The sequence below is a fragment of the Chenopodium album genome, chromosome 7 (assembly GCF_948465745.1).
Source record: "Chenopodium album chromosome 7, dcCheAlbu1.1, whole genome shotgun sequence".
NCBI lineage: Eukaryota > Viridiplantae > Streptophyta > Magnoliopsida > Caryophyllales > Amaranthaceae > Chenopodium > Chenopodium album.
Window position 1 is genome coordinate 76275365 of NC_137840.1, and position 116519 is coordinate 76391883.

Genomic DNA, 116519 nt, shown 5'->3' on the forward strand with positions numbered 1-116519 from the left:
ACCTCATGCGCAAACCCGCAAAGTCGGGCCGGGTTTGAGTTTTTAACTAAAAATGTGTTTTTAGGCTTGCCTAAATCCGCCCTACTTTCGAGATAGATTGGGCCGGGCTAGCGGGACGGACCGATGTTGATCACCTTTAATTAATAGGTTTTGACCAATTGACCTTCCTTCACCATTTCCAGAGTCCATAATCATATTCGCTAAAACAATGGATTGTTCCACGTGTTTCTCATCTCAGCCTGTGTGGCACAGTGAACATGGTTCGGGCTTCAGATTATTAGGTTAAGCCTTTTGTTTGGGTCTTTGAAATTCTGTACACAGTTGGACAGGAGGATTTGTTTGGGTCTTTTTTTGACTTTATTTCTCCATATCCAGATCTTAGCCAAATTGGTGTTTCCATTTTCTTCTTAATTTGTACAAATTGTACAGTACCTTTTTCTGTAGTATATAAGTAGTCACCTAAGGCATTAGAGATATACTTTATCCATCAAGATATAAGATTACTAGGTGGATGGGTGGGAAGAGTAAGAAGGGTGAAATAGAAAGATAGAAAACCACCAAAATGACCACACCAAAGCCTCTAGCTCATGACCTTAAGTCGCAATTGGCTGAAAGGTTAAACATCATCTAAAGAAAGACTAAAAAGAAGACCTCAAATCATCCCAAAATCAAGGTGGCAAAGACAGGGTTCACAAAAGGATGGCAAATAATTTCGATGGGCATTAAAACATGAGATATGTGATACATTGCATTGACTACTATGCCTATTCCTCGTGGTTACAAGGGAATTCACCTCCTTCATCATGGAATCATACTCAAAAACATCACTTCCTATGTCTTCATGCTTTGACTCTCAAACCACATTCAGTAGTTTATTTACAGCATAGTGGTTCACTGAATGAATCCATACAGCTTTCACAAAAGAAAGCTGCTTACAAAAACCATTACATGATATGCAATACCACATAAAGAACACAAACTTCAACAATGAGAGACAAAAATTACTGAGCTCTAGTAGCCACCTCACTCACTAATATTACTATCACCATTACCTAATGCCTCTAACAACAATCAATTATGCTAGATTGAAGTGTACCAAATGCAACACAGCCTTTTCCATATAATTGCAAATAAACTCTTTGAGTCTTACCCCAAGGAAAAAAAAGATAGGAGTCATGTTGAACATACGGGCCAATTCCTTTCACTTTTATTAACTGACCCAATAAGGGTTTTTGGATATATAAGGAACTATTTAAACACATTTGTAATAGAGAAATAACAAATTCTATCATTGTTATTTACATCTCAAATTGGTTTCTACTGAATATAATATAAATGTTAAAGAAAGTATGGGTAACAAGAAAATATTGATCAAATTAACCTCTTCTACATTTGAAGGAAATCTAAAATGATACAGCAATGAAGGACTTAAAATACTACCCCAACAGTAACATCAACCTCTACTCCCCACAACAGTGCTATTTGTCCACTATCTCCCTCCCCTCCTTCTATTTTCCTGTACCAATCTGGTGATTCAACCATGAGGAATCTAAAACTATCCGAGCTCTAAACACCAACACTGCTATTTGTCCACTATCTTAACACCAAGGAATCCCCCCACCCCCCCCCCCCCCCCCCCCTCCTCCCCCCTTTTCATGTACCAATCTGGTGATTTAGGTAAACTTGACCTCATAACTTAGTAGCCATTTTAATTTGAATAGTACGTTTGTAATGTCTACGATGGTCATTAATTAATATCATAGAAAAACCCCCTATTTCTATTCTATTCCCTACTCGTCCGTATGTTGGACGATTACATGAATATACCATACACGTAATCTGTTGAGTACAAATTTTGACACAGAATTCAAGCCACGAAAGTACTATTACTAAAGGGTAAAATAAGTGGATGAGCCCCTTCCCCACCGTTTCAAATGATTTGAAAGATTTCGCGTCAGTTAAATCCACCCAAAGGTGTTCTACATTTTCACCAACTCAAGCAATATTGGAATTCTATGTCTACCAAACCCCTTTTAATGATGAAGTATCCTATAGTTCATTTGTTCACAAAAAGCAGTTTACAGCTGCTTCCACAAGAGAAGAATAACTATTATACTACAGACCAGAACAACAATATTCAGGGCACTAGCATTTCATTATAAAACTAACCAAAACAACTATGCATCAATTACAATAAAATCAACATATTAAGTTTTTTGGGAGTTACTTACAGCACAACAGGCACAACGGTCAAAAATTTCCTGTTACGTGTAAGCTGCTTCCCATTGTCAACTTGTTCCCACCAAGTCAAACGATTATATATTCCCTGATCATCAGAGAATGGGGTACCTTTTTTCCAGTGAAAGAAATGATATGTGACCTGATCAGAAAAATAAGAACATCAATTGGACAGAAAAGAGATCCATAGTAGAAACATGTGAAACAAAACAGATTTCATTTATTAAACTAATTCTATTTTCATAGTTCATAGCTCTCCCACTACCACCAGGAAAAGGTAAGGAAAAATGAAAAATAATAGAATTTCAATAAAAGAATTGCAAGAAAAATTCCCTGAAGAAATTAGACAATTCTAAAGCTGATCAAACTCGTATAAATACATATACAACCATTCAGAGTTCTTCCACTATTCAATCAATCAATCAAAGCCTTAATTCAATAGGTGGGGTCGGCTACACTTTTCAAAGCAAAAATTTGGGGATAGGGTGAGAAGATCACTTAACCAACTCGAGTAAGCAATTGCCGCAATGCCAAATTTTATCAAGTACAAACATTTCCAATCCAATACTCTGAGATTTGAGAAGATCTGGAAACAGCTACCTAACCCCCAATGCCCTCAACACCCTAGTGATTCCCATACCGGATCTTCTACATCTTTTTGAATTTAAGACTAAAGTGTAGCTAAATGATAGGATTCTTCCTATTATTAGAGTTTTTAATAAAATAAAGTTCAATCAGTTCCAAATAAACACAATGCTTTGCTTCAATATCAAATCATGTTACTCTTACTCACCTTTTACAAGTGACATGTCCAACTCAATAAAAGTACACAACATAAAAAATTAGGTTTCCTATATTTACCTATCATATTTAAGGAGAATACACTAATTCATATTCAGCTAAGGTTTTGATATGTGTCTTACACATGTAAAACAAGGTTAGCAAGACAATTTCTGTCATTTCTAAGGATATAGGGAATATGAAAATGATAAGCAACAACTATAATTTTTTTTTTCTTCCCAAAGTATGTCTTTCATTCAAATATTGAGTACAATCCTAACCAACAGCAATGCCCTTACTAGCAATCCACACCCCCACAGCCCCACTAATAAAATTGACAAAGCTACCCTGATTGGCAATCATTATTGAAAGAAATAGCATAGCATGTTTTCCAACAGACTAAAGAAATTTGGATAGTAGCAGGACTAGCAAGTCATAATTGCATTTGAAGTTGAGTGGTTGATATATGAATTTGCTTTTAAAAATTAAAGATAAAATCAAAAGTGAGGTTCTTGCCCATGATTTTCTTACCAATACCATGCTTTTACGGGGAACGATTGAAGGTTAGGACTTCAAAACCAACCACATTGAGCATTAAACATGTTGATTTCATAATTTCCTATGCTACTTTTGACTCCTTACTATCTACTTGAATCTAACATTTTAACTGACAAAGTGGCAAAGGGAGACAAAACAACGGTGTGTAATTCAAATTATTGAATTAGTCAAAGGCTCAAAAATAGATTCAACTACATAATGTGCAATATGCAGAGAAAGATATAATGATCTTGGAGATCAAATAGCATAAATTGGACTACAGAAACAAGTTCCTTAACCAATTCTAAAGCCTTCTCTCCATTGGACTCATTAGAATCTACCAGGTTGGCATGTTTACCTCCAAGGCCCAACCCTATCATAGAAAGATCTCTGATAACAATTGAGCCATAGGAAACCTTTTCATGTATCGCACAAAAAGATCAGTTGACAGAGCTAGGCATGGCAGTGATACTACTTATCGAGTTTGATAAAAGCTCAAAACCAAAATAACTATACGTGTGTGTGTGTGTTCAATCTTTCCCCTTCCAGCTAATTACCATTTGGAAAATAAGGATGGGCTAAGTGATAAAAGATAAAGCATGATTCTTTGACCAAAAAAAAAAAAAAAAAACGAGTTTTTCTCCCATGATAACAGTTTGTGACCATAAAGAGTGCTTCAGCTATTTGATCGAGTATTTTTTACAGAACAGCTGTGACAGAGTGTGCTTCAGTTGTTGTATCAAATTTCTTTCATAAAAACTGTTGTGAGTTGTGACAAGTTGACAACCATGACTATAAAGAGTGCACTTTGGTTTTAAAATCTTGTGCAGGTTAATTTGTAATTGAATAATAACATTTCATATCAACACTGTAAAGTAAGCAAAAGAGGAGTTCCTCTCCACCCAAGAATGAATACCCTATAAACTCCATTACTCCGTACTAAAAATTCACCCATACATATACAAAAAAAGCTTTTCGCACCCCGAAAAACCTGTTCTTTCAGTTGCAGTATTGAGCACACACCGAAAAATCTTAAATCTTTACCTCTCAGACAATGAAGTTCAAGAAGACATTTAACAAGTGCAAATAGAAACTAACCTAAAAACTCTTGTAACTCTAGAAATCACATAAATATAGAACAAAGACTAAAATTAGTAAAATTCAATCGCATACAACATTCATGAGAGCTCAAATTGAACAAAATTTGATGAATTTCTGAATTCTAAGAGGCGAATTAAACCACGACATAATCAAATAATCAATCGATTGCAACAATTGAGCAAAAAAAAAGTAGCGAAAAGCTAACAAAAAAGAGGAGAGAGAAAGAGCGTACAAGAAAGTGAGCGAGATTGACGACGGTCCAAGCCATGCCAGGAGAACAACCAAAGACAGAAAGAACAAGAAGCCATGAAAAGAAGAGGAACAAGATGTATGTTGTCCAAACTCCAGGATATGTAAACCACTCTGTGTTCCTATTCAGATCCGCAGGTGGCGAAGCTTTCACATACAAATTCGCCATTGTTGTACAAGCTTACTCTGTAAAACCTCCAAAACTTCTTCGAAATTGATTTGATTTCAATTGATTTGATTGGACTTCAATTGAATTGAATTGAATTTGATTGGATTGAATTAGGTTTAAAAAAAGAAATTGATTTGATTTGATAGAATTGATTAATTTGGAGAATTTATGAGTTTCTCTCTCCTCTCTTAAATTGATTTGATGATGAGTGGGTGGATTAATTCCTGGAAACATGCATTTTTGATGATCTTTTTCTCTAATTTACACCTTCCCACATAAATAAAAATGATAAAAAAAAAGGGAAAGAAGGCTTGATATTTTTTCCTTATTTTCTTCTTGGTTTGATTTTGGTTTGTGGTATTGATAGCCGACTTTTTTGACTTTAGGTCCAATGACCTAAAATGATTAACCAATTGGCAATTGTTTGTGGTCCAATTAGTGTGGGTTGCATTGAATTGGATTTCTTAAGCCCAATGGACCTATTTTACTGTCTACTTGTATTCATTTTGCTTACAACTTTACAAGACCCAATTTATTCTACCCATAATGATATGGAAAGGGTTTGTGACTCTTTTGTGTGTGAGGTGCATCAAATCACATAGGTCAAAAATGTGCTTTGAAGACCATGGAGTACGATATTCAATTTACGAATTATACTAGGATTTGAGTAGTTGAATAAGTACTATGAAGTATGAAGTTTGAAGTTTGAAGTTTGAAGTATAATATTACATTTTTGAGATTATTTAATGTCTTGGTGAAAATAATTAATGATACATGGAAAAGTTGTATATCAAACTAAATATAAGTGTACGTCTTGATCTGATTACCCTATTTAAAAAAAAAATTCATATCGCACCTGTATTCATCTGTCTTTAGAAAACATAGTCGAGTCCCTATCCCTAAGTAGAGCTGTCAAAAGTTGACCCGACCTGAAATACCGACTCAAACCCGATTATTAATCGACCCATCTAAACCCGAAAAAAATGCTGACCCAAACTCGACCTGACCTGAAACCAACCCTAAACCCAAGTTGACCCGAGTATGTAAGACCCGAACCCGAACATGAACTGACTTGGAGATGACCCGACCTGAATGTAACCCGTAAATTATTGACCTGAACCGAACTCGACTTGAACCGAAATTGACCCAAACCCGTTTTAACCAGTCAAAACCCGAATTCAACCCGACTTGTTACTAACCTGACCTGAATTCAACCCGACCCGTTCCTAACCCGACCCGAATTTAACCCAACCTGCTACAAACCCGACCCAAAATCAACCTGACTTGTTATTAACTATACCTAAATTCAACCCGACTTGTTATTGACCGGACCCGAATTTTACCAGACCTATTACTAATCCGACCTAGAAATTCAACCCGATCTATTGCTAACCCGACTCGAAATCAACGCGACTTGTTATTGACCCAACCAAAATTCAACCCAAATTGCTCCTGGCCCGATTTCAAATCACCTTAAATGCAATTTAAACCACCATGTTATTGTTAATCAAAGCATTTTGTCTAAGGAGATCAAGTAGGTCCAGGCCAACAGAAGAAAGGAGCATCATCCTCAAATTTAAGAGTTAAATATAATATATATTTGTTTTATGGTCAAAGGAGACAATTATCTTCCTAAATTATAAACTATATATAGTTCTCTAGTATATTGCCATATATATTATAATCAAAGGAAATAATTAGCTTGATAAAAATGATAATTATCTATTTATAGTTAGTTAAACTCAAGTATGACCTGACTTGAAAATGACCCGACCTGATTGTAACCTGCAAAATATTGTCTTGAACATAACCCGACTTGACACCGAGAATGACCTGACTTGAAAATGACCCAACCTGATTATAACCCGCAAATTATTGACTTGAACTGAACCCGACTTGAACCCGAAAATGACCCGACTTGAAAATGACCCGACTTGATTATAATCCGCAAATTATTGACTTGAACCGAACCCGACTCAAACCCGAGAATGACCCGACCTAATTCTAACCCGCAAATTATTAACTTGAACCGAACCCGACTCGAACTCGAGAATTACCCTAACCCATTTTAACCCATGAAAACCCGACCTATTGTTCACCCAACCCGAATGTAACCCGGCCTGTTATTAACCCAACCTAAACCCGATAAAAAGTATGACCCGACGTGACCCGACTCAAGCATGACTCAACCTGAACCCAACCCGCATATGTTATGGAATTAATCCGAATTGACCCGACCCGTTTACTCGAATTGACAGCTCTACCCAAAACCTCCAAAATTTCTCAAAACCCGTGGATATTAGACTTCAATTTTGGAATTTTTTTGACTTTTTTTCACCCAGAAATAAAAATTGTCGAAATGTTTATCATGGTCCTTATTACCCTCCGGGAGTCCAATTGGCTGAGTGGAACCATCCAATTCGCCATTAAACGACCAATTTACCGGTTTACAACTTGCGCCGATTTCATTAACTCAAGACTACCACAAACATTTATGACAACATATAATGATCATATATGGTTCCAAACGAAATTATATGACCCCGAAATGCCCCTAAAATCTAAAGGACTAAAGGCTTTTCGACACAGGGCCCCGAAACCTTCAAAATTTCTCAATAAACGTGGATATTAGCCTTCAATTTGGAATTTTTTTACTTTTCTTCACCCGAAAATATAAATTTCCGAAATTTTTACCATGGTCCCTAATACCCTCCAAGAGTCCAATTGGGTGGGTGGAACCATCCTATTCGCCTTTAAACAACCAATTTACCAGTTCACAACTTCCACCGATTAAATCAACTCAAGCCTACTACGATCATTTATGACAACATATAATGATTATATTTGGTTCCAAATAACATTATATGAACCCGAGAAGTATCCCCTTAAATCTGAAAACTTTTCGACACCGGGTCTCAAAATATCCCAAATTTCTCAAAAAGCGTGGAAATTTTTTTGGAATTTTTTGACTTTTTTTTTGCCCGGAAATAAAAATTACCGAAATGTTCACCATATTCCCTAATATCCTTCGGGAGTCCAATAGGGTGGGTGGAACCAACCAATTTGCCTTTAAACGTACAAATTACCGGTTTACAACTTGCACCGATTTCATTAACTCAAGCCTACCACGAACATTTATGACAACAAATAGTGATCTTATATGGATCCAAACGACATTATATGACCCCGAGATGCATTCCCTAGAATCTCAATGCTTTTCGATACTAGCCCCCTAAACGCAAAAAATTCTCAAAAACGGTGGATATTAGCCTTTAATTTTGGAATTTTTAGACTTTTTTCGCCCGGAAATAATAATTGCCGAAATATTTACCATGGTCCCTAATACCCTTCGGCAGTCCCATTAGGTGGGTGGAAACATCCAATTTGCCTTTAAACAACCAATTTACCGATTTACAACCTGCACCGATTTCACTAACTCAAGCTTACCACGAACATTTATGACAATAAATTATGATCATATATGGTTCCAAACAGCATTATATGACCCCGAGATGTATTTCTTAAAATTTAAAGACTTTTCGACACCGGGCCCCGAAACCTCCAAAATTTCTCAAAAAGCATGGATATTAGTCTTTAATTTTGGAATTTTTTTGACTTTTTTCGCCCGTAAATAAAAATTGCCGAAATGTTTACTATGGTCCCTAATACCATCCAGGATTCCAATTGGGTTGGTGGAACCATCCAATTTGACTTTAAACGACCTATTTACCGGTTTATAACTTGCACCGATTTCATTAACTCAAGCCTATCACGAACATTTATGACAACAAATAATGATCATATATAGTTCCAAACAGCATTATATGACCCCGATAAATATCCCCTAAAATTTCAAGACTTTTCGACAACGGGCCCCGAAACCTCCAAAATTTCTAAAAATGCGTGGATATTAGCCTACAATTTTAGAAATTTTTGACTTTTTTTTGCAAGAAAATAAAATTTGCCGAAATTATTTACCATGGTCCCTAATACCATCCGGGAGTCCAATTGGCTGGGTGGAACCATCCATTTCCTTTAAATGACCAATTTACCGGTTTAAAACTTGCACCGGTTTCATTAAATCAAGCCTACCATGAACATTTATGACAACAAATAGTAATCATATATGGTTCCAAACGACATTATATGACCCCGAGATGTATTCCCTAGAATCTCAATGCTTTTCAATACCGGGCCCCGAAACCGCCAAAATTTCTTAAAAAGCGTGGATATTAGCCTTTAATTTTGGAATTTTTAGACTTTTTTCGCAAGAAAATAATAATTGCCGAAATGTTTACCATGATCCCTAATACCCTTCGGATGTCTAATTGGGTGGTTGGAACCATCCGATTTGCCTTTAAACGACCTATTTACCGTTTATAACTTGCACCGATTTCATTAACTCAAGCATATAACGAACATAATGACAACAAATAATGATCATATATGGTTCCAAACAACATTAAATGACCTCGAGAAGTATCCCAAGAATTTCAAGACGTTTCGACAGCGGGCCCCGAAGACTCCAAATTTCTCAAAAAGCTAGCGTGGATATTAGCCTTCAATTTTGAATTTTTTTTTTTCGCCCGGAAATAAAAATCACCGAAATGTTTACCATCTTCCCTAACATTGTCCGGGAGTCCCACTAGGTGGGTGGAACTATCTAACTTGCCTTTATACGACCAATTTACCGGTTTACAACTTGTACTGATTTCATTAATTAACTCAAGCCTACCACGGATATTTATGACAACATAAAATGATCATATGTGGTTCCAAACAGCATTATATGACTCCGAGATGTATCCCCTAAAATTTTAAGACTTTTCGACAACGGGCCCCGAAATCTCCAAAATTATTCATAAACGTGGATATTAGGCTTCAATTTTGGAATTTTTTTACTTTTTTTCGCCCGGAAATAAGAATTGCCGAAATGTTTACCAAGGTCCCTAATATCCTCCGGGGGTCCAATTGGATTGCTGGAACCATCCAATTTGCCTTTAAACGGCCTATTTATCGATTTATATAACCGATTTCATTAACTCAGGCCTACCACTAACATTTATGACAACAAATAATGATCATATATGCTTCCAAACGGCATTAAACGACCCCGAGATGTATCCCCAAGCTAGAATTTCAAGACTTTTCGACACCGGGCCCCGAAGACTCAAAATTTCTCAAAAAGCGTGGATATTAGCCTTCAAATTTGAAAATTTTGACTTTTTTTTCGCCAGGAAATAAAATTGCCGAAATGTTTACCATGGTCCCTATTACCGTCCGTGAGTCCCATTGGGTGGGTGGAACAATCCAATTTGCTTTTAAACGACCTATTCACCGGTTTACAACTTGCAATGATTTCATTAACTCAAGCCTACCACGAACATTTATGACAACAAATAATGATCATATATGGTTCCAAACATTATTATATGGCCCCGAGATGTATCCCCTAAAATTTCAAGACTTTTCGACTATGGGCCCCGAAACCTCAAAAAAATTTCAAAAAAGCGTGGATATTAGTCTTCAATTTTGGAATTTTTTGACTTTTTTTTGCTCGGAAATAAAAATTTCCGAAATGTTTACCATGGTCCCTAATACCCTCCGGGAGTCCAGTTGGGTTGGTGGAACCATCCAATTTGCCTTTAAACGACCAATTTACCTGTTTACAACTTGCACCGATTTCATTAATTCAAGCCTATCACGAACATTTATGACAACAAATAATGATCATATATGGTTCCAAACGACATTATATGACCCCGAGATGTATCCCATAGAATTTCTAGAATTTTTGACACTGGGCTCCGAAACCTTCAAAATTTCTCAAAAAGCATGGCTATTATTAGCCTTCAATTTTGGAATTTTTTTTATTTTTTTTTGCCCGAAAATTGTCAAAATGTTTATCATGGTCCCTAATACCCTCCGGGAGTCCAATTGGGTGTGTGGAACCATTCAATTTTCTTTTAAACGACCAATTTACCGGTTTACAACTTGCACCGATTTACCGGTTTACAACGGCCAATTTAATTAACTTGCACCGAACCCGACTTGAACCAAAATTGACCCAAACCCGTTTTAACCCGTCAAAACCCAAATTTTACTCGACTTGTTACTAACCTGACCTGAATTCAACCCGACTCGTTCCTAACCCGACTCGAATTTAACCCAACCTGTTACAAACCCGACCCGAAATCAACCCGACTTGTTATTGTCCTGGCCCAAATCCAACCCGACTTGTTGTTAACCCGACCCGAATTTTACCATACCTATTACTTACCCAACCCAAAATTCAACCCGATCTGTTATTAACCCGACTCGAAATTAACACGACTTGTTATTGACCCGACCTAAATTCAACCCAAATTGTCCCTGACCCGATTTAAAATCACATTAAATGCAATTTAGACCAACTTATTATTGTACCGTTGATCAAAGCATTTTGTTTTGGGAGACCAAATCGGTCCAAGCCAGCAAAAGAGAGGAGCATCATCCTCAAATTTAAGAGTTAAATATAGTATATATTTGTTGTATGGTCAAAGGAGATAATTATATTCCTAAATTATAGACTATAGTTCCCTAGTATATTGCCATATATATTATAGTCAAAGGAAATAATAAGCTTGATAAAAATGATAATCATCTATTTATAGTTAGTTGAACCCGAATATGACCTGACTTAGAAATGACCCGACCTGATTGTAACCTGCAAATTATTGACTTGAACATATTCCGACTTGAATCCGAGAATGACCCGACTTGGAAATGACCCAACCTGATTATAGCCCGCAAATTATTGACTTGAATCGAACCTGACTTGAACCCGAGAATGACCCAACCACTACAAGAAAAATCACTTTTCGTAGCGATTATTTCGTAGCGATTGTTCATTCGCTACAATATGCAAGTATGTTTGTGAAATAATTAAGTATGTCGTATCGTTTTTACAATCGCCATGGTTTTGAGAAATCGTATCATTTACAATCGCCACTAAATCCTAAAAATCGATACGAAAAGCCTTTTCAACACTAGATATATAAATATTGTTTGACAAAGAATACATAAAATATGTCATAGCTTATTGGTGAAACATTTAATATAAGAGTTTGAGGTTGCATGTTCGGATCTTGTAAAGATCATACGCATGTTTTTTTTTTTTTTTTTTTTTTTGAAGAAAATGAGTTGAACATTTATAGCGATTGTAATCGCTACAATAATCACCACGATTGGATGTAGTTTTTCGTATCGATTATTGAGGCCAACCCCAGCGATATTGAAAACCACTACTAAAGGCTAAGGCAACGGGGGATATTGTATCGAATGACCATTCGTTGGGAAAGCTTTTTGTTGCAATTACAATCGATACTAAAGGTTAAAATAATCGCTACGAAAAGGTTATTTTCTTGTAGTGAACTTGAAAATGACCCGGCCTGATTATAATTCGCAAATTATTGACTTGAACCGAACCCGACTCAAACCCGAGAATGACCCGACCTGATTCTAACAACCTGCAAATTATTGACTTGAACCGAACTTGACTCGAACCCGAGAATTACCCTAACCCGTTTTAACCCGTGAAACCCGACCTATTGTTCACCCGACCTGAATGTAACCCGACCTAAACCCGACCCAAACCCGATAAGAAGTATGACCCGACGTGACCCGACTCAAGCATGACCTAACCCAAACCCGACTCGCATAGGTTATATAATTAATCTGAATTGACCCGACCCACTCTTACCCGACCCGTTTACCCGAATTGACAGCTCTATCCCTAAGCCCAAATCAATGAACCACACATATTCTATCATATCGCCAAAGTGTTCTTAAAGGGCACAGATGAAAAAAAATCCCATATTCCCATCTAACCCATTAACTAAAGGACTGAAGAATTAATGCTAAGATTATGTTTGGTATAAAACGTGTTTTAAAATGGTAAAATTGTAACCAATTTATCGTTTCATTGCTTATCGTTTGTTATGATCAAGGAGTGGCAACACACTTAATTTTCTAAGGTTAACCATACATTCTTTTTTTGGTATTCATCCCAAGCTTATAATATAAAAAACATTTCACTTCTCGATTCCCATTCACCAATAATTTGAAACAAGGGATTTCCTCAAGTATACTATATATGTTAGTCTAGTTCATCATGGGCCACAAGTATGTTGATCAATATCTTACATACGTTCAAACCAAATGGAGAGATATTATTATTTTTTTTTTATTTATTTATTTTTTTTTTTTGTAAGATGGTTATTATAGAAAGGTTGATATGATAATTTATGTAAATATAAAATATATATATACATGGGAACAAAGTTGAGTGACATTCATTGTCATGCATTAGAAAACATGGCAACGAGTGATTAGACCAAATTAAAAAAAATTGAAAAATAAACATCAAAAACTAACATTTGATAGGCGAGTTAGCTTTTCACATCAAGTTTGTGGAGAGAAATAGTCCGCTTATACAATAATACGCATAGAAATCATAATCTTCATCTCAGCTTACTAGTGGCACGTAGCCAATTAGTAGTTTAGTATGCTATTTTGTCACCTATGTGACATTTAACGGTGGACAATTCATGTTTTTATCTTTTTTTACATGGACCGTCATAAAATATAATATTCCATACTATAACTTTAGTATATACTCTTCTAAAGTATAACTTTATTTTAGCATATCACATGATAGATTATAATAATAACATTACAAAGCTAGGTTATATAAAAAATGTATGCTAATGTTAAATTGTTAAGAAATCAATTGGATGACCATAATTTATCTTCAGAAATCACCCATTGAAAGCTTTTTCTCCACTTCAATTAAACGCACTAATAAATAAAAAAAAGAAGTGCCAAATTAGGTTAACCCTATTATTTCTTGTTCAAGCAAACTTTTCATATATAATGACGTACGAAAAGTCAACCCAACTATAATGCAGTATTATTCTTAGTAATATTAGGTCATTCTATTCGAACTTTCCTTTGCACGTTTAGTTTCATGCAACAATTTATGCTTTATTCTGGCACCCCCCATTAAAAAGAAGCTTTAGTCTATAAATTCTAATTTTTTGGAATGAAGTTGCTTGTTTCTGTCCAAAATTGTTTGATCATTTACAATATTTTTTATATACAAAGTTCCACACTTTTGGATCCAAATAAATGTATACTTCAAAAAAGTAAGCTATGTGCCATTTTGGAAGAAAAAATGCAGTAGAAATGTAGAATGTCCGAGAGAAACAATAGTGAATTAAACTTTTTTTGTGGATCTAATTTGTACAACTTTTTTAATAATGAAATTGAATACGGAGTATAATGAAAATTTTTCGATTTTAAACAAACCCAAGCATGAGAGTGCATGAATTAGAATAGGATCTTCAATTACGTACGGACAAATGAACAAGATCCTTGATTTATAAAAAATTATGTAGAGATATACATGAATTGGAACCGGAGAAATGGAGAATGAATCGAGGGAAATCTATCTAATCCCCATATAATAGGTCATGAAATAAAAACACTTGAAAATATATTTGATACAAGATACTCCAAATTGGATGATTCTTGAAAGTACATAAAATATGTATACACCTAGGGGTGCTAATCGGGCGAGTCGAGCCCGAACTATGGTCAGCTCGGCTCGTGATCGTTTAAATTTGTTCGAACTCGAACCGAATTCAAACCTTTATGATTCGAGCTTCGACCGAGCCGAGCTTTGACTAAACGTTGACCGAGCCGAACTCGAATTGTTCACGAACAACCTTGATTTATTCTTAGCCCTAATTTACTTGTCTTCTTTATTGTTCATTATTAAATTTTTTTACTTTATAACGAGTTTATTGTTTTAATAATGAAAATACTAACTTATTGTTGTGTAATATCTATTGATAAAAAAATTTATATTTATATACATGATTTTTTTATATGGAAATAATAAACGAGCTTGTTCACGAAATTTTCGAGCCGAGCTTGGCATAACTCAGCTTGGCTCGTTAAGGTCTCGAGCCGAACTCAAACTCAAGCCGAGCCACCACGAATCGAGCTTTAACCGAGCTTTGACCGAATCGAGCTCGAATAGTTCACGAATAGCTCAGTCTCATTATCACCCCTATATACACCCAACCATACTTGTACATGATTTTAAACGTAATTTAGAAAGTAGAAGTAATTTATTTCAGTTTTCTGTATCGATGAATCCACGGTTGTTAATTCACCTATACTAGCTGTATACCACTGTCAAACTTCAGCCTTTTCGTGCATAATATGCATGCAATGAATGAAGAACTAAACATTCACATGCACCTTTATTAACTTGATCACAATACTTGGGTATGCAAAGTGATAATCAATTATTGAAGTACCTCCTTTATTTTTTAATAATATCCGTATTTTTTCTAAGAATTACGTTGTAATACATACCATGATTATTATTATCCTTGATCCTCATTTCTGCTTGTCTGCTTTGTTCCGAACCACTGTATCGATCGACCACAACGAATAAAATTGTCTTTGTTTTGAATTGAAGCATGAATAAGAAAAGTCTTTAGTAAGATCATTATAGTTTGAACTTCTAACGATAAATAAAGAGCAGTGAAAACATATTCATTACATGCTAAGTCTTTTCTTGGCCTAAATAATATCATCAAGGGTGCTCACAAGTTTGTTTTCTAGAATAAATTTACAGTTTAGACTATTACTCCTTATTTCCGGACTTGCTAGAACACCTAAAACAGTATAAAATGTGACCTATTATGTAGAGACAGAGATCAAAAAAAAAAAAAAAAAACCTTGTGTGCCAAGCTGAGACAGTTACTTTCAAATTAAACATTTGAGTAACATACAGAAAGTTGCAGTAGTACGTGCAAGAATTCGTACAAAATATTTACACAGGCTGCAGACAAAGATAAGTGGGAGGCAGCACTATAAACCTGCTATATTAAATTGGAGCAAATAAAATAAAAAGTTTATGTGAATAGGTTGAATTTATATAAATTACTTGAAGTTGATGTTTTGTTACATGAGGTCACTTAAAACACATACACAACAATTACAACTCACAAGCTAGTGGTTCATCCATATACTCTGTACGTATATTTTACTATATTGTTTGTATAATACCTCGTATCTTTTCTGTAACTTGTAATGCAGCTTTCAACACAAGTACTTACTCTCTCTGTCCTTAAATTATAAGCTTATTTTTCTTTATTATGCGGTTATAAATATTAGAAATAGGCTTAGCTTCTAATAAAAGAACGGAGAGAGTATTTTTTATTAACATCCGGAATAAGCTAGAAAAAGTTAAATAGAGACCATAGCGTGAGCTAGTATAAATTATTTTGATTAATTTTTCTATTATATTATCTAATATCTTCCTAGAGTACGACGTGTTATGAGCTTGTATTACAAGTAAAAGAAAACGGAAGAAGTATTAATTACGGAGTATATAAATAACATGACAAGAAATGTATAATCAGGCATAAACAATTCCAATTTAGAAGGATTATCAATGATAAGGTGGTGTCAATTCCCATGATGTCAACATGATCATCCGTCAGACTCCAATATTCATCTCCACTTATCATAAAGGACAATTTCAAGGACCTAAAATTTGTATTTCTTTGGATAATAGAAATGATAGTGGAATATGAGTTAAAAACACTTGAAATAATTTAGGTCATGCTTCCTCTTAATATAAAAGGAAGTTAGACTATCTCCAAACTCATAGCAACTCACTCACATTATCATTACATTTTGCCAAAAAGAGTTGAGAGCTCTTTACTAAACCTGCTCTTAGTCGTACGACAGAACATACTTATATGATAAGTAGTAGACAAGCTAACACAAGGCCTACGAAATTTCGTAAACTACTTGAATCAAAGTTGTGTATACTTACTTGTTAGCTACAATAATGGTGTCTGGTGGAAGGTTGGAATGGAAGATTAACGTGTCTAATGGGACGACGAAGGTTATAGAGCCGGAAAGAGGGATAGCAGCAAGGATATGGCAGAAGTTACATAGTATGATTGTTATGAAGACATGGAAGTTTTTGGTGAATTCATGGAATATAGGTGTTGCTGATCCTAAGAAGTTTGTTCATTGTCTGAAAGTGGGACTTGCACTTTCTGTTGTGTCTCTTCTGTATTATATGAGGCCTTTATATGATGGTGTTGGTAAAAATGCAATGTGGGCCATTATGACTGTGGTTGTGGTTTGTGAATATACTGTAGGTAAGTTTTAAGGCCCAAATTTATTCCCTCTAATTTTGCAAGTATTTCATATACGCGTATGTATATTGTATGTGTATATGTATTATGTACTAAGCTATGATACTAACCTGAATTTCATGAATGTGTAAATGACAGGATCAACTATATACAAAAGCGTCAACAGAACTGTTGCTACTGTTGTTGCTGGATCATTAGGAGTTGGGATCCATTGGATTGCAAATCAATGTGATAAACAATATCAGCCTATTTTCCTTGGAGCTTCTGTGTTTATTTTTGGTAAGCTGATTATTTCAATAATAGTATATTAAGCTACTTCATTACAACTTCAATACTTGTGAAAATCATATGAATTTTAATGTATTTTTGTAGTACAAATCAATGCATGGTTGTACCATGCATGTAATACAATTGCACCACCGGGTGTATAATAGAAATTGGTGGTTGCTTAGTGTAGTTAAATAAGTCAATACTCGATCTCAATAGAACTCCTATTTTGCGACGTTCAGATTGTCACAAGTTTGAATACTGTCATATTCATGCGATCCTTGAGAGTGGAGTTATGGTCACTAGGGTCCTTAGCTAAAATAACTAAACCCACCACCGGTTGTATAAAATTTCGTATTATTATTATTGATACTGCTGTAAACAAGGTCTAATAAAAGTTTTAAATGCACTCAACTCTAACATTAATCAGGCTAGACTAGAAAGAAGACAGTAAATAAATCAGTACGATGTAATTTGTATGAATTAGTTATTGAGAAGTGGAAGATAATAAATTTAAGACTTAGCTTGTATTTATGATGAGCCTTGCTTCATGTATGCAGCTTCAACTGCCACCTTTACTCGTTTCATTCCCACGGTGAAGGCTCGATTTGATTATGGTGCCATGATATTCATCCTCACCTTCAGCCTAGTCTCAATCTCAGGCTATCGCGTGGAAGATTTGATCATGATGGCTCACCAAAGGGTAAGCACAATTGCAATTGGAGTCTCCCTCTGCATCCTCATAAGTATGCTGCTATGGCCTGTTTGGGCAGGCGACCAGCTTCACAATCAAACTATTAGCAACCTTGAAAAACTTGCCAATTCCTTAGAAGGTATACACCACACACAAAATGATTAATGCTTTAAAGTAAATATTAAAATTCGCATGTAACGAGAACTAAGCCATATGTCTTACATAATTTTCACACTCAGGTTATATAGCCGAGTACTTCAGCAATGACGAAACTGCAAAGATCCCTAAGGATGATGTGACCAAAAAGCTGCAGGGATACAAGTGTGTGCTGAACTCAAAGGCATCTGAGGATTCTATGGTAAGCAAATGACAGAATTTAAACATCCATATATGTAGCTGCTTAGCAATCACAGTCACAGGACAACCCAAAATCGAAGATGTTAACTTAAAACTAACTAGTTATGATCCTGAATCAGGTGAATTTTGCAATATGGGAGCCAGCACATGGACGTTTCTACTTTGGTTATCCATGGAAGCAGTACCAAAAAATTGGTGCAGCAGCACGCAGCTGTGCTTATTGCATTGATAATCTAAACAGTTGCATCGACTCTGAAATGCAGGTAAACAATTGCGCAGTGGCGGATCCACTATGGATTTTTGCTGCATAAGCACAAACATATGCACAGATAAAAAAATAAATAAATAAATTTTTGCACTATGCTTTCAGATCATACAGAAAACAGAACTTTGTCACGGTAAATAAAACTTGCTTTATGATAAATACAGGCACCTGAGTTGTTGAAGCAATATATCACAGAGAGATGCACAAAGTTAAGCCTGTTCTGTTCAGAGGTGCTGAAAGATTTAGCCACAACAATCAAGACAAGGAAAAGATCATCCAGTATCGATTTCTTAGTTGACAGAATGATCTTTGGAGTAGAGGAATTCCAAAATGATCTTAAATCCCTTCCTTGTGATGTTGTTCTTTCATTGACAACAGCTGAAAACTCTACTGACAATAATGGTGAGAAGCTAGAGACCCCAAACCAAGCAACTATGTTGGAGGTGTTGCCATTAGGTATGCTAGTGACTTTGCTGATCGAAATTGTAGCCAGAATTGAAGAAGTTGTCAAAGAAGTTGATAATTTAGCAAACATGGCAGAATTCAAGATCCAGAAAGAAAAGAAATTACAAGAGATTCCGAATCAGAATAAGAAAACAAATACCCAAGGCCAAGAAATAATGAAGGCCATTGAAGAGGTCTAAACTTTTGACAGTCATTGACCAAGAACATTTGATTTGCTTACTTCATGTACAGATCATCTGGTCGTAATATACTGTGTTCAGTGCCACCAGACATTCCCGATCTATAATTTCGACATCTTGTATGTCTGAAATCTTCAACATGCTACCATCATCTACCAGAATACATACAGATATAGATCATTCTAGAGCTTTTCTTGTTTGCATGCATGCAGCTCATGGTTTGAACTGAATATCACATAATAAGGTTACCTTCCAAGATATTTAGGCTGAGAAAATCCCTAATTCATGGTTATGTGTATAATTTCTCAAACACGAAAATACTGTATCTCCTAACAATTATCTACCATCATCCATACCTGAAAAATCTACAAATAATTATTTCACACTTGAGCATAAACTTCCATGATTTCATTGATTTGGAATTCACAGAAGTTACAACTTACAAGGCTTCAAACAGACGATAAATATCAACGTGACAAAAAATAGAATTATTCATGACAGACACCCATATCACCATATGAGACTTGTGAATTCTAATGAGAAGATATATGTACTTGGCTCAACGCTTGACTTAGATAAGTCATGTATGTCACAGAGTAATCAGTGCAGTTGAAGATCCTTCATCAGGAATTTCTTCTTCCTCGGCCTCATTCCAACCGAGGTTAACAGCAAGGTCCTCTACCGCTACCTTAATCACATCAGTACGGACCCCAATATCTGTAGCATAACGGCTCATACAGTACATCCCGGCTGTCACAGTAGCTACACCCACAGGACTTGGCATCAACAACTTGAGAGGAGAAGAAAGTAGAGCAGCCAGTGGGGCCCCAATGACAGAAGAAGCTTGACCACTTCTTCCAACCCCTACTTTATCAATTAACAATAGACCAGTTTTACAGTATAATGCAAAGTCCTCACAGTTGTTCTCGAACACATTATAGTTCCCAAACCCATTTTGAAGAAGATACATTGCCCGGTGGATGACATATTCAGGTGGATCAGGTTGGGCAGTGGTGCATGTCCCACCCCTTACTTTGGCAATAAAGGCAGACGGGGTTACTCCATATTCAAATAAGTAGGGTGATCCATTGCCAAGAAAACAGTCTAAACAGGTGAGGACAACTCCACTTTTTGGTTGCCTGAATCCACAATCAGGGAAAGTAGGACATGAAGTCTCCTTCACAAGATCAGAATTGTCAGAAGCCTCTGCATTCTGATTTCGACGGTCAGGAGTAAAATGAACAACTTTGCTTCCACCGACAAATATGCCTTCAACATCAGATAACAAATTGTAGTCAGAACATTGTGCTTTGTTTCAATTTAAACAAGTGGGGACCAGTCAATGTTTAGCCACTTAATAGAGTTATAACCTTAATTCAGTGCATAGAAACAGTAAAGGTACGCATGTTTTAAAGATCATAAAAACTGCCATGGAAAACTTAAAGCATGCCATTTATCCATAGTCCATAACAGTGAAGTATACTCTCAAAACCATGTCCAACAGAGCTGGCTGCATGCCAACTTCACGCAGGGGATAACTGGGAGAGCATATTATGCACACCCGGGTGTACCGTGCACCCGAGGTCATTTCCTCATTCAATCAATAAACAAGTAAAAATATTATTTGCTTATTTGTTGATTAAGTGAGCAAATGACCCCGGATGTACGATACACCCGGGTGTATATAACAAATTCTAGGTGACCGGAATCTCATATATATATTAATTGCCTTCTGAATTTAATCCAACTTGAAGAACAGGAGGAATTAGAGAACAAAGAGAGTTTTAGATGGCTTCTCATAAAGATATACTTCATTTTAATTTATTAAAATAAAAAACACTATCCCCAAGGGAAAAACAGGTTATCTATCCATATGAACAGATAATTATCAAAATCAGATCATTACAATTGCATTTTGAGACTAATCCCACATTAACGCACAATCGATAGTGACCAGGTGAGAGACAGGTGTTCAGTCATTCCACCTACATACATATATCCTATGGGGCAATAATGCTAATAGAATAAACCAACAGTCTAAAGTTGATTATGTGATAATGTCATAACAAAAACGATTTAATCACACAATCTTTTGGTAATGCACTTTGCACTACTGATTTCCTGCATTTCATACCAGGAACATATCAGGATAATCTCTACTCAACCAAGGAGTGAGTCATGTCTGATTCAGCTTCTGCATTGTCCCAAAACTCCAACAATCGAGTCAAGCATGACAAGCACACTATCCTTCTATTGTCCTCATTAGACATTATCATTAACATAACAACAAGAATGTTTCGCAGTGTCCTACATGGCCCCAAGCCTGAAAAGATAGAACGCGTTTCCACAATAATTTTGATTTATATCAATTTATCCAATACAATTAGCTTTCCAACTAGCTTCAACTTTCAAAATACTAATAAACAACCCCCAAATCACAATCTCTAAATCAACAGGCCACTAAACCCACTCACAATTTCCTAGCTTGATCAATCTCCACTTTCGGTTTTTCACCTCCCAAATCTTCTATACAACAATAATCATACTTGAGATGGGCAATACATCCCCTAACATAATCTCTCAGCCATGAATGAAAAGGATTGTATTCTAGTTTGGAGAACATGCAACAAACAGTTACCTGATTCTTTTCTTCCAAAAAATTGCATACCTCCATGAAAGAATCAAACTTTCTTACAAGTAAGGCAAATTGGTTAAACCCCATTTCAAAATCAAACTATAGCAATCAACATACAAAATTCTCCCAAATCAGATTGCAAATAATTCTAATTCCACCAGCCTTAATAAACAAAAAAAAAAATAGAAAAATGCAAAAATAAAAGGCGGATAGTCCAAAACATTGTATTAACCCAAACTTATTACTATTATTAAACAATAAATTAACCAAATTATAACATTGAAATTAGTATGAAAATAGAATAAAAAAAGTAAGAGAAGAGTACCATGGTGAGAGTAAGTGAAGACAGCTCTCCAAGTGTAAATGTGATCCCCTGATTTGATCTCTTCCCTCTCCACCTTGTGACTCAGCAACCCCATTTTCTCTCTCCTCTCTTTCTCTCTCTACTTCTTCTGCTAACCCTCAAGTCCCTAAGTCAATGGAATTTCGTCAAAAATTAGAAGAATGGATTATTATAAAAATGTGGGTGTTGATAATCTCCAATGAAAACCGAATTAGTTAAGCAAACACCCACCAACTACAAATCAAATCATTTGTCGTTCATAATTTTAATTTTTTTATTAAAATGTGAGTAGGTCTTAATCAGAAAAACCCAGCAAAAGAAGCGGAAAATGAAATGGTGGGATGATAATGATGATGATGGGTGATTTGCTTTTTGGTCTAGCCTTTGAGATTTTGACCTGTTTAATGTGGGGTTGGATTTTAGCTTTTATGCCATTTGATATAATCAATGGATGTGTTTCTTCGTTTTAGGGCATGATTACTCTGATGATTCTATAAGTGAAACGCAAGCAATTAGATTCCCATTTACAATGCAGCTTTTGTACCATTTAGATTTGATTATTTGGCATCCTAAGCCAAAATGCGCCAGTGCATCATAAACAACACACGCAAACATTTTAAGGTTGTTCACCTGGTTCACCATCCGGATCCGACTCGGGTAGCACACCTGGCTTATGGTGGGAGAGGCTTGAACCCGAGACCTTCCTTAGGCGATATCTAGTTGCTTACCACTTGAGCCAACACACGCCAACATATAACATACACATTGTAGAATTATTCTGACATGTTTCTCGAGATGAAAGTTGCCTAGAACGGTAGAATCCAAATCGGTCATAATTCTCATATAATTGTCATTATTAGTATAGACAATAATATATAAGAGAAGAGCATTAGGTACATACATATACTGACATACTAAATGTATCAAATAAGTACATCAATCTGCTCAGCGCAACAGCAGAGCATTAGGTACACATACTGACATACTAACTATATCAAATGAATACATCAACCTGCTCAGCAAACCTAACAATCTTTTGTATCTTCTGTGCACAATACTATAACATACATGCCAATAATTAAGGGCAGTAAAACTCATCATCGGGGGAAAGAATATAACGGGTGAAGTGATGCAAATAATTGGTGGAAAGACCAAAAAAGACTTGTACATTAGAACTCGGAAAAGATATTCCAATCGTAGACTTTCACGTCAAAATCTGAGGTCTGTGACAAAAGATGTCTAAGCTCGTCAGCACAATCCACATCCTTAGCGAGCAATAACGCAAAACCCCCACCACCCGCACCCACAAGCTTGTAGCCGCAACAATAAGGTTCGGCGAATTCGAAAAATCGATCAACAGATTCATTACTACAAAATGGATCCAGTTCTTGATGCAGCCTCCACGCCTCCATCATGATATCACCCAACTCATCTATATCTCCGTTCATGAGAGCTTCCCTCCCTATTTTTGCCAGTTCAGCAAGACGCTTGATGCTGGATACAAGCAGATTATCTCGTCTTAGGTAGCGAGTCACCACATTCTGCAATACTTTGCGTGCAAGTCGGACCTGCAGTGTGTTAAACTACTAGTCAAAAATCATGATTACGAAGTAGGGAAAACGACAAAATGAAAAACTGGTTTGCATTTAAGAGTTTTAGGCATCCACATAACCAAGCCAAAAACACCCACGCCCACAACAAAGGCAATTTCCCAAATGAATGTAAAAAATCACAGCACAGTATGACAGCTTTCTTAACAGAATTAATAATATCATAACACCTATATGTCTCAAACTAGAATTCTCCATGAAGAAGTAGAAGAAATTAAATTAAATACATTTGTAATATATAAAAGGCAGTTTTGCACCAATGAAAGATCTTTTCAGTAACAAGAATGAAATACTAGTTGAAGGGATTGTTGTTGTGGTGGCATTACAATGGGGTCTGTGACTCTGTGTCCAAGCCTCTTATTAATAACAGTTGTGGTCTTCATTTTAGACAGATGGAACAGTAGACAAGAAACAAAACTACATAACTACTTACTTGACCAGTAAATACCACAAGCAATCTCCGATGCAATTGTAACATCAATTCAGGGGATGCCGAAAGAGGAATGACTTGAAGCCGCAAAGGAATTCCAGGGAAGCTAGTTGTAAATTTAATACCAGGATATAACCCACCAATCTGATCCTGCCAGCCTCCCCCTGTTCCCATAAGCTGCTCTAGTACCAATACTAGCCTAGCAACATTGTCTTCCTCATCGTCCCCTTCAATTATTTGAAGAAGTCCCTTCACTACAGCAGCTGCAAGAATGCTTGACGTCCCTAGGCCACTACCACGTGGAACATTGGCCCAGGTTTTGATCTCCAAGCCCATAGATTGAAAGTTCTTGTCATGAATGACACCAGTAACAAGCAATGCACACTTGACAAGCCTAAATGGATCATCACTATCAAATGGAGGGACAATGGAGGTAGGATCTTGGACAAATAGCTCATTTGAAGCATCATCACTAATTAATACACCAGCTGTCCTAGTTGTTTTTATGGTCGTGCCAATTGGGAGAGAACCTTCCAGACAGATAGCCATGTTAAGAACACAACCAGCACGCTCCAAACTCCATGGTGGAGTATCACTCCAACCCCCAACAAAATCTACACGTACAGGTAATTCAACCTTCACACTCCGGAGCAAGTTTTGCTCCTCTGCACCAATGTCAAGTTTGTTGCCTTGGTGTATTAGCGCGGGTATGCCATGAGATGCATCCAGAAGATTCTCTGTAGACAAATAGAAATTCGCAAAATAGATAAAGCACATCAGATTACCCAGAATAATGGTAATCAATCCTCAAATCAAGTTTACCTTTAAAACCATATCTAACAGCTGATGCAGTTTCGTCTGCAACTGCAGCCCAAACTTTGCTTTCCAGATCATTTGCCAGCATCTCATCTCTACAGGCCCGGAGAAGGTCAGCTTTCACCTGGTATGCACGACTTTTAGGAACTATATTTGAGTTCTGCACCTGGAGGCTGGGACACATTGCCAAGAAGTCCTTGCAGATTTCAGCTCCTGACTTTTCTATTTGCAGTATCTCTTCACACAGTTGAAATAAGTTTCGTCCTAACAATCCATAGCTAATGCATGCCCTTGCTATACCCGCAGCTAGATCAGCTTGATGAGTACTGGAACCCAAGCACATTTTTTGAAAGTCAATGGATCTATGCAATGCTTCCAAACTCATGCGAGGAGAATTTCTCCATAAAATAAGCAAGGATTGATTTTTCTGGTCACACAATCCCATTAACCATGACGCTAATTGAAGCATTTCAAAGTAAGGGAGGATTGGAAATATTTTTGCATTCCATAAACATTTTTCACTGTCACTTGTATAACTCCAGAGATCAGTTTCCTGAATGTGTAAATCACGCAACACTTTCTTCCACGGTCTCCCACAAAATGTTCCATCCTTAGACATCGAAGTCTTTGGGTTATCATGAAGACCACAGTACACAATAACCCGATCATTACAGCCAGACAATGGTACCTCCCAAATGCAGTGGCGACCTGGAAGCATAAATCTAACTTGATCTTGCACACCCCCAGGAATGTTTATACCAACAACAACAGACAGGGAGCCAATTTGTATTCCACCAGAAATTGAAGAATCATAAATGAGAGTATCTTCACCAACTGAGACTCCTGGTGCAATTTCACTGGATAGAATAATAGCTGAGGCTGCAATGTCAGATGTAGTGGTTGCTGGTATTGAGCAAAGATGTCTACGTCCTACAAGTCCAGAGTCAGCACCACTAAGATGATCCAATACTTCACTTGATGTTCCAAAATGCAAAAAGAGTAATTCATCTGCAATAAAAATTAATCAGAATATTAAATTGCATGAAGCATTCATGATTCATGAGATGCAAGGATTAAATCATTCAGAGACAAGGGCCAATAAGAGGAATGATGTGTCTCCCTTCCTCCCTGCTCTTTCCCCTTTTTTTTGCAACTCCAACAACAGTAAGGAGTCATGCATCATCAATGGGTGAGTAAACCAAAAAAAAAAAAAAAAAAAAAAAAAAAAAGAAAGAAAGAATTGACGACTAGACTGAGAATTCATATTTCTTTATATGTTCACTGAAGGTGTGTTTCATTAATCTATGTATCCCCTGGTAAAAGTGTAAGCTTTAAAGACATGAATGAAGCCAAATAGACTTCAGAACTAGATGAATTAGTCGAAAAGTGAAATACAAAAATATGAGTCAATGCAGCATAAGCAAACACGTAACTGATAACATGAATATATGACCACTAGTCTTCATGTTTTAGATAATTTTGACATACGAGCACAGTAGCTGAACATTTGTTGCTTTCCCAATTTATTGACAAGTTCCTCCCCCAATGGTCGCTTCCTTAACCATTCATGTTTTGTAGGCACCCAAGCTGCAACTAAATCTTCATACAAGCTCATCTGCAGATATACAACATGAATTAAGACTGCTGTGTTTATTACGAGAAAATAAAGCAACAACTCAACAAAGTCAACTATCTCAACCAAACAAGCATTCTGATAAGAAAATCTCCAACTAATTTCATCTTAAACAAATTGGAGATACTAGAAGGAATTATTTTTAGAAAAAAAAAAAACACCACCCCAAAGGGAAGAGGAGAAGCAAATAAGAATCAAAGTTGAATGTTGCAAGATGAACGAAACCTCCTTTCACAAATGGAAAAAACTTAGACAGTAACTTCGAGAGATTCCCACAGGCCTTCTTAAGAGCCCTTAGAAAGAAAGATGTCAGAATATGCTTCAAAGACCTTGGAACAAGCACATACAACAGCAATTCGTAAACTTGATGTTCAAAGAAAGGCAAAAAAGGAGCATATTTTCAACTGACAGGCAATTCGCGTTTACTAAGAGTAACAGGCAACTCGCACCTTATAGAAGACACGTCCACAGAATTCACTACCCAAGAAATTGATTAAACTGAAATGCTTTTAAAAAAACTTCAATAAATCAACTGTAAGCTATTAGGAATTTATTGACCAATATCAAATATATATGCTGCTAATAAATTACATGTCCATACAACAGCTTCTGGTAATTTGGTTAGGAATTCAGTAGCATACAATTTCACATTTGCTAATTTGGATAACATAATAAATGAGAACATGAAAAATCAAGGAATGTACAGCATAAGGAAGATGATCAACCGATTCAACCCCATGGAAACAAAATATACAGCCCTCACTGCTAGAAAGTTATTTTTTATTCAATACTTTTACTGACTTCAGATCACAAGATATGTTACAAGTAACCATGAGAGCCTAGAAGATAAAAAAAAGACGTGCTTATAATTGAATGAAAGCTTACCTCTTTTTTACTATCTAGAAGCTGCAGAATCAATGATTGGCCAGAGCATGCAAGGTTGACAAGCTCAACCCATGCTTTACCTCTTACTGCTATAATTCCAGTGTCAAGCAATGTTCTGCCATCATCCAGAAGAGCCTGACTTTCAACAAGCTCCTCCTTACTAGGTTTCTGCAGAAGATTTTCAACTAAACTGACAGAAGAAATAGCATCTATATTTGCAGTTTTAGAAGCCACCACAACACCATGATTAGAGGCAATGTCAAGAGTTATAGGAACTGTGATGATGCATGACGCATCCTCTGGCAGAAACATATTGGAGGCATCAAAACAAGGAAGTACGTCTCCCGTCATGATGAACAACCCACCTACATATCAAGACATGGTTTTAAACAGATCATTACGCAGGCTATAAGAAATTTGAAAATAAAAATAAAAATTAAAATTAAAAAATTAAAAAATAAATTTTTTTTTTAAAAAAAAAACAAAACAAATTCATTGTTCAGCAGAAATCATTAACCTAGAAATACATGAAGATTTCAAAGCTACATAAACTTGCTCTAATCTATATGCTACTAATTACTAATTAGACGAAGAAAAGCTAAAGTTACAGTAGCTAAGAAATGACATGCACAGCTTGGCAGGAAATAGAGAGCAAAATACAGTCCTCTACACAGCCTACTAGCCTAGGATGCATGATTGTTCTTTCCTTTCACTTCGCCCCTCATAATGGGCACCTCCGACTGCAATATCCTTAAAATTTTGAGAGTTACGTGTAATTTAATAACCCTAGCAGATACTGATATTTCAAAAAAAAATCCAGCTTATACAGAATATGCTGCATATATTAGAAAATATAGTCAAGTTATGAAATGAAATGAAAACAAAGATTCAATATTTCAATGCTAGAATTACTAATGACCTTTATTTTTGAAAGCCTGCCTTGCACAGGATGAAATTGCAAGTATATGGTCAAAAAGCAAAGGTACAGGCCCATCAGGGTCATCTGCTGCTAAATATGGAAGTGGCAGAAAAACCTTCCCCATAGGATTTGCCCATGGGACTCTTTTAGAGTCACCTCCAGCATGCAGCAATAGTATATGTTTTTTTGCCAAAAAATCAATGCACAGCAGGTCAGGAACTCCATTGTCAAACCTTTCAGGAGAAGCAGAGTCAAGACTTCCATCAGCTCTTTGCACAGCCTATGCAAAAAAGCACCAATAAGTAACATAAAAGAGACGAGTCCAGGTAAAACCAATAAATGATCTGTGATAATAACTGAAAAAATCCGGAAACATAGTCCATGAGAAACATTCTTTAACATAAAAGGATTCAGTAAAATGCAGCAAATTATGTACAACATGCCCTGAGAAGAAAAAAAAAAGAAAAAAAAAATTTAACAAGTGGTTCCTAACAAGATAAATTAATATGGAGTGCATGGACAGATCTATAGAACAGAAAAAGTTCGCCTGATGTTACAATCTGTGTGACAAAATTAATTTAATAAGATCTGGAATCAACCGTGTCATGCACACAAGTTACAAATCAAGGTGATGTACACCTTTAAGATCTCTCCTGTCTGAAAATGCTGTTTTTCCACCAAACTTTAGTTACCATGAAGTCTATAAAGAAAGCCAGCATCAAATTGTCCATTCTCTCCACAGAAAAACGTGATCTGCATACTCGACTTAAAATAAGAATTAGTCACTCTGCTGCTCTGAACTAAGTCCCTAAAAGTAAGATGATTAGATGCATCAATCAAAGGGCTTCATCTACTCAGGGATCAAAGCTACATCATACCATACAATACATACACCATTTTATGCATCTAGTACCTCTATTTCATATATTTCTTCCCACTTTCTGTTTCGGGCCATTTCATGAAATTATACCAATTTAAAATGTTTCCTTGCATAGTAAACATGAACCTTTGGCCCACATGATTTCTCTCATAATCTCTCTTTTCCTTAAACAAAACAAATGGTCCCAAAATAACATTCTTTTTCTTACTACTTAAAAGATAAACTATGAATCTAATTATCTATTGTAAATGAATAAATTTCAATTCTTAAGAAATAAGCTAACTTTTGAGTAGCTTAATACCCACCTAAACCCTTACTTTTACTCTCTTTAAAATTAATTTTTTTTTATCCATATTAACATTTTCATGGCAAATGTAACAAGAATTGTGTGGATATAGATCTAGTGTCAAATAAAGGAATTACAACTTGAAAGGATTCCTTTATGTAATATGTATAAACATCACCTTCCAGTCTCGTTGGCAGGTCTAATCAAACGATAATAGAGCAATTCCTACTAATTACAAATCAAATTCTGATTATCATGCAACTTCTCCAACCTCTTGAAAGTCTTAATAACTTATAAAACAACCCATCTAATGAAAAACTGTCTTAACTTCCTATTCCATCCCATTTTTTCTACCTTTTCCACTTGTTCAATTTTGAGTTGACTCCATCTTAACTTCTAATATAACATAACTCACCCGTTTCTTAATACTCGCAACACTTTAACTTTTACGCTTACCAACTAAACCACGTCATAAGTGGGATCATTAAATTAATACATTGTACCAAAACGAAAAGACTAAAAACAACATAATTACATAATTACCGAATCATCTCCATTATTAGCAGCAATCCTCTGATAATGAAGAGCCAACTGATGAATAGCATTGAGAGTAGCAGCACCCGACCCGATACGATGACCATGAGGGTCCGGAACAGCGAGAGTTACCGTAGATTCAGCAATCCGACCAAGGCGTTTAGCGCGATTAAGCTGCCATTCGTAGAGCTGAGCTTGCTCAGGACTCGCCGCCGTTAAAACGACGGCGTCCCACGTCGGAACCCTAGAAGGGTGGCGCACTGAAAGGCGTAATCTATACCATGATTTGCGCAATGTGTCGGCTATGTCTGCTTTTGTTTGTTTGTTGCTGTGATTTCGTTTTCGCCATTTTCTCTCTCCTCCGCCATTTTTGGTGATTTCGTCTTCCATTGTTGCCGACACTGAGATTGCGCGCGATGGTGAGGATGGGAATTTGGGAAATTGATGGGTTGGGATCTGCAATTTTGTGTTTTGCCGACGACAGTAAATTATGTCGAATGTTGATGTGTTATTGGTTTACACGACGTCGTTTTGAAATATGTTAGAGTGTAATGGGGTCACCCGGATCGAAGACCATCCGTGAATGTATTCAAATATTGTAAAAGTTTTCCAAATAAGCAAATAAAACAAGTAAACGATCGGAAAAGGAAATGGAGTGTGTGTTAATTAATTTCTAATGGGCAAAGCATAGAAACATTGAGGGTTTGTTCTCATTGACTGAACTCAGCTGAAGTGAACTAAACTGAAATGAATATTTTATAATAGAAGGAAATTAGGAGCCGAATTGAACTGAATTTCAACGTATGAGAACAGACCCTAATACTCTCAAATGAAATCTCTCATTTGAAATTTATCAATTGTTTTCAGAAATTATTTTTTCAAAAATAAATAGATACCTCGTACTTTTTTTTTTCTTTTTTGAAAGAACGTACTTTGTAATTTTTGTATAAGTTGTACTTTTATGCAAGTAAGATAAAGCCTTTGTAGATGATAGTCAATTTTTTTTTTTTTTTTTTTTTTAGAAGAATAGATGATAGTCAATCTTGAATAATCTTGATTACCTAAAATAAAAACAAAATATTTTTGGCACTGTCATGAGTTTTATAATACTAGTATACTTTTTGGAAGGTACAATAAACACTACCGTACATTTCAAAATATTTCTTACATTACGACTAGAGATATTACTAAATTATTTTGTGTCGTGCAACTCACATCCATGCGACCATGCTGCATGGAAAATAATAAATGATAAATTTGTACATTTAATTCAATAAAATAAAATATGTCCATTGATTTAGCTAATAGTAGTTCTTTTATCCACTTTAACAATATTTTGGCATTAGGAAGCAATTTTTATTAGGAGGAAGCAATTCAACACAAATATTAATAGTATCACCAAAGCATTTGTATTAATAAAAACTTATTCATTCTAGTCACTATCTTTCAATTGGCTAAACAATATAAATCGTCCTTTTACCAAACTTTTGATTCAGCGAGTTCACATGGTGCTAAACTTAAAACCCTAGACTGCAGGTCATTGAATAAGCCTACCAAAGTACCAACCTAAAATCAATAAAGCCAACCCCATCCATCGACCCATTCAGAGAAATCATTCATTTGTATGTCTAGCTTAGGGCCTGTTCTCATTGACTGAACTCAGCTGAACTGAACTGAATTGAGCTGAACTAAACTGAACTGAACTAAAATGAATATTTTATAAGAGAAGGAAATTAGGAGATGAGCTGAGCTGAACTGAACTGAACTGAACTAAACTGAATTGAGCTGAACTGAATTGAACTGAGCTGAATTGAACTGAGATGAACTGAACTGAGCTGAATTGAGCTGAACTGAATTTCAACGTAAGAGAACAGACCCTTAGTTTAACTTATTTAAGTTGATATTAACTTATTTCATATCAGATCTTGTCTTTTTAATTTGCAGTTCCGAGTAGTTTTCATTAAATATCTTTAAATTTTTCAGGGCTTAAATATCTTTAATTTCGTTGTTAAAAAAATTATGAAAATTTTATAATTAAAAAATACGTATTAACATGAAATCTAATGAGATCTCATTTACTTGAAAAAAAAAAATCTAATGAAATCCTATTTGATATGTTTTATTTTATGGATTAGAGTTCAAATAAGTTTAAATTTTGATCAAACTTGAATCAAATTAGATAATACAAACCAAAACATTACAATAAAATTCATATCAAACCAGATCAAACAAGTTTATTAAAGAATGGTTTCAACTTTATTCAAACAAAATTAAAATAAAATAGTGAATTAATTAATTTCACGAGCAAACAAATATGGATATCACTACAAACATCTTCAACCTACCAACATCCTATGTTTTAAAACTTTTGTAAAGTTTTGATTAAAATATCTCAAAAGTATCATGTTATACAATCTGTTCCCTCGTGATCCAAAAAATCCCCTTGAATGAAAGCAAGAATTAGTTGTCTCACCGGCGGAATTCGCGACGTTCTTTTTGCTTAACATAATTTCATTCACTTATACAACTTAAACGACATCACTTTACAGGTAACTTAACTTTTTTTAATTAAGTAGAGTATTAAATTGTTTAAGTCTTCTAAAGTCAAAACTGTATCAAACAAACAAGTGTTAGCTTTCCTTCACTTCTGCAAAACCTCCGCCTTCTTCATTTTCCTTCATTTTTTTTTTTCTTTTGATTTTCATTTTTTTTTTTGCCTTGTTTTTTATCATCCCTTCATTTTCCCTGAAATGATTGAATTAAATGGGGGAGTTTGAAGGGATGATTATAAAAATTTGATTAACAATCAATTAATCAGTGTAACGGAGTCATGGATTTTGAAGACGGGGTGTTGATTTTATAGTCGTATATACAAAATTGTTGCATAATTTACAATAAAAATCAAATCTTTTTAAGGGTTTTATAAATTGTGGGCATGATTTCTAATGAAAATGGAGAGGGTAGTCCGTTTTAATTTCTGGGCAGTTTTTATTTCATATAACGATGCCAATTCTCTTTCCTAAGATCGGCATTCGATTTTTCTACTTATTTTGATCAAATTAATCTTTTTTCGGATTTAAAAAAAATCATTTTTTTTTTTGTGAAAATTGAAAACAAAAATTTTCTGCATTTTTTTTTTTTTTTTTTTTGAATTGCAGGGATGTCGCCCGGAAAAGGATCAGCTGTTCCTACCAATGACGACGAGGCAGGTGAACCTGAGTTTGTGGAGAAAGATCCAACCGGTCGCTATGTTCGGGTATTTAAATGTCACAATTTTGGGTTTTTAATTTTCATATTCGGCGTGTTTTTATTGCTCATTTTTGTTGTTTAAATTTGTCCTGCATTTTGTTTGATGTTATTCGCTCAAAATTTATTGCGTTATACTGTATTTTTTCATGTTGCATTGAATTTACAAGTATCACTAAGTGTGCCAAATTTTGCTCCCTTGTTGGGTTCCTACTTTCACTATTTGGGTTTTGGTCCCTTATAATTAATCGATTTTGATTGATATAGGTAGCCGTGACCCGGTAAGGGCTAACGATTAGTTTGGGAATTTACGACAAAATAACACTATAGTTTAATTTTACAAATGTGTAATTGAGTATTGAGGCTTGATGCTTGTACTTAACCCTTGGCTAGGGGATTGCGGTTTTTCCGTTTGGGGCTGTATTGGATTTAGTTTTATTGGCTAAATCATATAAGTAATGTCATATTTTGTCTCTATTTTTTCATATTTCGCCAGTTTCGGTCCCCACTCACCCCTACAACAAACCAAAGAGTATGGTGATAAGACTGATAGCTGATAAGTTGATCAATACACATTGTGCTAGTAATCTGTTGTTTGGTAGTTTTGCTTGGATGTGTTTATGATCTTTAAGTAATTTAAGTGTAATTCAGTGTTGTTGCACTAATCACCTTGTAGTAGAGGATGATCTTAAAACAAGTAATGGTGATTCTTTTATACTCCGTACAATGGTACAAGCTATGCCATCATTTTTTTGGTGGGTTGGGGGTGTTACAAGAGCTGTATTTTTGTTGATAATATACCTTTTTGATCAATTGCATACGTAATTTATGTTATTCGTATGCTTCACCGAACTTACTACTGGTATCCTCTTGCCATATCCGAGTCATACAGTTTTGGTGAGTTTGAGTAATTATGAATATGATGATAAAACAGTATAATGACTTTCCCTTGACAAAATTATTTGGGTTATACATAGATAGATGCTTGTCTCAATATATTCTATTCTTCTTTTTGCCATTGCTAATATTGATTTGATTTTCCCATTTGTTTTGCTACAGTTTGGTGAAGTCTTAGGGAAAGGAGCGTTCAAGTCAGTGTATGTTTCCTATTCTTTATTCTGTAGTTTGCTAGCTGATGTTATGAGCATTGATTTTTTTTTTTTTTTTTTTATGCATTACGTATCAAGTCACTGTCCTTGAGGACATTTCACAAATAATCTGATGATGGTGGAATTGTCCCTATGAAACTCCACATAATGAGAATGCCGTTTTCATTTTCTATATTTTTTCTTGTATATTTCTTAAGCATTTCCTTTGTTTGCAGTTATAGGGCATTTGACGAAGTCAATGGAATAGAGGTTGCTTGGAATCGTGTGAAGATCAATGATGTTCTACGGTCTCCAGAAGGACTGGAGAAGCTATATTCTGAAGTTAATCTTCTCAAGAAATTAAAACATGAAAACATCATAAAGCTGTATGATTCATGGGTGGATGACAAGAAGAAAACGGTGAACATGATCACTGAACTCTTCACATCTGGCAATTTGAGGGAGTAAGTTTGTTCCTTTTCTTGCATTTCAGCTTAATTATTCAGACTCACATACTTATGCGAATACATGTAAGTGTATCAAGATTGCAACTATTTTATAAATGAAGGATACTTATGTGAAAGTGTTGAGGACCTGACATGAGTACTTGAGGTTACAAGGACAGATCGAGTAATGTAGCATTTTAATGATGTGGCAGCTGTGTTTTTTTTTTTTTTTTTTTGTGGGATGACAGCTGATTGTTTATTATCTATATTTTGCATTAATTATCTCTTTGGTGTAATAGATATCGAAAGAAGCACAGAAATGTAGACATGAAGGCTGTGAAGAATTGGGCAAGACAGATTCTCAGGGGTTTAGCTTATCTTCATAGTCATGACCCACCAGTTATACACCGAGATTTGAAATGTGACAATATTTTTATCAATGGAAATAATGGAGAGGTTAAGATTGGAGATCTAGGATTAGCAACTGTCATGCAGCAGCCAACTGCACACAGTGTCATTGGTGAGGCTTTAAGTTTTGTTTCGCCATCTTTAGATAATGAGAAGAGTTTTGTTGACTTGTTTTGTGTTTTTATAATAGGAACACCCGAATTCATGGCTCCAGAGCTCTACGAAGAGGATTATAACGAACTCGCTGACGTATATTCTTTTGGAATGTGCATGTTAGAGATGGTAACTTTTGAATATCCTTACAGTGAATGCAAAAATCCAGCTCAAATTTTCAAGAAGGTTACCTCTGTAAGTTTGTCTATGATTTTTCACTTTTATTATTTTGCTTTGACGTTGTGCTTTCCTTGGTGAAATTACATAGAATGCACACGAGCTATAGCTCTATTTTACGAAGTGACCCTTTTATTTTTACCTAAAAGCACCCAAGGTTTTTGTCGTTTGCGATATTGCTCTTGAAATTACTTTATGTCTATCATCTATTGTATGTGAAGTGAGGTAGATAAGAGGTTGGAGGAATGTAAATGAGAATTGGGTAACTGCAGCTGTAATGTGTGTTTGATATGTCAAGTTGCCTGTAGAAGTGATTTTGTGGAAGTATCTATGAATTTCCAAAAAAAAACCCCTCCTTCCAGAAATAATTAAAAAATCGGCAGTGTAAGTTTAACATCTAGTGAAAACTTAAACCTGATGAGTAGTATGTGAAAGTTACCAACAACTTGCATGAGGTGCAGGTTAATATGTATTAAGTAACCTTTTCCAAACTTTATCCAAAATTTGGCGATTTGGAATAAGAAACAATCTCATTTACGTGGTCTCTTGGTGTTATGTGCAGGGCATTAAGCCAGCTTCCCTTGCCAAGGTGAAAGATCCTCGAATGAAGGAGTTTATTGAGAAGTGTTTGGTTCCTGTTTCAGAAAGATTGCCGGCAAAGGAGCTACTCAAGGACACTTTCCTTCAAGTGGAAAGCCCAAAAGAGCCCATACGCCATCCCATTGTGATGCCCAGCCAACCTCCCAGATCCACTGCTTCAACATCAACGTCTCATTCCATTGATCTCGATGCTGATCATTGTAAACTTAACCACTGGAGCAACTCATCTGGTAATGGCTACGTCAGTCCAACCAACCAAGTTTTGGAATTCACGAGGGCTCATATGGGAAATTTGTTCCAACTAAGAGGGATGAAAAATCATGATGACAACTCCATATCCTTGACGTTGCGTATTGTGTACCCCTCAGGTAGGTAAATATTATCTCATAATTTAGTACAATCTCTGATCATTATCAGCTTATTCATTTCAATTTTGGGAAAATTTTAGGAGAGGTGAAGAAAATAGATTTTGTCTTTTACCTGGAGTTTGATACGGCAATTGCATTAGCAGAGGAAATGGTTGCAATGCAAGATTTGGCTGATTATGACATGGAGTTTACAGCCGAATTTATTGATTACTTAATAAAGAAAATTACAATAAATTCAAAACCATCATCTGTTTATTCTTCTGCTAAACCGGAGAAAAGAGGTGATGATACGGTGGTTAAAAACAAAGGAGATACTAGCATGGACGGTGAGCAGAATTTTTATTTATTTTTTATTTTTATTTTGGTTTATAAGATAGTTCTTAAGATCATGCCTCCTTGCATGTGGAAAGTCAAATAATTTGTCAATAAAATCCTGAGGCAAAATCCTTTTTGAATTGGTCTTGCAATATTACTTACTGTGATATCGAGTCACTTTTTTCTATACCTTGGCGTGATCATTTTTCTTTTCTGGGATGAATTTGACACAAGATTTGCTATACAAGATCTGCTATAATTCTGAAATCATGATATGGATCTTTTTGTTGCAGATGTGTTTGTGGAGGATTCTTCTGGCATTTTAGGTAAAGCATTGCAAAGCCTTGACTACTGCATCGATGATTGTTGCAAACGTTTGAGTGTCAAAAAATCTGAGATGGACATTGGAGAATCACACAGAGATGAATACAAAATTTCAAGAAATAATAGCCATCTCAGTGGATGTACCCACTTGAATGAGGTGACCAAGAACTCCGAAGGTGCATCTTCAATGGAACATGGTGGAATTTCTGGTTTAACTAGCTTAGCTAGCAGTTCCTCCTCCTCGTTAAATGAGGAAGAACAAGATGATGAACTAAAGGCAGACCTTGCTTCTATCGAAACTCAGTATCAGCACTGGTTCGAAGAACTTGCTAGAATGAGGGAAGAGGCATTAGAGGCTGCTAAAAAGAAGTGGATGATGAAGAAAAAGATGGTTGCTCTTTCAGTGTGAATATTGTGAATAATTTTATGTTTTTTTTTTTTCAAAATTTTTCTTATTAGTGGTCATCTTAATGATAACCCTCCATGCCAGAATTTTTTAGTTATGGTAAATTTAGCTTTTGGAAAGCCTGTCTAAGCTTTAGTTAAGGTTTCTTTGCACATATTCATACATTCTTTTTGATTTATTTGTAGCCTTCTTCAGTTCTTCTGTAGGTTGGTAGATGATTTTTATTGAATTGGAAATAGAAACAGTTGAGAGGACAATGTGTACATAAATATTGAGAATTATTAATGTATAACTTGGCATTAAGCATTTATATTTGTTTTTCTCTGCTGCTCTTGCATGTTTAACTGTATTTGTTTTCCTGTAAACATCAAGTGACATACTAATCTCAGCTAAGCAGGTGGATTGTCAACACATAGTTCTCAATCTGTATCTAGCTATTATTTGGATTACAAATGGCTCCGAGTCGTAAACTTCAGGTAAGGTTCTAGTCATTGCTAGATGAGCTCAGGCCAGCCTATTTTTTGCAATAACTAGGTCAGTTGGTCCCTTCTACACCCTTCTGTACACATACCCTGTGATCAGCATAAATTGATCTGGTTCTGATTCCAATTCTTTGGAATCAGTTCTAACTTGGCTTGAGACTAGTTCATTAGACATCGATTGTGTACCTTGTCTCGCACACCCTACTTATTTATCTTTCCTTCCTTTTGTTTTGACAAAGGATGAACACAAGTAAATGTATATACTCTATATTACATACAAATACTAGTTAAAGTGTTTCTCTATTATCATTTGCACCCTAGCTTATAGGGATTTTGTTAGTTTAGACAATCTCATGCCAAAGTTTTGATCTTTATTTTAACATTTGATGTGTCTTTCCATTCCACTTTCCCGTACTTGTGTAGTAGTTGTTAGGACCACGCTATACCACTCCCCACAACCCTATTCCCCTATCTGCCATTCTATCAAACAGCTTCAAAAACACTTTTGAACTCAGAGTTTACATGTGCCTACCATACCCTTTGTGGAGTTAGTGCACAGTATATCTGCCTCTGCATGCCATACAGAAAGAGAAAAAGAAATTAAGGACCCATCTGGCCATCTCATCTTGAGGAGTTGAGGTAGGTTATTAATTGTACCTACATTAATAAATACTCGTAACACGTCTTTCTGCGTCCACAAATAATATGTCACATTTTAATAGACCTTATACGTCTTTTTTTTTTTTTTTTTTTTTTTTTTTTTTTTTTTTTTTTTTTAGAAATTCAGTCGACATAACTATACTCACCCTTCACAAATCTCTTTTGATGATCTTAGTGGCTGTAGAATAACTTTCAATTTTCTGATCATGATCACGCCACGGCTTATGCTTGTTAAACCGAACTAGATTGATCGTAATAGGCTAAAAAATTCTACGAAATTTCATTTTAACAAGTTTCTGATAATAATTGATAAATAGTTATAATCTTGATTACCACAACAAAATTCCTTCACCTAAACAAGTAACAATGACCCTTTAATGCTTAAAATATAGAATTATATCCCTACTTATCTATACAATTGAATTTTTTAATTCTTGTAGGCTAAACCAAAGTCATAAATCCAATATTAATCTAGTTGATAACTCCTTTATAAAGATACCTTTTTCAACCAAATTTTATATCCACTTGTCACCAATTATTGATACCCCAATTTTATTTTCCATAGTTGGAAAAAATCCACCTTCATGTGATCACTGCAGCAGAAATTCAGTGTACTGGTTTGTATTTACTTGATTTTTATTTTCATTTCTTCTGAAAATAAAACAACTTTATTGTATTTACTAAATAACCCTGCCAGTTTATAATTTTTCAACAATATATCTTTTTTCTTTTTCTGTTGTTTAAGTCTTGCTTGTGTTTTAGGTGTAAGAGGTTTTATCTAATGGCTGATGAAGCTGGATTAAGGGCTTATTGCTGTTTCGTTTGTCGAAATTATGTCGCCGAGCATGATGATATTGTCTCTAAATCATTCCAGGTATTTGATTAGCATAATTAGAGACAGACAAAAAAAAATTCATATATATTCAAGAACATTGTATGTATCTAAGCAAAATCTAAGGAAAAAATATCTCCTTTTGGATTAAACTTAAATCTTTTAGTCTGGTATTTGTTCAAACAGAGAATTGCAGAGCTTCTAAAAAAAGAAATTTTATGATTTTATCTACATTTTTCACAAATTAATTACTTTTGAATTATTTATGAGTAAATGGTCAATATGTATAAAGATTGCAACATGTATTAAATCAATAAGGACTTAATTGTTTTGTTTCACCAAGCATTTTCTGATTTGAAATTATTTTGATTTGTAGTGTTACCTGATCAAAATTGGAATTTGTTGATTCACTTGTATACACGTCATGTGCAGTTAATAATTTTTACCGATTAAAATTAATTTTTAATTAAGTAAAGAGAACGTGGCGTAACCTAGAGACAAAAGGAGTATTATTTTGCGAAATATTTAATTTATATGAAATGGTATATGTTGTTTAAATTAGGCACATACAGGGAGGGCATATTTGTTTTCCCATGCAGTGAATATAGTTACAGGGCCAAAGGAGAACAGAAATCTCCTCACAGGCCTTCACACAGTTGCTGATGTTTTCTGTTCCGACTGCGGCGAGGCGCTAGGGTGGAAGTACATCAAAGCTTATGAGCCATCACAGAAATACAAGGAAGGCAAAGTTGTGCTTGAAAAATTTAAGATTGTTAAGGACGGTGATTTCTGCTAGTCATGCCAGTATTTTACTTTTGTATATATTGCTTTATATTATGGTACAAAGTTAATATAACACCACTAATACCAAAGTGGTTCCCAAATTGAAACTTCTCAAAAGTTCTTACTGGCCCAACTAGAATTTACTTTAATCGTCTTAAACTCTTAACTTTAGAACTATTTTGTTGGTTCTCTATCATTGTTTACAAGAATTTCGAGACTTTTAGACACCGGGCCTCGTCAATTACAAGAATTTAAAAAAAGCGTTGATATAAGCTTTTAATTTTGGAATTTTTTGATTTTTTTCGCCCAAAAAAATAAAAATTGCCGAAATGTTTACCATGATCCCTAATATCCTCCGGGAGTCCAATTAGGTAGGTGGAACCATCCAATTTGCCTTTAAACGACCAATTTACCGATTTACAACTCTCGCCGATTTCATTAATTCAAGCCTACCACAAACATTTATAACAATATATAATGATCATATATGGTTTCAAACGGCATTATATGACCCCGAGATGAATACCCTAAAATCTCAAAACTTTTCGACACCGGACCCCAAAACCTCCAAAATTTTTCAAAAAGCGTGGATATTAGCCTTCAATTTTGGAATTTTTTGACTTTTTTTCGCCCCTAAATAAAAATTGCCGAAATGTTTACCATGTTCCCTAATACCATTCGGGAGTCGAATTGGGTGGGTTGAACCATCCAATTTGCCTTGAAACAACTAATTTACCGATTTACAACTTGCACCGATATCATTAATTCAAGTTTACCACGAACATTTATGACAACATATAATGATCATACATGGTTTCAAACGGCATTATATGATCGAAATATATCCCCTAATAAAATCTCAAGACTTTTCGACATCGGGCCTCGAAACATCCGAAATTCTTAATTTTTGGAATTTTTTGACTTTTATCGCCCGGAAATAAAAATTGCCGAATCGTTTACCACGGTCCCTAATATCCTCTGGGAGTCCAATAGGGTGGATGGAACCATCCAATTTGCCTTTAAACGGCCAATTTACCGGTTTACAACTTGCATCGATCTCATAAACTCAAGCCTACCACGAACATTTATGACAACATATAAAGATCATATATGGTTCCAAACGATATTATATGACCCCGAGATGTATCCCCTAAATTCTCATTGCTTTTCGACACCGGGCCCTGAAACCTTTGAAATTTCTCAAAAAACGTGGATATTAGTCTTCAATTTTAGAAAATTTTGACTTTTTTTCGCCCGGAAATAAAAATTGACAAAAAGTTTACCATGGTCCTAATACTCTCCGGGAGTCCAATTGGGTGGGTGGAACCATCCAATTTGCCTTTAAACGGCAAATTTACCAGTTACAACTTGCACCGATTTCATTAACTCAAGCCTATCACGAACACTTATGACAACAAATAATTATCATATATGGTTCCAAACGACATTGTATGACCCCGAGATGTATTCCCTAAAATTTCAAGTCTTTTAGACACCGGTTCCCGAAACCTCAGAAATTTCTCAAACAACGAACGTGGATATTAGACTTCAATGATGGATTTTTTTGACTTTTTTTTCGCCCGTAAATAAAAATTGCCAAAATGTTTGTCATGGTCCGTAATAACCTCTGGTAGTCCAATTTGGTGAGTGGAACCATCCAATTTTCCTTTAACAGCTTATTTACCGATTTACAACTTGCACTAATTTCATTAACTCAAGCCTACCACGAACATTTATGACAACGTATAATGATCATATATGGTTCCAAACAACATTATATGACCCCGAGATGTATTCCCTAGAATTTCAAGACTTTTCGACATCGAGCCCCGAAACCTTCAAAATTTCGCAAAATGCTTGGATATTAGTCTTCAATTTTGGAATTTTTTGACTTTTTTTGCTCGGAAATAAAAATTTCCAAAATGTTCAACATGGTCTCTAATATCCTCCGAGAATCCAATATAATTGGGTGGGTGGAACTATCCAATTTACCTTTAAACGGCCAATTTACCGGTTTATAACTTCATCAATTTCATTAACTCAAGCTTACCACGAACATTTATGACAACATATAATGATCATATATGGTTTCAAACAGCATTATATGACCCCGAGATGTATCCCCTAAAATCTCAAAACTTTTTGACACCAGACCCCGAAACCTCCAAAATTTCTCAAAAAGCGTGGATATTAGCCTTCAGTTTTGGAATTTATTGACTTTTTTTTCGCCCGTAAATTAAAATTGCTGAAACGTTTACCATGTTCCCTAATACCATTCGGGAGTCAAATTGGGTGGGTTGAACCATCCAATTTGCCTTTAAACGACCTATTTACCGATTTACATCTTGCACTAATTTCATTAACTCAAAACCTACCACGAACATTTATGACAACGTATAATGATCATATATGGTTCCAAACGACATAATATGACCCCGAGATGTATTCCCTAGAATTTCAAGACTTTTTGACACCGAGCCTTGAAACCTTCAAAGTTTCGCAAAATGCTTGGATATTATTCTTCAATTTTGGAATTTTTTGACTTTTTTTGCTCAGAAATAAAAATTGCCAAAATGTTTAACATGGTCCCTAATATCCTCCGGGAATCTAATTGGGTGGGTGGTACCATCCAATTTGCATTTAAACGACCAATTTACCGGTTTATAACTTCATCGATTTCATTAACTCAAGCCTAACACGAACATTTATGACAACATATAATGATCATATATGGTTTAAAACGGCATTATATGACCACAAGATGTATCTCCTAAAATATCAAAAAATTTTGACATAGGACCCCGAAACCTCCAAATTTTTTCTAAAAGCATGGATATTAGCCTTCAGTTTTGGAATTTTTTGACTTTTTTTCACCCTTAAATAAAAATTTCCGAAATGTTTTCCATGTTCCCTAATACCATTCGGGAGTCCAATGGGGTGGGTGTAACCATCCAATTTACCTTTGAACGGCCAATTTACCGGTTTAATACTTGCACCGATTTCATTAAATAAAGACTACCACGAATATTTATGACAATATATTATGATCATACATGATTTCAAACGACATTATATGACCTAGAGATATATTCCCTAAATTCTCAAGGCTTTTCGACACCAGGCCTCGAAACTTCCGAAATTTCTCAAAAATCGTGGATATAAAACTTAATTTTTGGAATTTTTTGACTTTTTTCGCTCGAAAATAAAAATTATCGAATCGATTACCACGGTCCCAAATATTCTCCAGGAGTCCAATTGGGTGGTGGAACCATTCAATTTGGCTTTAAACGGCCAATTTACCGGTTTACAACTTGCACCCACTAGTACAAAGTTGACTTTATGTAACACATTTTGGTAACACTTTTTATAATACAAAATTACTAGATTTATAAGTAACACTTTGGTAACATTCTTTTAGTATGTAACACTCGAAGTTACACTTTTAACATAGGTAACATTTTAAGGTAACAATTTTAACACAGGTAACATTTTGTGGTAACACTAAGAGGTGTTACTTATTTCTTTAAGATATCTATATTATCTATGAATCTATCTATCCGTATAATTCCTTCCTAATAACCTATAAAATTCAGATAAATGAAAATAAGGATGTCCATTAACAAGTAATCCTTATCTACCTTTTCCACCAAAAAAAAAAAAAAAAAAAAAAAAAAAAAAAAAAAAAAAAACTCTTATTTACAATGTTCGGACTAATTTGCCCCTATAAAAAGATCCATTTATGTTTTTGCCCCTTCCTTCTATTTTTCTAGATTGGTTTTTAAAAACCATTTTTCTAGATTGGTTTGATTTGACTATTATTGTATCCTCCCCAAATTATCATATAAACCCTAAAGTACTAAGATCGATTTCTGAATCTAGATGGTCGTTGGGGTTTCCTTTTCTTCAACCATTCCGGTTGCATCAACTCGCCGACGGCTGACTAAAGTGGCCCCTGAACCGCTCGAACTTCACCTCGTAATGGATGAGCGAATTATTAGGTTCGGATTGAAAGTAGGTATGTTTTCTTTTATATTTAGGCTTATAAATTTGAAATTTGTGAAACTATCTTTTAAATTCATCTATTAATTATTTTAGCTTGAAACTGTAAGTGGGTTATTTGATTTTAAATTGAGCTTAAATAATTTGATAAGAATGTCTTATCTTCACCAGTTTTATGAATTAGGTTCTGTTTACGGTACCTTGCATTACTTATGGGCTGAAATCAATCATGAATATTAGTGTATATTGTTGTATTGTTGCAAAATTCGATGACATTTGTTGAATAATGACTTGATCAAGAAATTGAAATGAAAAGATCGTGGGTTGGAATTTAACTGTTGATTGGCTGAGTTTTGAACTGAATTTTCTAATTATGGATATTAGCTTATTTGATTGTAGTGAAATTATGTATACTCTATTGAAGGATGAATTTGAGTGAGAAATTGAACTATACCTCTCATGTGGGTGTTTTTATCAATGTGAGTTACAAATCATGTCAAATTGAATATATCTCCTTAATTTTTGCAATTTTTCCTAACTAATTGATGAAATGTGGACTTTATTTTCGGAATGTATATAAGGTAGTATTTTTAAGTGAAATGTGAGAGTTTTCATAATGTTATACGGAGTATGATATTTGGTTGACTTTAAATTGAAATACAATGAAAAGATGAGGCTAACATGTAAAATATGAGTATTGAAGAAATAAAAAGGAATAGGCTAGTTGTGCCATGTCGTTGATGATATTTCACTGTATGTATATTTGTATCTATCTTTAACGGTTTGAAGGTTGTAACCAGGATGGAAAAGGTTGATGATATTAATGCATGACGACTCCTATATCTGAGACATTGGCATTCAATCTATTTCAAGTTTAACAAGAACTATTTTTGCCAAGAAAAAAATGCTCTGCTAGCCCGGGTAAGTTAATTATTTTAGGTGTTTTCACAATTTTTTCTCTTGTGTGCAAAGTAGTTGACTTTAAGATTTTCTAATCTAATTAGATCTTTGTTAAAATAGAAGGTGGGTAAATTAATTGAGCATTATTATTGAAGAATGTGCTTAGTATATTTGTAAAAATTGGAATCGAATAGAACTGATGGTTTGTGAGAAATCAATGATCTGTATTTGATACATGTCTAAATGATGCCACCTTGCTCCAATTTTTTTTTCATTTATATTTACAGCTAAATAACTTTAAATTATGAGTTATAGTCCTTACATTATATATTATGGTCAATTTCATTTTTAGCGAAGTGGGTTACATATGCTATGAGGAAAGATACCAAGAACTTAGTTTTTTTTTCAGATCTCATGGACAAAGTGGAAGGCACATGTTCAAGATTGGAACTTAAAGCTGGTCTTAAGGTAAGAATTATTGATTTTGCCCTGGGAATTTCTTGTCAAAAGATGCTAGGCATCTAAGTAAACGTTATTCATGTTCTTTTCAAGATTAGAAGCTCATTTGAATTGTGTGATTTACTGACTTCTTTTATGTAATTTGGTAATTTATTGCCTTTTCTTTATAGTGAGACGTGTTATGATGGTGATTGAAATTACTTATGTGGACCTAATGGCATTTGTAAATAAAGGGATATTGGTAAAATATCCTTGGATCAGACCTAATTTGGTCGGGTCTTGAGTATGTTTACCCCTTTCTAATTGAGACTGGTTCTAATAAATCTGAAAAAGGCACAGGGGAAATTATGACATGATTTGCTCTTTCATGTTTACAAAACAATGAATAATGGGTAAAAGTGGGCCGACGTTAGAAATTTGTAAATAAAGTTGGTTTTTAGCTAAGTAGATAGATTATTGATTTTCTTTTGGTTATGTGTGCAGGAACTTAACATGGCCAAAAATAGGGTAAATAAAGAACATATGTAACTCGCTTATATGAGATTGCATTGGTGGATGAAATTGTGTCTTCTTTCCATGATGCCTCGTCTAAAGCAAGGAGCTGTCTGCTGCCATTATTGTTGTTGTTGACGTCAAGTTATTGATGACTGCTGCTATTTTTATTGCTATTGTAGCTGATGTCTGCTGCTTCTGCTGAGCTGCAAGCTGCTGCTGTCTTCGCTTACTACTGATGTTTGTTTGGAACTATGTTGATTGTGATTAAACTTATTCTGTTTGGAATTTGGTGGTCTAAGAGACCGAAATTGACTTTTTTTATTATTTATTATTATTAGATTATTTAGCGAAAAAAAAAATGGTGTTTATGGTTTTGTTGTTGTAAGGATATATGAAGTTTTATCAGTTCAAATTAATGTTTATCGTATATGTTAATTTCACATTCGTGTAGTGGTTGTACATTTTAATAGTATTTTTATATTTTTAATTATTTTTTGCATATACAAAATAATCACAGTATTAGTAGGAGTAGTAGATGTAAATTTCCTCAATAATAATAATAATAATAATAATAATAATAATAATAATAATAATAATAATAATAATAATAATAATAAATGCTACCTACTAATTAATAAAGTGTTACAATAGTTTGGAAAAAATGATACATAATGTCGAATAAAGTACTACAATATGTCAAAAGATGATTGAAAAATGTTACCTAATAATCAACAAGGTGCTACATTAGATTGAAAAAGTGATACATAAGGCCGGATAAAGTGTTACTATATAATTGAAAATGTTACTAAAGATAATTAAGTGTTACCCAAGAAATAAAAGGTAACACTTTAAAAATGATACTAACAATATAAAAAAGTGTCACATAAAAGGGTTTAAAGTAACACTTTTAAAAGTGTTACCATACATTACCCAAATTGTTACATAAGACCTTAGGTAACATGGGCGGAAGTATCACCCACTAAAGTGTTACCTATTGTCTATAATAACACATTTACCACATTATGTAACATTTTTTGGGTGTTACTTAAGGTTAGTTTTGTACTAGTGACCGATTTCATAAACTCAAGCCTACTACGAACATTTATGACAACATACAATGATCATATAAGGTTCCAAATGACATTGTATGACCCAGAGATGTATCCCCTAAACTCTCATTGCTTTTCGACACCGGGCCCTGAAACCTCCAAAATTTTTAAAAAAGCGTGCATATAAACCTTAAATTTTGGAAATTTTTGACTTTTTTTCGCCCGGAATTAAAAATTGAAAAAATGTTTACCATGGTCCTTAATACCCTCTGGTATTCCAATTGGGTGGGTGGAACCATCCAATTTGCCTTTAAATAGCCAATTTACTGGTTTACAACTTGCACCGATTTCATTAACTCAAGTCTATCACGAACATTTATGACAACAAATAATTATCATATATGGTTCCAAACTACATTATATGACAGCGAGATGTATTCCCTAAAATTTCAAGTCTTTTCGAAACCAGGTCCCGAAACCTCTAAAATTTCTCAAAAAACGTGGATATTAAGACTTCAATTTTTGATTTTTTTGACTTTTTTTCGCCTAAAAATAAAAAATTGCCGAAATGTTTGTCATGGTCCCTAATACTCTCTGGGAGTCCAATTTGTTGAGTAGAACCATCTAATTTGCCTTTAAACAACCAATTTACCGATTTACAACTCTCATCGATTTCATTAATTCAAACCTACCACGAACATTTATAACAACATATAATGATCATATATGGTTTCAAACGGCATTATATGACCCCGAGATGTATTCCCTATAATCTCAAAACTTTTCGACACCGGACCCCGAAACCTCCAAAATTTCTCAAAAAGCGTGGATATTAGCCTTCAGTTTTGGAATTTTTTGACTTTTTTTTCGCCCGTAAATAAAAATTGCCGAAATGTTTACCATGTTACCTAATACCCTCCGGGAGTCCAATGGGGTGGGTGTAACCATCCAATTTACCTTTAAACGCCCAATTTACCGGTTTAATACTTGCACCGATTTCATTAAATGAAGCGCACCACAAACATTTATGACAACATACACGGATCATATATGGTTCCAAATGGCATTATATGACCCCGAGATATATTCCCTAAAATCTCAAGGCTTTTCCACACCGGGCCTTGAAACCTCCAAATTTTCTCAAAAATCGTGGATATAAACCTTAATTTTTGGAATTTTTTGACTTTTTTCGCCCAGAAATAAAAATTGTCGAATCGTTTACCACAGTCCCTAATATCCTCCGGGAGTCCAATTGGGTGGGTGGAACCATTCAATTTGCCTTTAAACGACCAATTTACCAGTTTACAACTTGCAACGATTTCATAAACTCAAGCCTACCACGAACATTATGACTACACACAATGATCATATATGGTTTCAAACGACATAATATGACCCCCGAGATGTATCCCGTAAATCTCATCGCTTATCGACACCGGACCCTGAAACCTTTAACATTTCTCAAAAAGCGTGGATATAAGCCTTAAATATTAATATTATTGGAATTTTTTGACCTTTTTTGCCCAGAAATAAAAATTGCTGAAATTTTTACCATGGTCCCTAATACCTTCCGGGAGTCCAATGGGGTGGGTGTAACCATCCAATTTACCTTTAAACGACCAACTTACCGGTTTAATACTTGCACCGATTTCATTAAATCAAGCGCACCACGAACATTTATGACAACATATACTGATCATATATGCTTCCAAACGGAATTATATGTCCCTGAGATGTATCCCCTAAAATCTCTAGTCTTTTCGACACCGCGCCTTGAAACCTGCAAAATTTCTTAAAAAACCTGGATATTAGCATTCAATTTTGGAATTTTTTGACTTTTTTTTTGCTCAGAAAAAAAAATTGCTAAAATGTTTACCATAGTTTCTAATACCCACCGAGAGTCCAATTGGCTTGGTGGAACCATCCAATTTGCCTTTAAACGACCAATTTACCAGTTTACAACTTGCACCTATATCATTAAGTCAAGCCTACCACGAACATTTATGACAACATATAATGATCATGTATGGTTCCAAATGGCATTATATGACCCCGATATGTATTCTCTAAAATATCAAGGCTTTTCGACACCGTGCCCCAAATCTCCAAAATTTCTCAAAAAGCGTGGATATAAGCCTTCAATTTTGGAATTTTTTGACTTTTTTTCGCCCGGAAATAAAATTTGCCGAAATTTTTATTATGGTCCCTAATACCCTCAGGGAGTCCAATTGGGTTGGTGTATCCATCCTATTTATCTTTAAACGACCAATTTAATGGTTTACAACTTGCACCGATTTCATAAAATCAAGCTTACCACGAACATTTATGACAACATATAATATTCATAAATGGTTCTAAACGGCATTATATGACCCCGAGATGTATCCCCTAAAATCTCAAGACTTTGCGACATGGGCCCCGAAACTTCCAAAATTTCTCAAAAAGCGTGGACATTAACCTTTAATTTTTGAAAATTTTGACTTTTTTTTCGCTGTGAATAAAAATTGCCGAAATGTTTATCATGGTCCTTAATATCCTTCTGGAGTCCAATTGGGTGGAACCATCCAATTTGCCTTTAAATAGCCAATTTACCGGTTTACAACTTGTACCGATGTACCGGTTTACAACGGCCAATTTAATGAACTTACACTGAACCCGACTTGAACCGAAATTGACCCAAACCCGTTTTAACCCGTCAAAACCCGAATTTAACCCGACTCGAATTTAACTCGACTCGTTCCTAACCTGACTCGAATTTAACTCAACTTGTTACAAACCCGACCCAAAATCAACCCGACTTGTTATTAACTTGACCTAAATTCAACCCGAATATAACCTGACTTGGAAATGACCCGACCTGATTGTAACCTGCAAATTATTGACTTGAACATAACTCGAGTTGAATCCGAGAATGACCCGACTTGGAAATGACACAACCTCATTATAACCCGCAAATTATTGACTTGAACCGAACCCGACTTGAACCTATGAATGACCCAACTTGAAAATGACCCGACCTGATTATAATATGCAAATTATTGACTTGAACCGAACGCGACTCAAACCCGATAATGACCCGACCTGATTCTAACCCGCAAATTATTGACTTGAACCGAACCCGAGTCGATCTGAGAATTACCCTAACCCGTTTTAACCCGTGAAAACCAGAATTAAACCCGACCTATTATTCACCTGACCCGAATGTAACCCAACCTGTTATTAACCCGACCTAAACCCAACCCAAACCCGGTAAGAAGTATGACCCGACGTGACCCGACTCAAGCATGACCCAACCCAAACCCGACCCGCATAGGTTATGGAATTAATCTGAATTGACCTGACCCGAGTTGACTCGACCCACTCTTACCTAACCCAAATTCAACCCGTTTACCCGAGTTGACAGCTCTAATTAAAACTCATGGCAAGGATTGTAATCTTTCCACGTGTTGCCAATCTTGCCACGTGTAGCCATGTCACCTATATTAATTACATATGTTTGCTCACAAAAATTTATTATTTGTTAGTATTAATATATGAACCCATAAGCCGTAACCTTTATATTAATTAAAATTGAACTTTGATCCAATGACACGTCTTATATGATAATAAAGTTGTATTAAAAACAGTTATTTATGTTCATAATTAAATTCTAAAATTATGATTGTGAACTTATGTGTGGATATTTTAACAATAATATGATTACAAATTTATTTCGTTTCTTTCAGTTACTCAACAATAATGCATATAGGTGTTAATTAAAATATGTAACTCAAAAATGCATAACAATTTTACATGTTTTTTTCTTTTTACCACAAAATATAATTAATCAAAGGAATTTATTAATTATGACAGTAAAATCCCTTAAACAGTTACAACAAAATGATACAATATAACATTTAGATTACTGTATGCTAAATAATTAATTTTGATGTTCAAATACATTTACAAAATTTAAACAAATGATATTATTTTTATAAACCCACCAATATATTTCACTTTATTTTGTTGTACTTTTTAATATACAAGCAATGACCCGGGGCATCATCCAACGTCCGGGCCAAAAACTAGTTTATTTACATAAATGTCAAGGTTTTTTTTTTTTTTTTTTTTAAATATTAAAAGGAACTCCTAATTCTTAAATGATCAGTATTAAAGAGTAGCCCAACTGGTTATATATACAAGTATACAAGATATGGGGAGAGAAGAGGGATAACAAATTCTCTCCTTTAAGTACAATTATTATACAAGTATTAATTTTTTAATTTGAATCATGAAATTTGGCTAGAGGATATGGTCATATACTCATATCTTCCATATGGTAACATATTATTCTAAACTTAGAATCCAATCAAAAGTTTATTTTTATGTTAACTTACGCCAATTTCCAAGAGTTGGGGTTACGCAAGCCATGGTGACCTTCGTGCCTGGAATTTATTCTTACTCGGAAGTGAATGGGAGAAATAAAGGAAAATCATTTAGTCATAAAATCACTTCGGGATTTTATCCTAAAATGATTTAAACTTATTAATATCGAGCAATATGAAAACTTGTTAATAAATTAACAAACTTATTTCGATGTAGTATTTTACCATGTATCATCTACCAAATAGGCCGTTAAAACCCTTCTCAAAGGGTTGCTAAGATGAGATATCATATTGATTTATTCATAAAATCCATCATTAATTAACAAGGTTTCATCAAAAGTCCAATCAAATAAAATCTAAAGATTTGACGCCTTAAATTGAAAGACCAATATTGGAACTTCCAACACTTGCCAACTTTATCCTTTGTTTGTTAGTCATGTGAAAGAGATGGATGGTTGAGAATTTGAGATGCAATAATAAAATTTTAAACCGAAATTTCCAAATTTATAAATACTGTCAAAAGGAAAGTTCACAGAAACTCCATTGCCAAAGAGATGATGATATTCCCATTAACCAATTGCCAATACATTTCATGATGCTTACGTTTTAACCAATAAAAATTCCAAAGTCATCTGTCCCACTAAATGCTGCTGCACCTTCCTAGAAACCTGTTAATTCTGTACTCTTCATATTCAACCTGTACATATACAGTTACAACCAAAGCTATATATAATAATCTCTGAAAAAGTCATTGTTTTAAGTATTCCTATTTGTCTAAATTCAAATATTGCTGTATTTGCTCCAAGAGAATGGAAAACTGTAAGAATGGATCTAAGGATGTCACGGAGTATGAGGATCTCTTACCAGTGATGGCTGACAAGCTTGATGTCGAGGCGTTTGTATCGGAGTTGTGTGGAGGGTTTAGGCTGTTGGCAGACCCGGAGAAAAGGATGATCACGTCTGACAGCTTGAGGAGGAACTCGGCGCTTCTTGGAATGGGGGAGATGAGTAGGGAGGATGCAGAAGCCATGGTCAGAGAAGGCGATCTTGATAGGGATGGAATGCTCAACGAGAAAGAATTTTGCATTCTGATGGTAAGGCTAAGCCCTGGGATGATGGAAGACGCCGAAATGTGGCTTGACAAAGCACTTGAAGAGGAGCTTCGATCACCCTCAGCTTAGATTAGTGACTTCAGATCAGTTTTATGTAGGTAACATTGTATTACATGCATGAATAACATTTTGTGAATGAATTGTCTATTTGTAGTTCACAAATACTCACCCAAAGATAATCTCGGAATTAACATTGCTTTTGTTGGCTGTTGAGTACTTTATGGTAGAAGTTTGCGCAAAAATTGTTGCAAATTGCAAATGGTGGCATTGAGTATAACAGTATCCAGTAAGGCGAAATCTAATATTTGAAATAGAAAAAAAAAACCCATAATATTTCACATAAATTTTTGCCAAAGCCTTGAAGTTTCGCAGAGAAATAGACCAAATCCATTAATATTTCACAAAGATGTAGACTTAAGTCATTGATGTTTCAATCCACAGAAGATATATTACAGGATTCTAAACGAGAGCATAATAGTCGACAAGTGCGCTTCAAAATTCTAAATTACACGAACTAAATACATCTCAAGTTCTTAGAGAACAATAACCTAGTACTTCCACTGTTCCACATCCTACATGATGAAGTGCTTGAAGCTTCAAGTTCTTGACCTCCGAACTGGTGAACGGCTGTGATAAGAATACAAAGATGATCAGTAAACCATTCATCTTGTTAAAAACTTGGTTAACAATCAAAAGACAATTCACCTTGGATAAAAACTTGTGAACAATTAGGCACTTCACGTTAATAAAAACTTGAGTAAACCGTGAAAGACCTACCTGCGGTATCGAATATAATCAGGACTACGACGCCTCTCATAAGCTGGACCATCATATCGATCATAAACAGGGCTACGAGGTCGACCATAGTCAGGACTTGGCCTACTGCGACGAAAATGTGGACTTGGGGAGCGCCGCAGAGGGCTCCGGCCATAACCTCTTGGACTGCGAAGCCTGTCATCTCTCTCATCATCATCGCGGAGGGCATATTCAACTGAGATTACCCTGTCCAACAGCTTGCTGCAAAGTTGACGATTAAGCATGATATTGATGGCTAGTACAGTAGTACAAATCGGATGATCAACTTAAGTAAAAAGAAATCTTAATAACCTCATGTTGGTGTGCTCAAGAGCCTTAGTAGCATCTTCCTGAATTTCAAACTGCACAAATGCAAAGTTCCGCCGAATTCGGACGCTCAAAATCTTCCCATAAGGTTCAAAGTGTCTCTCTAGATCCCGATCACGTGTTCTTACTGGATCAAAGTTTATGACAAATAAGGTCTTAGTGACTCTTCCTCCCTTGGATCCATCGCGGGCCTTACCCCTTTCACCCTACAGCAATAAATTGCAAGCCACATCATAAACAGCCCTATACTACTACAAGGAAATCAATTCACATCCCCCATTATTGGAGTATCTACTCTATCTAGTTAAACGGAGAACAGGCAAAGTTTTTGTCCAGCAGAAAAAAAGAGCATCTGTCAAAAGAGTAGAACAAAAAATAGGGAAATTTCAGGAACATACGAGACAGAAATGACATAGTATACCAAATCAATAGAGAGTAAGATACTCAGATTTGCAATACCAAATTACTTTTCTGAGGTCAATAATAATAGTTACTAAAAAAAAAGGGTACTTCAACAAGGGAAATGTGCATGCAAAACAATAACATACCTTGGCCCACTCCACTGACAACCTGCGCTTGTCACGGCCGAACGGAACATTGTCAAGAGCACGAATGGCATCATCCGCATCGCGTTCATCATCGAAGTAAACAAAAGCAAACCCTGCATAAAGAAAAAATAGTAAGCAGAAGAACTAACAAGCTGTTGGTTGGCACTACAGCTATGACATAGGAGTTACTTCAGCCAAATGATGATTTTTTTGCCAGGCAGTAACATAAGAAAATACAACACCTGAACAAATGTGTAGGTCTGATGCACTTAAGGATGTAGAAGCGTGCAGGATGACTAAATCAAGGTTGGCATATGGTTGGCAATATAAAAATCTAAATCCAAAGTTTCAGACTGTCATTGCAAAGCATTCTTCTCCAATTCATACAGCACGATTTCAGGATAAGAAGCATGACAAGACATAAATCATTGAGCCCGGAATGATGAAATGTGGTGTGCATGGCATGATTTGACTGAGCCAAGGATGATCATTCTTGTAAAAAAGATAACTCAAAGCAGTGTAGAGTGAAGGATGTATGATCAGGTTGAAGAAAATGCAGTACGTTTCCATCTGATTTGTGGAAAGCACACAAGCACGAAAGCTTCCTTTCCATTAGAAGGAATTTGTGCAGTGTTGTAGAATCCAGATGGAAGCTCAGATTCCTGCGTCAAAAGAAACACTTAATATGGAGTATATCTCCAAACAAACTGTTTATTTGCGGCTGACATCAATCCTGCCCCAGTGGAAGACTGAACATTTACACCATAATATAATATTGTAATCTATTCAGCCATACTCAAGAGACAAAGGATAGATGTAACTATGCCAGTATTTCAAGTAAAGGATGCTGTTATTATTTATATAATTATATTGATAGAAAAAGGTCAATATAATGCTATACTACTACAGTTCAGAATAGTAAAACATTATCATAATTAGGTCTAAGTTTAGTATGCAAGCCTAATGGTCCAGACACCAAAGGAACTACGCCAGCTACATATACACTCTCTCATAATAAATTATAAAGCTAAGATGAGAATTCAAAGAGTAAATTCCCATGTAGGGCCACATTCTAGCATAATTCACCCTATATATCAAAATAAAGCTCCAAGCATCAATAAAAAGAGCCAGATAATCAACAACTATGAGCAAAAGAAACTGGAACTTGAATAGCCAATGACAAATATGATGGCTAGACTTTATATATGACACATATTATGCTCATATGTTTTACTAGAAGTCTAGAAGTACTGGCCAAATTTCCACAAATGCACGGGAAACAAGTGAGAAATTTAAATAACTAACCTATAGTACACTAAGTTACCCTAACTCTCCATTGGCAAACATCCTATTCATAATCTAGGTTGCTCCAACCCTGTACGTCATCACAGACTCTGAAGTACTTGTGCTGGAAATTTGACACTGTGCTATAGGCAGAAAATACATGCCAATATGCCAGAGTGCCACACTTCAAAAACTTCAGCTAGCCATACACTAACTATGCTCATAAATAGGAATCAGATAATTATTTGACAAGAATGAACAAACACTTGAGCATGTCCTGATAACCTCGTGACTGCATCCACTCTTTAAAGTATAATTCCCAGCCTCCCAGGGCCTAAATCTTTAGCCATGGTGTTTCAAACACTTGGATATGTATTCGTAAATGATACTACTACACTTCATAAAAGTACCAATAACTACGAACTCTTTAAGCAGCAATTATAAAATTCATTCGCGACATTGCCAACATGCGAATGATTCAGTGAAACTACTGAAAATTCTACCACAGTTAGCATATTTGCATGCGTGATAGCAATCTCAGGACTAAAACCAAAATACTAGATCTAATAGACCACTTTCATCAGCAGTCACGAGAACTCGACTCGAACAGTCCAATGTAGCACGCAACACAAACATTAAACACCAGCAGGTCAAGATGAAAGCTTAAACTAAGCTCAAATTAAAATGGTCTAATTGCAGAAAAAACAGCAATAATTTATCAAATAAAAAGCTACATTACTCCATACATTTCGTTTCTCAGGATTGAAAGTTTGAAACCAAAATTAAACGTGAATTCAACAAACTAAGTCACAAATAAAATTTAAAACTAGTAGAAGGAATTTCGGAGAAAAAATAAAGGGAAAATTGACCAAAAAAAAAAGGTGAAATGAAATTACCAGATTTCATATCAACGCGTTCAACTCTGCCATACTTGGAGAAAAGTCGCTCAAGATCAGTTTGACGAGTACTGTACTCGAAATTTCCAACGAAAACAGGCCTCATCGTTCGTCGATTGAAATGCTAAAACTGCAGAAATTATCCGCACAATTGGTTAACTAAACATCGATTAAACTCAAATTACAGTCAAAATCATAGATTTTTCATACTAGCAAACGTTGATTTAGCTTACCTTGGATAAATTCAATGGAAGATGAATTGAGAGAAAAAAACCCTAATTGCAAATAGTTGTTACTCCGTACTCTTGTTTAGGGGAAAAAGAGTTTAAGAAATGTTGGACGAATGATGACGTTAGTTAAATAGGCCTGCGAAAAAAAAGCCCAAATTTCCCACCGACCTGTAATAATTGTTGGATTAAGAGTTGTTTTTTTTTTTTTAACAAGAGATTAGGAGTTAATTTGTGTCAATAAGGTTTGTTTAGTCATCTTAATTCTTTAGATGTGTAAAATGGACTTAGATTTTTATTCATCTGAATTTATGGCATTTTATTTGAAGGAGAGGTTAATGTATATTCATGCTACACGGAACAATGATAATGTAAGAGGTTAAGTTGTGTTATACTTACCTCCATTTTTTTAAGGGGTGTTAAATAACGCCGTCCAAATTTATCGCCACCGCCATCATTTCAAGCAAATTGACAATCTTGCCCTTACTTTTTTTTCCCCATTTTCATTCTGTAACATTAGTCCATCAACCACAACCGTATCAACCACCACCTTCTACACCGCACATCCACAACGACGGCAAAAGTCGACGAGAAAGGGATAGTGATCGAGGTGGCTTGATGAAAAAAGAATCAAGTATCAATCGGAGCTCCACGGTAACCGGTTTTGGGCTTCGGTTACCATGGTCAACCGGAGGTCAAAACCGGTTACGGGAGGCCAAAGCCGGTTACCATGGACGGTAATTGGAGCCTAATTCAAAATTTGCTCAATTTTCTTTAAAAAAATTACTATGGTGTGGCCGGTAACTGGAGGTGAAAACCGGTTGCCCGAAAACCGATTACCGGCGCGGTCAACCGAATTTGGTCGCCGGTTACCGGTGTTGGCAACCGGTTTTCACCTCCAATTACCACCCACTTATTTCATAAAAAAAAAACTAATCGGAAATTACTTACCCCCTATCCGCCGTAGCTGTCGCCGTCGCCGATGTCTAAGTCCGCGCCGCCTCCACCGCTTGAGATCGCGCCACCGCCGCTGCCTGGGCTCGCCGCCAATTTCTTCCTAGTAAACCCCAAATATGTGGTTGTGTGGTAAAAAAGGTGAGTGGTTGGTGTTTATGGAGAGGGAGAAAAAAAAATAAGGGTCAAAGATGGGTTTGGGTTTAGTAATGGCGATAAATTTGGATGGCGGTATTTAGCATTCCACTTTTTTTAATTGACATATAGTACTTCTAAGGAAGTTTATTATTAGCTAACACGTTTATTTTTTTTTTTTGGATAAGTTTTATACCTTGTTTTTTCTAGTGTAACCAACTTGCTTTATTATTCCCTCTCCGATCCTTAATATGTGTTAATGTGTACCTAAATTAAACGCGTTAATTAAATTGAAACGAATGGAAGCAAAAATTAAATTTTGACAAGTTTTATATGGGCCTATTTAAGTGTCATGAGCCTGCATGATTTAATATGTTTTTAATTAATAACATTTATTATTGCATGAGTCTTGTTAAAGATTCTACTCAAAACTTTCCTCGAGACTAGGGATAAACACACCCTTAAGCTTGATTTACATGAGTTACTATTGTCTTTGATGGTCAATTGACTCATTTGTGCAACTTATCTTTGCCCTATATTCTCATGCATGTTTGTTTTAAAAAAAAAAGGTATTCTCATGCATGCAAATCAACTATGGAATTGAATACAAAGTATAAAAGGTTTTTTTTTTTTTTTTTTTTTTTTTTTTTTTTTTTTTTTTTAATTATTTTATTTAATTTTCAATTCTTTTTAATTCGTTTAATTCTATACTCCAAGTCTCCAAGACATTTTAAATTCACCTCTTGTGTGAATGACGGGCCAAATGTCTTCTTACTTGCAAAATACAATTAGCCGCGAACAAGATAACTATAATAGTAGATTAGTCTTACTTGAAGTACTTAATTAATTGTACTATTATGTACTAAATATGTCAAATTATTTAGAATTCAAAAATTATTTAACTGTAACTCCATAGTCGTACCACCGATTAGTACTAGTATATGATAATGATAGTATGATACTCCGCGTATCAAGTTTCTCTGAAGCTGCCTTTCATTTGATTGTAACTGATGAGTGTCAAAAGTTGTTCGACTTGTGCCACGCTTAGTGTCAGTGAGAAGGAATAAAAGAGACTTCTCTCATTAATCCAAGCAAACATCAAACTTACTTTGTCAGTTTTTGCAAGTCTTTTTGCCCTCAGCTCGCTTGCTTAACATCTAAAGGATACGTAATTATATAAGTCTTAAATGGCCCACAACCCGTGATACTTATATCTGGGTAAGTTTATAATTAGCTGGATATAATAAGTTTATAATTTGAAGTACGAAAATTTAGGGTTCTTCAGCAAATTTGTGGCTTCGATCGATCTAAGTTGAGGATTGTGGGGTGATCTGTTGTATGAGAGGATAAAGAATAGATAGAGGAAAGAAACGGGATTTGTTTCCCCAAGTTTTACAGTGGAAACAAAGTGGTGGAATGGGTTAGAGGAAGGAAACGGTTTCTATTACTCAACTCTTTAACCAAACATATTCTAACGGAAATGGTAACCCGATTCTGTTACTAGCCCTATAAAAAGCCCATACCAAACATGCTCTTAGTGACTTACATAATATTATCTAAATTTTTTATATCGTACTCCATTATTTTAGTACTAGATAATCTACTTAGCTAGTTACGGAGTAGCAATTATAAACCTCTACCATGAGTAATATTTTGAGATAATCAAACTTATTATTTTGTTTGGAACAAATAAAAATATGGTGAACAAATAAAAATATGGTGAACATGCATAATATGAATATAATTGCGAGACTAAATTATAATCACCAATTCACCATGCATGACCATCCAAATGATCTCAGTTGGCCTTAAATCACATGTATTCTACGATCTAAAAAGGTCCCTTAGCTCGCATGATGATAGAGTCTATAATAGTTAATACTGATACTCGTAAATACTTGTAATATTGCAGTGTAATCAAATATGGAGTACATGTTAAGATACTGGTGGATGGGATAGTTGCTTGTTAAGTTCTTAACTACAATACTACTTTATTTTCTTTTATAGTTTACACTGCACAATATATCGTATGACTTTAGCAACTAATTGTATGAAATTAATGGTTTGAGTTTCCTTAAAACAAGTTGTGGATTAAACCAAATTAGACCATAATGACTTTATTCAGATCATTTTATGACTTTATTACAATCAGAACATATTATTTCAAGTATATATGCAACGGTTTATTACAAAAAAAAGAATATACTTATATACACCCTGTTCTTTAATTGCAGAAGACTTTACTCAAAATCTCAATTCTTTTTGCTGATGCATACTCTGCATTAAATTATGCTAATTCGCATTACTTGGTCCAAAGTGTGTGTTGTAGCATATATACGTATTTCCTGATATTGACTAAGGAAGTTTCCCGGAAATATAAACAATGGTAATTAATTACCAAGTATATGAAGTTGTTGAAAAGCGACTTGATATCGATGAGTTGAACAGTAGGCAGCAAGATTTGTTTCATTGTTAATTAAACTCATAGATATGGACACTCTTTGTTTTGGTGCAGAGAGATTCACAATTATAACTACGTGATGGAGTCATCGGGATATTTAATCACGTCTTAGGGTGCGTTTTAATTATTTGATTTTAAAAAAAATATTTTCACTTATTTTCACTAATTTAAACTTGACCTGAAATAAGTATAATTAAGACCAATTGAACAGGGCCTTACATGCCTTCTTTTGTTACTTCAAAATTCAACTTGACACTTATAGTTTTCAAATAGACCAAATAAACATAATTACAATACTTCATCATAATTAGTACAATACTTCATCATAATTAGTACAATACTTGATACTTCTTATCTGCAAAATTACATACGTAATGATTTGTGGGAGGGAGTCTAAAATGTATCAATTTTGTCCCTTATATCTAATTATGAAAGAGATTACAACATGTTAAGAAGTAATTTTCATAATATATGTCGGCTAAACTTTATTTTGAAGAGAATTAATTCTAAATGCGGGTTTCAAAGCAAGTTAAAAGAATAACATTGGATTAATTTGTCATATAACAAGAAACAAATTATCAAGTGTCTTATTAATTCTAATAAGGACACAAGGATTTGGTACTTCCAATTTGAAAAAAATTGATTTTCCTCCAATCCAATATTATAGGGTTGTCAAGCAACCATCCAATCATTAATTAAATCCAAAGACATAAATAACTTCCTATTCACCCTTCTAAAGTGCTGCAATTGGTGGCTTGGTGCCCTTAAATTATTAATGTCCAACTATCTTAAAGACCAAAAGTACAACTACATTTTATATTTCCATCTTTCTTGTGATAATAATGTCAAACACTAATATGGAGGGTATTTTTGTCAATTTAGAACATGCTTACCAACTTTTTCAAAATTTAAACTGAATTTATTTTTTTTAAAAACCAATTACTCCGTAACATGAAACAACACAAAAGCTAAAGTTCAAAGAAACGAACCATCCTCGACAGTTCCTAATCCAGCAGTGTTTCCTTTTCTATTTTCCTTTCTTTTTTTTTTTTGAATTTTGTTCTTTCGTACGAGTAACAATTTTACTTTTTTTTTTTTACTTCATCAGAAATTCAGAATGCTTTGTATGCAAGCTACTCACTCTATGACATAGAATCACTACCTAATTCTTTTAATCCTTTTTAAAAAAATTAATTTTGTCGTTGCTTTCATTATTTTTTATACCTTTTTTTTTTGGGGCTATATATTGGTTACAAAATTTTCCTATTTTGTTGGACCAAGTAAATTTCCATGGTGTTTCCTCTGTTTTCCTGGTAAGTATTTTCTTTTTCTCTCTATTTTTTTTTGTCTTTACTAGAATTGTGTAATTGTTGATTTCTTTTATGGGATTTATTCATATTTTGTGAATTTAACATAAAGTTGTAGACTTTTCCTTCATTAGCAAAGTTTAGAATTTGAATTTCAAAGGTAACATTAGTTAGTTATTATGTTAATACGACTTTTATTGGTTTGATTATGACATAAAACTGTTTTTGACTGAGTTACGTTTTTGGATTCTTCACTTTGGTTTGGTTTGACATTATAATCATCACAAAGACAGAATTAATTGATTATAACAAAGAATTGAAATATGTTTGAAAATCAAGTATACCATATGATCTGAGTAATTTTCCTTTTTTGTATAAACATTAATGCAGGAGAAAAAAAAAAGATGGAATTTTAAGAAGTGTAAGTTAAGAAAGATCGAGAATCTTTGTTGGGTTGTGAGTTTGCAATGGTAGCAATAACATCAATGGAAGAAAAACCATTTCCTGCTTGGTCTTGGTCTGTTGAAAAATGCTTGAAAGAGTACAATGTCAAACTAGACAAGGGTTTAGGCAGTTATGAAGTCGAAAAGCGAAGGGAGAAGCATGGTTGGAATGAGTTGGACAAGGAAAAAGGGAAGCCTCTATGGCATCTTGTGTTGGAACAATTTGATGATATGCTTGTAAAGATACTGATCACGGCCGCGTTTATCTCTTTTATACTTGCTTATTTACATGGCCGGGAGTCCGGTGAGACCGGTTTTGAGGCCTATGTTGAGCCTTTTGTAATTGTGTTGATCCTTATTCTTAATGCCATTGTTGGGGTATGGCAAGAGACTAATGCAGAGAAAGCCCTTGAAGCACTGAAAGACTTGCAGGGTGAGTCTGCAAAGGTTGTAAGAGATGGTTATGTTATCCCGGACTTGCCTGCAAGGGAGCTAGTCCCGGGTGACATAGTTGAATTGCGAGTGGGAGATAAAGTTCCTGCTGATATGAGAGTTGCTGCTCTGAAAACCTCGACTTTGAGGGTCGAGCAAAGCTCATTGACAGGAGAATCTATGCCTGTTCTAAAGTGCACTTTGCCTGTTTTCCTAGATGACTGTGAATTGCAGGCAAAGGAGAACATGCTTTTTGCAGGCACGACGATTGTCAATGGGGCTTGTCTTTCTATTGTTGTTGATACTGGGATGAAGACTGAGATTGGGAAGATTCAGACTCAGATTCATGAGGCCTCATTAGATGAGAGCGAGACTCCCTTGAAGAAGAAGCTCGACGAGTTTGGTAGTAGGCTCACTACTTTTATTGGAATTGTTTGCCTTCTTGTTTGGCTCATCAACTACAAATACTTCCTATCTTGGGATGTTGTGAATGGATGGCCAACAAATTTCCGATTTTCTTTTGAGAAGTGTACGTACTATTTTAAGATAGCAGTTGCCCTTGCAGTAGCTGCCATTCCTGAAGGCCTACCTGCAGTCATCACAACCTGTTTGGCATTAGGCACAAGGAAGATGGCACAGAAGAATGCAATAGTTAGAAAGCTGCCTAGTGTAGAAACCTTAGGGTGTACCACCGTTATTTGCTCGGATAAAACAGGCACTCTGACAACCAACCAGATGGCTGTGACTGAGTTCTTCACCCTGGGAGGAAAAACTACAACTTCCCGAGTTTTTAAAGTTGACGGGACTACATATGATCCAAAGGATGGAGGAATAGTGGACTGGAATTGCTATAATATGGACGCAAGCCTCCAAGCTGTGGCAGAAATATCTGCTGTCTGCAATGATGCTGGGATTTTCTGCAACGGTCGTGCTTACCAAGCAACCGGTTTGCCTACTGAAGCAGCACTTAAGGTTTTAGTCGAGAAAATGAGTGTTCCTGATGCTAAGGTGAGGAACAAAATCCGTGACATGCAGTTTGCTGCAAACTATATGATCGATCGTACTTCAGTCAAACTAGGTGAGCAGTTTGTCTTCTTGTCATATTATCTTTTTCTTTTACTTTAATTGTAGTTGCATGAATTACAGAAATGGCCTCCAACAACACTACAGTAGGGTCTTAATTAAATAGAGTAATATTCATATAAATCTCTTCATGGGCAGTTTGCTGTGACTGGTGGGCAAAGAGGTCGAAGAGGTTGGCAACACTGGAGTTTGATCGATTTCGCAAGTCTATGAGTGTCATTGTCCAAGAACCAACTGGTCAAAACCGTCTACTTGTTAAGGTGAGTTACATCTGCTGCTAGCTTATAGTTTCTCATTTGCTGTAAACTTTTCCTGAAATTAAAAGCAAGGAGTTCACAGGGCGCTGTTGAGAGTTTATTGGAGCGCACTTCACATGTTCAACTAGCAGATGGATCAATGGTTCCAATTGATGAATCCTGCAAGCAATTGTTGCTGTTGAGACAGTTTGAGATGAGCTCAAAGGGATTGAGATGTCTGGGACTGGCATACAAGGATGACTTGGGTGAGCTTTCTGATTACTCGAACGCAAGTCATCCAGCCCATAAGAAGCTCCTTGATCCTGCTTGCTACCCAGAAATTGAGAGCAACCTTGTTTTCGTGGGAGTTGTTGGTATAAGGGTGAGATTTTCTTTTCACATAATGATCGTCCTTCGTATTTAGTAGTTACTGTTTCAAATTCTTCCCTATACTCTTCTAAGGCTTAAAATGCAACAGGATCCACCACGTGAGGAAGTGCCACAAGCAATGGGTGATTGTAAACAAGCAGGAATCAGAGTGATCGTCATTACTGGAGACAACAAGTCTACAGCTGAGGCCATCAGTCAAGAAATTCAGTTGTTTGCTGACAGTGAAGAACTGAAGGGAAGAAGCTTTACTGGCAAAGAATTCATGGCACTTTCCTCTTCAGAACAGATTGAAATTCTTTCTAGACCTGGAGGGAAGGTTTTCTCTCGTGCTGAGCCTAAACACAAGCAAGAAATTGTTAGGATGCTAAAGGAGAGTGGAGAGATTGTTGCTATGACCGGAGATGGTGTCAATGATGCTCCTGCTTTAAAACTTGCAGACATAGGAATTGCAATGGGCATTTCTGGAACTGAGGTACACACATTCTTCTTCTTTTTGCCCAGAAGGAAATCGCAATTTATTGAACTCTACATTGAACTTCACTTCATTCTTGACACATCCAATTAAGAAAGACATCAACTCCATCTATTTTCATATTTATGCACTAAAACTAAAATACACAACGATCCAGGTGGCAAAAGAAGCTGCAGATATGGTGCTGGCTGATGATAACTTCAGTAGCATAGTTTCTGCTGTTGCTGAGGGTCGCTCAATTTACAACAACATGAAAGCTTTCATTAGGTACTATACAGCTGCGCTTCATATTAACATCTACAAGCTTTATCTTTGGATAGGTTATCAATGTTCAAATCCCTTCTCATTTGTCTATGTGCAGGTACATGATATCATCCAATGTCGGTGAGGTTATATCCATATTCTTGACTGCAGCACTTGGTATTCCAGAATGTATGATACCAGTACAGCTTTTGTGGGTAAATTTGGTCACTGATGGCCCACCTGCTACAGCCCTAGGTTTCAACCCTGCAGATGTAGACATCATGCACAAACCTCCCCGCAGAAGTAATGATCCTCTAATCAATTCCTGGGTTCTCTTCCGATACCTGGTGCGTATTAACAAACTATTTCATACTTCAATTTTTCTTACTTTTCTTTTCACTAATCCCTTTCATAAGGGATATTCTCTTCCCTAAGGATCTTTAAGAGTCTTTATCTTAATAGAAAAAGGGACCCTTACTAGGTTACTGATGCTGCCACTCCTACTCCCTGCATCAAAAGCTGCAGAGGAGCGAGGCCATATGTCAATATGTCATGAAGGATGCAAAATTTCCTTATGTTTTACTGATGATCTTCTCATTGTACCAGGTGATTGGGTCCTATGTTGGCTTGGCAACAGTCGGAATTTTTGTCTTATGGTTTACTCAACCTTCTTTTCTGGGTATCAATCTCATAAGCGATGGCCACACACTCATACAAATGTCTCAGCTACAAAACTGGGGAGAGTGCTCATCATGGTCAAATTTCACCGCTTCCCCATTCACAGTTTCAGGGGGGCACATTATAAGCTTCACAAATCCATGTGACTATTTTGCAGTTGGTAAAGTGAAGGCAATGACCCTTTCGCTTTCTGTTTTGGTGGCAATAGAGATGTTCAACTCTTTAAACGCCCTCTCTGAAGACAACAGTCTGATCACAATGCCACCCTGGAGAAACCCTTGGCTGTTGATTGCCATGTCTTTCTCTTTTGGGCTTCACTGTCTCATAATGTATGTTCCCATACTGGCAAATGTGTTCGGTATAGTTCCACTGACTTCTGCTGAGTGGTTATTAGTCATCATTGTTTCTGCTCCAGTGATCCTTCTTGATGAAATTCTCAAATTAGTAGGAAGGAGTCGACGAAAGATTTCAAAGGTGAAGGTGAAGGCAATGTAAGCCTTTGTTCTGGTGCATTTGGGAACTAACAGACGGAAGCCCTGCAATGGATATGAAAAGCATGGCACAATATATATAACTTTGTTTTTCCATATGATTACGTCCTGTAGCATATGTGTAGATGTAGATTTAGTAGTACTTGTCCATGTACATTTTAACAACAAAAGAATGTGGTTTTTTTTTTTTTCCTTTTCTATTTACTGCCTTTTCCAGGCAAGTTAGCATAAAGTGAACGCTCAATGTTCCAAACCTAGCATTTATAAAAAATGCCTGAGTTTTTTCAGTGATATTTCAGCTGTTGCATAATAAAGCTAAAATACAGTGGTGATGAGTTATATTTACCTGTGGACAGTTGTATTAAAGCTCTACTTGCATATTGCATATGCTTCGAGTTACAATGACAAGTTACGCTGCATACCAGCCAAAAACTATCTGATCCATCAGAGGTCACGATTTCTTCCTGGCTTCCATTTGTATTTGACCAACACCCTTATGTATGTCCATTGAAATTGTCAGATAAATGCCCCAAAAAAATTATTAAAAAAAAAAAAAAAAGCAAGACAAATGGTAAGAGCAATAAAGATGACACAAGAAAACTTTGTTGTATTGAAATTTATGAAATTAAGCACCCAGTTCAATATCATCTCCACTCTTCATTATCTCATGGTATACATTTTCCAGCACGGTGTATATCTCATATGACTTTGGATGTGATTTATCCTCTACAATAAACATATGAATTTGATCTGCCCCTTCAATACTGCTATAGCCAGCTGCTTTTATAATTTGGCTTCCCTTCATCATCTTCCTCAGCTTTGCCACCCCATCCCATCTTTTCACTGAAGCATATATGTTAGAGAGAATGACGTAATTCCCTGAATTCCACGGCTCAAGCTCAAAAAGTGCCTCTGCTGCCTTCTCTGCCACCTCTACATTACAATGGAAACTGCAGGCCCCCAAAAGGGTGCCCCATATCACAGAGTCAGGCTTCATTGGCATAGTTTGTATAAGGTTATAAGCTTCATTGAGCTTCCCTTTACGCCCTAGAAGATCAACCATACAACCATAATGTTCTAACCTTGGAATAATACCAAACTTATCCTTCATTGATGCAAATAATTCTTGGCCTTTAGCAACCTTGCCACCATGTGTACAAGCCATTAGAGCCGCTACAAACGTTATAGAATCGGGCACCATCCCTTCTCTCAACATTAAACGAAACAAATGAAGAGCTTCTTCATGTCTTCCATGTATAGCAAAACACATCATCATTGAATTCCAAGAGCACAGATTCTTCCTGTCGCGAATCTCATTAAACAACTGCATTGCTCTATCAAGTTTACCACATTTTGAATACAACTCCAACAAGGCATTGCAGACAAACAGATTATCCAAGTAACCGTTTCGCCTCGCATACTTCTCAATCCTCTCCCCAATCTCCAATGCTCCAAGATTAGCACAAGCTGGAAGAACACTAGTTACACTAACCTCATTAGGCTCCAACCCTTCTTCCTTCACCATGGACAAAAAGGTGTTTAAAGCATTCAAATACTGCCCATTTTGAGAATACCCAGATATCATTGTAGTCCAAGAAATCACATTTTTCAATGGAATTAACTGAAACAATTTCTCTGCTTCCTCCATCTTTCCACACCTAGCATACCCAGAAATCAAAGAATTCCAAGTGGGTGCATCTTTATATTGCATATGATCAAATTGATTACGAGCATATTCTAATAAACCCAACTTAGCATACATATCAACCAATGCAGTTGTTGCAAATACATCAAATTTAAACCCAGATAAGATGAAATGAGTGTGGATCATCCTGCCAAGGTGAGGAGAACAGAGCGAAGCGCAGGCGGCGAAAAGGAAGGTGAAAGTTTGAGGATTAGGGGAGCAATGGCGTTGATACATTTGAGAATAGAGAGAGAAACATTGTTGTTGAGGACCATGGGAAGCGTAAGCTTGAATAAGCTTGTTGAATTGGATGGTTGTTGGTTGAGGAATATAGTCGAACAGTTGGTGTGCATAAGAAATGTTGGGGATTTTGAGGAGCTTTTTGATGAGGATTTGGGCGTAATCGAAGCCATTTCTGAGGGAAAATGCGTGGATTTGCTTCACTTGATTCATAACAAAGCTGTGATTTCTGGCATCTTCTTAACTTATACGGAGTGCCATCATTGCCAGCCAAGTGCAGGGAAGCTTACTTGAGGCCTTGAGGGTACGGTGCTTTGTTTAGTTGTCTCTATAATGAGTAATGTAGTTTATGTCAATCATAAATTCGACTTTTTTTTTTTTTTTTTTTTTTTTTTTTTTTGGTTTTTCTCATTGGTAGCAATAAAAGTTTGTAAATTCTCTATGGTAGCAAAATTTTTGTCAAATTCTCTTAAATAGCATTAGTTTTACAATTATTCCCTTGTATAGCTTTATTTTATTAAATGTGATATATTAGCCTAAAATACACTAACCATGGTTATGTAATAATAATTTACTAAATTACCCTCACTTAATTTATTGAATGATACAAGTATACTACCTTTTGTAAGTCCAATACCATCAGGGAGCTTTATCAAATACATATAATTAGGCTGCAACTTGCAAGCAATAGCCAAAAGGTTGGCACAATTAAATATCAAATTAGAGCAAATTAGAAGAAAATATATAATGCGATATTCAGTACATAATTCATACGGTATTGTATATGTTTACAAGGTAAAGACACATATGCACTGAACAATTATGCCTCACGAATTTCAGAGTGATGTGGTTTTTTAACTGAGATGTTTTTAGGTCTGAAGTATCTCCTTACTTTGATTTTAATGGACTCGGGATCAGATTTTTGAGAAGCCATAGGCCTGTCAATCTCCAAGAGCTGACAGATCACATAAACAGATTAATTAAAGCAACAACATTAAAAAAGCTCCAACAACAAAATAACAACTAAATCAAAAGAATCCATCAGCCTGCAACAAAATTACAGTAAAATAACAGCAAACTACTTAATTACAGTAAATTAACAACAAAATAACAGCATTCAAATTTCATTCAACAAAATTTTATTCAAGCCAAATGCAAAATTTCTTAAAAATGGTCTGCCACTTAACTAATTGGTTCATAATAGTGCATGTTCTACCAAACAAAACACAAATTATTCATAAGACACTGGTTTATAATTGTCTTGGTTGAGATGCAAACATAAAGAGAGATCCCGATCTAGTTACTCCAATAGGTTGAGGTTGAGATGTAGCCAGCCTTGAAGTGTGTCCTCTAGTTGTTTTAGGTTGGGAACTTACTGCTACATTAGGAACATTGAGAAGATGCATCTGATTTTGCCATGTTCTTTTTACTCGAACCCCACTTTTTGCTTTGCAGTAGCTCCTCCTTTACAAGTCTTTGCATTATGCCCAAAATCTTGACACTTGCTACACCTAACAGTTTTGGCTCTCTTCCCCTTCCTATCTTTTGTTTCATCTCTCTTCCTGTTCCTGCTTGATTTAATGCCATTCGAATATGTTGCCTTGTATCTTTTAACAGAGTACCACTCATCAACAAAAGCATGAGGGTCAAGCTTAGAATCTAATATGGCCCTCATTCCATGTCTACATGGAATCCTAGATAATTGTCATTGTCCACAAACACAAGTTTGGTTATTCAAGCTTACGGGTAGGTATGACTTACCCTCAAACACCTCAAATTCACCAAAGGAAGACAAATATGAATGGCAGGTCCTTGAGTCATGACATAACTTTTGAACTCTTTGCACAATGTTTGGACAAATGTCAGTTCTAGTCCACTCCTCACACTTCTGTCTTCTAGAAGCCAACCTTACCATAGTCTTTCTTCGAATACCTACAACAAATAATGACGCAATGTAGCATTGTTAACACAAGCCATGAAATCTTGCATAATGCATTTCAAGATGACATATATACGATAATTTACCTTCTAAAAGTGTAAGTACAGGTCTACATCTGTCAATACCAAGAGTCGCATTAAAACTCTCAACAAAGTTGGACTTATTTGCATCACACTTTGTTGAAACGTTAAACTTATGCTTTGTCCACCGAGATTGATTGCCTAGTTTTGCAAGCCATAACCTTCCTCCTTTTCCAACCTTATCCATTTGTTCCATAGCTTTTTTAAAGGTGAGCTCAGAACACGCACCACACGCTTTCCAAAATAAAGAGAGCATTAATGGACCAGGAAATGCTTTCTTCCAATTGGAAGCTAAATGTTTGGTGCAGTATCTCCTATCTAATTCTGGCCACAACTTGTCAAGTGCAATTTCAATTCCCTATTTATTTAACATTATGATTTAGTTAAATTAAAATGAAATACAAATTAAAAGTGAAAACTTAATGAGACTAACCTTTTGCCGATCTGAAATGATACACCATTTATCTCTTCTTCCAGTTGACCTAAGTAAATCCCTCAAATGATGCACAAAGAAGCACCAAGTGTCTGAATCTTCATTAGAAACAATCCCCCAAGCAAATGGGAACAACTCATTGTTCCCATCTAGTGCTACTGCAGAAAGAAGAACACCCCCATAATTTCCTTTCAAGTGTGTCCCATCAACTGCAACAAACCCTCTAATTCCATTCTTCAACCCATCCAAACATGGCTTAAATGAAATGAATATTGTGACAAAAGCCAAAGGCCTATCAACATGAGTGTTTGGATTCCACACACAACTAGCATTTGAACCAGTGTTAGTTTTCTTGATCATTTCACAATAACTAGGCAAAAAAGAATATGAGTCATCATAGCCACCATGTATCTCAATTAAGGCCCGAGCTCTGACTCTATACAATGTACTAGTGGCCATTTGAACATTAAACCTGTTCCATAGTAATGCATTCAATGCCTTACCAGAATATCATTGTTGGCTCTAATGTCTTCTAATAGCACTCTACTAGCCCATTTTGAAGTCGCCATTGGATTTCTAGTTTCCAAACCCAAGCATGTGTGCTCTCCATTTTTTATTGACTTTATAGCCCAAGTGAAACCATCCGCTAATCTAGAAGCATGTAGCCTCCACTCACATCCCTCTGTAGAAGAATACACAGTGTAAATTGAATTGTTTGCCCTATCAACAATCACTGAAAAGCCACATTGTATACAATAGTCCCTGACTACATCTCTCAAATGTTGCTTGTCGTAGAAAAGTTGCCATGGTCTTAATCTTATCTTACCATCTTCCTGTTTATCAAACATTTCCCCATTTTTATATAGCTTTGCAAAGTAATTTCTATCCCCATCATCTTCTACACCATCATCTTCCCAAACATCATCAGCATATGGGTCATAGTTATCCACAACAACAATCCCATCAGCTTCATTATTCGTTTGCCCATCATCTTCATCACCATCTACAATTTCATCACCATCAGTTGAAGATTCATTGTCTGTGCCAGAGAAGGAGAATTCTGGATCATATTCATCATCAAGATCTTGATTTTCAAGTGAAAGCATGTTAGATGTTCCAGCAACCGAAGGTGAAACTGAAGTTGAAGTTATCAAACCCTTCCTCCTAGCTGTTGTCTTTGGCATTTTCTTCTTCATAACTAGGGCTTTAGATGAAAGGGATGACACAACTAACAGTTGTTGTTGTTTAGGTCAATCAGGTTCAATAATAGCTTGTCTATGCTCAGTTTAAGATGTTACATTACCAATTCTAGCTCCTGCCTCATTTTCAAGCCCCAACCAATACTCAAAACCTCTAGATTGTCCTCTTCCTCTTCCCCTAGAACCTCCCCTTCTCCCTCCTCTCCCTTCACCTCTTCCGTCTCTTCTCCCCCCTCTAGCCCTTACAGGACTTATTTTTTGACTCAAATCATCCAACGCATCCAAATCAACCTGATTTGATTCAATACCTTCATTATTTTGGCCAATGGTAGGGTTTGGAATTGGATTGATGGTACCCTCAGACACTAACATTTTTCCTCTCTTGGGTGTTAATTTTAAAGGCTTACCTATTTCAGATATTTTTGGAACTATAACGACATCATTATGCCTCCCAATCCCACTATGACTAGCATTTGAAAACTCGACAAGTTCTGCATCTTTTTTCTCCTTAATCTCTTGTTCTTTCCTTGTCGTCCTTACACTCTTAGCATCTTTAAAAACCTGAGTTGGACTATCTTCATCATAGACCCATATGTAAATCTCACTTTTTCCAGCAGACTCACTGAACATCCTCATTAAATCCTTATCAGTGTTCAGATAGTGGTATTTCATCTCATGCACATATCTAAAGCTAGGAAATTTAGGCATCACTATACCATGTTTAACAGCATTGTCCCAGTATTCAATAACCACATCAATAAGGTTTATTGTATCAATGTCATCAACGACAACAGTAACATCACCACTATTATATTGAAATTTCAACACTATTTCGTCACCCATTCTGCAATTTTCAAACAAATAAAAATGACTTTCAATTGCAACTTGCATAGTTCAAGAGAAAAAAAAATCGAATACCCTAATTGTATTACATTCAATGAAAAATAGAGCAAAGAAAAAAATTATAGATGAATTCAATATAATTCTAAATACCCAAATAAATTGGTAATTTCAAATATACAATCTTTAAAATAGAATATTTTTTTTTATATAAAAAAAAGAAAAAAAAAGGAGAGAAATTGAATTGATAAACGCACAGATACATATATTCAATTCAATAACCATGCATTCATACTTACTAATACAATCAAAACACAATAGCAAAACAAAAAAACAAAATTTGATTAATCCTTAATACATAATAACCAAACCATACTTCATCAACATTAGTTCATATGTAAAACAGGGCATCCATGGCAATCTAATGCAGAAAGTTTGTTTTTTGCATTGTTTGAAATTTAGGAAGAAGGAAATACCTTGTAACTGTAGAAATTAGGCCTTTTTTTGCTGATTGAGATGATTGAGGTGATGAATTTTTGATAATTGCACTTGAGTTTGAGCGATCGAACAAGTAAAAACTTAAACGTTTTTCATCAGTGAAGTGATGAGGGTTTTGGTTATTGTAGGTATCATTCAATAAATTAAGTGAGGGTAATTTAGTAAATTATTATTACATAACCATGGTTAGTGTATTTTAGGCTAATATATCACATTTAATAAAATAAAGCTATACAAGGGAATAATTGTAAAACTAATGCTATTTAAGAGAATTTGACAAAAATTTTGCTACCATAGAGAATTTACGAACTTTTATTGCTACCAATGAGAAAAACCCTTTTTTTTTTTTACAATAAAAATTCGACTTTCGTAGTCGCCTAATTGGTATATATTGCATGATTTTTAAAGTTTATAAAGCATTTGATAATTATTTTAAAGTTTAAAGAATACTCATTTTTTTTTTTTTTTTTTTTTTTTTTTTTTTTTTTTGGGGACAGAACAATAATATGTTCACGGAATGTACTTTGTACTCTATATATCTTATATTTTATACATAATCTTTGTTGACATTGTAATTAGTAAAGATAATTCAAATCGAAAAAAAATTAAAGAGGGATTGATAAAGTAAATTGTTTCCCTTACAATTAATAGTAGTAAAATTCAGTCAAAATTGCTAGATAAATTTCAATTCATTACTCCGTAATAGAGTTGCATAGCAGCATAGCTTGACTAATGCCTAAACCTAAACTCTTTAAATTAAGTACTTATATTGTCGCTTATCAACAAAGTAATTCTACCCCAAACAATAAAAAGTTCACGTACTTGTCATGTGTTTTTATCTCCTATGTTTGTGTACAAGTCCAATAAATACATAAAGACTTGAACCCTAATTGGAATCCTAAGAGTGGTTGATGGTTGATTAATTAGAGAATGACATAAACATTGGAATTTGGAACACCACTAGCACTAATGTATGCTTAATGTATGCTTTATTTCAATTATAAGTTTCATGATTTTCAACTAAATCACCTCATGTACTTAAACCACTTGATGGGGAAATAAGGAAAATTACATAAGCAAGATTGATCCTTAGTGACCATAAACCACAAGAATATGAGATGAATCCATTAACCATAAGAATATGAGATGAGAAATAATGTCATTACTCCACCTCAACTTCTCAAATCATACTCCATAGACACTCTTGCGTGCTATAATACTTGTAAATGTGTCAAATATCTGTGTATCGTACATGGGTTAGATGTATGTCACACTAACACACACCATATATGAGTTTATAACATTGAGTGTTAACACAAATATATGTAAACCATTGCTAGATATATAATTACCAATAACGCTTACATATAAATCAAGACTCACAAGGGTCAAAACAAACTTAAAACTTTGTATATCGCTCAGGAGAGTCAGGACTGAGGACTCTCACAGGCACCACATCAGTCATCAGGTGAGACAACCAGAAATGCTGTCCATTATTCAATATTACACAACACAAAAGTCCCAACTTCTTCAAAATAAACATCAATGAATACAAATACCAAGCTAAGTACTCTCTTGTAAACATCATATGATAATCAAACTCAAACCTTATTAATCAAACCAAAGCATGACCAAATAAACAAGAAGTTTAATTACCAGTCTTTAATAATAACTACTAGTATTATTACATGAAAAATCTAAGACAAAGCCAACCTAGAAGTTGGAGCATGAGAAATAACACCAGAAGTAGTGGTTAATTGATGAAAAACCCTCAAAAACTCTTCAAGAACTTGTTTAACCAACTCAACACTTTGTCCTTTTTTAACCAACATCTTAACTAACCCAAACAAATGCCCTTCAAACTTAGCCTTTTCCATCAACTCCATAACAACTTCACCCTTTTCCTTCTCCTCCACCCACTCATCCTTCATAAACATACTCACTTTCATATCGCTGTTTCGAAACACGAGTCTTAACAGCCTCCTCACGTCCTTCTCAACCTTCAAAACGGTGCCGTTTCTTTGGGATATCTCCAAAAGCGCTGCGGCGTATCCACTTGCTGCTCGGCGGTGGATTGACGCGCGTGGGGGTGATAGTCTTGCGGATGATAGAGGAGAGGGGGTCCTTTTTTGGGAATAGGAGGAGAAGAGAGGGGTAAAGTTGTCTTTTTGTGGGAGGGAGGAGATTGATGACGTGGCGGTGGTTTTTGCGGCGGAGGAAGGGTGGTGGTTGTGGTGGTGGTGGTGGGGTGAAAGATGAGTGGGTTTACGGTGGTGGGGATTGAATGGTTTAGGGACTTGCAAGTTTGTTGAAATGGAGCTTGAAAAGGTATCCATTTTTGTTAGCTTTGGTGGTTCAAAGATTTTCTATTTTCCTTTTGTATATTTGTTCAATTGTTTGAGATAAGATTCTAGAAAATGGAGTTTTTTTTTTTTTTTTTTTTTGGACAATTTCCAAAAGGAATAATATTCTTTATATTTTTGTATACACAAAAGACAAAAATAAGAAAGGGTCACTTTCTTTAAGCTAAGTTGTCAATCTTCAAGGCTTCAAATAAATCATTTTCGTGAAGTGTTTGGCTACGTGTGTGCAATGTTTGTGGTTAAGATGTCAATATTGCTATTAATTAGTTAATTATTTAATTAATTAGTTTTGTCTATACACCATTGATGTTTCTACCTAGAAGAAAAAAAGTGGTGGATATATTTGAAGCAATAACTATATGGAATACTCTAGAAATATTTGCTTTTATTATCACGGTATAATTTTGTATAATAATTACTATTATAATCCTTGAGTGAAAATTAAAAATTTTTAAAAATAATATTATAAAAATATATTTCGTATTGAATTATTTAAATAAATTCTATTGTACGAAGTACACTCTCTCTCAAAAAAAAAAAAAAATAAAAAAAAAAAAAAAAAAATAAAAATATATATATATATATATATATATATATATATATATATATATATATATATATATATATATATATATATATATATATATATATATATATATATATATATATATATATATATATATATATATATATTGTACGAAGTACATTTTATTCTGTACTAGTACAAAACAATTTTATTGTGCATTATAAATAAATGCTTATATGACTATTGATTAATACTCGATAACACTGTTCGTCTCAATTTACCTAATTATATATCAATTATTAGAAAATATAAAGAAAGAAATTTAGAATACCTAGATAGAAAAATTAGGGTAAGTAATTTGAAATGGAAATAGAATTTTCTCCCAAGAAAAACATTATAAAAACAACACCAATTACTAATTAGGGCTTGTTTGTCATCGTTTTTTGTTTTTAATTTTCTGTTTTTTAAAAAAATAAATAAAATTATAAAAACAGAAAACAAGAAAAAAGTCTTTTCACTTTTATGTTGTCAATTTTCAAAATTATCATGAGTTTTAATAAATTTGACAAATTTTTTATTCATTATATGACATATATCAGGTTTTTTTTTTTTTTTTAAAAAAATGACATATATCATATGACTTCGAAAAACAAAAAACTAAAAAACAGAAAAGCACAGTAATGTCAAACTAACCCTAAAAGATCAATGTGTTATTTTGTTGATCAAACAATTAAGAGTACTCTGCCCTAAAAAAAATAAAAATAAAAATAAGAGTACTCCGACGTAGCATACAAAGGATCATAGGCCCAAGGATAAAATATCAGTGATTAGTGCAGGCTATGTTAATCAAATTATATGGGCTTCATAGTGTGGCCTCATATGCATATTTATTATCCATACGATGAGGCCTAAGTGGTTTACTTTTGTCCTATTGGTCTTTTAGGAGTCAGGCCAATTAAGTCTATTAAGACCAAGATATAAATGACCTTTTAATGAGCCTAGATTAGAAGTTACTTTTGTCCTATTGGTCTTTTAGGAATAGGTTATAATGATATATGCCATATGTAAATGAGTGTTTTTATTGATTGAATTAACTTTTGTACTTTGCATATCTTTTTCAATTTATAGCATATCTTTGTTAAGAATAATATACTACTACATGCGAGTTGTACCACATTGAAACAAGTAGAGAATGACTTGAATATTCAAAGTATAGTTTAGAAGTTACTTTTTCCCAATGTTTTTAGACAAAAATATTATCTATTGATTTGTGTACGCTGACTAGCTTACAGATTTTATATCTCCTCTTAGAGGAAATAAAAATACATCCACTTTCACCAATTTTAAACGCATCACCTACTAGGAGAGAGACTACTCATAAGAAAAAACAAACATCTAAAATCTTAGCAAGAGAGCAAGGCAATTTCATGCGCATGCTAAAATCAAAATAATCTAGATGCCAATTTTGGTTGGTCTATTGACTCTAGAGAGTGTTCATAATTATTTGTGAGACTGTGAGATTGGGCAAGTTAAACTGAACACATCTACTCCGCAATTCCGCTTACTATGGGTAAATTTCACCTAACATAATTTGACAACTAACACCTTTGGTTTAACACCTCATCCCAGGTGTACCTAATCTTTTTGCTTCATTATGATTTGTACTTATAATTCATTCTAAGCTTCTTTCAAATAAAGTAACATGATCAATACACATGGTAATGATCAATTACAACTACCACATACATCTCCTATTTACAATTACAGCAAAGTCTTTTCTTTCAATTATTTCTATCATGAAAAGCCTGTACTTGAACTCACAAACCTTTCTAATTTTGTACTCCGTATGTTTACATGGGCGCCCGGGCATTCTAGTTATTCCAAATGGTGTTAGCCACCTAATTTGTTTCTCGCATAGACTGAATTAATGCTCGTGATATTTGACCAATAGAATTCAAATAGAACTCCGTATTTTATGTGGTCACTTAAATTGGACAATGATAAAGAAAGAAGGGGGTGAAAAATAAATCATGTACACAAACCTAGCTTTTATCGTGGAATTTTATGACAAATAAATTGTCATTAGATTGGATTGAGTAGTACTGTAGTACTGTGGATTGGATTAAGAATCAACTTAGTGTACAGAAAACATTCACATAATTGTACACCTATGATTATCAAATGTGATTATTTGTGACCACATTAGAAAATTCTCTTGTAAAATAGGAGATCAAATCATCAACTACCCCAAATTGGAACTTCAAAGTGAAGCTCACCAAATTATCCCAAAATGTAACAATTGTCACAACCACATTTTACAGCTTCCTTTGATTCACCATGCCCATGTAAACAAACTTTGCATAAAAATCCACAAACTGTTCAATCACAAGCATTAGCATGAACAAGAGGACAATTTCTTCATCTCACTGATCTCGAGATCAGACCCCGCTATGACATCGATTTTCGAGCCTTGTAATGTAACTGATCCATTGCCATTCATTTGGTTACCTCTAGGAGAATCACAGTCTAAGGCCTTCTTTGAGGCCATATTGCTATATATCTCCTCAAGTACTCTAAAGAATGCACTCTCCACATTGTCACCACTTAATGCTGATGCCTCTGAGAAAAATAAGCCCTGATCTTGTGCAAATTCCACTGCATCTTCTGTAGGGACCGCCCGTTTATCTTCTAGATCCGCCTTGTTTCCGATTAGCATGATCACGATCGAGCTATCCGCGTGGGCCCGGAGCTCGTCTACCCACCTTACTACATGATCAAATGTTTGCCTCTTTGTTATGTCATACACTACTACTGCCCCTAGTGCTCCTCTGTAGTATGCACTTGTTACTGCTCTGTACCTTCAAGTTTTTAACAAATACTGTAAATATCAGCTTCATATGCATCATAAATTTGTAAATTTTTCCCTTTCCAATGGAGTTAATCTTCTACGTGTACAAACTATTTGATGGTCCCGAACCATCTAAGAAATTCTTATAGTACAAAACATACATGAAACATACATTGGGCATGTAATAATGAACTTGCAAATAAATCTAATACAGAGTACAGTATAAAATTGAATTTTAGGAATGTGGCTTAAACGAGGTCCATCCATATATGAATGGTGTGAGATTACATGTAAACAACTGTCTAATATACAAATTGTCTCATTAAAGAATGACATCGGATCAGGAAGCTGATCTGCTAGTCTAGTCTGCTACTGTAATTAATCACATATCCGACAAAATTATGGCAGTTAAAAACATCTTATTAAAATTTGTATTTGCAATTAATACATTATCAAATATTGATCAATGTTTCACCTTATTTAAACAAGCTAAAACAGTCTTTACTGACTACTGTATTACAGTGTACACTGTACAGTATCATGCTATACAGTTTGATGTGTGGCATTGGATGCTTTTTTTTTAAAAAAAAAACAAAACAAAAAATGAGTACAGTTTAGCTAAATATCTAGAAGATCAGAATCATGTTTGAAGCATATTGTTAAAAAAAATACTCATCAACAATCAACACGCATTTTACATTGACAGGTTTGAAAGTCAAAATGTTGCAATTAAAAGAACCCGGAAGTAATTTATTCAATTGATAACTAGTTTTAGGATAAAATCTCATTTGCGCGTAAATACGGTCTAGTTTTACATCCATGTCGACCATGTGTATGTAAATTCTGGTTTTTGGAGGCAAGGGTTTCCACAAAGAAGAAATACTACGTAACTACAAGATGTGACTCAAACACTTGTCTTGTATGCTACTGCCAAGTGCCAAAATGCAGGGATAAGATTTATTTCATTGGCTTATTAAATCAGTTATTTATACATTTATTGCATACGTCTATTTCTGTAACAAGTTAGACAACTAACAGTAGGCGACTTAGCCTAACTCATATTTTAATCCTAAAAGATAAAACTAAGTAGAAGCACGCACTTAATTATACTTCAACTAACTCTAGAGCACGCCTATAATAATTTCATTGTTGACCATAGGAACTTATCCACTAAATTAGAAAGTCGGTTTTAATTTGTTATCCCGTGTTTTTGTCAATCAAACAACTATGTGATTTTCGTCATGGAAAACGCGTAAATCAAACAAATATTTGGAAAAATAAACAAATATAGCAGCAAGATTGAATTAAAGAGAAAGAATTGAAGGTTACCTTTCTTGGCCAGCAGTATCCCAGATCTGGGCTTTGATGACTTTGGATTTAATAGTAGTAGTTCTGGTTTGAAATTCAACACCAATAGTAGACTTTGAATCAAAAGAAAATTCATTCTTTGAAAATCTAGCAAGTAACTGAGATTTTCCAACTGCTGAATCTCCAATCACAACTACTTTATACACATAATCTATTCTCATCTCCTTCACCCCATCTTCATACCCATTCATCTCTCTATTCATCTTTGTTTAACCAAAAAATTAAGAATCACCTTCTTATATACTTTATCTTATGCAATAATAAGAAGATGAACATGTGTGTTTTTTATGCAAGTATGTAACAAGAATATACTATATAGTTGAAAAATGAATATATAAGTATATATTTAGTGGGAGCAAGTATAAAGATTAAGAGGACCCATCCAAATATATTTGTTGAGAGCAGAAAAACAACAAAATTTAAAGAAGATTGAGAAAAAGCTTGAAAAAAAGGAAGAGAAGAGGAAAAGCAAGTGTTGAGTCATGTCCCACTATTGTAGTAGTATCAATTATGGTATTTAATGTTGAACCATAATAGTAAATGTTGTTTTTGGTTTGTCAACTATCTGTCATTAGCCTACTACTCCGTATTATTGTTACTTGCATCAGCTTATTCAACTTTAATCATAATAATAATTCTGTTTTTACTTTAATTTAATTATAGTAGTATATGCTTTTGGGATATGTATTTTTGGATTTGGGCCCACTAGAGTTGTTATACTATACAGAGTATGTATTTACCAAAGTTTATTTTGTGGCTTGATTTGTGCCTATATATCTGGAGTTTTGTACTTAAGCCCTAGAGGAACTTGCCCTTTTGGTTTTCACTTTTGAAGTAGGTTTATATAATTGTGAGTTTGTGACCATTAGAATACAAATATGTGATGTTTCCGGAAATGTCATATGAATTGAAAGAGCATGTGCTTTATATCGAATGAATTTGATCTATTTGTATAATTTTTTATTTAGTACAGAGTAAAATAAATTTATAAATTAGAATCTTTAAAGTATGATTAAACTTTTGGGATCTAAGGCAAGAACCGTTTTATTGAGTGAGTTAAGTTTTTCTCATAATATAAGTATTTTTCACCTATGTTCAAGATGAATCGACAAGGCCATGTATGTATGTTCATCACAATTTCAAGTTGAATATGAATTGTCAAAATGTCATGACACTAACGACACACATAATATCCAAAAGACCAAAACAAAATTATCCGAAAAGATATTAACATTGAAAATTGGTTGTGGATGATTGGGCATGATCCATGATTTCAATTATTAAGGAGGAATGTACAACAGCTATATACAGGTATAAATCTGATAATTACAATACACAAACTAGGGGAAAAAGCTAGGACAGATACTCGTAGTATTTATACAAATGAAGTTCAATTATCATTGCTCTAACATAAGTAACACAAAATAAAATGTGGGGCCTTATAAGATAATCATAAGATGCTAATTAAGTATAAAACTTAGCTATAAACTGGCCTGGTATTAATTAAGATCTGAGACATTCCATGTTGAGGCATTTACTAATTTTCATGGCTGGCTTTGTTTTCCTGAAAATTCTTAGAACTTTTAGTATGCTGCAGTACATGTGTACATCTTCAATTGCTATACTCTTGAGCACAATTTCCAGCGCCTATACATACATTAAATGGTTAATTCAGTGGATGAGATTTTGATTCTTCCTAAAGTACTCCGTATAGATAATTGTTGTTTTGTATGGAATAGGAGATATTAAGTGTTATAAGTACTCCCTCCGTCCCAAAAAAAACGACCCATTTGGGTTGATTACGCGGGTATTAAGGAAGTTAAGTAAAAAGAAATAAAAGTATATTGGAAAGATAAATTTACATGGGGTTTGTAAAAAAATAGAGAGAGAAAGTAATAAAATAACATGGAAAATCAAATTTTTATACGGGGAAGCTAATTTTGCACAAATATTGTTGCAAATTGGTGGTGTTTTAATGCAAATGGGTCATTCTTTTTGGGACAAAATTTTGACCAAATGGGTCGTTCTTTTTGGGACGGAGGGAGTATTTGTTTAACAATTAATACGAGTACTACTCCGTAGTTTAGATGACTCGTGTAAGTAACTTGCTAATTAATTATAAGAATATGATATAAAGTACTGTACTAAATATCATCTTTTGACACACTAAACGTCTAAACTTTAAACTTGTTCTAAATGATAAACAAGTCACTTCCTTACTTGCGAAGATTTCAACTTGAAGTGGGAAAACTTTTATAATTTCTTTAGTTCATTTCCTACCGTTGAATTGGCTAGTTCCATACGGCTAAAATAAGTACTATTGAAGATTTATGTCTTGTCTTAATCCTCTAATAAGTACGTAATGCCCTTTTATTTTCTTTTTATTCATACGCTTCACTAATACTTACTTCTTCTCGTGGATCTTGCAAAAAAAAATACGTAGTAGAAAAAGAAGGAAAAATAAAAAAGATTCACTCATTTGAAGATCACTGTTTTTTTGTTAAAGCCGTCAATTTTGGCACATAAGCTCACAAATTTTAATCTTCTGTACCGACAATGGTTGGACTAAATAATTATGGCAGTCAAATCACCGCATTCCAAAAACCAAATAAATAAAATGATAAATTATATGGAGTCTCACATCTTATTTATGTTTGTGTTTGAGAAGCAGAGTTTAAAAATTTTATATCCATCTTTGTTTATGTCTTCTGGCATAATGTCGTCTAATCTTAAAAGTGTAGTATGGACAAGTTACGGAGTATAAGTTTAGGTTGCATTTTCTTCACTTGAACATATCTGATTAGGTCTTATTATCTTTCACTATATATCACCATATATATCAAACTTGATTAGATTTGATCAATTCTAAACACCTAATTAAACCTCTTCGCATTACGTTGTATCGTGTATGCAAAGTTATTAAAGGATAATCCAAATTACAAAATCCATTATTTTCAAACATATGTAGATGATGGAACTTAAACTTATGACTTTAACATCACAACAAAATGAGTTTCCCACCATCTTGACCATAATACGGAGTAATTCAAATGGTTTATTTATGGGGTGCGAGTTCTTTCGGACCATCTACAAATATGTCCCATATAGAACTAGCCCACAAGGCCAGAATGGATCTTCGTTATAATAAAGTGGACTTACGATCTGCAATTAGCATCGCTGGGGAAAAAAATAAAATAAAATAGTGTTGGACATTTGAGTTTTAAGGAGGCCCAAAAACAAGCCGTACGAGTTTGAGATTGAGAGAGCCCAATAATCAAAGGTAGAAAGGCCTGTTTGCATAATCGAGTTTAAAAGAGATGATCAACCACTTTCCAGCTTCACCTTTCTATTATACGAAGTATATAGATTCCATGGTACTTGTATATTTTTATTATAGTTTCCCCCTTACAAAAAAAAAAAAAAAAATACAAGTACATCATAAATTTATATGGCCTTTATGTCCATTAAAAAAAATAAAAATAATACGGCCTTTATTTATTTATTTTATAAAATATACAGTAGAATAATTTGAAGTTCTTACATCAAGAAGCTAATAATTGGAAATTGGAATGAGATTCCAAGGCATCGCCTTTTTTGTAAAGTTTTTGGGAAGTACATGTAAATTTGATGAAAATTGTAAACAATGTTTTAGAGAAAAGTTTGACTAAAAATGAATTACCACAATTTCATGCTCAATCGCCCAAATTATTGAATAAAAGAACGAATATCCCAAAATTCAGTTTAACATATGCTTTAATATTGTAAACAGAAAACAATATGATGCTTAATTTAATAATTATAAAATAGACTAACATCTTAAACTGAAAGTCAAATGATTGACCTAACTACTACAACCCCATCAAACGTATGAGTTCATATAGTATGACATTGTGACATAGTTGATCCACAACTTCATCTAGTGTATGAATTTATCTCAAAATTCTAATGTATCGCTTTCCATTGGTCTATGCTTATTTAATCAATTCACACGTAATCACTAGCCTCGGAATTTTATACTATTGTGTGTTTAATAAAAAAAATAAAAATAGCTATGCTTTGAAATATTGAATGACCTCAATTTTGTCCTCCAAAGTTCACTCATATTCATGTATAATTAATACTTGTATCATACGGAGTAAAAACTACGAGCAAGGTCAAGTGCAAGTGATGATCAGATACGACTATACGAGTGAACAAAAGCTGATGATGTCGCACAAAGATGTTTTTCTCTTTAATCTTTAAACAGGAGGGAGGAATCCTGAATCCTGATGTCCTAAAATGTAAAGAGAAGATGTGAAAGAGGAATTGTCGTGTAATAAATGTCGTGGTTGTGGTTGTAATTGACTATAGTGCTTCAAGTTTGGAAGGACAAAGAACATAAAAAAGCAGCCAAATAACTAAAAATAACGTACTCACGTAATGATGAGACCCATTGAAAGTTTGTGGGCACTCATCTACTTTGGTAGGGGTCAGGAAAAGGCTTAGCTTTTCATTTTATTATCTTGGGCTATTTCAATTTTCAGCTTTGAGTCTCAGCCATCCCATTATTGTTCAAGGACTACGGACCACATCATTTTATAAAGTTTCATGCAATTTTTAAACCACTCTACTTCTTATTTATATTGAATATTGATGGTTAGTTGGTTACTGGTTACTTGGTTAGATTTTTTAATATGGAGTAAATTTTATAAAATTCGTTGGTGTTTTAAATTACATGTAAAAATTTTATATAGAGAACTAGCTAGATCGACAAACAAAGGTGTCAAAATTCCTTGAATTAAGGGCGTGTTCAGCGCTAGCTTTTTAGTAGCTTTTAGTGGTTTGACTTGGTCAAACCACTACTCAACAAAAAATGTGAGTGTTTGGCAAAGTAATGGTTCAAGTAGCTTTTAGTGGTGGAGGTAGCTTTTATTAAAAGCTAGGATTATTAGCTTTTGAAATTAGAGGTAGCTTTTGAAGTAGCTTTTGAAAATTTAATGTATAGTTTTAAAAATAAAATATTGATTTTTAAATGTAACAGCTAGTCAACCACTACTTTACCGAACAATCATACCTAAATTATCTTTTTTCACAGCTAACAGCTTGTTGACAGCTAAACGTTATCTCCACAACTTACAGCTATCTCCACAACTACAGCTACCTTCACAGCTATATTTTGCCGAACATGCCCTAAATCAGTTTTTCGTGACTATTTTTTTGTCAATTTTACTTAAAGATAGGTGAATCAAGTTACTCCATATTTGATAAGTGTTGCTAATTTAAACATGTGAATATAGTAAGGCGAATTTTATCTTGACGTTATTAAAAATGATTCTAAGGCACTCTGCACAAGTAACTAAATAAAGATTTCTAATTACACAGTATTAAGACTATTAACTGCTTGAAAATCTTACCCTTTTACCATTTGATTATATTTTATAGTACTACAGTACTATATATTTTCACTACTAAAATTGGATAATTACCACTAATAGATAAATTTCTAGTCATATTAAGTGATCATTGAATACTCCAGGACTATAGGAGTAAATCTGGCATTCTAGCTCAATGTTTTAGAAAAAATGGTCTATTTCCCAAAACCTGTTGAAATCCCCTCAAAATAATCTTGATTAAACTAGTACTAACAGTCTTGCACCACAATATGATACTACAAGACAACATGATCAATATTTGCAACTTTGTTTAACACAACTATAATGCCACATAATTTCCCAGCATTAGGTACTTTGGTTCCAACTTCCAAGAATTACCAGGGTTTAGGCCCAACCAATTATCTAAGATTAAGGGTCAATACTTGTGTTTATTGGATCAACAAATTTAAACTGTGACTATTGTCAAGTTATGCCCAGATTTCCAGGGGAAAAAAAAAAAAAAAGGCATTGAGATTTTCTAAACCAACATCAATGTATCATTTGGTAAGTAACTAGACTTTTTTAGGTAAAATTTGATACTTCTATTTACAGCATTCTCATATCTTGACTTGCACTCATCCATCAATACCATACTTAAAAAAGTATATGGTGGGAAGTAGATGTTTTACATGCATAAAATTATACTGATACTCTCTGATAGTGTTGGCATAAAAAGCATTAGGCATACCATATTACACACCTTGGACTAATAATATCTTTAAAACATACGCAAAATTTATGATTTTTGTAATAATATCTTTTTCTTCAATATAGGTGAGAAGTTATATGAAAGAAAATTTGAGTAGAAGGGAGTAGACAAGTAGTACAGTATATTGATGTAAATCTGATTCCAAATAGAGAAACAATTAGATATTTCAATCAAAGTTGGTCATGACATTGAAAGAAGGTGTTTAAAAATTTGATGAGCTAATTTAAATCATCATGTGCATTTATCATTTATGATTCAGAAAGTAGCTCATCAACTTTTAAAAAAATTGCCCCTTTTACATTTAAGATGTCAAACTTCAAAGCACTTTTCAACGCAAAATTAAATACTCACTATACGTACATAGTGAGTAAATTGCACTTATTTGTTGAAGTACAGATGATCAAATTTCCATCTCCTTTAACAATAATCATATTTTAAAACAGAGGTAGTAATTCAATTTTGAGCTTCATATTAATCTTATACATTGAATTATCCAATGCAAATGCACAATTTGAGAATGCTACTAAATTCTTATAATTAGCCAATAATAGAAAACTAAAAGGGAAGCACAAAACTACTGTAAAATCTACAATATCTGAAATTCTTTTCTATACTTGTTTAAAGTAAAAAAATAATCATTTACAATCCCCAATCTATCATAGGGTTCAACTTTAACCCCCAATTAACAAAAAGGAAAAAAAAAAAAAAGAGTATGCTAAACATAAACTTCTAAAACTAATTATACAGTCCAACAAATTTTAATAATAATAATAATAGTACTATGAACAATTTGAATAATTGAAAATCATGGAGTTTTTTCCCATGTTCTTCCACCTTCCTGTTCTAGTGTTCTCCCTCCATTTTTTTTTTTTCTAACTTTTGTAGCCCAAAAAATTTCCAATATTATTAAATATATTCCTGTAAAATCATTTTTTACAACACAACCCAAAAAAAATGAAAAAAAAAAAAAAAAATCAACCTGAGGCGTTGATGATCACGTACCCAAATCGAACGAATCAGATTTTCTGCCACTTTTTCTTGTCAAAAACCCATACAATTTCCTGATCTCTTTCACACCATCTCTACACCCAATTCCTGCAACTGAGTCAAACGGCTCATCCACCGATTCCCTTGCTGACCGGAACCCGTTTTTCGGCGTACCCTTGCAACTCTCTACAACTCCGTTACTATACGACGTCGTTTGCAGTGCATTGATTACCGATTTTATCGCCCGACTCGGCGAGTTCCGATTTACCATCATTAACTCACCGATTTCAGCCGGACTCATTGTAACACCATTGTTGAACATTTCCTCCACTTGAGAAAACAATTTATGTTCTCTCACTCCTAAATAATTACTCGCCAAATTCTTGAAATTGTTAAAATCACACAAAGGGAAATAAATATGAACATCAACCCGACCCGGCCGTAGTATTGCCGGGTCAATATCTTCTTTCGTTGTCATGGTGAACACCATCACCCTTTCCTCGCAGCAGGAGTTAACCACTCCGTCCATGAAATTGAGTACGCCGGAAATTGTTACCGCCGCCGAAGACGACGGCGATGAGGTGTTTTTCCCGGCGACGTATTTGTCGAAATCTTCCACGAGAATTAATGATCTAGGGCTTGTTTGAAGGAGGAGGAATTTAAGGTCGGAATCACCTGACACTTTGGAGATATCAAGGTCGTAAACGTCGTATGATAAACTCTTGGCCATCGCAGCGACGAAGCTTGATTTACCTGTTCCTGAAGGTCCGTAAAGAAGGTAACTCCGCCGCCAAACGCGGCCAAGTCGGTGGTAATACTGCTTCGATTTCTGAAACGTTTCGAGATCGGATTTGACTTTGTTCTTCAATTCGGGATCCATTGCAACTGTCTCGAATGTTGCCGGGTGAGAAAACGGCGTCGTTTTCCACCCAGAAGAGGAGTTTGTGTACAACCGAATGTCCCTCACACGGTGGTCGATGTCGTCGGAGACAGTGTGGATGTGTTGGAGATAAGGTCGCAAAACGCGGCGTTTGTCGCGTTTTCTGATCTTCAGGAGGAAGGATTTTTCTGCGGCGGTGTCGGATGAAACGACGTCGTATGTCCAAACAAGACGAGCGCCGAGGAATTCGTCAACAATGGTTTGATTAGGGTTAAGAGAGAGGAGGATGTCGGTGGGTTTAGAGCCGGAAATTAGGTTGGTATAATCAGAGTGTTCCAACGATTCAAGGGAATTAAGGTAGAGAGAAACTCGCCGGAAAAGTTGGTTTTCCTGGGAATTATCGTTAAACTCCGGGACTTTAAGAAATTGATGATCGTGAAATTTATCAGAGATTAATCGCCACCATTTTTTGAATTTAGAAGTTCGAATTTTTCGTTTTAGGAATAATCTGAGGATTACGAGGAAGATTATGGTTGTAATTACGGCGAGAATAATCCGCCGGAAATCGGTGATCATTGTAATTGGAAGGGTGGATTGAGGGGATTAATGGTAGGTGGGCATTTTAAAGGGTGAGATTGTTGATGGGTTTAAGGGATTGAGAGGAGAGTTGGGAGAAGGAAGAAGAAGAAGAAGAAGTCAAGAGTGAAGGGAATGGAGAATAGGGGAGGGTGGAGAGAGAGAGAGAGAGAGAGAGAATAAGAGAGGAATAATAGATTCGCTGGACTACTCCCTCGTCATTTCCCAGCTACTTGACAGCAAGGACATATATATGGTAGGACTATTTATTGTTTTCTTTTCTTTTTTTTTTAAAACTTATATTTGGGGTCATTTTATACCCATACACTTTTTTACAAAAATAATTAGTAAATTCAAAAAGAAAAGACATTGGGATGGGATGGGATGGGATTGGATGGGATGGGATGGGATGGGATGTCTATTTTTTAAGGAATGCTACAAAATTAATTTGCTACATTGATGAGTATATTGGGCTATTTCTTTCTATGATTGTGTTTTTAACTTTTGATGTTACTCTTCTTAGCTGTGATATGTGGTGAATTGTGTTAAGCTTTTAATAATGAAAGGGTGTGTGTCTCCTAATTTCAAGTAGAGAGTAGGCATAACCGCATAAGTGGTGTTGAGATCTCAATATCTTTATAACAGTCCGTATTGATATAATGAAATTTATTGCTACTGAATCAGATAAGCACGTTGAAATTGAGGATATTTAATGGCAATGCCAATAGATAAAGATGGGCTTGAATGACTCAATTGTCGAAAATTATTCTATGGGGGTGTTGGTCACTAGTTTTTGCCCAGAATTATACATTTATGCTATATGTAAATAAGGCTTGGACACTGAGCTATATGTACTTATTTATTGGAGCGTACACCACATGTGTAAACCATAGACATAGAATATGCATCTGGCTAAATGGCTAATGGTAGTATATCACAACTTGAAAAGCTAGATAAAGATAGGCAGTAGAAGCTTATCTTTATCTAACTTAACATGGTATCAGAGCCAACATGATATAGAGATTACAGATTTAAATCTCATCCACCCCTCCTTCAAAGTGGAATTAATTCGCGTCAGGTATGAGTAGGCCTGTGTTGCATCCACATTTCAAGCCTAAAGGGTCTTTCATGTGGGGGGGGGGGGTGATAGATTATTATACATATTGTTGGACCTCAACCATCACTTTAAGCTTTTGGTAAACACTACCTAAGAGCGAAGTTCATCCAATTTAAGTCTATGAGTAATAAGTTCATACCAAATAAATGTAGGGCTAAAAGTTCTTGATTTTAAGTGAGTAAGTAAACGCTACCTAAGAGTGAAGTTCATCCCCAAAACACTGTAATTAACAATCAATAAAACATTCAAATGTATTTTCTTTTTTTATAATGAACACTTCTTAAGTAAGTACCTAACAAATTTTTAACAGTACCTGAGGAGATTAAAAAATGAAAGATAGTGGAAGACTGGTAGAAATAGAATTTAAACATCTGGTGGGAATTTAAAGACGGTCGATCTCACGTGAGAAACAGCCTTTAGTGTAATCTTCTACAGCTAATTAAGTTAAGCATGGCAGACTCTCCCCACGTTTCAGATTTGAGTAGTAATTATTTACGAGGAATCTCATCAATTGCCTAATTATTCATTATTCACTACATTAACACACAATACCGTGTGTCAGGATATATTAGAATGGCTTTTATGTTAATCTAATCAATCTTTGTGAGCTTAAATCCATATCAACTTGTAATTTGTTATTATTACTGTGGCTATTTATTGTCACTATGCGAGATATATATGATGTATAGCTCCTCTGTTTGAGATACTTACAGCTTATAGTGAGGACATTCATTAGCGTAGTAATACGGAAATTGATAGAGTATAAAACATATTCTTGAGCCTCAACCATCAGTTTAAACTTTTGGTTGATTTGGTCCACTAACATGGTATCGGAGTCAGTGTGACATAAAGGTCATGGGTTCGAATCTCATCCACCCCCCACTTTCAAGTGGAATATTAAGCGTTGAGTATGAAGAGGACCCATACTGCATCCACACTTCTAGTCTAAACGGGTTCTCGTGTGAGGTTTATTATTGTATTATATTAATTGTTCAAAATTGTATTTCAAAATCCAATGTCTTTAGAGCAAGTACACAAAAATGGCTCTAAAAAAAATGTCAATCAATATCAAATTTTTGGAGGTGACACAACACACAACTACACAAGAATCATTAATGGTCTTTGTTTGTTACAAATATAGTACTCCATAGAGATTAAGATATTGGACAACTTTACTGTACCATTTATTTACTTGTTCCGGGGCAATGAATTTAACGAACTACTGTGTATTTAGAGTGATTAGCCCCTAAAGTCCATACTAAAATTTTAAATTAGACTAAAGATGTCTCAGTAATCATTATTCATTGACATTACCATAATTCAAAGTTGGGCCATGTGATGATAAGATATTTTGGCCTTGTATTTTTGTTGGCTCATAATACCATAATACCAAGGAACAAATGCTTGCTGCTTGGTTTAAAAATTGGACTCTATATTCTTGTCCTTCATGTCATTCATGTTGAATTTTGTATCCACATTATAAACTTTGCTACATGATGGAAAAAACAATATAAATATGGAGTACAAATAAAGTCAGCTTAATGATTTTCACCTTTCAATCTTTAATCAAATCAGTGCCTCTATCCCATTATCAATTAAATTATTGAGACTGACTAGAAGCTAAGCGCCCCTTTCCCATTACCAATAATCACCATTGACATTTTACTAAATATAGTAAGTTGTACCATGCTCGACTGTTGTATGTTGACTCATAGATTTTAATTTGTACTTCGTATTAGTGAAGTGTGAATACAAATATATTCACTAAACTAATACGAAGTATTAACATACGAGTAACTTTTGTAGAGTTATGTAACTTTAAACCAAAACTACATCTACTATATATAGCTCTACTTTGATAAGTTAGTAGCTACAACTATTAGATAATTGCGAGGTCGGACTTACCTTGAGCCCTTGTAGATGCTCTAGGTGAGTCGCGCTGTCTACCATACGGCGGCTTACCCTATTAAAGTACTTACAAGTTACAAATTGCAGGGTGTAAAACTGTAAATGCATCTTCGAAATGGGGGTTCCCATTAAAGAAATAGGGAGGGGATCGGAGAGAAGCTTGGTCTGAGCTAGCTAGGAATTGCAGGGTTCCTTTTCTGTCTTAAAGAAGCGCTAGCTGGATTTTGCAGGCAACCCCATGCGACATTTATGGCCACCACCATTTTTCTACGTACAATGCACTCCTTTATTATTGTACAAGTATATACGTAAGATAATCACCCATAGCTTTTCAAGTTTTTGCCTCATATTATAAATAAGTTAATATACGAGTGACTTTTTTTTTTTTTTTTTTTTTTTTTTTTTTTTTTTTGGTGTTTAAAGAGCCACGAGAGCATATGATGAGAATCGATCCTAGGATAACCTGGAATCGGGAGGGGAGCTCTAACCACTTGAGCTATCCCTCACTCTCATGAATGACATTTAGGCCCTGTTTGATTCACCTTAATTTTGCTGAACTGAAATTATTTTTACTAAACTGAACTTATTTTTACTGAACTGAACTTAATTTTACTGAACTGAAATTATTTTTTACTGATTTTCTATTATAATTCTTATTTAAGAAAACTGAATTTTACTGAACTGAACTTATTTTTACTGAACAGAAATTATTTTTACTGAACAGAAATTATTTTTACTGAATTGAAATTAATTTTACTGAACTAAAATTATTTTTACTTAATATTATTTTTTTAAGGTGAAGAGAACAGGGCCTTAGTGAATAATAAAACTTCATTTATAATAACAAGATATATGTAATATATTATAAACGGTTTTTTTGATAATAGAATCCACTTTGATCATACTGAGTATAATAATACGGAGTAAAAACTAATGGGACATGATTTGGTATAAGGCATAAAGCCATCCGGATTCTTGAATATAGAATTATCGTGACTTTCCAAGATTAGCATATATATGGCTCTGATTTGATTACATAAATTCCAAGATTAGCAAATATATGACTCTGATTTGATTACATATAGCTTTCAAGTTTAATTCATAATTTCCGTGTTAAAACCGTAGCCAAAAACTTGCAATTTTTATCATCAAAGTAATCCTAAATAAGATATCAGTATGTGATAGGGATAATCAGATAATCTTGTTGGAAAGGCATGTTCTTGTCTTTTTCAACTAAAAACTTTTCAAAGAAAGCTAACTAACCTACCATTTACAATTTGCTAAATAAGCAAGGCTTTGTTATCCACGGTTTATTAATTAACCACCCCTTCATGCCGCGTGTAATTAGGGGTGTTCATAAATCGAAATAGTTAATCAAACATAACTAGCTATAACGCATGCATCGCGCGTGTTATCTTAAGTATCGATTATATCACTGCACCTTCAAGATTTTTACCTAAGATAATTTACTCTACAAAAGTCATATAATCATAAAAGATTGAATGTTCCTAATTATTCTAGTAAAGATTCTGATATACCTATATTTAGAAATCAGTATAGTCACTTTCGATTGTTAATCACAATCATACTTGTATTAAAATATTATATTTGCATCACCTTCAATTACTCTATTATTGTGATCTCTTATCAATCATCAATAACTTAATACTAAAAGCGAAACCAGTGATGACACATGTCATTCACTGGTTAAAAATTTTCCCTCCATTTTTTCTTTCCTTTTTTTTTTTTTTTTGTGTTTTTTATTTTATTTTGTCAATTCTTCATGAAAATTATTTATAGCCTATAATATTCATCTAATGAAATATTCTTATATGTTTATATTTTTTATATTAAGTAATTTTTGTAATTTTCTCCAAGATTTCTACAATATTCTCATGCTAATATTTCTATAATAATCTCATTCTAATATTATAATTTGGGAAAGCTTTACTTCTATATTAATCTCATGCTAATATTTTTTTATAAGAGTATTTGATGTTTCATTATTTTCCTCACCTTACTTATATATCATAATAAAAACCTATGACTCACTCATTTTTAAGAATTTGATTTTTACTTATAGAAAACTAAAGTTAAAGTTAACTAAACTTGTGTAAACCAATCTGTATGTCAAACTGCGTCAACAAAATAAGGACAAGATAGGGTATGTATATAGCATGGGTTCTAAATAATCAATAGACCCTATTTTTTTTTTTCTTCATATTTATAAAGTCTAACACATCAATAGCCTTAGAAATTATCATTGTCAAAAAAATGTCAATATAGCTATTGTTTTTTACGTTTATAAATGTAATTCTTTATTTATATATAATTGTTAAATTAATGTTATAGTTTGTTAAATAATTTTATTAAAATCCGTGCATTGCACGCATCGCGCGTGTTATCTTAAGTATCGATCATATCACTGCACCTTCAAGATTTTTACCTAAGATAATTTACTCTACAAAAGTCATATAATCATAAAAGATTGAATGTTCCTAATTATTCTAGTAAAGATTCTGATATACCTTTATTTAGAAATCAGTATAGTCACTTTCGATTGTTAATCACAATCATACTTGTATTAAAATATTATATTTGCATCACCTTCAATTACTCTATTATTGTGATCTCTTATTCTAGCTCTAAATTCAGATAATCAACTCGTCAAAAAAATAAAATAAAAAAATTAAGATAATCAAAACTGTTTGCGTGCTCTAACTCGTAGCTACTGACACAAGACAAATGAGCCAAATTTTATGAAATTATTAATGATGCGTGACGCACCCGTAAAGAATTAAATCATAATATACTTATAAAAAGTTATTTACTTTTTGGACATCTCTAGTTAACCTAACTACGTACGAGTATTATTTAGACCTGGTCTTATTATTTGAAAAACGACGTTCTATTTTGGAAGATTAAGGCTCGTCATTTTCGCCGTTTGCTGCCAAATATTAAAATTTTAAAATGGAAATTGCAAGCACATGAAAGATAAGTTTCTAGGAAAAGTAAACACAATATAATGCTACTACATACTAGCTACTACTAAGGTCCCCTTCAAAAAAAAAAAAAAAAAAAAAAAAAAAAGCTACTACTAAGGTGGAAATATAATAACAACTAATTATGTAAAAATCAACTTGGAAATTATATAGCAAGTGGAAAAGGATGAACTTAATTACTACCTCCGTTACATATTATTTGTAATGATTTGACATAAAGTAGAGAAGAAAAATGTCTAATCGTTGCAAATAATATGTAACGGAGGTAGTATGTCAAATAATGAATAATAAAATAGAAACCCCTTTGACAAATAGGTTAGATTCAATTCAAAGCCAATAAACAGGCGATGAATGATGATTCTGGTGGATATACTACTTATATATATGACTTATAAGGCATTAATGACACTTTAACCCTATTATAGCACACTCCGTGGATCAAACTTGCAATTAAAAAAAAAATTAATTTTTTTTTAAAAAACACAAGTATTAGAAAAAAAAAATCAACATATTACTTACGTACAATTCAAATTACATATTAAGATCTTTTTAAGATGGAGATACTAATTATTCACTTATTTTCATATTTTTTTGTAAATACTGATGACGGGAAACAATTTAATTAATATACTACGAAAAAATGAATTTACGGAGTAACATCTATTGTTGGTTGTTCTGATCTATTTTGATTTCTGTGTGTTGTAACCAAATCCATGCTTACTAAAGTGATTGCACATACATCTGACGAGGAGGGCGAAGTAGGATAGACGATCGAGCTTACAGTCATCAATCTCTGAGCATTGGTAAAGGAATATGATCACTAATTTGTAGTTACACGATTACAACATAAATATAGTGTGAAATGAGATATTGAGATTGCATTGTATAATTGTTTATTTATGCTCTAAACTTTTACAAATTTTATTCTCCAATCAAGTTTTACCAACACACACATTGTCACACTCATACACACAGCAAAAAATAAAGTTAAAAAAAGAAAAGAAAGTTTGACTTTTTGGTAAACTGAGATTAAGGAAGTGAACATACTAAAATTGGAAAGGTCCAATGCTTTGTACGTTGGATGAAATGGAAATGTTGTCAATTATAGGCAGCTAATACATGTCAAAAGCAGCAAAGCTTAACGTGGAATTGCAAAAGCAAAAATGTCAAAAATAACAAACATCAGGGCCCAGAGGACGGTCCGATATAATTTAAGTCCAAGAAGAGCAAAGAAAAAAAAAAACTTATTTGACTTATTTTGTTTCAAGATTACTCCATAATTAAATTAAACAACTCGTGAGTATATTACCACATGAAAAACATTTCTCCCGAGTTTTAATTTCACAAGAAAATTTCATCTCACAAGTGTAATTTCTTGATTTTATTATTTTGTTTAGTAGGTAATGAAATTGTTTTCACGATAGTTTCATTGATACTATTTGCAAAGTTAAAGACCAATTTATGCTATAAGTCTATAACTTACACTTTTATGCATAATCCTATACTTTTTAATATATCAACCTTAACCATTAAAGCGGACTCACTGAGGCTTGTCACTCAAAGTAGCTTGTTTAAGTGGATGCATAGTTTTGATGGTAGGACGTACAATATACTACCTCTGTTACATATTATTTGCAACGATTTGACATAAAGTAGAGAGAAAAAATATCTAATCGTTGCAAATAATATGTAACGGAGGTAGTATTAAGTATTTAAATTTGTCCTATTTTGGACTTTGATAATAGTAGTAGAATTTCAAATAATTCAATAATCTATGTATTAAAGTTAAAAGTCTTTAATAATTTAGCATAGAAGAGATTATAAATAACTATTTTTCCCATATAAATATATAATACTTCGTACATCATTAAGAATTTATCCATATCAAATAAAATAGACTTAGATACCTTTGAATTTTTTTTTCTATATTTTTTCCCAAAAAGAATAGTAACACTCCTAGAAAAATATTTCCATACCAACTCAATAAGGTTCAATAATATGTTTATGGCTTCATTGTCTAGATTAGCATCTTCATTATAAGCTGACGAAGTTACTCCGTAATATAGTTTGTAGTATTACAATAGTAATTAGAAGGCAGAGCACGTGCACGTGCACATGCATGCATCAAGTAGAATAGAAATGGAAGAGAGCAACCAGGGAAATCCACTCGTGCACTGTGACCCGGGAGGTTCGGGTTTAATTTCCATCTATTCTTTCATCTATCTTTGCCTTCCTGTCACATAATTAATCATGCAACTTGTGGGTTGCACTTGTCCATGCTAATCCTACACCTTTATTATTTGTAACACCCACCTGGATTTTCTCGACACCCTATAGAATCGTTTTTTTTTTTTTTTTTATTTTTTTTTTTTTTATTTTTTTTTTAGTTATTTATGTCGAAAGAGAATCTGACCATATATAAGGTTAACTTCTTTGCAATCAAATATTGTTTATAATTTATAAGTTACTCTGCATTATTATTTAATTAATACGGCCTTGTGGGGCAATGATCTCAACTTTTACAACTATATTCCATAAAAAATTAACTGATGTAAATACTACCTCTGTTACAGGTTATGTGCAACGATTAGACATTTTCCCTCTCTGCTTTATGTCAAATCGTTGCACATAACCTGTAATGGAGGTAGTAATCTGTAATGGAGGTAGTAATGTAATACTTTTGTCTCTGTAGTATATTAGTACTTGTAAATTGTTATTGTGTTACGTTCCTTGTCACCTGATAGCTAGTGACGCTGGAACAGTGTTATAGATTTACACTATAAAGAAGGATAACATATCTTGATGCCATTATATTGGCCGTGGAAATAGCATCCTTTGATTTGTGCCAAAACTGAAAAAGAAAGCTCAATCATAGGTTGATTGCAGCCATAAGTGGGATATCAAGTACGTTTAGACAACAGAGGTTGGCCCAACTACATTATCATATATTCTCAATTTTTTTATTTATTATTTTTGAAACACAAACATATACTCTTACTTGTATTATTTATACAATAATAATCATACGTAGTATTTTATATGATAATATTAGGAATCAGTGAATCACACAGAAGATAGATGAAGACAATCATTACTTCATTAGGTGTATGTGCGTTAATGCGTATGCCAAATTTGTTGTTACGTACCAATTATTTGCAAGATTAATACTGTATTTTACAAATGATGGTGATTGCTCGCCGATAATGTGTGGATTCTAGTCAAACTAAAACCCTTGGGGACTTTAATTATGTGCATGTCCTTCATATCACCCAATAGCAAACTAGCTAGAATTTTAATTCAAGCCAAGAAAAAAAAAACTTAATTGAGTGTAGGGTGGTAATGAGATTAAATCTTAAAATATATCATGTGTGTCATAGTACGTAAAAATTTAAGCCTTTAAATCGCATTTTCTTAATAGCTTGGGTGACAATTGTCATGTCGTGTTGGTTCATTAGCACTTTTAAGTGTTTTTTTAGCCTTTTATTAATAGTTTATCCAGTCCATCCTAATCCGTAATTACTAAACATGTTCATGCTAGTCTTTCCATAACTCTACTACGTACCATCAGCATCAATTGTGTCTAGCAAAGAAAATTGGATCAGATCCGATCCCTATAAAGTTAGTTAGCACAATTCAGTTTTATGGCTAGTTTCAATGCAAATCTTTAAAGCAAAGTAGCTGTTCTATATAGAATATGATCTGCTTGGCTATTGCCAAATTGAAGCAACAAATAACAGTGAGTGTGGCTAACACTACGGCAAGATAAAATGCTCCTGACCCAGGGCAACTTATATTACGCCACATACCACATTATTGTAATGTTATATAAGTTATATTATAATGTAATGAAAGTGTAATTTGATGAACTAATACGGCCACTGCAATCATCCAACTGTTTCCATCTTGGGGGGAGCAAATAAATGATGATGAGAGGCGGAGGATAAACCATATATCTTGACGGCTTTTTGTCGGCAATTATACAAATTTAATTTATGCATCTATGCGTGTATTTGTTTTAGCCCATAACTATATTATAATGGGGTTGCTAACTTTTTAATCAATCAAACACTCTGCTCTTGCTTTTAATCTCTACCAAAAGACCCTGGCCCTGCATTCCCAACAAATACTTCAGTTTTATTTGATGGTGGACTACTGGAATGGAGAACACAAGTTTTGAATCACACGAGTCCATAAGGTTAAGAGGATTTAAAGTACTCTGTACACAATTACGTTTAATTCAACCTCATTACGAAGTATTATTTTTCATTATAACTCTACGATAAGCCCATAAATATAGCCATAATTTCAAAACCTTTATTTGTTTCACTTTAATGCATTTACACTCGACATATATTTAACAAATTGATAATCTTTTCAAATAATTTATACTATGTATTTGTAACTTTATTTTTTTCGATATTTTCCGAATCTATGTGGGTATCATGGTAGTATCCAATCATCTATGAATATCAATACCAAATGCAAATTGCCAAGTATGCATCATATTGCATTTGCATCAACATGAAGTATCCACTCTCCGGTCTCTCACATTTCTTTTTCATGAAAGGTGGAGCTTAACATCAAACAAACTACTAGGACCAACTGCTTTTATTTATGTACACGCTGTAAACACGCTTATTCAGAATGAACCCCGAATCTAGTCCACCCGATTCTATTCGGCCCACTAATTATTAAGCCTGACCCATTGCCCCATTGGGGATTTAACAGTTCTACCTGGGCCAATAGATAAGTCATATCCAACATGTCATTCCTTAGCCCAGTTTTTGTTGGATTTGATGTTGATTCCTTCATTTCAATGTTACTTACCGGTTTGAGCTGCATATTTATCAATGCATAACTTCGTGGATAATCAAATATTCTAACCATCAATTGTAAATTTTTGATATAAAATGAAGTATTAATTTAGACGAATCCACATCTAACAAGCCTGCCAGACTAACATGACATTACTTTTAATACCATTATGACAATTACAATTTATGAACGACAACATTTTACAAGGGAAGTTACTAGAAGTAGTGGAGATCTAGCCCTCGCGACCCTTATTTTTTTAGCAACCGTCACCTTAAATAAATTTTTTGTAATATCACATGGTAATACTCAGATATGTTATACGAAGTAATGGTCAACATATTACCTTTGTATTCGTCACTATTTCACCATCATTGTACATATTTGTTGTATTATAGGCTTTATAGCATTGGCTAGTCGATTACCACCATGTTGGACACCAAAACTTTAAATGTATGGTTTCACCCAAGATAATTCAGTTTACTTAATCACGTCATATCAGGTCATGCCATGTCGAATCATCTTTCTTTAAGTAAAAATCAATATAATCCCATGCACAACAATGTATATATCATGAAATAGCATGCTTTTTTCCTATTGAATTATGTCGTGTGATAGTATCTAGAGTAACGAACGTTTTAGGGGCCAAGAAATATCGCCAAATGTCAAAAAAGGATTGCCCTCTCATTTCCTTATCTCCTCGTCTCTCTCATCCTCCCTGCCAAACTGCCACAAATTGTTAGTGTGCAAAAAATACAGGGGAGGAAGAAACCCAGAGATTTAGGAGAAGCATGTCTGCCACACTCTCTGCTTTGAAACTCCCCTCATTACCTCTCCGAATTCAATCAAAACTCCACACTCCTTCCTCCACTCAAACCCCATCTAAATTAAACCCTAATCAAAACAAATTAACCCTAATCAAACAAGATCAAGATCATTTTTTTCATCCTTTAAAATCTTGTGCTCTTCCTCTTTCTACTCTCGCATTGCCCTTCCTTCTAAATGCCCAGGTATTTTTTTTTCATTTTCTTTTCAATTTTTGATGAAAAATTTCATCTTTTTTTGTTGATTTAATTTTACTTGTAATTGAAAAATAGGATGCATTGGCGGTTGAGGGTCAATTGGGGATATTGGAGGGAAGAACAGCAGCATTGATACACCCAGCAGTGATGAGTGGGCTATTTGTGTATACATTGTGGGCCGGTTATTTGGGCTGGCAATGGCGTAGAATTAGGACTATCCAAAATGAGATTAATGAGCTTAAGAAGCAGGTTAAGCCTGTTGCTGTTACTCCTGATGGTTCTCCTACTTCTGATAATCCTGCCCCTCCCTCTCCTATTGAATCCAAAATCAAGCAACTTACTGAGGTTTTTTTTTTTAAATCTTTCTTTAATTGTACTGTCTTTTCGATTTAAATTTATTTATTTACTTGATATCTTGTTATGTGTATATTTAATTGATTTTCATGATGAAAGTTAGTTAAGTGGTCTGATAATTCGGGTTGGAGAGACTAGAAAGTTACATTTTCTGATGTTATAGACTTATAGTTAGTTGATCATGATTGGATTTCTTAATATAATTGTGTCCTGAACAATGGTGATAACTCTGGTACCAAGTTAATTCGGTACATACTTGTATTATTTTGATGTATTATTACACTCTTAATTATCGTTGGAGAAAGTAGAAATCTTTTCTCGAGTTTTCTATATATGTAAAATATTGTCACGGTACCAATACTAAGTAACGAGTGATGGAGAGAGGATGGGAATGACAATTAATTTTTAACAAGGATGGTCTAGACGATTAGTGAGCAATTCTAGCCTTGGCTGTTCAAACAGAAGTTTTAGGTGAAAGATGACTTTTTTCTTGGCTCCCCACGACGAGACCATTTAGAAGTCACTTTGAATATCAAGCTTAAACAGATATATGTGTTTGTTAAATTTCGAGAAAACTCCTCAAATTGGAGTGTGTACCATTGATTACTTTATCAATAAGTATACAAAATATATACATATATATGTGACAAATATTACCTATATATAATATCTATCCGTGTTATTAATTATAACCCTTTGCCGTATTTTTTTTTCTTCCACCTTGCACTAGTCCTTGCATCTTTGACGTGAACCTCTTTAGTTCAATTGACTCATCCATTATAACTTAGCCTTATCATTCACTACATTGTTGAGCCTATGTATGGTACAGGACAACAGGAAGAACCTTTATAGCCTTAAATCACCAGGATAGTTGCATCGATTTTTATGCTTCCGTGAGTAAAAATGAAAGTTATTAGTGGTTTTGGTTTTCTATCTCGACCACTCTATTAAGGCTGTGATGTGGTTTCAAGTGAGATCAAATCATTTGAGTTTTGGTTAATGATAATTTACTAAGAAAATTGATTTTCTATGTCATACCAATTGTGTGTGGCAAGATATAACCTTGGAATCTTGGATTGTTTATTGCCAGCTTCCATGGAGAATTAAACAACAATCTTGTTCTTATATTACGAATATTACTTGATCTTAAGATCACTCTTAACTTTTGTGCGTTCATATTTATGCCTTTGCTGTGATTTATCCCTGAAACCTTCTCTCTTTGTATGTATCCAGGAGAGAAAAGAATTGTTAAAAGGGAATTTTAGGGACCGACACTTCAACGCTGGCTCAATTTTGCTGGGGTTTGGTGTTTTTGAGGCAGTTGGTGGAGGACTTAACACATATATTAGAGTAGGAAAGCTATTTCCTGGGCCTCATTTATATGCTGGAGCAGGTATAGACTACTGCAATTTATGCAAGTAAACGCAAAAAAATAACTATCCAATGTGTTTTAATTGCAATGTTCTATGGTGTTGGAGAAGCTTTTATGGAAATTATTTCCTTGCTAGATTGCTTCTAATATTGTTTATTTTGCTTGCAAAACAGCAATTACAGTGTTGTGGGCAGCAGCTGCAGCACTTGTACCTGCAATGCAGAAAGGGAATGAAACCGCTAGAAGTCTTCACATTGCTCTGAATGCTTTAAATGTTATCTTGTTCATATGGCAGATCCCCACTGGAATTGATATAGTCTTCAAAGTTTTTCAATTCACTAACTGGCCTTGAATCGCATCAATTCAGGTCTGGCATTCCTTGCACATTCCTTGTGCTAAATTGTTTACTCGTATAAACACATAAGTTGTTTTTTTCCTCCCTGTTCCCATTTCCTTGTCCCTGTACTGTGAATAGCTTTATACTTGCAAGGTGCAAATATGTATTGTCTAGCTGTAAAAATTGTAATGAAACATGAGATTCTGGTATCTATTGAGCTGTAGTGTTACATTCTTTTGAAGACTTTTACAATGGGCTATGGAATTAGAGGGATGATTATAGACAACAAGTTTTTGTTTGTTTGTTTGTTGAACGAGCCTCGATAATCCTGTGAGCTATTTATTCTGTATTGGCAATGGTGATGTTGTTATCAATGGTGATGTTATATAATTTATATCATATATTATGAACTACTATTCTTACTACTGTCTATAATAGGGTGTTCGACTGTTTGGATGAGGTACGTTGGAATATAATGCTTGGATGAGAGACTTATGAAAATATTATTTTACAAGGGTGAATAGGGATCCATGTTCTGTTATTTGAAAATAGAATGGGGAAGCAAAAGGGAGAGAAGTAGAACGATCATAATTTTTCCTCTTAAATCAAGTACTACAAATATAGTGCTAACTACTCCCCCTCCCCCTCTCTTTTTTTTTGGTTGAATTCTACTCCTCCCCTTTTTTTTCTTTGGTTGAAAAGTCTTTTTAAAAAATGCATACTTTTCATCAGAAATTAGATTAAGACACTAGCTAGATACCAGTGACAACAATTCAGTGGAATTCTAGCATAAGCAGAGTATGGAAGCATAATATAGTACAACCTTATGGAACTTGTAAACAAAATATTTCTTGAACTCTTCATTTATTCGCGTTTTTGCATCCAGCTGTAAACCAAATTCTCCAGTGTAATCTCTTGCTTCTACCACAGTAATTTATGTATGACATCAGTCATCTTCAACTTTATTCTTTTCTGTTTTGCTGCTATAGTATTAATCCCTTCCCCCCTTCCATTTGGAATCACATTCTGTTCCCTGTATGAGTTACCTTGCTTCTTCGTAGTGAAAATAGCATGGGCCTATGGGGTGTTGTGATTCATGTTTTGAGCACATTGTAGAAATTGTCGTTCAAGATTGTCTTTACATAGGGTATCAGAATTACATGAGGACCGCCTTTACGTTTTACAGTTTTCATTGAGCCCTACAATTGTTACTGCACGCTTCAGGAATGAATAATGTATCTGACTTTAGTAACCTTGATGGAGTAAAGTCAAGAAGTCTAGTGCAAGGAGATAGCATAACATCTGTAAAGTGATAAAAGATTTTGACAGCAGAGGCAGCAGAGCTTCTTATAACCGAGCTTTTAGATTCTTCAAGAAGTTGTATGTTTTTGCTAAGCTTACTATTGAGGTTTTAAAGATGCCCTGCATGATCACATGTCAAATGGTTTATAATGCAGTCCAATCTGTGGACGGTTGATGAGCTCTTCCGTTAATTTTCGAGAAGGGCCACAGCCGCAATAATGCAGTACAATCTGTGGACAGTTGTTGAATATCTTCCACAAAAGTAAGTTTTTGGCCGCTGAGGTTAAGAGACTGTAGATTGTGGAGAATAATATTATTAGCTTATTTTAGTTTCTTTCCTATGTTTTCATGTTAAGCTTGACTTAAGAACCTTGTAATATAATAAAGGAAAAAGCAAGACACTTGCGAATGACTCAATTTGATCCCAATCGTGGTTAGTGAGCTTTTGTTAGCTGCTGGTGGGAGTTGAATCTGATGCCTTTCCCTTTTCTCTGATGTTATTTTGTACGGTTGTAATTTTCAGATTTTGTGTTATGTTTTGCTTTGTACATCTCCTAAGACTATATATATATGAACTCGTACCAATCCTTTTTCTCCACCCTCAATCGGACTATTGTTCTTTAGAAGTCTATTTTAGGTTTCGATAATTTAAACATTTGACTTCCAACATGTCAAACCAGCAGTCTCGCCCATGGTTCCGTTTAGCCACTCTCCGACCCTCTCAGCAGCAGGCTCCTGCTCCTGCTCCTGCTCGAGCTCCAGCACCAGCACCTGCACGAGCACCAGCTCCAGCACCAGCACCTGCACGAGCACCAGCTCCAGCACCTGCACCTGCACCTGCACCACAGCCTCAAGCCCAACCTTCTCCTATGCCTCGACCTGCCCTCATGCGACCAACATTTAGGCCTTCTGCTACTCAGCCTCCTCCAGCTCAAGATGCTGCTCCTCGAGCTCCTGCTCCAACCCCTTCTGCCTCTGCTCCTCCTCAATCAGCTGTCACCTCTGCTGCTCGTCCTGCTGCTCCTGCTCCCTCTCCTGCCCCTGCCCCTGCTCCCACCCCCACCATCACCACCGGTTCAGCACCAAAGGCTCCTGCTTCTGCCCCCCCTGCTGCTGCTACACAGCAGCCTCCTCTCCCTGCTATTCGATCTCCTCCTGCAATCACTAGAACTCCCACATCAACAACTTCTGCATCCCCAGTCCCTCAAAAGTCGCCTCCTTCCAGTTCAATGCCCTCACCTCCTGGAACTTCTTCATTGCCGTCACCTCCTAAACCAAAAACCCAACCTTCTCCACCTTCTTTGCCGTCTTCCCAAGCTACCTCTCGCTCCAGTCCACCTTCTCCTACCTCGCCTCCCAAACCTTCATTTCCCTCTTTGAAACAATTATCACCTCCCACGGCACCAAGGCCACCAACTGTTTCTCCGCCAAAACCACCCTCACCTCCCAAACCTTCATTTCCCTCTTTGAAACAAGTAACACCTCCCATGTCGCCAGATGTTTCTTCTCCAACTAAGCTCTCTTCGCAAGATGTTTCTCCTCCAAAACCTGCCACTACTACTTTTCGTCCAATGCCAAGATCTTATATGTCACTTCAAGAAACCCCTCCTCCTCCTCAGTCACAAAAAACTCAACCCTCTGTTACTCCTCCTCCATTTACCCTGCCCCCTTCACAACTCCATTCCGAGAGAGACCGAGGGCTTAAAATGCCTCCTGTTGCTGAAAACAAAACAGCCCTGCCCCCTTCACAACTCAATTCCGAGGGAGAACGTGGAAATAAAATTCCACCTGAAGCTGTAAACAAACCAGTGGTCGTACAGCATACTGTCGGAAAACCCAAGCCATTTCTCGATTCATATGGCAGTGATTCTCAGAAGCCTCGGATTGGAAAGAATGTTAAACCAAAAGAAAGAGACATTTACAGGAAGTCCTCAGATTCTGAAGATAGTGGCGTGAGAATTATAACTATTACTGGTGAAAACAAAGGCGCTATTATGGAACTTGGACGTGGTTCTGCTTTGAATAACCCTCACAAGGCCAGAAGTGATGGAGTCATATCAGAAGGTAATTTCAATGGCAAAGAAGACATGTCTAAGCTGAAAGGTAAGGGTCATAATAATGCAACGACGAAACCTGGTGTGCCGATGCATGCATACATGAACAGCAATGTGCAAGGTATCAACAGCTCCATTGTGTTCAACAGCACCTGCACTCACAATGATCCTGGGGTTCATCTCTCTGTAACCCGAAAGCCGTTGAATGGTCATAGTCATGGGCTCCAGTTCAAGGACAATGCTGGAGAAAAGAAGAAAGGACAATGGTTCTCAGAGTAGAATTATATACTAATAATGTTTTAGGGAATAAAGGTGAAGTTAGTCGTCAAAATCAGGTCATAAGAAGATTTAAATTCTGATTCCATTAACTCCACTTCATACAAAATTTGAAGAGGCAGGACATAACCTGATATATGGCTGTCTGAACCATTTCCTGAGCTAAAGACGCCCCCAAATATCCTAAGTTTTTTTTTTTTTTTTTCTTATTTTAATTTTTTTATAAGAAAAAGTACCGAAAGGCGAAAATGGTGTACTAATTATATTGTTATAAGTTGATATATGTACCTTGTTCTGTTATTTAGAGCACGTTGGGAATAAATTACATAAGTTAATGCTTTATGTTTGTTTTGCTTCTGTTATAATTGTTCTTTGTACTGTGTTGAATGACATACACATACCCACCTAGGAAGAGACTTGATCAAGGCTTGACTAATCCTTTATTAATTGCAAAATTATTGGGAGAGAAGAAACGTAGAGATTAAAATTGGTATGTTTGTGAGCAAAAGTTTCAAGGTTATATAATCTTCAATAAAAGATTCACTTGCTTTTGTACAATGTTGCAGTATGCCTTTTACATTTTTGTGTAGCTGAAGCTTCATGATGCGGAGTATACCGTGATATGAGGTACATGGGATGATGATGAGTATCCATTACATCTAGCATGTGTACAAAGTGGCGAATTGAAGATAGGTTATGTCATACGAGTAGTATTTTAGTTTATTGGGAAACATGTAAGGTGTACGGGTTAAAATTGGATGATTCGTTTAAACTTTACCAAGTTTAAAATCAACCCTCGAAAATATCCTAAACTTAGAGTTCAAACTAGTTTTGTATTTCAAGACTTTTCAAAACTTTTCGACACCAGACCCCGAATCCTCCAAAATTTAGCGTGGATGCCTTCAATTTTGGAATTTTTTTTACTATTTTTCGCCCGGAAATGAAAAATGCCAAAATGTATACCATGGTCCCGAATACCCTCTAGGAGTCCAATTAGGTGTGTGGAACCAGGCCCCGAATCCTCCAAAATTTCTCAAAAAGCGTGGATGCCTTCAATTTTGGAATTTTTTTTACTATTTTTCGCCCGGAAATGAAAAATGCCAAAATGTATACCATGGTCCCGAATACCCGCTAGGAGTCCAATTAGGTGTGTGGAACCATCCAATTTGCTTTTAAACGGCCAATTTACCGATTTACAAATTGCACCGATTTCATTAAATAAAGCCTACCAGAAACATTTATGAAATCAAATAATGATCATAAATATTTTCAAACAACATTATATGACCCCAAGATATATCCCCTAAAATTTCAAGACTTTTCTACATCAGGCCCCGAATCTCACAAAATTTCTCAAAAAGCGTGGATATTAGCCTTTAATTTTGAAAAATTTGACTTTTTTTTCGCTCGTAAATAAAAATTGCCAAAATGTTTCCATGATCCCTAATACCGTCCGAGAGTCTCATTGGGTGGGTGGAACCATCCAATTTGCCTTTAAACGACCAATTTACCGGTTTAAAACTTACACCGATTTCATTAACTCAAGCCTACCACGAAAATTTATTACAACAAATAATGATCATATATGGTTCCAAACGCCATTATATGACCCCGAGATGTATCCCCTAGAATTCCATGACTTTTCGACACCAGGCCCCAAATCCTCCAAAATTTCTCAAAAAGCGTGGATTTTAGCCTTCAATTTTGGAATTTTTTAACTATTTTTCGCCCGGATATAAAAATTGCCGGAATGTTTACCATGGTCCCTAATACCCTCTAGGAGTCCAATTAGGTGTGTGGAACCACCCAATTTGCTATTAAACGGCCAATTTACCGATTTACAATTTGAACCGATTTCATTAAATCAAGCCTACCAGGAACATTTATGACACCATATAATGATCATAAATGGTTCCAAACGGCATTATATGACCCCGAGATGTATCCCCTAGAATTTCAAGGCTTTTCGACACCAAGCCCCGAATCCTAAAAAATTTCTCAAAAAACGTGGATATTAGCCTTCAATTTTGGAATTTTTTTACAATATTTCGCCCGGAAATAAAAATTTCTGAAATGTTTACCATCGTCCCTAATACCCTCTAGGAGTCTAATTGGGTGTGTGGAACCATCCAATTTGCTTTTAAACGGCAAATTAACCGATTTACAACTTGTACCGATTTCATTAATTTTCGACACCATGCCCCGAATTTTTTAACTATTTTTCGCCCGGATATAAAAATTGCCGGAATGTTTACCATGGTCCCTAATACCCTCTAGGAGTCTAATTGGGTGTGTGGAACCATCCAATTTGCTTTTAAACGGCCAATTTACCGATTTACAACTTGCATAGATTTCATTAAATCAATACTACAAAGAACATTTATGACACCATATAATGATCATAAATGGTTCCAAACGGCATTATATAACCCCAAGATATATCCGTTAGAATTTCAAGACGTTTCGACACCAGGCCCCTAATCCTCCAAAATTTCTCAAAAAGTGTGGATATTAGCCTTCAATTTTGGAATTTCTTTACTATTTTTCGCCCGGAAATAAAAATTGCCGAAATGTTTACCATCGTCCCTAATACCCTCTAGGAGTCTAATTGGGTGTGTGGAACCATTCAATTCGCTTTTAAACGGTCAATTTACTGATTTACAACTTGCACGGATTTCATTAAATCAAGCCTACAAACACTAGGTGAAAAAAGGCATTTGGCAGCGGTTCAAACCCGGTCTAAGGCACCGGTTTGAACTGCTGCCTATGTGAGGGGTGCCAAAAACCAAGTTTTTTTGGTGGTAAAATAGGCACCGGTGGTGCCTAAAACTGCTCTCCCGCCAATTTTTTTTTTGGTGGTAGATATTTTAGGCACTGGTTACTGCCTAACCGGTGCCTATTCACCATTTTTTTTTCCATCGTGCAATAATATTTAAAAAAAAAAAACCTGTTTCCAGCAATAATAATAACCTGTAATTCCAGCAATTATATTAAATATAATAATTAATAATATTATTATTATAATAACTAATAATAATAATATTATTAATTATTACAATAAGATACAAAAATAATATTAAAAACAAGAATTCAATAATATATATAGATATAAATATTCACAAACGCAATACAAAAAAAAAAAAAGTTGCTTACATATACAAATAATAGTAAGTACATATATAATGAATAATAAGTTATATAGTTCAAAAGTTAATATAAATACTTTACAATTACAATGCCATTTACATGTTGAAGGTGATAAAAGACGCTAACATGTCACGAACTTCATTAAGCTCCTTGATTGTCAACGGACCATCCTTTTGGACCTTGCAAAACTTGAAATACAAAAACATTATTTTAAAAATAATTAATTAGGCAAAACAATATGTATTTTATCAAATATTACCTATATGACTTCTATATAGCCCATTTCCTACATTACTTATCAAATGAACTATTTCTTTCTCATAACATGTCAATATTGGATAGTTGTATGTGTGTAAGCCCTAAAATTGTATAGGAGAGCATTTTATTAAGGTTTATGACGCTTTTTACTCAAAATGGCCCGAATATGGCCTATATGACTTTACTTTGCCCATTTACTACATTTCTTATTAAATGAACTTTATTTATCTCATAACATGTCAATATTATCTAGTTATAGGTGTATAAGGAAAGAAATCACATCAAAAGAGCATATTAACACAAAATGACCCTAATATGGCCCATATGACTTCTATTCGGCCCATTTTCTACCTTTCTTGTGAAATAGCCTTTTTGTTTCTCATAACATGTCATTTTTGGATAATATTAGGTGTCTAAGGCTAGAAATCACATCAATATAGCATTTCAATAAGTTTAACAACGCATTTTACTCAACATGGCCCAAATAGGGCTTATATGACTTCTATGTAGCCCATTTTCTACATTACTTATCAAATGAACTATTTCTTTCTCATAACATGTCAATGTTGGGTAGTTGTATGTGTGTAAGCCCTAAAATTGTACAGGAGAGCATTTTATTAAGGTTTATGACGCTTTTTACTCAAAATGGCCCGAATATGGCCTATATGACTTTACTTTGCCCATTTACTACATTTCTTATTAAATGAACTTTATTTATCTCATAACATGTCAATATTATCTAGTTATAGCTGTATAAGGAAAGAAATCACATCAAAAGAACATATTGACACAAAATGGCCCTAATATGGCCCATATGACTTCTATTCAGCCCATTTTCTACCTTTCTTGTAAAATAGCCTTTTTGTTTTCTCATAACATGTCATTGTTGGGTAATATTAGGTGTCTAAGGCTAGAAATCACATCAATATAACATTTCAATAAGTTTTAGGACTTACCTTATCAAGCTGTTGAGTGTCCGTACAATGAGTCACAATGTCAAGCATGAATCTCATCACATACAAAGCACAATCAAGTCCATTCTCTTGTTGTGCGCACTAGCATATGACAAACAAATCACATCAGTGAAACATGCAAAGGAAATGAGCAAATATTTACTAACATAGATTTTCAAGATAATCACAATATCATGTAAATTACCAACGGTGTCTTCCATGTTGGACCCTTTGGAGCACGACAATGTAGATTCTTCATAACACTGTAGTAAAAAAAAGTACATTCAAATTTGATTAGTCGTATGATTACTAAATTAGTTATTATTAGCAATAATCATCACTAGGTTTCTATATATATTTACTTTTGCAATATAGACTTCACGAGCCACTTCTCCGATGATCGAGCTGAATCAAGGTGATAAATTGTGTTAGTGGAATTACAAATCACCATGAGGCTCCAATGCTCCCTACATAAGTTCACAATAGACAAGGTAATTAATATTTAGGAGTCAACATATAATGAGGTCAAATCGATTGAATTTGACATGGTTAGACTTACTCTCTATAATATGGGGCGAATATGAACTTGTCTCCCGCACGCGCTGATTCCCTTATACTCTGTTCAACATAGTACAACACGTCATGGGGGTTGCCTATGATTCTAGTAGTGGATAACTGCTCGGGGCATAACCACCCAACTTTACAAGGAGAATCAGTGTCAGTTAAGTGCTCCTGTAGTGCTCTGCGTGCATGAACATTGAATAATTTATCAGATGTAGGATAATCACCATCAATTTGAATAACTTGAAAAAAGTATAGATTATGTGGGCATTGAAGTACCTCATGAATGTTTGAATGAGGGAAATGTTAAGCTTTGCACCACGTAGAAATTCCTTCACATCTTCTTTGCTGATCCATGCAATTGCATCCTCATCATAGTGGAACATTGCCTTAGGAAGTGCAACTTCCATGGGATCGACCAAATGACAAGCACGGTTGTGAAGAAAGGTCATGTCAGCAGAGAGCGATTGAAGAACAATGTCTTCAACAAGTGGAGTAGGTGGCATGGGTGAACCTTTCGAAGAGTGCAACTTCGACGCTTGTTCACTCTTGGACCGTTGTTCACTTAGCTTCTTCTTAGGTTGATCAATTCTTTTAGGCTTCTCCACCCTCTTTCTCTTTGAAGTTTTTCTTCCATTCGAAATCTGAAATAGTTTGAGAAATAATAAGTTTCAACTCACAATCACTTATACATATGTAATTATGATATGGTTTGAGAATGTATAAGTTTATTAGTTGAGAAATGAAGAAAATAGGCAAGTGAGTAGCCATTTCGGCTCAAAATCAACTTGGCGGACCTTGCATATTGTAAAAAAAAAATAAAATAAAATAAAATATTTGGCGGTTTTATTTTAAGAGTGTCTAACGGTTTAACACTGACAAAAATTGAGAACTAAATAATTTACCTCCTTATTAATCAGCTTCACCCATGCACGTGGCCAATCACGAAGCTACCTACAACTTGCCAAAGCGTTGTTATCTCAACCTCCTCTATCGGTACGGGTAGTGGGATGTCTTCGAACCCCACAACCACTGAATTGATCCCAACCGAGTAATGATGTGGCCCCGCCGTAGCACCCGTCGTCGGTTGGGCACTACCATACGCCACCAAACTCAACGCCGTACTATTTGCATGCCCCGGGGCTAGAAGTGCACACCGGGTGTATTTCTACACAAGTATATATATAAAAAGAAGATAGTTAAATAGGACTTTTACAACAGCATAGATAATATAACAAAATTCATTAAGGTAGAGGGTTACAAATCACCTGTAACTCTGGAAATTCATGCGGTGTTTGATTTTCAAGCTCCCTCGAGTCCGCATGTGTAGGAGTAGGAACCTGCAACAGTACATCAATCATTGCACCTCAAATCTCAATTAACTCAGTATTTTAAAACTTTTAATAACCCAATTGATTTTACCTCAGGTGGCACATCTTCACCACGTATCTCATCTCCTCCATGTCTATCACCTTCTCCTTGTCCTTTTGGTTCAGAACATAAGTCGACCGGGGTACTCGTGAGGAACGGCAAAGTCGGTAAGTTCATCAGCTTCGCCCAAGCATTCAATTCACCAACTAACTCGTTGCGTACTTGTTCCTTAATTGATGCCACCTTGGCATCCAACTCCCCCGGTGAGTTAACACTGGCTCGAGATCTACCCGATTTTGTGTATTCGGGACCCATCACCTTATTCCATCCAAGCAATGACCCTCCCGAACCTACTACTCGTCCTGGATGATATGGCCTTCCCAAAGCCATGGTTAAAGGGTCATTCTCCACACTTGGTTCAAATTTGCCCTCCACCATCTCTTGAGTGTGCTCAAGCTATAGCATAAGGAAAAATGAGGTCAGTAAAACAGTTAATGGTTTGTACAGTGATTTAGTTGCAAAAGTGACTTAATTTCAACAATTCATAGGTAACTTACAAGCTTATCTGCCAGTTTTTTGGCTTCCGGACCCTTGATGACCCATTTTCCGGTTTTCTTATCAAATGAATGAAGAGAACAAAAGAAATCACCGGCACGACTCACCAATGTAGTGATCGTGGAACTAGAGGGTTCCTTCGATGCCACTAGAAGCGCTTTAGGGTATAAACCCGAACCGACCCACTCAGGTCTCTTTTCACCAAAAGTCTTAGGACCCATACGATGGACGTATTCCTTATTTTCTGCATTCGCTTGATTTTGCTCTCGAAGTTCCTACAAAACAAAAAATGTTAGTCTCATTACTACAAAAAGTGTCAAGCTATTATTCAATTGAGATCAGATTTACACAAACTTACAATGGCTTTCTTTTGACTCTTCATTCTAACGAACTCTTCCCAATCATCTTTTGACACGGTCGGCCATATTTGCCACGGGAGACGGTTATCCTCTTTGGCATTCTTCTTCTTTGTTTGCACCTTCTTCTTCTTGTAGATCCACCGATTAGTCAACTTGGTCTTAAAGCCTCTGAATCTTTCCCCTAATAAAGATTCAAACACCCTTCTCTTCTCAGGATCATTAGGAATAGAAAACAGCCTCTGCAAGCACAAATTAAAACCGATTATTAGTTTCTATTTAGTAACTACCATAAGGTTAAGGTATCTTAAATTGTCTAAATGTGCCAAAAACACACTTACTCTTGTATCATCCCAAAATGCTTGAATCAAACCCAGAGGTACTTGCCGCATTACAAGTGTAATGGGGATTTTCCGCGAACATAAGCCAACTTGATTAGCATATTGTTGACGCCATTTGGGCCCGGGTTGGCCTTTGTTGTCATACTCCAAGACCATGGGACCGTTTGGTTTCTTAAAGCTTCTCGTCGGACCCCTTGTTTTTCTTCAGCCGGTGCCTTTTCCCCCCCTCCACCACCTGTGTTGTTTTCATCTTGTCCTTAGCCTTGACTTTCAGGAGTCGGGTTCTCACCAACAATCTCACGTGCTGTATTTACAATGGCCGGTGCACGTTCAGCTGCAATTTCAAAATCGTCAAGCCTACGCTCGAACTCATCTTGAGCCTGATCCTCTGGCTCACCCAAGTCATCCTCCTTATTCACATCATAAGGCACATCACTATCATCGGAGTCGTCATCCTCGTACTCGTCCTCATACTCATCATCGTCAATGTCCTCTACCAAAGGAGGATCATGATCGTCCGCCATGAGATATAAGCACCTGTCAAAGCAATCATAAAACAATATTAGTGTATAGTAAAGTATATGCATGATAGTTATTATGGTTATGTAGAAGCTATTTAAGCCATTTTCACCTACTTATTATGGTCCTATAACCTTGTATATGCATGATAATGAGTACAAAATGCCAATTTCAATCTACATATGGAAAATAGGTTGTTAGAATGAATAAATGTTAGTTCATACACAAAACAAAGGAGTTGGGTTAAGTAGAAGTTATTTATGCCAGTTTCACCTACTTATGGTCCTATAACCTTGTATATGCATGATAATGAGTACACTTAGGCAATTTCAAACTACAAACATGTTAAATATATTGAATGTAGGTTGTTAGAATGAATAAATGTTAGTTCATACACAAAACAAAAGAATTGGGTTAAGTAGAAGTTATTTAAGCCAATTTCACTTACTTATGGTCCTATAACCTTGTATATGTATGATAATGAGTACACTTAGGCAATTTCAAACTACAAATATATCATTTTCGCCTACTTATGCTCCTATATACATGATAACTAAACTATATTTGCAATGAAACCATTACTAACTTTAAATCAAACTACCTCATTCTGAAATTCCTTTGTTGTGGTCTGATCGCATATAACCTGCTTCGTTGTCTATGTCATTTAGTACAACGGGTCTAGGAACAGTGAAAGGTGCTGAATCATCAAACGCATCATATTCTTCCTCATCCTCAACATCTCCAATGCCTAGGATTCTTCTTTTGCCAGCTAGCACTATAGACCATTTTGAATCCATTGGGTCAGTTACGTAGAACACTTGCTTAGCTTGAGATGCAAGGATAAATGGTTCCGCACTATCATTCAAGTGGCCAAGATCTACAAGAGTAAAGTCCTCATGTTTGAAGTTACGCCTGATATTATCAACCCACTTACACTTGAAAAGAGCAACCGTGAAATCACAATAATCAAGCTCCCATATTTCTTGAATTCGACCATAGTATGACAACTTTGCATCGACAGGTGATTTATCCTTAGAACTTGCAAACTCCCTTGACGATGCCACAAGAGTTACACCACTGTTTTGGGTGGAGGAAGATTTTAAATCACGAGCCTCGGTCCAAAAAGTGTACCCATTGATGTCATATCCCTCAAATGAACGGACATCATCCCTAGGTTCGTACGCAAGCCACCGTACTGTATCGGTCACATTAGTATCATTCAATCCACTCATTACTCGTTCACGAAACCAATCAACAAATTTCTTATTATGCAATTGCATAAGTGCCCTTTCACCTTTGGATGGAAATTCGGCACGCAAACAAGCCATGTGCTCGTCTAAATATGGGTGCACATATGAAACATGGTGCAACACATAAAGGCGTGCTTGTAAGAACTGATCTCGGTCTGGTGACATTCGTTTCGACCCAATTGTGCCATGACCATCAAGTCTACCTTCATGTCGAGAAGTAGGAAGACCAATAGGTTGAGCAAGGGCTATGTAGTCCGCCACAAAGTTACCTATCTCCTCACCCACTGTCCCTTGCATTATACTTCCTTCAGGGTGAGCTCGGTTCCGTACTTTATCGTGTAATGTACACATGTGTCTTTCAAAAGGGTAGCACCACCTCATGAACACTGGACCGCACAACTTAATCTCACGCACCAAATGAAGAACCAGATGAACCATTATGTCAAAAAATGAGGGTGGGAAATACATCTCAAATTTGCACAAAGTCACAACCACATCTTC

At 34.9% G+C, this 116519-nt stretch overlaps 15 protein-coding genes and 1 long non-coding RNA gene across 22 annotated transcripts in view; 8 read left to right on the forward strand and 8 right to left on the reverse strand.

Annotated features, from left to right (window-relative positions):
* LOC145638628 (uncharacterized) overlaps positions 1 to 5413 on the reverse strand; it is a 7725-nt gene extending 2312 nt beyond the window's left edge. The window contains exons 1-2 of the mRNA XM_081689616.1: positions 4889 to 5413; positions 2232 to 2380 (exon numbers count right to left, since the gene is read on the reverse strand). Coding sequence (XP_081545742.1) covers positions 2232 to 2380; positions 4889 to 5074 — 335 coding nt within the window. The 5' untranslated portion in view covers positions 5075 to 5413. The remainder of the gene's footprint in view (positions 1 to 2231; positions 2381 to 4888) is intronic.
* An 11571-nt stretch (positions 5414 to 16984) lies between these two features.
* LOC145638629 (aluminum-activated malate transporter 10-like) lies at positions 16985 to 19531 on the forward strand. The gene is made up of 6 exons (XM_081689617.1): positions 16985 to 17307; positions 17443 to 17583; positions 18132 to 18404; positions 18505 to 18623; positions 18742 to 18885; positions 19052 to 19531. The coding sequence occupies exons 1-6, from the start codon at positions 16989 to 16991 to the stop codon at positions 19529 to 19531; spliced, it is 1476 nt and encodes a 491-aa protein (XP_081545743.1). The 5' UTR covers positions 16985 to 16988.
* Positions 19532 to 19804: 273 nt separating this feature from the next.
* Positions 19805 to 22901, reverse strand: LOC145638630 (protein LEAD-SENSITIVE 1-like). Of its 2 annotated transcripts, XM_081689619.1 has the most exons (3): positions 22741 to 22893; positions 22492 to 22636; positions 19805 to 20800 (listed from the first exon to the last, which is right to left on the reverse strand). In XM_081689619.1, exons 2-3 carry the CDS (start codon positions 22583 to 22585, stop codon positions 20121 to 20123), a joined length of 774 nt encoding a protein of 257 aa, XP_081545745.1. In that variant the 5' UTR covers positions 22586 to 22636; positions 22741 to 22893; the 3' UTR covers positions 19805 to 20120. The 2 variants fall into 2 exon arrangements, with proteins under 2 accessions (XP_081545745.1, XP_081545744.1); XM_081689618.1 differs by having other exon boundaries at positions 22492 to 22901.
* A 434-nt stretch (positions 22902 to 23335) lies between these two features.
* On the reverse strand, positions 23336 to 30984 carry LOC145639680 (bifunctional fucokinase/GDP-fucose pyrophosphorylase-like). 2 transcript variants are annotated; one of them, XM_081690989.1, is made up of 7 exons: positions 30512 to 30984; positions 28803 to 29082; positions 27884 to 28248; positions 26854 to 26980; positions 25372 to 26373; positions 24553 to 25286; positions 23336 to 24077 (listed from the first exon to the last, which is right to left on the reverse strand). In XM_081690989.1, exons 1-7 carry the CDS (start codon positions 30890 to 30892, stop codon positions 23679 to 23681), a joined length of 3288 nt encoding a protein of 1095 aa, XP_081547115.1. In that variant the 5' UTR covers positions 30893 to 30984; the 3' UTR covers positions 23336 to 23678. The 2 variants fall into 2 exon arrangements, with proteins under 2 accessions (XP_081547115.1, XP_081547116.1); XM_081690990.1 differs by lacking the exon at positions 30512 to 30984 and having other exon boundaries at positions 29036 to 29692.
* A 2090-nt stretch (positions 30985 to 33074) lies between these two features.
* Positions 33075 to 38339, forward strand: LOC145639681 (putative serine/threonine-protein kinase WNK10). 3 transcript variants are annotated; one of them, XM_081690992.1, is made up of 8 exons: positions 33083 to 33758; positions 34808 to 34845; positions 35073 to 35300; positions 35582 to 35802; positions 35881 to 36038; positions 36583 to 36988; positions 37069 to 37314; positions 37597 to 38339. In XM_081690992.1, the coding sequence occupies exons 1-8, from the start codon at positions 33663 to 33665 to the stop codon at positions 38034 to 38036; spliced, it is 1833 nt and encodes a 610-aa protein (XP_081547118.1). In that variant the 5' UTR covers positions 33083 to 33662; the 3' UTR covers positions 38037 to 38339. The 3 variants fall into 3 exon arrangements, with proteins under 3 accessions (XP_081547119.1, XP_081547117.1, XP_081547118.1); XM_081690991.1 differs by having other exon boundaries at positions 33078 to 33758; positions 35582 to 36038; XM_081690993.1 differs by lacking the exon at positions 37069 to 37314 and having other exon boundaries at positions 33075 to 33758; positions 35582 to 36038.
* Positions 38340 to 39327: 988 nt separating this feature from the next.
* Positions 39328 to 40889, forward strand: LOC145638631 (protein yippee-like At4g27745). 2 transcript variants are annotated; one of them, XM_081689621.1, is made up of 3 exons: positions 39328 to 39786; positions 39938 to 40049; positions 40570 to 40889. In XM_081689621.1, the coding sequence occupies exons 2-3, from the start codon at positions 39957 to 39959 to the stop codon at positions 40801 to 40803; spliced, it is 327 nt and encodes a 108-aa protein (XP_081545747.1). In that variant the 5' UTR covers positions 39328 to 39786; positions 39938 to 39956; the 3' UTR covers positions 40804 to 40889. The 2 variants fall into 2 exon arrangements, with proteins under 2 accessions (XP_081545747.1, XP_081545746.1); XM_081689620.1 differs by having other exon boundaries at positions 39483 to 39792.
* Positions 40890 to 44474: 3585 nt separating this feature from the next.
* Positions 44475 to 47085, forward strand: LOC145638632 (uncharacterized). Its single transcript, XR_014114678.1, has 4 exons — positions 44475 to 44805; positions 45590 to 45710; positions 46099 to 46157; positions 46632 to 47085. It is a non-coding gene; the product is annotated as an uncharacterized LOC145638632 (long non-coding RNA).
* Positions 47086 to 52597: 5512 nt separating this feature from the next.
* Positions 52598 to 53330, forward strand: LOC145639683 (calcium-binding protein KIC-like). Its single transcript, XM_081690996.1, has one exon. The coding sequence runs from the start codon at positions 52866 to 52868 to the stop codon at positions 53235 to 53237; it is 372 nt and encodes a 123-aa protein (XP_081547122.1). The 5' UTR covers positions 52598 to 52865; the 3' UTR covers positions 53238 to 53330.
* Positions 53331 to 53479: 149 nt separating this feature from the next.
* Positions 53480 to 57347, reverse strand: LOC145639682 (serine/arginine-rich splicing factor RS31-like). The gene is made up of 6 exons (XM_081690994.1): positions 57252 to 57347; positions 57019 to 57148; positions 54839 to 54951; positions 54276 to 54496; positions 53946 to 54185; positions 53480 to 53795 (listed from the first exon to the last, which is right to left on the reverse strand). Exons 2-6 carry the CDS (start codon positions 57122 to 57124, stop codon positions 53765 to 53767), a joined length of 711 nt encoding a protein of 236 aa, XP_081547120.1. The 5' UTR covers positions 57125 to 57148; positions 57252 to 57347; the 3' UTR covers positions 53480 to 53764.
* A 4187-nt stretch (positions 57348 to 61534) lies between these two features.
* Positions 61535 to 66857, forward strand: LOC145639684 (calcium-transporting ATPase, endoplasmic reticulum-type-like). 2 transcript variants are annotated; one of them, XM_081690998.1, is made up of 8 exons: positions 61535 to 62112; positions 62496 to 64055; positions 64199 to 64320; positions 64400 to 64678; positions 64775 to 65158; positions 65316 to 65425; positions 65520 to 65748; positions 66008 to 66857. In XM_081690998.1, exons 2-8 carry the CDS (start codon positions 62570 to 62572, stop codon positions 66572 to 66574), a joined length of 3177 nt encoding a protein of 1058 aa, XP_081547124.1. In that variant the 5' UTR covers positions 61535 to 62112; positions 62496 to 62569; the 3' UTR covers positions 66575 to 66857. The 2 variants fall into 2 exon arrangements, with proteins under 2 accessions (XP_081547124.1, XP_081547123.1); XM_081690997.1 differs by having other exon boundaries at positions 61535 to 62108; positions 62493 to 64055.
* Positions 66858 to 67068: 211 nt separating this feature from the next.
* Positions 67069 to 68707, reverse strand: LOC145639685 (pentatricopeptide repeat-containing protein At5g08510-like). The gene has a single exon (XM_081690999.1). The coding sequence runs from the start codon at positions 68705 to 68707 to the stop codon at positions 67196 to 67198; it is 1512 nt and encodes a 503-aa protein (XP_081547125.1). The 3' UTR covers positions 67069 to 67195.
* A 607-nt stretch (positions 68708 to 69314) lies between these two features.
* On the reverse strand, positions 69315 to 71405 carry LOC145640709 (uncharacterized). The gene is made up of 5 exons (XM_081691940.1): positions 70947 to 71405; positions 70520 to 70871; positions 70256 to 70426; positions 69936 to 70153; positions 69315 to 69449 (listed from the first exon to the last, which is right to left on the reverse strand). The coding sequence occupies exons 1-5, from the start codon at positions 71403 to 71405 to the stop codon at positions 69315 to 69317; spliced, it is 1335 nt and encodes a 444-aa protein (XP_081548066.1).
* A 7059-nt stretch (positions 71406 to 78464) lies between these two features.
* On the reverse strand, positions 78465 to 81180 carry LOC145638633 (ras-related protein RABA3-like). Its single transcript, XM_081689622.1, has 2 exons — positions 80550 to 81180; positions 78465 to 79230 (listed from the first exon to the last, which is right to left on the reverse strand). The coding sequence occupies exons 1-2, from the start codon at positions 80789 to 80791 to the stop codon at positions 78765 to 78767; spliced, it is 708 nt and encodes a 235-aa protein (XP_081545748.1). The 5' UTR covers positions 80792 to 81180; the 3' UTR covers positions 78465 to 78764.
* A 6124-nt stretch (positions 81181 to 87304) lies between these two features.
* LOC145638634 (AAA-ATPase At2g46620-like) lies at positions 87305 to 89452 on the reverse strand. The gene has a single exon (XM_081689623.1). The coding sequence runs from the start codon at positions 89149 to 89151 to the stop codon at positions 87703 to 87705; it is 1449 nt and encodes a 482-aa protein (XP_081545749.1). The 5' UTR covers positions 89152 to 89452; the 3' UTR covers positions 87305 to 87702.
* Positions 89453 to 100670: 11218 nt separating this feature from the next.
* On the forward strand, positions 100671 to 103388 carry LOC145639687 (uncharacterized). Its single transcript, XM_081691001.1, has 4 exons — positions 100671 to 101000; positions 101088 to 101357; positions 102600 to 102759; positions 102912 to 103388. The coding sequence occupies exons 1-4, from the start codon at positions 100782 to 100784 to the stop codon at positions 103088 to 103090; spliced, it is 828 nt and encodes a 275-aa protein (XP_081547127.1). The 5' UTR covers positions 100671 to 100781; the 3' UTR covers positions 103091 to 103388.
* A 364-nt stretch (positions 103389 to 103752) lies between these two features.
* Positions 103753 to 107053, forward strand: LOC145639686 (uncharacterized). The gene has a single exon (XM_081691000.1). The coding sequence runs from the start codon at positions 105046 to 105048 to the stop codon at positions 106708 to 106710; it is 1665 nt and encodes a 554-aa protein (XP_081547126.1). The 5' UTR covers positions 103753 to 105045; the 3' UTR covers positions 106711 to 107053.
* The last annotated feature ends 9466 nt before the right edge of the window (positions 107054 to 116519 follow it).

Bases quoted from the DNA above. Each gene is read 5' to 3' on its own strand.
- LOC145639680 (XM_081690989.1), bottom strand. From the start codon at position 30,892: ATGGAAGACGAAATCACCAAAAATGGCGGAGGAGAGAGAAAATGGCGA. The intron at 26,374-26,853 runs GTATGTCAAAAT...TTTTTATTGCAG, and splicing joins AATGTTCAGCTACTGTGCTC to ATGAATTACTCTTTTTGCAT. The intron at 25,287-25,371 runs GTAAACTTGATT...ATTTGTCTACAG, and splicing joins TGTTAGATATGGTTTTAAAG to AGAATCTTCTGGATGCATCT.
- LOC145639684 (XM_081690998.1), top strand. From the start codon at position 62,570: ATGGTAGCAATAACATCAATGGAAGAAAAACCATTTCCTGCTTGGTCT. The intron at 64,321-64,399 runs GTGAGTTACATC...AGGAGTTCACAG, and splicing joins AAAACCGTCTACTTGTTAAG to GGCGCTGTTGAGAGTTTATT. The intron at 65,749-66,007 runs GTGCGTATTAAC...TCATTGTACCAG, and splicing joins GGGTTCTCTTCCGATACCTG to GTGATTGGGTCCTATGTTGG.
- LOC145638634 (XM_081689623.1), bottom strand. From the start codon at position 89,151: ATGATCACCGATTTCCGGCGGATTATTCTCGCCGTAATTACAACCATA.
- LOC145639686 (XM_081691000.1), top strand. From the start codon at position 105,046: ATGTCAAACCAGCAGTCTCGCCCATGGTTCCGTTTAGCCACTCTCCGA.
- LOC145639681 (XM_081690991.1), top strand. From the start codon at position 33,663: ATGTCGCCCGGAAAAGGATCAGCTGTTCCTACCAATGACGACGAGGCA. The intron at 33,759-34,807 runs GTATTTAAATGT...GTTTTGCTACAG, and splicing joins CAACCGGTCGCTATGTTCGG to TTTGGTGAAGTCTTAGGGAA. The intron at 36,989-37,068 runs GTAGGTAAATAT...GGAAAATTTTAG, and splicing joins GCGTATTGTGTACCCCTCAG to GAGAGGTGAAGAAAATAGAT.
- LOC145638633 (XM_081689622.1), bottom strand. From the start codon at position 80,791: ATGAATAGAGAGATGAATGGGTATGAAGATGGGGTGAAGGAGATGAGA. The intron at 79,231-80,549 runs GTAACCTTCAAT...AAAAACTTGAAG, and splicing joins GATACTGCTGGCCAAGAAAG to GTACAGAGCAGTAACAAGTG.
- LOC145638631 (XM_081689621.1), top strand. From the start codon at position 39,957: ATGGCTGATGAAGCTGGATTAAGGGCTTATTGCTGTTTCGTTTGTCGA. The intron at 40,050-40,569 runs GTATTTGATTAG...TGTTTAAATTAG, and splicing joins TTGTCTCTAAATCATTCCAG to GCACATACAGGGAGGGCATA.
- LOC145639682 (XM_081690994.1), bottom strand. From the start codon at position 57,124: ATGAGGCCTGTTTTCGTTGGAAATTTCGAGTACAGTACTCGTCAAACT. The intron at 54,497-54,838 runs GTATGTTATTGT...TTATTGCTGTAG, and splicing joins TGTCAGTGGAGTGGGCCAAG to GGTGAAAGGGGTAAGGCCCG. The intron at 54,186-54,275 runs GTTATTAAGATT...TCAACTTTGCAG, and splicing joins CTTGAGCACACCAACATGAG to CAAGCTGTTGGACAGGGTAA.
- LOC145638629 (XM_081689617.1), top strand. From the start codon at position 16,989: ATGGTGTCTGGTGGAAGGTTGGAATGGAAGATTAACGTGTCTAATGGG. The intron at 18,405-18,504 runs GTATACACCACA...TTTCACACTCAG, and splicing joins ACTTGCCAATTCCTTAGAAG to GTTATATAGCCGAGTACTTC. The intron at 18,624-18,741 runs GTAAGCAAATGA...ATCCTGAATCAG, and splicing joins AGGCATCTGAGGATTCTATG to GTGAATTTTGCAATATGGGA.
- LOC145640709 (XM_081691940.1), bottom strand. From the start codon at position 71,405: ATGGCCACTAGTACATTGTATAGAGTCAGAGCTCGGGCCTTAATTGAG. The intron at 70,427-70,519 runs GTAAATTATCGT...TATTTGTTGTAG, and splicing joins TGTACTTACACTTTTAGAAG to GTATTCGAAGAAAGACTATG. The intron at 70,154-70,255 runs GTAAGTCATACC...GGGCCATATTAG, and splicing joins TGAATTTGAGGTGTTTGAGG to ATTCTAAGCTTGACCCTCAT.
- LOC145638630 (XM_081689618.1), bottom strand. From the start codon at position 22,585: ATGGGGTTGCTGAGTCACAAGGTGGAGAGGGAAGAGATCAAATCAGGG. The intron at 20,801-22,491 runs GTACTCTTCTCT...CTGATGTTGAAG, and splicing joins CTTCACTTACTCTCACCATG to GCATATTTGTCGGTGGAAGC.
- LOC145639685 (XM_081690999.1), bottom strand. From the start codon at position 68,707: ATGAATCAAGTGAAGCAAATCCACGCATTTTCCCTCAGAAATGGCTTC.
- LOC145639683 (XM_081690996.1), top strand. From the start codon at position 52,866: ATGGAAAACTGTAAGAATGGATCTAAGGATGTCACGGAGTATGAGGAT.
- LOC145639687 (XM_081691001.1), top strand. From the start codon at position 100,782: ATGTCTGCCACACTCTCTGCTTTGAAACTCCCCTCATTACCTCTCCGA. The intron at 101,001-101,087 runs GTATTTTTTTTT...ATTGAAAAATAG, and splicing joins CCTTCCTTCTAAATGCCCAG to GATGCATTGGCGGTTGAGGG. The intron at 101,358-102,599 runs GTTTTTTTTTTT...GTATGTATCCAG, and splicing joins AAATCAAGCAACTTACTGAG to GAGAGAAAAGAATTGTTAAA.